General features: G+C 38.5%; 2 protein-coding genes across 2 annotated transcripts; both read right to left on the reverse strand.

Annotated features, from left to right (window-relative positions):
* Positions 1 to 3,622: 3,622 nt before the first annotated feature.
* On the reverse strand, positions 3,623 to 4,687 carry LOC120858013 (protein SET-like). The gene has a single exon (XM_040233913.1). The coding sequence runs from the start codon at positions 4,685 to 4,687 to the stop codon at positions 3,854 to 3,856; it is 834 nt and encodes a 277-aa protein (XP_040089847.1). The 3' UTR covers positions 3,623 to 3,853.
* An 11,386-nt stretch (positions 4,688 to 16,073) lies between these two features.
* Positions 16,074 to 108,133, reverse strand: LOC120858547 (plakophilin-2-like). The gene is made up of 13 exons (XM_040234675.1): positions 107,849 to 108,133; positions 92,627 to 92,739; positions 91,585 to 92,264; positions 80,216 to 80,351; positions 58,281 to 58,488; positions 49,906 to 50,083; positions 33,600 to 33,717; positions 32,582 to 32,743; positions 31,544 to 31,717; positions 24,890 to 25,043; positions 20,643 to 20,832; positions 17,972 to 18,059; positions 16,074 to 17,841 (listed from the first exon to the last, which is right to left on the reverse strand). Exons 1-13 carry the CDS (start codon positions 108,060 to 108,062, stop codon positions 17,773 to 17,775), a joined length of 2,484 nt encoding a protein of 827 aa, XP_040090609.1. The 5' UTR covers positions 108,063 to 108,133; the 3' UTR covers positions 16,074 to 17,772.
* Positions 108,134 to 144,179: the final 36,046 nt, after the last annotated feature.

Here is a 144,179-nt window from a genome sequence, read left to right on the forward strand (position 1 = left end):
CATTCTCTTAGGTGTCCCTATCTGTCGCCCACCAGCGTCAAGTAGGTGCCCTAGTTGTGAGGAGACATGAACTTCACATCTTACCACTCCACCATTTTGACTTCACCCCCTCCACTTTAGCTCTTACATGTGGCTGTCTGGTTTTCCCAATACCGTTTTTTAAAGATTGTCCTTCCCCTATTGCATAGTCTTTGCAGCTGTCTTTCTGATGCTGTTTCTCCTGGCAAGCAAGTCATGGAAATGTATCAAGAGTTTGAAAGGGTGACTCTAAGGAGCCAGACTGTGTTCTGGCATCTAGCGTCCAGCTTCATGGGTGTTGTGAGGCAATTCTAGAAGTAGTACAAGCAGGTATGGTTTTCTGGTTCTAGCTTTCTGCTCTTCCTTATTACTAGACCACAGAAATTCCACTCCCACTCCTTTGTTCCTTCCAACAGTAATGATTCCTTATTGAATCCCTTGCCCATAAATTTTCTGGAGTTATTTGTTTCCTGCACTGAATCTTGACTGACAACTCAATTCTCATTTGATTTATTTCACTCTCATGGTTCTAGTTTCATGCTCCCTAGGCAGCCATCCTATTATGATTTGATAGTTTGCGTAATGGATAAGAATATAATCTCTGGAATCAGGTTGGCATCAAATTTTCTTCAGTTACCATAGGAAAGTCATTTAACTTTTAGGAGTCTCAGTTTCCTTACTGTAAAATATTAATAGTGATGATAATATACCTCATAGGACTGTCATGGAAATTAAATGCCACCTTGTGTAAGTTCTGTATACATAATGAAAGTTGATAAATGACAGTTATGTTATTCCTATTGTTATCATTTTTGCTATTACTACTGTGTGTCTGACTTTCACACTCATTCTTTGGATGCTCAAAGCAGATGACAGGTCCTCATGACCTAATCAAAGCCCTGTTCTTGGACATCACTGTTACTATATATCATCAGTTCAGTTATATTCTGTATTCATTAAAATAATCTTTTAGAACAATTTTTCACAACATGCATAATGATTGACATTTGCATGCTTGAAAACCACATGACCTGGGGGTATAATCTATGCTTTTACCTCGCATTCCAGAAAGCATATTAGAATTCACATGAGCGAAAATGATATTGTTATTGCAATACATCTATGTATATATGTATTTGTTTATGCTATAATTTGTTAAATAAGAGCAAAGTGATTCACAAAATTTTATATATTTCTATTTTCTCAGTTCAGTTCAGTTCAGTTCAGTCGCTCAGTTGTGTCCGACTCTTTGCCACCCCATGAATTGCAGCACGCCAGGCCTCCCTGTCCATCACCAACTCCCGGAGTTCACTCAGACTCACATCCATCGAGTCAGTGATGCCATCCAGCCATCTCATCCTCTGTCGTCCCCTTCTCCTCCTGCCCCCAATCCCTCCCAGCATCAGAGTCTTTTCCAATGAGTCAACTCTTCGCATGAGGTGGCCAAAGTACTGGAGTTTCAGCTTCAGCATCATTCCTTCCAAGGAAATCCCAGGGCTGATCTCCTTCAGAATGGACTGGTTGGATCTCCTTGCAGTCCAAGGGACTCTCAAGAGTCTTTTCCAACACCACTGTTCAAAAGCATCAATTCTTTGGTGCTCAGCCTTCTTCACAGTCCAACTCTCACATCCATACATGACTAGTGGAAAAACCATAGCCTTGACTAGACAGACCTTAGTCTCACTGCTTGACTGATGATGAAATTTTCAAACTTTCCTGAATAATTTTCTCCCTTTATTTGTTGACAACTGCTCTTCTCTGGTTGGATCCTTCCTCCCCATGCTATGGATTGGAAAATGCCTCCAGGCAGAAAGTTGAAGCGACCATAGGGATCACTCATTTTACTCTTTCTCTCAGTGATCAAAGTTCTGGAATGTCTATTGTCTCAGGTCTAAAACCAGGTGTTTCACATATTTTTGTTTAATTTTCCAGTTTACAGTTAAAGGACAAGTCTGCTAACAGTTATTCCATCTTGGTAGGATTAGAAATGCTGCCATAAATATTCTTGATTGAATGAATCATGTAATTTGAGAGGAACTATTAGAATATAATCTCTGATTTTCTACCTAATTTCTTTTGTGGTCTCTCAGGTATTGAAGATGGCTCTTTCTTTGGGGATAAAATGTTAAGAGATTCTTGTCCTTTTGATCTTTTCTCTGCAGCTGCTGGATTCCAAATCACCCTCTGAATGACACTAAGTTTCTTAAGATTAAAAAAAAAAATAATGACTTTTTAGTTTCTCACTGCATACATGTAACCCTTCTTACTTCAAGCCTTAACTAACTTAATCCTTGATTTCTCTTTTTCTCTCTTTTTTTTCTTTGACTTTTATTCTTTTGCTCACTCTTCTTATTCTCAGTCTTGTTTTCTCTCAGGGAATCTATTTTCCGTCACATTTTAATATTTAAAGACATGAATTTACATTGATTTTTTCTTTTTCTTTTTTTGGCTATGCTACATGTCTTACAAGATATTTGTTCCCCAACCAAGGATTGAACCTGGACCCTCAGCAGTAAAAGCACAGAGTCTTAACCACTGGACAGCCAGGGAATTCCCACACTTACATTGATTTTACAAAATATTTTTCCTGGAAAAATTGACAAGATATACATGCAAGCAAGAAAGAATGATTTCTTTTAGACATCACCTGGATTCAGCCCAAGATGGAAAGGACCTGGAAGCCACTCAAAGTCTTGGATAATTGCTAATTGGCTGGAATATTGGAAAATAACTTGGCATTTCCCACATGTAAAATATTTATATAAAAGAGACATGAATAGAAATGACATTTATTACTTTTCCCTAGAAAGGTATTTTTATATTTTTTTCATTAAGATAAATTTTATTTAAAAAGTGTTATCTTATACTGCAAAGATGTCCATTAAACAGTATAAGTAAATATGCCAGAGAAGAAGCCATGTACTTAAAATGTCCACTTAACTCACCCAATCATTTCAAAACCATACTTTGCTGACCTATATAACCCCACTTTAAAAATATCTTTTGTTTTAAACAAGAGAAAAATAGACAGATACATGTTGGTAAATGCTAACTGTCCATATTCACATAGATACATAGTGTAATCTCTGAGTCCAATATTCAGAGAAAGGAGTAAAAAAGCTAGAATTCTGCACACTACTAGATAGGAGCTAGCACCCTCCAGCTTCCAACAGAACTGAGGGAGCAGAAGATTTTTCTGTTTTCTCACAGAACATGGTGGTGTTGATCACATAAAGTTTTTATTGAGGCTGGAAGGGATTAAAACGAATTTGGAACAGAAAGAGGGTAAAAAGTTTTTTTCAACTGAGTTCTGCTCAAGGTATCTACTCCCCAAAATAAGTTGCAAACTATGGTATAAAGAAGAAAAGAGACCTCAAAAACAGAGCAACCAAGCACAAGAGGAGAAAAAAAAAAAAAAAGGCTGCAACTTGCTTCCACAGACTGAAGAAAATTAAAAAAAGAAGGGCTTCCCTGCAGCTCAGACATTAAAGAATCTGCTTGCAGTGCAGGAGACCTGGGTTTGATATCTGGGTCAGGAAGATCCCCTGAAGAAGGGAATGGCAATCCACTCTAGTATTCTTGCTGGAGAACTCCATGGCGGGCTACAATCTGTGGGGTCACAAGGAGCTGGACATGACTGAGTGACTACTATTACTGGAATCTATTAGTCTTCCATTTGTCTTCTCCTTAATCTTCCTTGCATTACTCCTACTCACCATCATCTTCATCTTCATGTTTATCCTCATCCACTTCAACAATATCTTCCAATTCTTCCTCTTTGTCATCATCTCCCTTTTCTTCTCCTTCTTCTCCTTTCCCTTTTTCATCATGCTTGTCAGGAATCAAGTATTACTGTAATGGAGATTAGCCAAATATCATCTTTGGTGACCTCTCCTAACTCATCTGCACCTACATCAGAATGAACAGTAAACCAGGTGAAGAAACTCTCTGGTTTCTCATGCTGTCTCTTCCTGCTGGCTTTATTCTGCCTTTGACTTGAACATTTCATCAGATTCTTTCTGGATTGCTGTTTGATTTCAGTGGACTTTGAAGATGGATCACCACTCTCATTCAGATTAAATTCTTTGAATAGAACTTTATTTTCAAGGAAAGGGTTTTCATCAAAATAAAAATCTATTCCATAACTTGATTTAATATCTTCAAATTCTGTCACTTCAGCTCTTGTCAAATAATGCAGTGTCTGTTTGTCCTCCTCCCCAAGCAGTGCAGACACTTGTGGATGGTTAACAAATGTTGTCACCGTAAAATTTTGTATTTTGGCAATCAATTTTGACTTCTTCTTAAAAAATGTTTGGGAGAATTTGTTGTATTGCTGTTCTGCTTTCAAAATCTCCACACTGGCTTGTTCATCAGGTCTGTCTGTTTTATTTTCTTCATCAGTATGTTCAATTGCTTCTTGCTGTTCTTTTCCTTCCTTAGGCAAGTTCAGAAAAGCAGATCTTTCCTTTGGCTTGGAGGCAGGAGTCAGTCTCAATTTCTTTAGTTTTTTCACTTGGGGTGGAAGTGAAGAATGATGTTTGGGGTCTTTGCTACAAGAAAAGCCAAGAATCCACCCGAGGAAAGAGACACATATGAGGAGCTCTAAGAAGTAGAAGGGTAACTCTTCACTGCATAATGAGGCCTGTGATCTCAGCCACGTGGCCACCATATCTTAGGATCAATGTAAAAACCTAAATAGTCAAATTTGAGGCATTTAGATAGGTCCAGTTTTCTTCCAAAAGACAACTATTGCTATCAGTTTCTTTCACATCTTTTCAAATATACCATATATAACACTGATAATGACTGTTATTCATCTTTCTTTTTTCATTTAACATTGTATCTTGGCAATGTTGCTAGTCAGTACAGAAAGAGCATTACCCTTATTCTTTTTTTATAGTCTAAGGAAAAGCTGTAACCTAATTCGTTTCTTTTTTAGTTGAAATATAATTGATATATAACTTTATATTAGTTTCAGGTGTACAACATGATGTTTTGATATTTGTATAATTTGTGAAATGATAACCACAATAAATTAGCATCCATCACCATAGTTACAGGGCTTCCCTGGTGGTTCAGACGGTAAAGAATCCTGCAATGCGGGAGGCCTGCGTTTAATCCCTGAGTTGGGAAGAACCCTGGAGGAGGCCATGGCAACCCATGCTAGTATTCTTGCCTGGAGAATCCCCATGGACAGAGGAGCCTTGCAGGCTACAGCCCATGGAGTCGCAAAGAGTTGGACATGACTGAGTGACTAAGCACACACCATAGTTACAAAATTCTTTTTTTTGTGTGATGAGAGCTCTTATGATCTACTTTCTTAGCAACTGTAACACATCCATTACAGTATTACTAACTGTAGCCACACGAGGAACATTACATTCCCATGACTTATTTATTTTATTATTATTTTTTATTTGGCTGTGCTGTGTGTCATGCCAGATCTTAGTTCCCTGACCAGGGATTGAACCTGTGGCCCCTACAGTGGAAGCATGGGGTCTTAACCACTGGATATCCAGGGAAGTCCTGACATTTATTTTATAACTGGAAGTTTGTACTTTTTAACCCACTTCATCCATTTTGCCCACCCTCAACTGTGCCTCTGGCAACTACCAATCTGCTCTCTGTATCTATGAGCTTGGTTTTTTTTTTAATTCAACATATAAGTGAGATGATATGGAATTCATCTTTCTCTGACTTATTTTACTTAGTGTAACGCCCTCTAGGTTCACCCATGTTGCTGTTGCCACAAATGTCAAGATTTCATTCATTTTTTTAGCATAATTTTATTAATTTATTTGACCATGCCACATAGCATGTAGGATCTTAGTTTCCCAACCAGGGATCAAACCTGTTCCCCTTGAAGTGGAAGATCAGAGTCTTAACCACTGGACCATTAGGGAAGTCCCTTTTTTTAAAATGGCTGAATAATATCCTATCATATATATATATATATATATATACACACGCCATGTTTTCTTTGTCCATTCATCTATTGATGGATAATTAGGTTGCTTCCATGGCTTGTCTGTTGTTTAATTTGTTTAACCAATACTTGCTGATGATCAATAGCATTAATCTTTAGCCAGTACAAATTCTGCTGCATGAATCATCTTACACATGCTGTTTTACATATGCACAAATGCATCTGTAGTATGAATTCCTAGAAATTCAATTGCTGATCAGGGGATATGTAATTTTAAGTTTTATAGGTATTGGCAATTTTTCCCAGGAATGTGAGAGTGAATAATGTGTCCTTTACAATACTGGGTACAGTGCTTTATAGTTGTTTGAGAACTCATATATTCATTTGTTGATCCAGTTTACCTTTGTAAAATCACATAAAGCAGTATATGTGACGGAAATGTGAAATATACAATCTTTAAGACTAACGCTTTATGACTATTTTCAATAATAAATTCAATCAGCTCATGTTTGACAAATAAGTTTCTGGGTTTCTTGCTTCCTTGTTCTGATGTGGGCACAGTGAGATAACAGAGGTAGGCTATCCATCTAAACTCCACCCTAAACTGCAATGGCTCTGGCTTCAAAGTAACATTCACTTTAAGATAGAAGGGTAACGTTAGGTTTTACAACCCAAAAAGCAAAAATCAGTCATTTTCACTGGACTTGTTTGTTCAGATGAGAAACAAAGTTTTGTTCTTCCAGGTGTGCATCTTTGGATAAAAACATATTCTTGTTAATGCCTCAAATGAAGTCAATGTACTTAGCAAAGATACAGTTCAGCATTCTCTCAAGTTGAAAACATTTAGGGTGTAAATGAAGTCCTATGGGCAGAGAAGATGGCAACAATATGTCCAGAGCTCTAAACTGAAAATATAGGAAGACTAAGAAATAGTCCCTTGGACTGCAAGGAGATCCATCCAGTCCATTCTGAAGGAGATCAGTCCTGGGATTTCTTTGGAAGGAATGATGCTAAAGCTGAAACTCCAGTACTTTGGCCACCTCATGCAAAGAGTTGACTCATTGGAAAAGACTCTGATGCTGGGAGGGATTGGGGGCAGGAGGAGAAGGGGACGACAGAGGATGAGATGGCTGGATGGCATCACTGACTCGATGGATATGAGTCTGAGTGAACTCCGGGTGTTGGTGATGGACAGGGAGGCCTGGCGTGCTATGATTCATGGGGTCGCAAAGAGTCGGACATGACTGAGCGACTGAACTGAACTGAACTGAAGGAATAGATTGTAGTTGCAATTATGGGTCAAGAAAGTTGGTGCTCTTACAATGGGGTTTGCACTATTTGTACCTTTACCCAAATGGTGAAGATTATTATAAATTTCATCTCTGTTAAGGTTACATTAGCTCTATTAGAACTAGACAGAGATATCCTAGGTGAGGTCTCAGCCTGAATTCTCTTTTTAGTCCTAGAAATGGACTTTAACAGGGGTCTTCCTAGCTAAGAAAATGCAAACTTTCAGCATGGAGCTCACATATACATGTTCCTTATCATTATCTTTGTATTTCATAATACAGTATGAAGAGGAAAGCAAATTATAAATCATCTTTTCATTGTGAAATTCTTACATTGAGAAGGCCAATAAACATCAGTTAATGTACAGACCAAGAAAACTACTGATGGCATCAGAATATGTTGTACAAAGGGTCATAAGGAAATGTAACAGGTTTATTTGCTAACACTGAGCATTCAAAAGGGAGTTTTCTTTTTCTGAACCCAAGAAAAATACTAGATTGTTTGTTACTGTTTGTGGCAAAAACCTTTCAAGTCTGAGGACCATTATTAAGGCTACCTGCTGCCGTTTCTTATAATGATTCTACTTTTTTCCAGTTTTATTGAGAAAAATTGGTCACTGTTTAAGTTTTAGACATACAGAATCATGGTTTGATTTACATATATTGTGAAATATATTCAGCAAATATCCATTTTCTCGTAAACATACAAAGAAAAGAAAAAAAAGGAAAAAATTTATTTTTTTGATGAAAACTTATAGGATATACTCTTAACTTTTCTATATATCACACAGAAGTGTTAACTATAGTCATCATGTTGTATATTATATCCACAATATTTATTTATAACTGGAAGTTTATACCTTTCTACAACCTTCCTACACTTTCTCTCCCTTGAACCTCTACCTAAGGTAACCATAGTTCTGGTTTCTTTTTCTATGAGTTTGCTTGTTCTTTTTAAAAAAGATTCCATCCACAAATGAGTTCATGCACTATTTTTCTTTGTCTGACTTATTTCACTCAGTATAATACCTTTACCATCTATCCATGTTGTTGCAAATGATAGGATTTCCTCATTTTCATGGATGAATAATATTTCATAGTATACATGTATAGTATCTATATGTATCATGGCTTCTTTATGAGTTCATCCAATGATGAATTAAGTTGTTTATCTGTCTTGATTATTGTAAATAATGCTGCCATGATATGGGGCAGCAGATAACTCTTTGAGCTAGTACTTTCATTTTCTTTGGATATATTCTCATAAGTAGAATTGCTGGCATATAGTAGTTCTATTGTTAATGTCTTGAGGATCCTCAATACTCTTTTATATATGAGCTGTATCAATTTTCATTCTCATCGACCGTGTACAAGGTTCCCTTTTCTCCACATTCACACAAGAAATTGTTATCTCTTATCTTTCTTTTTGTGATGGCCATTTTAACTGGAGAAGGGCATGGCAACCCACTCCAGTATTCTTGCCTGGAGAATCCCATGGACAGAGAAGCCTGGTGGGCTACAGTCCAGAGGTCGCACAGAGTCAGACACGACTGAAGTGACTTAGCACTCACAGCCATTCTAACAGCCATGAGGTGACATTGCATAGTGGTTTCCTATTTTTCCAATTTTACTGAAATATAACTGACATACAGTATAAGTTAAGGTATACAAAATACTAATTTGATTTATGTATATCATGAAGTGATATTATAATAAGTTTAGTGAACACCCATCATCCCATAGAGGTACAAAATAGAATAAAATAGAAAAAAATTTTATTGTGATGAGAACTAAGATTTATTCTCTTAGCAATTGTCATATATAACATTTGGCAATGTTAACTCTATTTATCATGTTATAAATTATAAGCTTAATACTTATTTATCTTGTATCTGGAAGTTTATACCTTTGACTGCCTTCATTCAATTCCCCTTTCTCCCACCCCTGCCTCTGGTAACCACAAATCTGATCTCTTTTTCTATGTTTGTTTTTGAAGTATAATTGACTTACAACATTATGTTAGTTCTTAATACACAATATAATGATTCAGTATTTCTATGCATTTCAAAGTGATCACCAAAATGAGTCTAGTTACAGTGTCACTGAAGATATTAGTTATTGCCAATATTTCCCACACTGTGTATTTTATGCCTGTGCCTTATTTCCTTTAAAACTGAACGTTTGAACCTGTTATTTTAAAAATTATTCATTATTTAAATAATAAAATTATTATAAAATAATTTATGATAATTTACATTAATATTTATATATTTTATAATATAAAATTTATATTATTATAAATTATTTATAAATAAATATATTTAAATATGGGCTTCCCTAGTGGCTCAGAGGGTAAAGAATCTGCCTGCAATGCTGGACACCTAGGTTCTATCCCTGGGTTTGGACGATCCCCTGGAGGAGGGCATGGCAACCCACTGCTGTATTCTTGCCTAGAGAATCCCATGGTGAAAGGAGCCTGGTGGGCTACAGTCCATGGGGTCGTAAAGAGTCCGACACAACTGAGCAACTAAGCAGACATACAAATATACATACAAGTTTCTCAGGAGACATGAGAAACTTTTATTTGGTATTCCCAAATAAATAAATACTGTACAGAACTAGAAAAGGTCAGTTTTCACTCGAGTCTCAAAGAAGGGCAATGAGAAAGAATATTCCAACTACTGCACAGTTGTGCTCATTTCACATGCTAGTAAGGTAATGCTCAAAATCCTTCAACTTAGGCTTCAACAGTACGTGAACTGAGAACTTCTGTATGTACAAGATGGGTTTAGAAAAGGCAGAAGAACCAGAGATCAAACTGTCAACATTTGTTGGATCATACATGGAGAAAGTAAGGGAATTTCAGAAAAACATCTACTTCTGCTTATTGATTTTGCTAAAGTATTTGACTTTGTGGATCACAACAAACTGGAAAATTCTTAAAGAGACGGGAATACTAGACCATCTTATACATTTCCTGAGAAACTGTATGCGAATCAAGGAGAAACAGTTAGAACTGGACATGGAACAACAAACTGGTTCCAAATTGGGATAGAACAACAAGGCTGTATACTGTCACCCTGCTTATTTAACTTCTATGCAGAGTACATCATGCGAAATGCTGGGCTGGATGAATCACAAGCTGGAATCAAAGGACTGCTGAGAGAAACATTAACAACCTCAGACACGCAGATGATATCACTCTAATGGCAGAAAGTGAAGAGGAACTAAAGAGCCTCTTGATGAGGATGAAAGAAGAGAGTGAAAAAGCTGGCTTAAAACTCAACATTCAGAAAACTAAGATCATGGCTTCCAGTCCCATCACTTCATGGCATAGATAGAAAGAAGGGGAAAAAGTAGAAGCAGTGACAGATTTTATTTCTTGGGCTCCAAAATCACTTTGGATAGTGAATGCAGCCATGAAATTAAAAGTCGCTTGCTCCTTGGAAGGAAAGCTATGACAAACCTAGAGCAGCATATTAAAAAGCAAAGACATCACTTTGTCATCAAAGATCCATATAGTCAAAGCTGTTTTTTTTCCAGTAGTCCTATAAGAATGTGAGAGCTGGACCATAAAGAAGGTTGTGTGCTGAAGAACTGATGCTTTGGAATTGTGGTGCTGGAGAAGACTCTTGAGAGTTGCTTGGACTCCAAGGAGATCAAACTAGTCAATCCTAAAGGAAATCAACCCTGAATATTCATTGCAAGGACTGATGCTGAAGCTCCAATACTTTGGCCACCAGATGCAAAGAGCCAACTCACTGGAAAAGACCTTTATGCTGCGAAAGACTAAAGGCAGGAGAAGAGGGCGACAGAGGATGGGATGTTTAGATAGTATCACTGATTCAATGGACATGAATTTAAGCAAACTCTGGGAGATCATGGAGGACAGAGGAGCCTAGTGTGCTACAGTCCGTGGGGTTGCAAAGAGTTAGACACAACTTAGTAACTGAACAGCAACAATCACTATGTTTTATTAAGTAGGAGTCAGACATTTGGAAACATCATGCTAGTTTATTTCTTCAGCAATCTTATAATCAGGAAGTTTCAACTCCATTTTATCAATGAGGTAAAACTGACATTCAGAAAGTTAAAGTAACTCTCCAGAGTCGCACAGTCATCGGGAAGTAAAGTCAGAATCGAAACCCACTTCTCTACTCAGCTAAACTAAGGTCTCCTTGAAGTCACTGGAAATTACCCGAACAGCTGATGCTCAAGCCAACTTTCTTCCAAGGTAATCTGCTCAATGCAGGTACAACTTGTGTTCCATAATTAGCAGTTAAAGGTGAGGAATGGCAACTGTCAAGAAAAGTAAGGAATGAAAAAAGAGGCACAGTAGTTTCTGAAATGACTTTATTCCATCCCTGTAGTTTAATTGTGCATCATCTGTTCTTGTTCTCCTTGAAATCACGATTATTGGTTTAACTGCAGTTCTTAGCTCACCTATCATTCTTTAACCATAAATTTTCATGAACTTTGTCCTGAATACAATGAAACAGCCATAGTTGATAATCTGAAGCATTTGAAAAAAGTTATCTTGAAAGTCAGAAGAAATCAGTTTGCTAAAATGGTTGAATTCTTTTTGAGTGTCTCTATATAAGGCAGGCAATGTTGGTTGACTATTCTGCAGCCCCCTTTTTCTTTGCTCAATAAAACACTGATTTTGTTCAAGTAGTCACCATTCATGAGTCCTAGGGAAGGTAGCCCCTGCCTTTGGTGAAGTATGATTGGTTTAGTAAACGAATTGTAGTTTCATTTTTCTTACCATGAATGGAGTTAGGAATGGATGTGTGACCTAACACTGGACAGTATGAGTGATGTCTGATGGAAACTTCTGGGAAATTTTTCTTTATTTAAAAAAAAGAATGCAAGAAAGGAATGTTTACTTTTCTGGCCTTTAAACATCGCTCTGTGAAGATGAGGTGTTTGGAATTGCTGTAACCATTTTGTCAAAATGAAGATATCAACCTAGAGACAAAATCTAATACAGTGACAATGATCCAGCAGGCAGATGGAAGAAATCTGAGTTCTTGATGACGCAATGAATCGCTATATAACCAAATCTGAGCCTAAACCTGACACTTCTGTTTCTTAAGCAAAAAGCATTTACTGCGTAAACCATTTTGAGTTGAACTTTCTTGTTACTCAATGCAAAATGAAGCATTTTAAGTGATAAACTCAAACAGGAGAAACACACCTGAGATGAAGAGTTGGGTCACTTTAGATATGAGCCACCAAGAGTGGGAATATGTTACTATGCTATTAATACGTTCACACCTAATTCTTTTAAAAATCTGTTTTGACAATACCACTAAAACAGATTACTTTTATCTTTTAAATTTATGACTGCAAAAATCTCCAATTCGAGCAAGGAGTAAAAGAAACAAGTTCCTGAGGAAAATAGTGTCAATTTTCAAAATACTAGTTTTCATGCACTCTTATTATAGAGGCTGTCAATTCTGACTTCACCCATTTTGGCTAAAAACAAAAGTATTTTCTAAAGAATTCTCTGCTTCTCACTCGAATCATTTCTTGTTTTATGAGAGAGGTCTTTTCCAGAAGACTTGTGTGCGTCTCGAGTGCCTTTACCCTCACCACACAGTTGATGACTCCTCACGTCCCAGGGGGAACAGAGGGCACTATGAACTGTGACAGCGTCACAGGGAAGTCAGTTCCATCAAGAGCTGTGAGTGCTTCCTTAGAAAGGTGCATCTCACTGGTCCACAGCTCCAGGAATAAGTGTCCAGTGTCTGTATGTTGAAAGGTACTCTAAATGAAAATGGAAATCCCTAACTTCTTTTAAACATAAGAAAATACCCTACAGTGATTAAAAGAAAATCTGCAACAGTTTGGACTCCATTTTTCTTCAAAATAAAAATGCCAGATGTATGTTAGCAGCTTACAAGCAAAATTCAGGCTTCTGAGAGAATTAATCGCCTCTTGAAGTGGGATCTTTGAAGGTCTGATCAGTCAAGATGAAGGAATGTCTGTGGCTGCCTCAACCTGCTTCTCTGGACTAATCTATACCTTCTGAGTTGTCTTTCCATCCACAGATGTAGCATTCCAGGTGGGAGTAAGACAAAATGTTCAGGAACTAATCCTAAATCTATTGAAATCACTGATTTTCAGGTTTTACTAAATCATGATTAGGCCCAGGTCTGATTTACCTACAGTAGTCCAGGCTTTAGCTGGATGAACTAGACTAGACCGTTGTGTTGTTTAGTGACTAAGTTGTGTCTGACTCTTTTGTGACCCTAAGGACTACATACAGTCCCCCAGGCTCCTCTGTCCATGGGATTCTCCAGGCAAGAATACTGGAGTGGGTTGCCATGCCCTTCTCCAGGGGATCTTCCCTGCCCAAGGATTGAACCTGTGTCTCCTGCATTGCAGGCGGATTCTTTACAACTGAGCCACCAGGGAAGCCTGGGCTAGACTGTGAATAAGATAAATGCCTTTTCCCCTCTTGACTATAGCTCAGATCACTGATGTCACAGTGTCTACAACAGAGGAACAGCTTCAAGAATCATCTAGGAAAAAAAAGGGGTTTATTGATTCAAAAATGCAGCATACTCTATTTCTTCTTAGAGATTTCACAATGCATGCTGCATATTAGGGACTGAGAAATCTTATAATTTAGATCTTTTCAATCTTTGTATAACTCAGCCATCTTCAAACTTATTAAGTATAGGCTATTTCTTCTCACATAACATATATAAATACCCCCAAAGAACCTGTGCTCTGAAGAACAGACTTTCAGGAACATTTGTCTGGGCTATATTTATCTTCCTCATTCTACCTGGCCTTCTGAGGGATGAATCATAAGTGTCTATGTGTGTGTATAAAATGGTTGACTGGGGGGGAAGATTGGGCTTTTATCTAAATCAAGCTATCTGAAAAGAGAAATTCAAATAAGTAGATTAAAAAAGGAAAACAAAGGCCCATCCACACAGGAAACTCCAAATAATTTAGTCAGTGTTTATTGTGTAGCTTCTGTCAGGCATTAAGTGCTTTATAATTATGAAAATATTCAATCCTTAAAGCGATCTCATGAGGTAACTACCCCTATCATGCACGTATAACAAAGAAAGCTGAGGCTCAGAGAGAGTAAGGACCTTACCCCAACTAAGCCTAACCTTACCCTCCCACCAAGTGGACAATTGCAATTTGAGTTCAAGCTGGCCAGTCCTAGAATCAGTCCTCTTAACTGGCCAAGAGACAAACCAAAGAGAGACCCCACATTTCCCCAGAGTGAAGACACAGTCTTGCGTTCTTGGCTCCTGGGGAACCCCCAGAGAGAAGCCATCTCACCTGGATTCACATGGAACTAAGCTGCTTTGGAATGTAACCTAACCTTTCTCTGCTTCAGGTTATTTTCACATGTAAAATGTAAAAAGAAAAGAAAAAAGTATACACTTTATGAGGAGGCTGTGAGAAGTGCTCAACATATGTCCATTCTTGTTCAGTCAAAGATAGTCATACAAGCCTCCCCCTACTGACCCTAGTCTGTCCTCTGTCAGAGGAAGACCATGTCATCTTCTACACTGTGGTCTTTCAGATATTTAAAGATAGATAACGTGACACTCTTCTTCCAGGCTGAATATTGCTGGTTTTTTAAAACTGTCTTCCAGACTATGACTTTTAGAATGCTTCCCCCTTAATGAATTTTAAACAACTCCTATGCCAATGTGTGGTATTTTGATTTTTCTCTCCTGAACAGACCATAAAAAAGTTTTCCTTTTACTCATAGTCCTTAAAGGGTTGAAGTTTATTTCTTAAGAGATGAAACTGTCAGTATTACTATAAATAAAACATTAAAGTAGAATTTCATTTTGAAAAGTTTGTTTCCTTTCTAATCTATTTTCATTCCTACAACAAATACTTTAAAATGTAAGTTACTGAATCTTACGATGGGCCAGTTACAGGGTCATGTTGGGCATTAACTGAATGAATGATTGCACATTTTTCTTCTCTGTCCTCTTAATAAGAACTGAATCTTTTCTGATACAAGAAGATATTCTAAAGAGGACTTGACCAGATGTCCTCTAAATTCCCTTCTAATCCTCAGATTTTGTGATTTGAGGCTTCTGCAATTTTTTTCAAAGTATATACATATTGAAGTCCTCACTCCATGCACTTTATTTAGAGGAAATTTCATTTGTAACCATAGTATGTAAATTATATATACGTTTATATATATATATCTCCCCTCCATTTCCTTCTTCTAAAGAACTGCTTCTTTATAGGGTGATTAGAATGGTTTTATGGTTTATCTACACATGTTGCTTAATTTCCCCATTTGACACATTAATCCCCTCTTTATCTTGTCAGATAACCCTTTGGTTATTTCCATCAAGTATTAACAATGTTTCCATTTAATAGAAATCCAGGGCAGCAACCTCCCCTATTCCAGAAGATCATGAAGAATTCTTGACAAAGCAGCAAGGCCTTTAGATCTTTTAGCAGAAATAAATGCAGAGGTCCAGCTCAGTCCCTTTGATGACATGGACACAGTCTCGGACACACAGAAAAGAAAAGCTTTGGGTATATAGCCCTGTGATCAAAGTGATATTCAGCTACATATGGACCTCCCTCAGAAGTGTTCATAGACAGTAAAGTACTGAGATTTTTGTAAACAAAGTAGGACATGGGGGATCAAACATTAGTCTATCTCTCATGGTCGCAGACCCACTCAATTTAAAATCTAACAATATCTAGATTTGTGTGTCTCTCCATCTTTAGTCACTAGCTACTTCAATCTTTCTCACAGGAAGTGTTTCTTGGTAAAGAATTTAGGACTAATTAGGGGAGAAATATAAGCAATTATATTTCTTATTAAATTCTTAGTAATTAAAGTTTAACTTTATAAGTCAAATACTCAAACATCATGTCAATCATATCACAGATACCGAGATACACAAATAAGTCACATATACCCAACTACCAAGGCAGGCAATGCTATTTTTGCCTCATTTTGTGTTTAATATTATTGAAGGCTCTACTATGCCTTAAAAGCACAGAAATTTCTTAAATATACATTAATTATCTGGAGGAATAAATATACTCCAAATGCTTATCATCAGAATTTTGGAAAAAGAGATATAATTTCTCTCTTCAGCATTTTAAAAATTGGTATCTAAATAATTTCATTTTGATGTAGTAACCTTAGTCTTCTTCACTGAGCTTTTGAAATGGAAAAAGTTTAAGTTCCAAATATAATAAAGACTTAAGTACACATTCAAATTGAAACTGGCAATTTATTTCCTATCACACTTTGCTGGCCAAAAGGAGCTGAAGGATTTTTTTCCTTCTTACTTTCTTGACGTAACTATTGTCAGATTCTTTTTCAAAAGAAAAATATAACAGAATTATGGTTAAGAAGACTAATTCTATCTAAATGGTATTAATCACAGTCCAGTTAAAATAACACTTAACATAGACTCCAATAGATGACGCTGTCAACCTTTAAATGTTCGCATTTCTCATATATATCATTTCTGGATGGCCTAGACACATTTTTTTCCTCAACATAACTTCATTTTTCTTCTCCAGTGTTTCCTTGACTTAAAATAATGGCTTAAGGAAGATCACGTGAGATTTAGTGGTTCTGTACTATTTTTAAAATTTTGGGCAAAGTAGGCTGGTTGATAATGTAGTTCACTAAAATGAGCTGGGTTTTCATGGCCCTGGCTGGTCCAACAGATTGAGAGATCTAGGTTCCTTTTGTAGCCAAACAGTAAAGTCCATTCTTCCACCAGCTCACTGCAGTGGCTGACGTCCAGCAAACAGTACTGTGAATACTACTGTCAGGAGAAATTTGCATTTAATAGTGTTGTCATAGGTGAAGTGTTTCCTTGAGTAAAAATCCTATTTATTATTTAGAGGGAACACCGAATTTCAAATTGTAGGAAAGATTTTTAAATTTTCTATGATCACTTCCTTTCAATTTCTTCTTCTTATAGTCATGCATGCTCTGTGATCTAAATTTCTTACATTTATTGAAAAGCCAAGAAAAAAAAATCCAAGAGGATAAAAACAAGCACAAAGTAAACAAACAGGCAATGTTGCCATTACATTTTCTCCTGGACAACCCCACAAATATTTTCTGTTTCTGTTTCAGCACTGCAGAACAATACACTCATGGCTCAATGGTGAAACAACACACATGTGAGTGACAAAACATGGAAATCAGGAAAGGAATATAAATCTAAGTCAAAATTAAAACCCTAGTGATACAACGGCTTTCTTCCTTATTTACTTAGTTAATGTCCATTCCATATAAATTCGTAGTTTGATTCCAGGAGGCCATGCACCATTAGCCCTGATCAAAAAGACCACTATTTATAGAGGGTAAAACTGAGCCTGTTGCCAGTACCTACTGGTGTCAAACTCACAAATGTCTTCTGGATTCAAGGACTATGGAAATAGAAAAGTATAGAAACAGGATATGCTTTTTTGAGGTTTCTTAAGCTGGGAAGTAGAAAAATAGGTGTTTTCCTTTGGGGCTTTTTGTAAATTTCTGAGAGCACTTTTCCACATTCCTCAGTCTTTCAGGGAGTGGTAGGCTTTGGTAGTCCGGCTGTTGACAAAATCTGTCTTCTTAAACTGAGCCTTTGGGATAAACAAACAGAAATGTGAAAGGTAACAATATTTATGCACAAGACAATGTAGGTTTTAGTAACTTATCACCAGGGTCAAATCAAGTGGGACATTATTACTTGGCTCTTTTTAGCATTCTTACCTTCTTGTAGGCATTATGGAGCTCTGCATGGGTCCACAAAGAATATAGGAGAACAGAAGCAGCTTTACTTGCTTTGTTGGAGGCATAGCTGAAAATAAGAAAAGGACATTTTTCCGTGATGAGTGAGAATGTGTGAGGCTTCTGGATGCTGCCCCTGGATGTTCTGTAAATCTTCTTTAATTGCTGTCGCTCAGGAGCCATCCATTAAGTCAGGCCACTCACCATGACAGGAGGTTAGGATGGAGAGCTTTAGGAGGCAGGAGCCATGTGGGTGCTTTTGTTTTTTTTCAAATCTTTTTAAACCACTAGCAAAGTGCTAACAAATAAATAGTTATTAAGCAAATTCCTGATATATTCTTAAATATATTCTTAAAAGTTTTATAAATCCTTGAATTTATAGAATAAAATTTATATTTGTATTTATATTTTGTATTTTTAGAAAATATTTGTTTATAATGCATATTTATAGAGACAAATGCATGAAAGTATGACTGAAAAATATGTATAACTCTTAGTGACTCCACGAATATAGGAATTATGTATTTTTTTCAAATTAATAAATTCTTACTGGAGCATTTAAAATAGTTTAAAAATTTATGCTTTTTTGTATAGCAAATGGAAAATGTGTTCCTATTATGAATCCGAGTCACCACTGATTTTGACACTGTCCTTACTTTTTTTTTGGCTACACTGCACAGCATGTGGGAATTCTGGTTCTCTGACCAGGGATCAAACCCATGCTCCCTGCATTGAAAGTGTGGAGTCTTAACCACTGGACAGCCAGGGATGTCCTCTTACTTTTTTTTGTTTTAACTTTATTATTATTATATGTTCTTAGTTTTTGATGTTCTTTTAAATTCATCTCAAACTTCTAGTTTCTGGCTAAAGATCACTACTTTCATAGATTTTTTTTCTCTTCCATCACTTGAATTAGCACATGACTGTATTTTCTTCTTTGAACAAAGAAACAAAAGATTTTATTTTTCCTATCATAGGAATTTGTAAGTATGCAACCAAGAATAGAGAATGCAAAGATGTATGAAGAAGCCCATGCTGGGCTCATTCAATAGCTAACTACCAGCATAATAGGGATGGTAAGTCAAATCAGCACTTCACAGATTCTTTAGTATCTCAGGGGATTTTGAGAGTGACTTGCTAATAACTGAAGTATTAAGACATCCATGAAAGCTATGGATCTCTAATATTTATTATTGAAAGTTCTTAAACTGCAAAGGTGTTATAAAGTCTGTTTGTAAGTTGATTGCTTGGCACTTGGAACTCATTTACTCAAAAAGAGGGAATGTAATTGATGATTGATTGGTTATCAGGCTAGTCTATAAATTATGGGTTAGCTATGCAACACTCTAGCAAGGAAGCAGACCCAATGGTAGGGTGTCCTTGTTGGTTTTTTTCCTGAGACAGAACTTTCCAAATGGATACTCAGTACAACAAAGAAGTAACAGAACAACACACCCCATAACTGGCTAAGCTACAAGAAATTTCCAAAAGTGATGGTATATTCCCATGTGCTTATTATTATGTCTGAATACTCATATTTAAAAAAAGTCACCTACTGTCTATGGAGATTTGGTTAGAAGTTTAGATGACTATTTCCACAAAGGAAAGTCAAAGATGACTTTCCACAAAGGCAGAGAAACTGCTACATGGGAACAGGTAAATATTTCCTGCTTTGGGTAAACTGACGTTCTAACTGTGCTCTTTGTAATCGTGTGACTCTGAATGTAGTCCCCCTTCCCTGTGAACTTTGCCAGAGGGAAATCACAGAGCACAAGGGGCTAAATTGGGTGGAGCTGTGGGAGAAGGGATATGCTTATTCTAGGACACCACAGATCCCTATGCTAGCCCCTGTGCAGCCAAGCACACATTTGTCTACTACAAGTCAAAAGTCCATTTGCTTGGCAACTCATTAGAAGTACGAGTCTGGACTATAACAACATTGGTTTTCTTTTATGGTTACTTATAAAACTAACTTTATTTAACAAGTCAAACAATTCAGAATTGTATAAAGAGAAAAAATAATAATCTTCATACCTCCTTGGAATCCCACCACTTTAAATTAACTAACAGTAATAATTAGTTACATTCTTCATCTTTTTTTTTAAGAACGGAGAATATTTAAAGACATAGAAACAAGGATGTGAGATGACTTACATGCATTAAATTTTCTCCTTTCAAAAGAGAGTAAGAGATGGAAGAGATGTGATAAAGAAAACTGAGGAAGCAAGAACTTCTTGTTATGCTACCTCCTCCTTCTCCTGGGGTGACCCTGGTTTCACATAGTTAAGTGAGGATAAGGGCATTCCTTGTCCATAGGACTCCAATTTGCCTACATTCTTCTTTCTTAAATCACAGCTGTGGCTCTGGGAAACAATTCATTAGGTCAATAAAATGCTGGAATGCATGACTCAGATAAGTTATGAAGTGTGACTATTTCTGGATATTTCAGTAGAGAATGAGCAACTATTTGGCTTAGAGGATTCAGGTTTTCACTTATCTGATCACCAAGGACTGGGCCACATGATCTGGCCCAGCTTTACAACCTTACTTTTTGGCCATGGTACTCAAAGACTGAGCATTCACTACATTATTTATACATGGGATTGGCGGTGGGAAGAGGGGAGACACCGCCAGGCAGTGCTAGAGGACTTACGTGTCTCCTGCGCTTATGGTCATAATTTTCTGCAGGCCCCCAGTGTTTAGAAGATCCCGTGCATTCTGGTAACTATTTTGGATTATATTGTTCAATGTGTAACAGGCAGAGGCTGTAGTTTCAATGAGAAGATCAGTACTTGGGACTGTGTCAGGAATTATGGAAACTAAATCAGGTAGAGTTTCTTTGGCTACAAATGTAAGAAAAAAGAACATTTGATTAAAAAGATTGTTTCTTAACCTTAGGAGCTCAATAACATTTAAGAAGAAACATTTGGTTAACAAACATATGAAAGGATGCAACTATTTTAATATTCAAATTACCCCCAAAAAATTTTTTTAAAGATATTCTGTGCTCAGCACACTGGAAATCTTTCCAGAAAGAAATCTGACAGAAATGTCAAATTTTTTTTTTTAATGTTCACATTTTTTGATTCAGTATTTTCACTTTTGAGAATTCATCCTAAAGATATCACTTTAAAGCAGAGATCTTTATTCTAGTGTTATATACAATGAAAAATTTACAAAGGCTAACCATCCCAGTAATATGACTATGATTAATTAAAACATATCTTCAAAGAATCTCATGTATCCCAAAACATATCTATGAAGCATGTATAATGACAAGAAAATATTTGTTAATATTTCATGTGCAAATAACTGATATACTTAAAGGAAAACTCATACAGAAGAAACCTGAGAAGAAATACACTGAAATACTAATAGGATTTATTTTTCTACAATACTGATGGTGATCTCAAAATATTCTTAAAAAATTATCTGTACTGCTCAAAGTTTTCTTAATGTGAAAATAACACCATTATTTTAAAAAAGATAAGACTATTTAAAATTTATTTTTTTACTACATATGTAAGATCCTGGCTACAGTGTTTTCATTTCACTTTTTCTATTGTAATGAGAGGTTTTCTTTTTTCTCCACCTCTAACTACTTTGGACTCTCCTTGAAAGATAGCATGCTTCTATTGCTTTTGTTGTTTCTCACAGCTCTTTAATACAGTGCTGTGTTTATCATGGTTGTACAAATACTTGTGCCTAACTTCACTGTTTCTTCATTTGAGTTTACATGGCACCTTGAACTGTACTTCTCTCTCTGATACACGCATGCATGCTCAGTCATCTGACTGTGACCTCATGACTGTAACACAACAAGCTCCTCTGTCCATGGAAACTTTCAGGAAAGAATACTGGTGCTGTGTGTGCTTAGCTGCTTGTCCTAGCTGACTCTTTGTGACCCAGTGGACTTGTAGCCTGCCAGGGTTCCTATGTCCAATGGATTTTTCAGGCAAGAACAATTATTGGAGTGGGTTGTCACTTCCTACTCCAGAGGATCTTCCTTGTATCTCTTGCACTGGCAGGCAGTTCTTTACTACTGTGCCACCTGGTAATCCCTCTCTCTAATACCAGACTGTAGTTACGTGCTTGTCTGAATTCTAAATGGAGCCATGAGTTCCTTGAGAATAATTATTGTATTTATTTCTGGATTTCAACATTGATCACTATGCCTAAAAGAGAAAGTCAATAAAAGGAAATGAACTGTATGTCTTCCTTTGATAACACCTGGAACTGATTGACAGGAAAAACATACCTTCTGCTCAAAGGCCTGAACACTTCCTTTTTCACTGTTATCTAAGCATCACAGTGTAGTGTTGGAGCTCAGAGCTGAGTCTCTGAAGCTACACTTTTAAAATTTTAGTCTCATCTCTGCCACTTCATGGCTGTGTGGTCTGGGTAAGCTACATTTTCCCAATATGTAAAATGGGATAATAATAGTATTTACTTCACAGGACTGTTTTGAGGGTTTAAATGAGTTACTATGTGTGAACTGTGTCACAGTTCCCTGCACACAGTAAGTTCTCCATAGATGTGAGCTATTATCAGAAGACTTCCTCCTTTTAGAAAGGTAAAACAGAATGAAAAGCCTTGAGAACCTGAATTTTCCTTTTGCTGAAATTAGGTTGACAGCATGAAAACAAGTGTGAGACAATGACACCAGAAAATGTCTAACTGAGCTCTCTGCAGGGTGCAGCTATGGCTGGCTGAGACCAGGCTGCCCACACTGAGACGGAGCCCTGCTGAGAGAGTTTTACTTCTCCTGCCTCTGTGTGACCAACGAGAATGTCCAATTCTACAGGTCAATTTTATGGTTGAAACTTTGGCTTATGTTTGAGGAGGAGTGAGAATTAGAGAAATTAGAGTCTTTAACATTTTATATCTTGTTTGTTTTTCTTAGAAAAGTAGTATAACTGTTTACATTGACAAAGTTAAATATTACAGTATAGTAAAGGGTCATTCTGTCTTTATACATACACACACACACACCCCACCCCTGTGGACCTGAGTAAATACATTCACTTTGAGATAGTTAAAATTAGATCTTCAACAGTGAAATATAAAATTAGGACACTATCATGATATTGGAGGGTCAATAGCTCAATGTCATACTGTTGAGGGAGATTTTATTTAATGCTGGTGCTTTCACATACATTAGGTTGTCTGATCCCTGGAAAAACACTATTCATAGTGATTACTAATTTTACTCAGCTTAGGGCAGTTAAATGACTATCCAAGGTGACATGTGGCAAAGTAGCATTGGAAGACACAGATCAGTGTCTTCTGCATACCTGTTATTCTGTCGCCATGCTAAGTTGCCTATCTTCAAGTTTTTAAGAAAATATAATTTCAAGTTGATTTCTCTAAATCAAAGTAAAATGTGATGACTTCATTCCAAGTCAACACATGGAAAGTTTTACTTGGCCTACAAATCTCAAGAAAAACAAAAAGCTTATCTTTCAAACTGATTTTCATTTCTTCCTGGCTATTAATACTCTAAATCAAGACAGGTTATTTTACTCAAATTACATATTTGACATAATGCCAATATGGAATTCAAAAACTGCATTTATCTTACTGAAGCCTCTTCTCATGATTGTCCATAAAACTTGGAGAGGTTTATCAGTGAAATCACCTTATGTAACTTGTAGGGCTACAGCTCTATTGTCCCAACAGCTGGAGGACCGTGGAACCTGAGACAATAGCATTTCTGCCCTGAAGGCACAAGCTCAGTGTGTAGAGCACAGTTCTTCTCATCAGCTGTGTTCTAAAGATGGAGTCAATAGTCCATTTGAGAGAAATAAAAACAAAAAGGATAATACACCTGATTGAAGTACAGCACAAAATTCCATACAAGACAATGAGGAGAACACTTTCACAATTTTCAGACACTGCCTTTGGCAAAGTTTCTTTTAGATTTCATTGAAAAATTTCCATGCTCTCTACATTTATAATGGGCACAAAACCATTGTATGAAACCTCTTGTTCAATGTTGTGCTGTTGGTTGTCTTTGAAAATGACATTATTAAAACACAACCACACTGTGTGAGTCTGTGTGTAGATTCCAAAGTAATCTAATTCATTAAAAAAAAAATACTGGAATTTCTGAAAAATTGAATTTTAAGTAGTCTGAAATGACTAATTTATGGAACATTAGGAAGCATGATTAATTTTAGCATTATCATCCTACTATCTCATTTTACAGCTTTTGACTTAATACACAAACATTTACATATTCAGATATAAAGAAAATGAATAAAAAATTATGTTATTTGAAAGGATAACATGTTATCATTTTTGTCAATAATACGGGCTTACAAAAAAGGGAGCAAATGTGTTTTATTGTATTTATTCTAAAACCTATACCAAATCTGCTATATTCAGTGATTCATTCTTTCTGTGATTATCCGTCCATCCATTTTTTCTAGTATAACAGTGGCCAAGCTTCTTAAGTGAACAAACACTGTGTGTGTGTGTGTGTGTGTGTGTGTTTGTTTATTTAATGTTTTAGCAGGGTGGTGCTTCAGCAGATTACACAGAACATTCTGAAAGACATGGTTTAAAAAAGATGTCATTGGATGGCATAGTTGAGGGCCAAGAAATATCATATATATTACCTATCTTGTTCATTTTTAGTATGGTTTAAAATTTCTCTTCAGTAGTAATTGGAACAAAAATGAAGTTGGATACTAAGAAAAATGATATTTGAAGCCAGTGTGAAAGTCTACTCTTGATGTCTAGGTACACGAAACCCAGTTCTGTTTATCACATTTTGCTTTTCATTCACACTTTCAACTCATCATTGTAAAAAGGATGGGATAAGGACAATGTTTTTGTTTTAGTGCATTTGTATTTTCAATACAGACACATTACATCTAGAGACTTATACTCACTTACCAATTTCATTCTGCAGAGAAAGATTCCGAGACAAATTCCTCAGCAGAGAGACGGCAGTCTTTCTCACACTTGGATCACCGACATGCAGCATCTTTCGTGTGTGCTGAAGGCCATTTTCCTTCTGGACAACTGTCTGAGCTACTGATGTTGGCATCTGTTTTGTGAGACATGCCGTATAAATACTACTGTATTTCATTTCGGGGTAAAATTTCTAAGTTTCTGTAGATTACTAGAGACTGTAATATATAAGATGTTAATATAATATAAGATGTAAATATGTTTAAAAAGCTAGCTTCAAATTCTTATTAAGTTTTCAATTGCTGGATAAAGACAGTTTATTCAGTATTTTAAAATAAAAATATTGGATTTGGTTAGTTACAATGTTTTTTGTATCAGTTTAGTTCAGACAGTAAAGTGTCTGCCTACAATACAGGAGACCTGGGTTTGATCCCTGGTTTGGGAAGATCCCCTGGAGAAGGAAATGGCAACCCACTCCAGTATTCATGCCTGGAAAATCCCATGGACCGAGGAGCCTGGTGGGCTACAGTCCACGGGGTTGCAAAAAGTCGGACACTACTGAGCAACTTCACTTCACTTCACTTCATAAATAAAATGGGTCTGTCTTTCCCTTTCCTTTCTTTTTCATCATATTCTGCTTTTTACTCACATTTTCAGTTCATTGTTATGAAAAGAAAAGAATGTTTTAGGATGAAATTTATACTAATGTCATAAAATTTATTAAGTTTTTTTTCCTATGTGTGTAATACAAAAATACTCTCAACTTTGTGGCTCTGGTAGAACTTAGCTATAAAGCCAACTGAACTGAGAAAAATTTTACAGGGAGATGTCTTTGATTACTATTTAAATGTATTTACTGGCTGTTGGCTTATTTATTTTTTCTGTTTCTCTAGTTTAAACTTTGGCATTTTACATATTTTAAAAACTTATTCTTTTCTAAAAAGCCAGTTTATTCTGAAAGATATATTGGACTTTAAAAGGAGTATATGGCTAGTCAGATTACCTGTAACTCTATGCTCTGCATGGGAGGCTGCATGTGCAAGTTTCTTGTTTCAGGTCTAAGTCCACCAGAAGCAAATCTTACTTGGAATAAGGTTGGTCACCTACTTTCACAGGTCTGAGTACCAAGTAGGCCCTACCTGGCATCAGCAAACCCCCAACAATACTGAGGCCTTAACTTGTGCCTGCAACTTTACGTATTTTTATTTGAAGCTAATATTAGGTCACTGTGCCAAAAATCCATACATTCTTAACGATTCTTGAGGGTGTCTGTCTCCTGTTTATCTTACCTAACACTGCTTGCTTCCCCTACCTCTTGCAGAATGTTCCCCTTATATTCTCCATTATACCTTCCAGAGGAGGAGTTAATATGGGAGCCAGGATAGGTTTCAGGGAGGGGACAAGAGGTCCTTAAAATTATTTTTGTGTTTATAATAATCTTTCTCAAGGAAAGATTCTATCATTTTTATTAGGTACTCAAAATATCCATGAGTATCTCATGGACGTTTAATAACCACTATTTTGCAATGTTTATTCCAAAGTTACGCTTTGTCTTTCACTAATTTGCAAAACATTCCATTAGATTCTTTTCTCTTCTCAGAAAAATCCTTCTTCTGTAGGATTCTGTAAAACTCCTCCTCCTTGAAGATGGAGGTATTCATCTCTCTTTCTAATGGTCCATCTAAGTAACTACATCTTTCCTCATATGCAAAAGCTCTGCTCTTCTGAGTCACTGCCATTGAGCTCTATCACTCTCACAGCATTTTCTTTGTCATCTCAAGGTCTAGTATATCAAAATGATTATGGAAACACGAATTCTGATTCATTGAAGGAAATGGGAGAGGCTGACGTGGAATGGCCTTTAGAATTTGCTCATTAAGGAAAATAAGCAATGAGATTTACCAAATAGAGATTTCATATTCCAGTTTTAGGGAATTTGTGAAAATGACTGCTATAACTGTTTACACATAGCAATTCTAGTTTATATTGTCCTGATTACTAATGAGGCTGAGCATCTTAACAAATGTTTAATGGCCATTCCTATATTGTGTTTTGTGAAATGCCTGTTTAAATCTCTTGTTCATTTTCAATTTGGTTGTCATTGTTAAATTGATGAATTAAAAAAAAAATATTTCCTAGATACCCACCTTTACTACTTATATATGTTACCGAAATCTTTTCCTCCTCTGTGCTTTGCCTTTTTACCGTCTTTTGCTAGCATCAGTTCAGTCCAGTCACTCAGTTGTGTCCTATCTTTTTGACAGCATGCCCTGCAGCACACCAAGCCTCCCGTCCATCACCAACTCCCTGAGTTTACTCAAACTCATGTCCATTGAGTCGGTGATGCCATCCAACCATCTCATCCTCTGCTATCCCCTTCTCCTCCTGCCTTCAATCTTTCCCAGCATCAGGGTCTTTACAAATGAATCAGTTCTTTGCACCAGGTAGCCAAAGTATTGGAGTTTCAGCTTCAGTATCAGTCCTTCCAATGAATATTCAGGACTGATTTCCTCTAGGATGGACTGGTTGGACCTCTGTGCAGTCCAAGGGACTCTCAAGAGTCGTCTCCAACACCACAGTTCAAAACCATCTATTCTTCGGCACTCAGCTTTCTTTATAATCCACCTCTCACAACCATACATGACTACTGGAAAAACCATAGCTTTGAATGTATGGACTTATGTCAGTAAAGTGATGTTTTTGCTTTTTAATATGCTGTCTAGGCTGGTCACAGCTTTTCTTTCAAAGAGCAAGAGTCTTTTAATTTCATGGCTGTAGTCACCATCTGCAGTGATTTTGGAGCCTTGAAAAATAAAGTCTGTCACTGTTTCCCCATCTATTTGCCATGAAGTGATGGGACTAGATGCCATGATCTTAGTTTTGTGAATGTTGAGTTTTAAGCCAATTTTTTCACTCTCCTCTTTCACTTTCATCAAGAGGCTCTTAGTTCTTCTTTGCTTTCTGTCATAAGGGTGGTGTCAGCTGCATATCTGAAGTTATTGATACTTCTCCTGGCAATCTTGATTCCAGCTTATGCTTGTTTTCTAGCATAAGCTATTAATTTTTATGTAATCAATTCATGAAACTTTTACTTTATGTGCTTTTTATGTCTACTGTTAAGAAATCTTTCCCTATTTCAGGTCATGAAGATATTCTATGCTAACACTTAGAATCTCTATTGTTTTATCTTCCACATTTAAATTGCACTGCTGTTGGAACTAATTTGTGGGTACAGTGTGATATAAGAAATATGTTTTTTTTTTCCAGTGGGTATCAAATTAAGTGCCTTTAGTGTTTTAGAAACTTGAAAACTGTTTATTTCAATGGATTTTAACTTTTACAATGTACTTTTTAATTTTACATGTATACAACATAATGAGTTGATATATGTATTGATATACATTGTGAAATAATTACCACAATAAGTTTAGATAACATCCATCATCACATATAGTCACAATTTTTTTCCTTCTGTGATGAGAACTTTTAACCAATACAGTATTATTAACTATAGTCACCATGCTGTACACTACGCCTCCAAGAGTTATTTATATTGTACGTTATACTTCACACTATATTTAGAGAATTTGCTAAATGGGCAAATTTTATCATCCTATTCCCTTTCCTTATATTTTTTGTGCTTTTTGTGTCATTTAAAAATAATGGCCATTATACTTGAATAAAGTTTACATTAAGGTATTCTTGCTGACAAGAAATTACTGTCATATTTTATATAAAAATTCCATACTCTATCTTTCAGAAGCTATTCAGTCCAGTTCAGGTTCTTTGCCATCTAAGACACATGGCCATCAATTTTCAGTGATGTCTCTGTTATGAACACAGGTAGATGGATGGAGTATTTTCTAGAACTATGTTTAATGGCCAGCTTTTCATGTTTTTCTGTTCAGTGATTCCTTTTATAAATTATAAAGCCAAGTATTCTTTTATCATATATCTAAACACAGAAAATCAGGGAATGCAATAATTAGAAAAGAAACACATATAAATCAAAACTTTAATAAAAAGGATCTCACAACTTAAAAGAATAAAGAGTCCTCTTATCATTGTCCCATGCTGCTAATAATTTTCTCCTATAAATCTCTATTTAAGTTCAACTCCAACAGCTTTGGGTACAGATTATTACCAGTTTAGTATAGGTCTCCTTTCAGGGGACTGGACTAGTCTACGGTTAGGTATGATTTTAAATGCCTTCACGTAATTAGAACAGTTGTGAAGATATCTCCATTTCCTGGATTCCTTTTGACTTGGAACTCTCCTGGTATCTTAGATTTCTGTTTGTTTATTTTTTTATCGCAGCTAGATTATTACCAAACACAGAGATTTTGTCTTATTCATCACTATATACTTAGCACTAGGCTAGTGCCTTTTAGTGCTCAAATACTGTTTAATAAATGAATAGAGGAATTAGAATCTAGGTAACAAACTACATATTCAGAATTTAAGTGGCATATTCCTGTATATTAGGTGGCAAATATTCTTGTTTTGATAGGAATATGGAAACACCTCTGAATGGTTTTGATTCTAACATAGAATTTGGGATGGAAGAGGCTAAAATCCATATTAAAGGATTAGCTCATATTGAACCACCCTCAGAGCACAGTGTGGAGAAGGCAATGGCCCCCGACTCCAGTACTCTTGCCTGGAAAATCCCATGGATGGAGGAGCCTGGTAGGCTGCAGTCCATGGGGTCACTCAGAGTCAGACATGACTGAGTGACTTCACTTTCACGTTCATGCACTGGAGAAGGAAATGGCAACCCACTCCAGTGTTCTTGCCTGGAGAATCCCAGGGACGGGGGAGCCTGGTGGGCTGCCGTCTATGGGGTCGCACAGAGTCGGACATGACTGAAGTGACTTAGCAGCAGCAGCAGCAGAGCACAGTGAGCTTAAATCATAAGTACACAGCAGTATAATTTCTGATCTTTTCTATTAATTTGACTGGTTGTTAGTTAATAAGAGAGCCTCTGTAGTTTGGGAAAATGAAAGAAGTGGTTTTGGGAAACCAAGCATGGGGAAGTGGGAAGATAAGATGATAAACTATGTCTCTGTGTCTGTCAGGGCTCCCTGGTCACTCCCCATTTCCTTCTCCTTGTGCACAAGTATGTTTTAAAGAATTTCAAAGAGATTAAAGTTTGGTTGTATTCTTAACCACAGTGCTAAAATTAGAGAAATACTGGCTTCAGTATTTCACAGTATTATTCGAAGCTGAACAAGCTTTTGTATAAACAAAAGAATGAACATGGCTTCTCAAGTGAAGAACAAATAATATTTTTGTTATGTACAAGAGTACTTTCCTCTCTGATGGTGGATAATTAGGCTGGCCTTATAATGAACTGCTGGTAGAGAGTTTAATCATTTTATGATCAAGGCAAAGAACACAAGCTTAGTTCAAATAATTAAATATTTATAGACTCCCTTACTATGTTGCAAAATACATGGGAGAAGGAACAAATTTTTACTCTTTTTAAAATTAATTTCTTAAGACTTCCCTGGTGGTCCAGTGATTAAGACTCTGCACCTCGAATGCAGAGGGTGCAGGTTTGATCTCTGGTTGGCGAACTAAGATCCCACATGCCATGTGGGGTGGCCAAAGAATAAAAAATAAATAAATTTTATTGGAGTATAGTTGATTTACAGTGCTGTGTTAATTTCTGCTATACAGCAAAGTGATTCATATACACATTCCTATATACATTCCTTTTCATATTCTTTTCCATTATGGTTTATCACAGGACCTTGTAAGTTTTTACTCTTTTTAATATTTTGATTTTGCTGGTGTAAAGTAAGTACATCTGAAAAGAGACGTAGCTCTTCATTTTGTAGTTGACTTTCTGGGACACAAAAGCACAGATGTTCTTTCCAACTGCAGTGGACATATGTTGTCTCTGCTTTCTGGCAGTCATTCTTCTTTTTGGTAACAACACTGACTTTTCCATTAGAAAGTCACTCTATATGGTACAAGTGGCAGTGACTTTGCTCACTCAACCATATGCCCCTGAAATTCACATGTGAGCACACAACTCAGACTTGACCAGTTAGAACATCACAGACTCCTAGCCACAGAAACTTGTTTGCAAATGGCTAAGTTCTTACAGCTATTGGGAAAATAGTAGTAGTTTCTTTTCTTGTGGAGACACTGGGCTGGATGAAAGGTAAGCCTGAAATCACTGGTGGCTATCTTTACTGTAATATGAGGATAGCCTTTGAGAAAGAAACCAACAGAGGAAAGAAAACAGAGGCCAGAGATAAAGAATCACAATTACAATCCCTGGGGCACCTACGTCCCACCAGGATAGAAGGAAAACCCACCCTGGACTTTTCAGTGATATGAGTCAAGAAATTCCTTTCTTTTGCCTAAGCCAGTTTAGGTAGGATTTTGAGACTTCTAACTGAAAGAGCTCTGACTAATACTGATAAATACTGAGCCTTTCACTTACAGTTTGACTTGGCTCTGCAGAAGCTGAGGCTGAAAGTCCTGGAAAGCCAAACTCTGGCAATTCCTGAGAACTTTCTTGACTAAAGCAAGAAAACTGATGGTTTTACTTCACTATCATTTCTGAACTTAATGTAGGTGTATCTAAAATGTCATTATTTTTTAAAGTAGCACAATACTCACTGGTCCACTTCCTGCCGTGAGATTCTGGAGCGCTCCCAAAGATGCTTCTTGAGTATAGTTTCGGACACTCTTGGCGATCAAGGACAAATACATTCGTATCACAATGGAGTGCCACAGCCACTCCACGCCCTTGGGGTTGCTCTTTTCCTCTGGCATTGGCATGTCCTGGTATTGCTAACCACACACATAATGGAATCCAAAATTAAAGACTTCAAGTGATTTATATAATTCCATACTCAAACCAAGAGACCAGAAGTATTGTCTTGTCTAGAGAAACTAATAAGACCTTAACCATTAAAAAGGCACACATGTATGATCTACAATCACTTAACTTTTAGCCCATGATGATTATTTCTCCCTCACCGTGAGAGAGAATACAGAGAATTAAGCAAAGACTGTTCTAGAATATTTTTCAGGCTGCTGATAAGCTAAAAGCTACATTTGTCACAACTGCTCCGAAGATAAGAAAAACAGGCCTCTTCTCACAGAGTCTTGTGAAGTTGTCCAGGATAGCATCAGGATTCTAAATTTACCAAGTATTCTACAAGTTCATCACAACGGTGGTACTCTGAGGAGTAGGAGAGATCACATTCCTTCAATTTTCATAAAATGCCAGTCTGGAAGGTGTCCTTCCTATGAGGTTTGTTTTTAGGATGTCTTGTTTGTTTTCTAGAACATTTAAAGCTGAATGTCTGAGCTTCTTTTAATGTTAAGACAATGCTATACCACTGGCCACATGGTATTAAGTTTACTTCCTAAACTGTGGGGCACAGAGCAGTATGGTTTGATGGCTAACAATGTAAATCTGGGGCCAGACTGCCTGGGATGGAATTCTATCTCCTCTACTAATTTGCTGAATTATTTTGGAAAAATCAGTTAACATTTTTGTATCTCTGTTTCCTCATCAGTAAAGGAAAACTAATACACACCTCATAGGACTGATACAAAGATTAAAGGAACTTAAAATAGAGCCTGACATACACTAAGTACTTAAAAATACACACGCACACTTTTTCTTTCAAAGACTTCCCAATATACCTGTTTTACTTTTCTGCTTCGACTGCCAAAACACCCAATACTTTTGTTGTCAGCCTGGATATTCCGGTTTTGAATATAAATACTCTGGGAATATTTCTCTGGGAGCTCTGCTTCCAGCTGGTAGGAAAGGTTATGGAGAATGCACACACAGTTCTCTGTGGCCTGAGAAACAGGACAAGAATATTGATTATATATATGTATATATAGGTAACTTCGTAGGTATCATATCACAGAACTTCTGAGGCTTTAGATCATACAAGGTTAACTGGATGCAACAGGGTGTGCCTGGACTACGGGGTGCCTGGGGGAGTGACATAAGTATGGCTAGGAAGGCTAGGGTTAAATCATAAATGGTCATGAGCACAATGCTAAGAAATAGAGGCTGAATTTTTTAAAACATTGGTTTTTACAGTGTGTTCAGAATGACTTTATATTTTAGGTATATTGCTTACCAGCCATGGGGAGTTGGAAAACAGGAGGAGATACTACTTATAGGGATCAATCAGGAGTTGACTACAATAATCAGTATGAAAGATGCACAAATTAGGATAGCAGTAGTAGCATTAAAGAGGAGTGGTTAAACTATAGAGTGTTTCAGAAGTAGAATGCACATGATTTGTTGTCCAGTGGATGTGGGATGTGATGGAAGAGAGGAAGTCCTAGATTACTTAGATTTCTATTTTCACTTGGTAGATGGTGATAAATATTAAGAGGGATTATACAGAGGAGCAAGTTTGGGGATGAAGGAAGAGATGAATTTCATTGCTGAAAATGTAGCATCTAAGCTCCTTTCAAATATCTAGAGGTGTTAAACAGTTTGAAATTTGGGTCTGGAAAGTAGAAAGAAAAACCAGACTATATAGATTTTAAAATTTATGAGCATGTATGGGAAATCTTAAGCTCAACAAATGAGTTAATGAATAAAGCCAAACCCAAGCAGCTACTTCAAGAATACTCTGAAGTCTTAGTAAGACAAAATAAGTAATTTAATATGAGAGATATCTAACTCTTAAATCACCTTGTCATCTGGCTGGTAATCTGCAATGGTGCCTCTGACATAATGGACCAGTGAGTCAATCAGTCCATCACACCTCCTCATCACTTTTCTCCCTTCAGGGCCAGCTGAACTCATATTTCTATTAGGAAAAACAAACAAACAATTAGTCATAAGATTTAGGCTTAAGTGGTCATGTATGGAAGTGAGAGTTGGACTATGAAGAAAGCTGAGCTCTGAAGAATTGATGCTTTTGAACTGTGGTGTTGGAGAAGACTCTTGAGAGTCCCTTGGACTGCAAGGAGATCCAACCAGTCCATTCTGAAGGAGATCAGTCCTGGGTGTTCTTTGGAAGGAATGATGCTAAAGCTGAAACTCCAGTACTTTGGCCACCTCATGTAAAGAGTTGACTCATTGGAAAAGACTCTAATGCTGGGAAGGATTGGGGGCAGGAGGAAAACGGGATGACTGAGGATGAGATGGCTGGATGGCATCACTGACTCGATGGACATGAGTGAACTCCGGGAGTTGGTGACGGACAGGGAGGCCTGGTGTGCTGTGATTCATGGGGTTGCAAAGAGTCGGACACGACTGAGCGACTGATCTGAACTGAACTGAAGATACACTCAGGCTGTGTATCTAATAGGTTTTTGTTTCAAAGCTTTACTTTTGTTTCAAAGTTTCTTCCAAGGGAAAACTGGAAAATTTGTCAAAGTATGAGATTTGTCCTAGACTCAATAAATCACCAATTGCCTACAGTCATCAACTCTGGACACAACTTAATAAACATATTCAAAACACATCATTGTGTAATGTAAGCCTTCTGTCTCCTTCATTCCAAGCACCAGAGTATTATTTACTTAATCTTCACCCTATTTTTGAAAGGGTATAAATATATGAGGAAAACATCTTAGAGTTAAAAGTAGAATAAATGGCATATTAGCTGTAGCAATACACTACATGTTCAAGTCTCAACTTATTCTGTGCCTTAATTCTAATTAAACTAAAATTTCTTCAATTCTCTGGGCCTTAGTTTCCTCATTTGTAAATACAGAGTGTTAGACTATACCATTTGGAGGTTTTCCAGGCTTCAGCATAAACTGTTACTGACAAATATTAAACCAAATGCTCTAAAATGTGATGATTCTATAATTAAAATGACAGAGAGATGCCACGAAAAACACAGTTTCACAGTGTATAAGACCTAGGTTACAAGCCTGACCTATAAACATCTTTGCACTTAGTCTATTTCTAATTTGGCTAAGCCATGACACCTTTCTATAAACAGTAACTAAATCTACATGTGAAAAGTGCACTGAAGGTTATCAAATACAGTAAAGTAATATATTTAGGGATCATATTTCAGATTCAGATAATGTTTTTATGTTGGTATTACTATGTTCCTTTGCATTAATTTTTCTTGTCAGCATTAACTATTTAAAAATATTTTTTTCCAAAAATTTTAACAGCTCTATAAACAAGAATGACAAAAGAACGACTTCAAGTTTTTAGAATTTTGAAAACCACCCTTATTCTCTTTTGCTAACTTCATTGGCTAAGAACTATTCCTATAAAATTTATCAGACCAGCTCCTTTCACTGTAGGCAGAACATTACAAAGCATATTCTTTTTGTGTATAATGTCTCAGTGTGATACTGAACACTGAAAGAACTACAATTCTGAGAATTTTGGGGGTCATATTTTCTTCATCTTTAATATACTGTACTAAGTGATTTAAAAAAGCCTTTCTGCCCCCAAATACTGTTTTCAATACATATTGTCAAAGAACAAAAGTGCCTGGCATTGTATAAAGAACTGCAGGGGACAAGGAAGGAGTACCCAGCACTGCACCTGCTCCCAGGGAGATCACATCTATAATAATCAGCTGTCTTTACCCCATGAAAATGCAGTTTCAGAATCCAACCTAATAGTTGAGGAAATAAGACAAGTACCCTAAAACTAAGCATGTACTAATAATTTAATGGTTGCTGAAATGATACAATGAGTTTTTTATTTTAACAAAATCCCCTCTATGAGTAATTATTCACTTCCTTATTTTCCCTGTACTTGAAAGATTTTGATACTTTGTCCATTAAAAAAAAGATTATGAATTGGCTCATAGACTGTAAATAAAACCATTTTTTCCTATAATTTTTTTCTCAAGAAATGATTATTTGAACCAAGATCCTTTGTCTATTCTCTGAGCCCTTTAAGGTCATGGGATCTTAAGAAGCTTGACAAAACTGAAAAAGCATATTTCACAGTCTCCTTATATTGCACATGGAGAAACCAAAGAGCTGAAGTTACTTTTACTGGTGAGATTAAGTTAGTGGTGAAGTCAGGATAGGAGAGCTGTTCTTTATTCTGTGCTGAGGGTGGCACCAGAGTGGAGCAAACCTTATCTAACATTCATTCAGTCTGCCATTTGTTTAGCAAGTACCATATGTCCCCCAACTCCGAGACAGAGTTATCATATTTTAAAGCTTCCCTTTGACCTTTTCAACATCTGGCTTGGAGAATGGCAGTAGTTTTAAAATGGCTTTGACAAATCAAAAGGTCTTTCTTCCTAGCAAAGCCTCTTACATACCGTGCAGATGAATGACTCAGCTTTGTTTAACTTCAGGCTGTTTATTTTGGGTGAGGATGGTAATTCAATTTGGCAGTACTTCCAGCTCACACACACTAACTGTTGTCTTGTAGTTTGGTATTATCCAGACTCTACTGGCTTGAAACGGGACTTATCAGGGGTTCCTGACAGCTGATACCTTTGCTGACAGAAAGTGCATGGAACACTACTACCTCAATATTTGTTCTTGCATATCAAAAATAGTTCCTACCTTACTCAGATACTCAGCAATATGATAAATGATAAGGGTGGATTATTTTACAGCAATACATCCACGAATAGAGGTCACTAGTTAAAAAGGAATTTGCTATTGTATCACTCTGAAAATAATCAGTAATTATTAGGAAATTATTAAGAAATTCATCTTACAGTATTTTTTCAACAACTAATACATAAATTTGTGGGAATGAGGGAATTCACATGGCTAATCTTAGGAAGAATCAATCCTTTCACATTGTGTCTCCTGAGTCCTGAGAAATATGTATCACTGTTTCCTAGATGTAGCCCAATAGAGGTTTAATATGGAAAACTACCTCAAAACTGTTCACAAAATATATTAAAACAACTATCTTGTTGAAAAGTAAAAAAGAGCATAAAAACCACAGTAGTTACTCGATAAAAGTTCATTATCAGAGTTACCAATGAATCTACTGGGTTGCCATTTCCTTCTCCAGGGGATCTTCCTGACCCAAGGATCAAACCTGGGTCTCCCATGTTCCAGGCAGACACTTTACCCTCTGAGACACCAGGGAAACCCAATGAATATATTGGAAATGTTTAATTTAGTGTCTATGGTTTGAATTTGATTTCCCCTTGGTATAATTTAGCAGAAGTCTAAGTAAATATGTGAGCACCTTTCTGGAAATTAGAACTGTACCCTGTTGTATATTAAAATTTAAATATCAGGTCTTTGTGGGTAGGGGCTGGGGCTTCAGGAGGAGGTGGGTAGAGAAGGATGTGAACTACTCTAAATATAAAGGTAGGGCTGGTTCAGAGCTCTTCACCTCCACTAGGCCTGAGTAGGAGGATACCAGCGCAAACTATAGCCGCTTGCATTTGATATTAAGAAGAATTTTTTTGGTAATGTGACCTATAAGGGGTGAGAAAAAAATAGAATCTGAACCTCTGTATGTCTCTAACCAAAATTTCACATAGGAGGCTTCAGGTGGTTTATTTGAAAGCGAATCAGTGATTCCTGACTCTCTCCAGAACCATTTATCTCACACATTCCTCAGTGTCACAATCAAAAGGAGGGGGGGAAAAAAACCCCAGAAAGCAAACACCCAGGACCTTGCTGGAATTAAAATAAAGAACTGTCTTTGTTAAGATTAATGACAGTTAAAATTAATGACAATAAACTTTAAATTCATATGGCAAACCAAAGTGTGAACAGTGTCAAATGATAAGAATAACTGCAATTTAGTGCATTTTCTAGACATTATTGTATACTTTGCAAATATTATGCTTTCACAAAATTCCTGAAATTAGGGTGTGCTGAATTTCATTCAGAGTCCTGACCTATGACTATTTTTTAAAATCAGAATTACCCACTTCTAATGGGATTTTTAATGGCCCTTCCATAAAAAGTTATCTGCGTGGGGCTATGTGCAGGCAAGCTGTCAAATATAGTCTATCAGCATTAAAAGAAAGTTTGTTACAACACAGAATGTCCAAATGTCGTATATGGACAACTGGAATTAAAGGCCATAGTTAGTCACCAGGGCGTGAGAATGGCAGGCAACAATAGGATAGGTGTGAATCTTTTCAAGACATTTCACCAACAGGTAATTCTAAGATGCAGAGATTAAAAAAAAAAAACAAAAAACACACGAGGGACTACTTCTGATAATAGGTGGTTTTCTACTAACACACAAATTTACATGTGTGTTAATGTACCTATCTTAAAGGTCTAATCAGCATACTTAGTGATCACCACAATGGTTTTAAAAAAACTGTGGCTATATTTTCATTTTCACCAACAATTATATGCTTCCTAATAATACATGTTATAAATTGTATCCCAAGTGGTACCAGTCAATTTAAGAGCTTGGTCTAAGTCCATTCTAAGACCCAATAGGCACTTGATAAGACACTGGCTGATAAGGAGGCATCCTTCTTCCTGTTGTTATTTGAGATTTAGGTCTGGGTTTTTGTTTAGCTCTCAGATGATACATATCAAACAGTTGGGCCTTGTCTGTGATTAACCTAGAGAAAGCAGCAGAGGCAGCTTGTGGTTGCACAGAACAAAAGGGGAGCCTCACTTGAACTGGCGGAGGAACAAAAACCCTATGCCAAAAGAAGGGTTTGTCTGTTATTCTGAAGTCAACATCAGATTCTGCAGGTATCCGCAAACATCAGCCAAAGTCAGCTGCTCATTCTGCAAACAGAAGCAACATTGGGAACAGAACAAAGCTGTACAACCTACATGTCTTGTTCCTTCCAGGACAAGGAACATCAACTTTACTAAAGATACGTCTTTTGAAAAAGGAAAATAGTTATTTGATAATAAGAGAAATTAGACTCTCATTTAATTATCTAATTCTTAATTATTTGAGTAACTAAATAGGATTACGCACAGAGACAGACCAGATAAATCTTTTTGTCAGGAGTATTCAGAATAAGGGATAACTAAGCAAAGGTAAACAAAATGAAAAGCACAGCTAAGGAAACACAGATTCAGGAGAGTTCTGAAGTTTGATATCCAGGTATTATAAGAAATGAAATTCAAAAATACAATTACATGCTTTATTGTGCAGGAGTAGACAGATATATGAATGAATGAATGATGCTAAAGCTGAAACTCCAGTATTTGGCCACCTCATGCGAAGAGTTGACTCATTGGAAAAGACTCTGATGCTGGGAGGGATTGGGGGCAAGAGGAGAAGGGGACGACAGAGGATGAGATGGCTGGATGGCATCAGTGACTCGATGGACGTGAGTTTGAGTGAACTCCGGGAGTTGGTGCTAGACAGGGAGGCCTGGCGTGCTGCAATTCATGGGGTTGCAAAGAGTCGGACACGACTGAGCGACTGAACTGAATTGAACTGAGACAGATATAATTGAATATATTAAAAATTTACATGGAGATATTCTTTTTCCAAAAAGTAGTTGGTATTGATATTACCAAAAAACTTGTCCTTAATCAAGAGGCTCATCAGGATTAAGGCTAATAATTATTGCTTTTCTTTCTAGAAGTACAGTTTGCTTCCTCTGATTACTCCCCACCCTAGACTAGCTAGATCTTCAGTGATAAGTGAAAATGGAATTTTCTTTTAAGACAGTTATAAATTTTAGTACAAATAACTATATTATACATTCATTAAAACACATTTACTAAACCATGACAGATATAGGAAAGAGTTAAGTTTTAAGTTATTTTCCGGAGAAATGCATTACCAATTGCTTTTCTTCTTCATCCAGCATAAAATACAATTAGGAAAAAGGAATATGTTTCATAGTAATGTTTTGTCATTTTGTCCTATTATCCTAAACAAAATGGCAAATTCTGAGGTAGTCTTTACAATTCAGAAATGGTTGTGTGTGTTTTTTAAAAATTTTTATCTAATAATGGAGCATAGATGATTAAAAATGTTATATTAGTTTTAGGTTTACAGCAAAGTGATTCAGTTATATATGCACATGATCTACTCTTTTTCAAATTCTTTTTCCATTTAGCTTATTACAGAATTGATCAGAATTCCTTGTGCTGTTGGTTATCTATCTTAAATGTGGCAGTGTGTATATGTCAATACCAAACTTCCAATCTATCCCCTCCCCCCAACCACATACTGGTTCTCTAAGTCTGTGAGTCTTAGAAATAACTGGTACTCAGATGTGCAGATAAAATTAAGCAAACGGTTAACAAATAATAGGACTTCAGGAAAGCAACTTTTCAGACTTTTGTGAATTCATATTTTTATATGGCTATACTGAAAAAGGACAGAGATGAACTAGTGATGGAATGATGAGCTATGATTGAGGAGACATTCATTCATACAGCTACTCATCCTTTACCACATGTGACTCTCAACATTTTCCCCAACTCCCAGGAAACATCAGTTAAGCAACTCCGTGCCTCCATGACAGTCTTTTCAGACCGCTTCTACACTTCTTATCAAATGGATTGTGGTTATCTCTTCTGGTGCCTTTCCCCTACTAAACCTGGAGTTCCTCCAGGGCAAAAATAGGTCCCATTCCCCTTTGAAATTTCAGAAATTTAAATAGTGCTTTGGATACAGCAGGCACTTGAGTACTGGACAGGGTTGGATAAGAGAAAGAGGAAAGACAGACCAAGTGGTAAAATCCCAAGATGCATGGATTAGTTGCTTTTCTCAAATTTCTGATAACTGCTTCTATTATTGTGAAAGAGTCACTGGCACTTAACTTCTTCAACTGAAGAATGAGACTGCTAACAGAGGCTGCCTCAGAAGAGTCTGTGTTTGGCCTAAAGTGTCTTCCAGAACTTTGAATATTTCTTCTCTTTGGGGTAAGCATTTTTTCGACTTTCTAGTCAGACATCAGCCCATAGTCTCACACCTGTCCACTTAAGTGCCTGTCTGACCCCTGGAGGCAGGGGAAGGGGAGTGGGGAGAGTTCTGACTTGTAGCATTTGCAAATTTCTGTGGTGTAAATATTCCTACCATGGCTGATTTCAAGGTGGCAACATGATGCCACTGCATGTGGAGGTATGAAAAGATTCTAACAACTGCTTCTGACAGCTCTACCACAAATTGGAATGTATCAATTTATTTTTCTTTTACTAACTATTCATTATGCTAGCATATTGTTTAAGAAACAATTGCCACAGTCCATAGGGTCGCAAAGAGTTGCACATGACTGAAGCAACTTAGCATGCATGCACATGGTGTACTTGGCAGTTTTCGAAGGCTAGCCCATGAGTGTTCTCCTATTTGAATGCCATCTCACAGTATGGCACTGGAGCTGGTAACAGCTCCAGGTGGGCAGAACTGGAATCACTGTCACAAGTTCACTAAGGAAGCAAAGATTTTACCTGCAGAGCATATTCACTCTGCACCACTGCTACATAAAGACCTGTGTGGTCCCTCTCAGAACTGATCTCATCATCAAGTTAATCAAGAGACAAAGTCACTGGTATACAGAAGTTTTATTCCAAAGTAGATTGAAGGAATTTAGCCACACTAACCTAAGCAGAGACATTGCTTTGCCAACAAAGGTCTGTCTAGTCAAGGCTATGGTTTTTCCAGTGGTCATGTATGGATGTGAGAGTTGGACTGTGAAGAAGCTGAGCGCCGAAGAATTGATGCTTTTGAACTGTGGTGTTGGAGAAGACTCTTGAGAGTCCCTTGGACTGCAAGGAGATCCAACCAGTCCATTCTAAATGGGGCTGGTGCACTGGGATGACCCAGAGGGATGGTACGAGGAGGGAGGAGAGAGGGGGGTTCAGAGTGGGGAACACATGTATACCTGTGATGGATTCATGTTGATGTATGGCAAAACCAATACAATATTGTAAAGTAATTAACCTCCAATTAAAATAAATAAATTTATATTAAAAAAAAATAAAGGTGATCAGTCCTGGGTATTCTTTGGAAGGAATGATGCTAAAGCTAAAACTCCAGCACTTTGGCCACCTCATGTGAAGAGCTGATTCATTGGAGAAGACTCTGATGCTGGGAGGGGTTGGGGGCAGGAGGAAAAGGGGACAGAGGATGCGATGGCTGGATAGCATCACCGACTCGATGGACGTGAGTTTTACTGAACTCCGGGAGTTGGTGATGGACAGGGAGGCCTGGTGTACTGCAATTCATGGGGTCGCAAAGAGTTGGACACGACTGGCGACTGAACTGAACTGAACTGAACTGAACCTAAGTCAACCACAATGTCAAAGATACACTCAGGATGCCAAATTATTGTTGGTTCCACACTCTGCAGGGGAGACAATAACTCCAGTGAACTTGTAGAAATTATATTTGTTAACATTTATGACCTTTTTATGTAGTTAAGATTCATTTTTATCAGAGCTAGTCAACACCAGTCAAAATCTTTTTAGAGTAACTTGGAGTCAGAAAAACCATAATTCCTAAAGCTATATGTGCCCCAATGTTTTTTGCCGCACTATTTACAATAGCCAGGACATGGAAGCAACTTAAATGTCCACCAACAGAAGAATGGATAAAGAAAATGTGGCACAGATATACATTGGAATATTACTCAGCCAAAAAAAAAAGGAATGAAATGGTGCAATTTGCAGAGACATGGCTGGACCCAGAGACTGTCACAGAATGAAGTCAGAAAGAGAAAAACAAATATTGTATATTAACATATATATGTGGAATCTGGAAAAATGGTACAGATGAACCTATTCGCAAAGCAGAAATATATACACATATGGAAAGAACAAATATATGGACACCAAACAGGGAGATACGGGGTAGGATGAACTGGGAGATTGGGCTTGACATGTTTACACTACTATGTATAATACAGATAACTAATGAGAATGTACTGAATAGCACAGGGAGCTCTATTCAGTGCCCTGTGGTGACCTAAATGGGAAGGAAATACAAAAAAGTGGGTATATATATACATATATATATACACACGCACATATAGTTGATTCACTTTGCTGTATAGCAGAAAATAACAGAGTATTGTAAAGTAACTATACTCCAATACAAATTTAAAAATTAAAAAGAAAAAAGAAGTAAGCAACTATTCAGAAGATGGCTCTGCTCTCATGGAAATCGAGTCTATTTGACTGAAGGTTCCCTATAGGTCTTTTCTTAGGTTCTAATTTACATCTCCTTACTGACTTTTATACCTATTGTGACATCTACCTGAAGTAGTCTACAAAGCCAGCTCCTTTCTTGGAAAGACCTCCAACTTCATATGCTTTCTGTCTTCTTTGTCAATAGGAAACTCAGTGCAGAGGTTCTACTTGCATAGGACTCTTTAAAAAAGACAATTACTGAAACATAGATATAATGCCCATAATAAGACAGAACATGACTATACACTGGCATACCTGACTCTGTGAGGTTACGAGACTGTAAAGGGCAGAAGAGGCTTAATTCACAGCAGAGCAGTCAGTAAACAGGTATACAGTTTGTATACATTGATTAATATCAACATATCCAGGACAAGATGAAGAGCTTGGTTTTGGAGACAGGCTTCCTGGATGAGAATTCCAGCTTTGTCTCCTACTGGCTGTATGATGTTGTGAAAATCACTTAACCTCCCTCAGCTCCAGTTTCCTTATCCATAAAATGGGAACGCCTACTTTACAAGGGTTACTCTGAGAATAAATTGAGGAAATTCTCATAAAGCATTTTGAACAGTTTTTACAACATAATATATAATATATGTTAGCTATTATTATTATAAACTAGATATACAGATGAAATAAGAATAGATTATTTTAGCAAGCAAATACCATGATGCTCAATTTCCCAGTCTTTGTGTAATATTCTGCTTCTGAAAGTAGTTCAAACCAGTGGTTTGGATTGTCTTTGCAAAATATTATTATGATGGGAGTGGATTTAGGATAAAATATATCTGAAAAATGTGCTTCACTCAAACCATGCAAGTCTGTTATTCCTTGTTCATAAAAGAAGACTACAGGGAGATTTGTAACCAATATCTTTGTCTTTAGATTTCTACCTTCCCAACATACCTTTCATGTTGATATTATATTTTTTTTACTTCACACAGAACTTATATTTCTATTCTCCCCACACTATGAATTTTGCTTACAGAAGAAAGAAAATTAACTCATTAGCATGTTTTATAATGCCCCTATAGTCTGCCCTTAGCTAATGTTTCTAACTTCTGTTTCATTACTTTCCATTACAAATTTGATACCTTGCCAGGCTTGATTATCCACCTAATTTATGATGGATTTTAATTTGCTTATTCATTCATTTACCCATCTCACTCAAATACTTGCTTACTATGTGTCAGAAACCTTGCTAGGTGCTAGGAATTAGAGATTAAAACAATGCATAGGCTTAGCTCTTAAGAGTTCACAATCTAATAAAAAAAGGTATGCAAATAACTTCCCATAAAAACAGTAATGGATGCAAAATCTATACACAGGTGATTTACCTGTAAAAATTCCCATTTGAATTCTTAAAAAACAAGTAATGGTGTTTGTCTGAGGAGGCAGAAAAATGTTTTATAGAAAAGATGAACTTTATCTTTGGTGTTAGATGATTAGGAGATTAAGCATGTAATGGGAAGATAATGGAAAATGTTTCCCAGGAAATAAAATTGAATAAAGCCTTGACTATGTGAAATTACCTATAATATCTAAGGAAAGCAAGTATTTTGTAGTTTGCTTGTACTTTGATGTATGTTGGTGGAAAAATGTGAAGTAAGACTGTAAAGAAGCTTGTAGACAGACAGCATATGCAACCTTTCTGGGTTGCATATGCTGTAACTGAGGAAGGTGTCTTCTATTTTTGCTTTATTTTCCCAGCAAGTGTTCCCCTCCCTCTTGTTACTTTAACAAACCTTGTTGTCATCATTGCCATGAAGCAAGTATCTGATCCAGGTCCTGGCCAAGCCAGGGGGACAGAGGCTTAAATGATACGCACTTTTCAGAAGCAGGGCCAGGGTTAAATCTTCCCTGAGACTGACATTTGAAGAAAGAAGTGTACTTTTTTCTGCTGGGTGGCCTGTGGTTTAGGGATCTGCTATGTGGAGAAGGCTTGTTTGCATTTTCAGAGAATGAGCCCAGCAGTCTTCAAAGAAGAGTAAGCAGAGATGGGATATACAGACATATCTTGTTTTATTGTGCTTTGCTTTATTGAGTTTTATAGATATTACAATTATTTTGTAACAAATTGAAGGTTTGTGGCAACTCTGTGTTATTAGATGATGGTTAGCATTTTTTAGTAATTAAATATTTCTTTTCATCTTTATTTATTTTATGCCATGTGCAGCATGTGGTATCTTAGTTCCCCAACCAGGGATGGAACCTGGGCCCTCTGCATTGGGAGCATGAGTCTTAACCATTGGAATGCCAGGGACATCCCAGTAGTAAAGTATTTTTAAATTAAGGTATGTATACTGATTTTTTAAAGACATACTGCCATTGCATATTGAACAGACTGTAGTATAATATAAATATACTTATGTATGCACTTGGGAAACAAAAAAATTTGCATGACTTGCTTCATTGCAATATTCACTTTATTGCAGTGGTGTGGAACTGAATTTACAATATATCTGAGGTATGCCTGTCAACCGGAGACTGAGTCTTAGAGATGCTGAATTTCTGTCCCAGTCCTTAAGGCCATGGTTCCTGGTGTATTTCTTTCACTTCTACAAGTGGCTATCAATATCTCAGCCACAGGAGTCACTTGGTTTATGGAAGTTTGGAAGTCCCAGCCATGGCAATCAGAGAAGAAAAAGAAATATAAGGAATCCAGATTGGAAAAGAAGTAAAATGGTCACTTTCGCAGATGACATGATACTACACATAGAAAATCCTAAAGATGCCATCAGAAAATTACTATAGCTAAATCAATGAATTTAGTAAAGTCACAGGATACAAAATTATTATGCAGAAATCCCTTCCATAAACTAACAACAAAAAATCAGAAGGAGAAACTAAGGAAACAATCCTGTTCATCAATGCAACAGAAAGAATAGAATACCTAGGAATAAAACCTACCTAAGGAGACAAAAGACGTGCATGGAGAAAACTGTAAGATACTGATGAACAAAATCAAAGATGATATAAACAGATGGAGAGATGTATCATGTTCTTGCATTTGAAGAATCAATATTGTGAAAATGACTATACTACCCAAAGCAATCTACAGATTTAATGCAATCCCTATAAAATTACCAATAGCATTTTTCACAGAACTAGAAAACTTTTTTTTTTTTTTTTTTACAATTCGTATGGAAACACAAGAGACCCTGAATAGCCAAAGTAATCTTGAGAAAGAAAAATGGAGCTAGAGGAATCACATTCCCTGACTTCAGACTATACTACAAAGCTACAGTAATCAAGATAGCATGATACTGGCAAAAAAGCAGAAATACAGATCAATGGAATAGGATAAAGCCCAGAGATAAACAAACACACCTGTGGTCACCTTATCTTTAACAAAGGAGGCAAAAATATACAATGGAGAAAAGACAGCGTCTTCAATAAGTGGTGCTGGGAAAACTGGACAGCTACATGTAAAAGAATGAAATTACAACACTTTCTAATACCATACGAAAAATAAACTCAAAATGGATTAAAGACCTAAATGAAAGGCCAGACACTATAGAACTCTTAGAGGAAAACAGGCAGAATACTCTTCGACATAAATTGAGCAAGATCCTTTCTGATCCACTTCCTACAGTAATAAAAATAAACAAGTGGGACCTAATTAAACTCAAAAGCTTTAGCAGAGCAAAGGCAGTCATAAACAAGATGAAAAGATAACCCTCAGACTAGGAGAAAGTATCTGCAAACAAAGCAACTGACAAAGCATTAATCTTCAAAATACAAAAGCTCCTCAAGCAGCTCAAAATCAAAAAAACAAACAAGCAAATCAAAAATGACTTAGACATTTCTCCAAAGACATACAGATGGCCAGCAAACACACGGAAAGATGCTCAACACTGCTCATTATTTGAGAAATGCAAATCAAAACTACAATGAAGTATCACCCCACATTGGTCAGAATGGCTATCATCAAAAAAATCTGCAAACAATAAATGCTGGAGAGGGTGTGGAGAAAAGGGAATCCTCGTGTACTGTTGGTGGGAATGTAAATTGATACAACTATTATAGGGAACAGTATGGAGGTTCCATAAAAAGCAAAAAACACCATATGACCTTGCAATCCCACTACTAGGCACATACCCTCAGAAAACCATAACTGAAAAAAACACACGTACCCCAATGTTCATTGCAGGACTATGTACAATAGCCAGGACATGGAAGTAATCTAAATGTCCACTAACAGATGAATGGATAAAAAGATGTGGTACATATACACAGTGGAATATTATTCAACCACAAAAAGGAATGAAACCGGATCATTTGCAGGGATGTGGATGAACCTAGAGTCTGTCATACAAAGTGAAGTAAGTCAGAAAGAGAAAAACAAATATCACATATTAATGTATATATATGGAATCCAGAAAAATGGTACTGATGAACCTGTTTACAGGGCAGGAATAGAGACAGAGATGTAGAGAATGGATTTGTGGATACAGTAGGGGAAGGAGAGGGTGGTATGAATTGAGAGAGTAGCATTGAGATATATATACTGCCATATTTACACTATCTGTAAAACAGATAGCTAGTGGGAAGCTGCTATATATAGCATAGAGAGCTCAGCTTGGTGCTGTGATGACCTAGAGGGGTGTGAAGGTGATTCATGTTGTGATACTGCAGAAACAGACAGAACATTGTAAAGCAATTATACTCTAGTTAAAATAAGCAAAAAAATGTAAAAAAGGAAGTTTGAATTGTGTACCTGTCATGTACACAATGAAGTGAAACAGTCCTAACCTAATCTGCCACACTAAGAACTCTGCTGCACATGGTAAGGCAATGGGAGCTATAGAAAAATTTGCTGTAACATATTTCATTGCATTCTAGTTTATTTGCTCATCTGGTTCCAAATACGTCAAGGCTGTATATTGTCACCCTGCTTATTTAATTTATATGCAGAGTACATCATGAGAAACGCTGGACTGGAAGAAACACAAGCTGGAATCAAGACTGCCGGGAGAAATATCAATAACCTCAGATATGCAGATGATACCACCCTTATGGCAGATAGTGAAGAATAACTAAAAAGCCTCTTGATGAAAGTGAAAGAGGAGAGCGAAAAAGTTGGCTTAAAGCTCAACATTCAGAAAACGAAGATCATGGCTTCCGGTCCCATCACTTCATGGGAAATAGATGGGGAAACAGTGGAAACAGTGTCAGACTTTATTTTCTTGTGCTCCAAAATCACTGCAGATGGTGACTGCAGCCATGAAATTAAAAGACACTTACTCCTTGGAAGAAAAGTTATGACCAACCTAGATAGTATATTCAAAAGCAGAGACATTACTTTGCCGACTAAGGTCCGTCTAGTCAAGGCTATGGTTTTTCCTGTGGTCATGTATGGATGTGAGAGTTGGAGAAGAAGGCTGAGCACTGAAGAATTGATGCGTTTGAACTGTGGTGTTAGAGAAGACTCTTGAGAGTCCCTTGGACTGCAAGGAGATCCAACCAGTCCATTCTGAAGGAGATCAGCCCTGGGATTTCTTTGGAAGGAATGATGCTAAAGCTGAAGCTCCAGTACTTTGGCCACCTCATGCAAAGAGTTGACTCATTGGAAAAGACTCTGATGCTGGGAGGGATTGGGGGCAGAAGGAGAAGGGGATGACCAAGGATGAGATGGCTGGATGGCATCACGGACTCGATGGACGTGAGTCTGAGTGAACTCTGGGAGATGGTGATGGACAGGGAGGCCTGGCGTGCTGCGATTCATGGGGTCGCAAAGAGTCGGACATGACTGAGCGACTGAACTGAACTGAACTGTATCCCCTGCTAGATTCTAGGTTTCTTAAGAATTTTCTCATTCATCTTTGAAAAACTCTCAGTGGCTAACATAATCCTTCATAAAAACTTGGTATTTGGTATGTATTACTCTGTGATTATGGGTTTTCCAGGTGGAGCTAGTGGTAAAGAATTTGCCTGCTACTGCAGGAGACACACGAGATGTGGGTTCGATTCCTGGGATGGGAAGATCCCTTGGAGGAGGAAATGGCAACCCACTCCACAGCTCTTGCCTGGGAAATCCCATGGACAGAGGAGCCTGGAAGGCTACAGTCCATGGGGCCACAAAGAACTGGACACGACTGAGCACGTGTGCATGCACACACACAGTGTGATTAATTATGGAGATAAGATAAACATCTTACCATAATAAATTCCCTCCGTTATCATTGAAACAGATTCCCTCAAAATGTGAACTGTGAAACTAGAGAAAAGATCAAAAGGCAGAATATATCCCAGCTTCTTCTGGGCTGCCTAATTTTGATTACATATCTATTTGGTTTCTTTTAATCTTTTGATATAAAAGACAATGATTATTTTCAAATATATGTAAGAAAGCCTGAGACAAACACTGCGAGAGGAGTTAAGACTAACATTTCCTCTTCCTGCATGCATTTCTATTTCCTCCTGGTTTAGCTGGCACCTGACAGTCCAGGGGAGAAAACATTTCAAGCACCTTTTTCATCCCAATATTTAGAAATGCTGATCAAACTAACTTCTTTTGTAGCTATTCTTGTGGCAAGATAATCTATCCCTTTAGGTTTTGTTGCCTATTTAAAAACACCAGGTTCAAAACTATTTTTTTTTAAACCATGTCATTAAATTATATTTTTGTCAACTGAAAAATAGCATGCAGCCTGACTTAAATCCTGTGAGACAGGGAATTCCAGTCTGCACGGACTTGTAGGTGTTCGGATTGGATTTCCAGTTTACCTATCGGAAATGATATGCTCTCTCTCCTGAGCTACTGTGGGTAGCTTCTGGAATCAAACATGTCAGGAAAAACAATACTCTTTTCTATATTGTGCTTCTAGTACTTAGAGTGATCTTTATAATTTTTAACTGTATTTCCAGGTAATTGGGTAGAGTTTAAGACAGATGTGGATGCAGTATTTAGAGTCAACAGAGAAACTGTTGAGGGAGATGTAGAGTGGCATTACCTTAGGCATCCTGTGACATTGTAGAATATATCAAAATCAAGCAAACCATTTGCTTTGGGGTAGTCTCCTTCTGGCCACCCCGAAAAGGGGATGATGATATTCTCAGTGAGGATAAGCAAGGCTTCTGTTATCATGAGATTCTTAAGTTTGTCATTAGAGGACAAATTCCACAGCAAACCTAGAAAAGTAAAGAGTACCATCAAAACAGTGCAGGGCTAGGTCAAAATGACTGCTGAAAAGGTCAATCAAGACCATCACCCTTAGATCCATGGCTGGTTATAAAAAAACAAAACAAAACAAAACAAGGCGGGGGAGATGGTCCTTTTCACAAGGGAAAGAACCTGTTTAGACTTTGTTAGATGCCAATGGAAGCTGTCCCATAACAACAATTAAAATATATATAAAACGAAGAGAACTTAAAATGTGAAACTATACATATTTAAATTAATCAAGAACTTAAATGAATGCCAAAAATTGTTATTACTATTCTCTTAAAAGATCTTACCACAAAGCTGACCTCATTAGGATAATAAATTTTGGGCTCATCAACAGGAAAGCTTGAAATGATCCTACTGTAATTAAGAGTTCAACATTTTTAGACTCGTATTTTTCTCCCTTAGATACATATCTAAGAATATCGCTGCCTGCCTCCTGCTTCCCTACTACCCACAACTCCCACCAGACATTCACTTTCCGATAACAGCAGGAAAAGCCTGTAGAAAGCCTTTGCCTCTGCCTGTCAAGAGTAGGCTGATCAATATCACCAATGAATATTTATTAACTCCTACCCAATGGTAAACTTTATGTCCTCCCAGAATTTATGCTGGCTCTGCTGCTGCTGCTAAGTCACTTCAGTTGTGTCCGACTCTGTGTGACTCCATAGATGGCAGCCCACCAGGCTCCTCTGTCCCTGGGATTCACTAGGCAAGAATACTGGAGTGGGTTGCCATTTCCTTCTCCAATGCATGCATGCATGCTAAGTCGCTTCGGTTGTGTCTGACTCTGTGTGACCCTGTGGACAGCAGCCCACCAGGCTCCCTTGTCCACGGGATTCTCTAGGCAAGAATACTGGAGTGGGCTGCCATTTCCTTCTCTGATGCTAGCACTACCTCATCTTATATTACAGTTTGGCAAAGAAGGAGAGATAAGAGTATTTACTCTACTTGCCAATTTGCAGGGGCTAAGCATTGGTCTAAGACTGGTACCACATTTACTCACTTAACTTTCCTGTCCTCTTGAATCCCCTCAACCCCTGATTAAAAAGAAAGGCCGTATCAGCCAACTCAGGAGGAAATTAAGATAACAGAATACTGTACTTCCCAGGACATCCACGGGGACTGAAGTTGGGTATTGAGAGAGAATACAAAGTTGCATGTATTTACATTTAGGATTTGTTTTTCTCACAGATTTGGTGCTCAAATACCTCTGATTCAGGGGAAGGACTATATACCTACTGCTTGCTATTCCACTGACTCCCAGCAGGTGTCAAGTTCCTGTGCCATCATTCATTCTTCAGTAAATTACTATAACTCACCATCATCCAAGAAAGCGGAAAGAGAGGGGGGAAAGAAAGAGAATTTTCTTCCTATTCATGTCCCACTGCCCAGTCAGTAATTCTTACTTCTTAAATTTATTGCTTTGTCTGCATGAAGAACAGAGAAGCATAGATACACAGGGCAGTCCACTTTATGAATAAAGCAAACATGTTGATCTCAGCTAAATTATGTGGTGATATTACCTCCCTTGATATTAATGACAGAAATACTAGTCTGTGATTAAAGCTTAGTAGTTAATCAACAATACTTGTATCTGGCCCTTCAATTAGAGCATTCTAGGCCTCATGTAGTCTTTTGGGGCTTAAACAGTTTACTTAGCTGTGTACAAGTAACTAATTTTTTACTTAAATCACCAAATATCCACCACAGCTTACACCTAGCTTCCATTAGACAAAGCAATGTGGGGTCTAGTGTTTCATGAGGACCAGAATTCTGGCTGATGAGGTCTCTTTCTGATTAAACTTGCATTGGGGGTTAGCAGTGTCACTCAGCCACAGGCTTTGCAACACAATGACTTCATTGGTCACACCTCATATGAAGAGGCCCTGGAAAGGGAGAGACAGAATAAAATTCCAGAAAACTCCTAAGGTGGCTGAAAACAACTGAAAGGCAGATCTGAGGTTGAGTTTTGGTTACTAAGCTACAAAAGAAAGCTGAAGAGAAAAGAGAGAAAAGGAAAATAAAAGGTTCCTGTTCTAAATAAGCAAACAAATTAACAGTCTCTGCCTGCCAGAAGCTTAAAAATGTGAAGCATAATGGCATTTCCTCTCTTTTAAAAGGACCACACAGAGCACTCAAAGGAAAAGTATACCTTACAATAAAAACCAGAGAGGATTAATTTGAACAAAGGGAATGGAATTTTCTTCCAACAGTCAATGTCCTTTGTAGTTTGGCATGCTATATTATTACTACAGAAGTATATGGTTTGCGGAGTTTCAGTATAATTTTTGAATTTTTAATGTAAGATATTGTACAGAAATGTTATGCTTGCCAAATTTCTGTATGATACAAAGCTAGGAAAGAGCTTAAATGTTCACTAGAGATTCAGGATTGTACATCCTTACACACACCATCACACACATACATACAAAATCAGTAAATGACCAATTACCAATTGGGAAAAGGCATATGACAATACAGGACAAAGGTTAACTACCATTAATATAAAAAGTTCTTATAAATCTTTAAAAATTAAATTATTAGTAGAAAAATTAACCCAAAGCTCAGTCGTGTCTGACTCTTTGTGACCCCATGGACTATACAGTCCATGGAATTCTTCAGGCCAGAATACTGGAGTGGGTAGCCTTTCTCTTTTCCAGGGGATCTTCCCAACCCAGTTATCGAACCCAGGTCTCCTGCATTGCAGGCGGATTCTTTACCAGCTGAGCCACAAGGGAAGCCCAACCCAAAGTGAAAAGTGTCTAATACATATAAGAACGCAGGCTCTCTAGTAACTAAAAAAAATGCATTATTTAACAACTACATATCATTTTCTGTGGCTACAGGAGGCAAAACCAGAGCAATGAGTGGAAATTCTGAGGAAGATTTGGCTCAGTGAAAGTATAAACTTCTAAAAGAACTTTGAAGAAAACAGAAAGATCTGCTTGTAAGATCCAGCCTTATCACTGGAGCCAACAAAAATGAGTTCATCTTTTATGAAAATATCAACAAGGTGCTTTATCTCAAAACTAGAGTATTAGAAGAGACTAGCAGCAGCAGCAGCAGCAGTGGCAAATTAGAATCATGTACTCTTGGGCCACACCTGCAATTTTTTTTAGGCATACTCCTAAAAAATTTAACTAAGCCTGACTCTTAGGATGGATTCCAGGAATTTACATTTTAAAAATAATTCACATTTTTGGCGTTGGGAAATTAATGGTTTAGATGACCCTGAATAGATGTCCCTTTCAGGGATTACATTCTGTATTCCCTGATACTGCATTACATTTGGGGTTTAGATTTTCATTTGCTTTAACTTCCGGTCAGTTTATTCATAGTACCTTAATTTCTATTATTACAGTTCTTTATTGTAGGTGTACTGTCTGTAATTTTCTGTCACTAAGCTCTCTTTCTAGTCAAAAATAAAGGAACAGGATTCTGGTAAGGGGTATAATTTGAACAATTAGCAATTTTAAGTGAGAGAATGATAACTTGCATTATTGAGAAACTTATTGCCAACTGATATTTATAAAATATAGTTACTGAATAAAGGGATCTAATAGATATTAAACCCCAGATTTATTAATATTGCCCTTAGGACCAGAAATAAAGTTAACCAAATCTGTATAATGTTAATAGCAAAACTTATAAATTTTATGATTAAATCTCAAGGAGCAGCAGGAGGAGAAGTGATTCTTTTTAAATTTATATTTCAAAATGATCACAGAATAGGAGGAATGTATTTCTGTAATTTCCCTTACATGGATCATTCCTTCTTTAACCTAACTTTTGTAAAACTTATCAGGAATATCATATAACAAAGGTCATTTATTTGAAAATAAATCTCAAGAGAAAGAAATTCAAGAAGGCAAAATGGTTGTTGTCTGAGGAGGATTTACAAAAAGCTGAGAAAAGAAGAGAAGTGAAAGGCAAGAGAGGAAGGGAAAGATATACCCCACTGAATGCAGAGCTCCAAAGAATAGCAAGGAGAGATAAGAAAGCCTTCTTAAGTGGACAATGGAAAGAAATAGAGGAAAATAATAGAATGGGAAAGACTAGAGATCTCTTAAAAAAATCAGAGATACCAAGGGAACATTTCATGCAAAGATAGGCAAAATAAAGAACAGAAATTTGAGGACCTAACTGAAGCAGAGGTGGCTTCAGTTAAGAAGAGGTGGCAAGAATACACAGAATGGTACAAAAAAGGTGTTAATGACCTGGATTACCAAGATGGTGTGGTCATCTCACCTAGAGCCAAACATCCTGGAGTGTGAAGTCAAGTAGGCCTTAGGAAGCATCACTACCAAAAAAGCTACTGGAGGTGATGGAGTATCAGCTGAACTATTCCTAATCCTAAAAGATGATGCTGTTAAAGTGCTGCGCTCAATATGCCAGCACATTTGGAAAACCCACCAGTGGCCACAGGACTAGAAAATGACAGTTTTCATTCCAATCCCAAAGAAGGGCAATGCCAAAGAATGTTCAAACTACTGTACAAATGCATTTATTTCACATGCTAGTAAGGTAAGGCTCGAAATCCTTTAAGCCAGACTTTTAACTGTATGTGGACTGAGAATTTCCAGATGTTCAAGCTGGATTTAGAAAAGGCAGAGGAACCAGAGATCAAATTGCCAACATCTGTTGGATCACAGAAAAAGCAAGAATTTGAAAAACATCTTCTTCTGCTTCATTGACTATGCCAAAGCCTTTGACTGTGTGGATCACAACAAACTGTGGGAAATTCTTCAAGAGACGGGAATACCAGACCACCTTACCTGCCTCCTGAGAAACCTGTACATAGGTCAAGAAGCAACAGTTAGAACTGAACATGGAATAACGGACTGGTTCCAAATTGGGAAAGGAGTATGTCAAGGCTATATATGGTCACCCTGCTTATTTAAATTCTATGTGGAGTACATCATGTAAAATGCCAGGCTGGATGAATGACAAACTGGAATCAAGACTGCTGGGGAAAATATCAATAACCTCAGATATGCAAATGACACCATCCTAATGGTAGAAAGTGAAGGGGAACTCAAGGGCCTCTTGATGAAGGTGAAAGAGAGTGAAAAAGCTGGCTTAAAACTCAACATTCAGATAACTAAGATCATGGCATCTGGTCCCATCAATTCATGGCAAATAGATGGGGAAAAAAAGGAAACAGTGACAGACTTATTTTCATGGGCTCCAAAATCACTACGGATTGTGACTGCAGCCATGAAATTAAAAGACACTCACTCCTTGGAAGAAAAGCTGTGACAAACCTAGACAGCATATTGAAAAGTAGAGACATCACTTTGCTGACAAAGTTCTTCCAGTAATCATGTAGGGATGTGAGAGTTGGACCATAAAGAAGTTTGTGTGCTGAAGAATTGATGTTTTCTACCTGTAGGACTGGAGAAGACTCTTGAGAGTTCCTTGGACAGCAAAGAGATCAAACTAGTCAATCCTAAAGGAAATCAACCCTGAATATTCACTGGAAGGACTGATGTTAAAACTGAAGCTCCAGTACCTGATGCGAAGAGCTGACTCACTGGAAAAGATTCTGATGCTGTGAAAGATTGAAGGCAAGAGGAGAAGGGGGCAACAGAGGATGAAATGGTTGGATGGCATCACTGACTCAATGGAGATGATTTTGAGCAAACTCCAGGAGATAGTCAATTGCTGCCAAAGGGAGCAACTTTGGACACTTTGATACAGCAAAACACTCAGATAATACTGGACTCACATCTAGGCTTTGTTGTTTTCCTAGCTGTGCAACGTTGGGCAACTCATGTAACCCCCTGAGTCTTACACTAGTCATATGCAAACAGTCAATAATACCATACCTTATGGAGCTGTCAGGAAGAACAGAGGTAAAAAATGGAAAGTTCAAGGTTATGACTAGGCATAGATGTTAAGGAATCTGCCTATAATGCTGGAGACTCGGGTTTGATCCCTGGTTTGGGAATGATTCCCTTGACAAATGGAATGGCTACCCACTCCAGTACTGCCTGAAGAATTCTATGGACAGAGGAATCTGCTAAGCTACAGTCCATGGGATCGCAAACAGTCAGATATGACTGAGCCCATGATAGATGCTCAATTTAAAAAAAAAAAGATGTTTACAAAACAGATAAGATTCATATATATGGCTACTCACTTTATGTTTCTAAACAAAGATATAAACATGTCTAAATTAAATTAACTATTTTTGAGGCCCACAAAGCACTTATTTAGCACTTCTATTAATAGAGCTAAAGGAAGTTATTTAGCAGTGTGACTCACTCAGTCATGTCTGACTCTTTGGGACCCTATGGAGAGTATCTCACCAGGCTTCTCTGTCCATGGAATTCTCCAGGCAAGAACACTGGAGTGGGTTGCCATTCCTTTCTCCAGGAGATCTTCCTGACTCAGGGTCTGACCCCAGGTCTCCTGCATTTCAGGCAGATTCTTTACCAACTGAGCCACCAGGGAAGCCCATTATTTAGTAAGTAGGATTTGTATCAAACATTCAAGTATCAACTCAGTTAAATGAATATGTAACGAGCACTTGCTGGTAGGGATGTTTGGCTTATACTAGAAACTCTGAGAATTGCACAAATTCCATTTCTCAGCTCTGTAGATTATCTAAAGAAGACTGAATGATTTCTATTGCATGAATACCACAGAATATTCTCTGTTCTTAGTTTCCTTCTTCCTACACAAAAGAAGAGGAAGTTCACAAACAACAGATTATTTCCTTTACAAACACTTCCTCCTAAGTTTTCTGGCTATCATGTACCCTAACCTTGATCACTTTATTACTGAAGATTCCTCTAGATGAACAGCAGCTTCTTCGCTCTACTAGCAATTTTCACTATGCTGGGAATAACTTTCATTCTCTTTCAAAACACTAGTCCAAAGTCTATACCTCTTTTAAGGTCCGCAATGAGACATATCTCCTTCATGAAGTCCTTTCTGACTGTGTATGTGTCTGATTCTCTTTTGTGTTCACTACTGTAGTTTAATGAAGAAAATGTTAGGTTCTAAATGTGAAGTTTGTTTTTTTTTGTGTGTTTTTTTTTTTTTTTTTACGGCCAACCATTGTATAATTGTTCATGCTTTAGAAGACGGAAAATAAAATTCACAACCTCTCTAGTCTGTGATGTGCCTTGCTTGACACTTGAAGGCTGCTCTCTAAATGTTGGCTAAATGAATGAATGAATAAGTGAGATGACTCTTAATTTCTGGGGTACTTTAATATAAATTATGGATATGCAAGGAAATTTCTCATTGGACACGACAGCATGCTGGCAGGAGGGTAGTATGCTGCAACTCTCCATATAGTTTTATACAATTACAAAACTTCATGTAGTTCTACAAAATTCAACTCTATCAAGATAGAAAAATGTGATATTTTGAGATACAAATGGGTAGAGAAGATATAATGACAACATTTTTATAGGAAAAAAGACAACTGTTGTATAATAAAAGATAGCCAAAGTGCAACAGATATTCAGTTCAATTTAAACAATGGAGCATCTCTTTTAGGTAAGTATGAACACTGTCAACTATATCACTAAGAAAAACTTTTATATATTAAAAAGGGTTAACTTCTTTGGACTTAACTTCTTCATCTGTAAAACTGAGATTTAGTACCCAATACCTCAAAATACTTCAAAACTAAGGTTTTTGTGAGAATAAATCAAAAATTTCTACTACCTAGGACACTGAAGATACTTAAAAGTTTCCCCAAGATAATACTACTAATGATTATACTCAGTAATGGTTTCTTACATTCTTTGTAATGAGTTCAGGGAGCTTCAGCAGAGAGCTGATGAATCATTTTCAATGAGTTATTTTCTATCATATGCACTATTCCTTTAAACAAAATTAAGCCACGTTTCTCCATGCTTCAAGAATTATTAAAAGCATTACTTTATTTCTGATTATTTCAGTTTTCCAATCCACACACAGAAAAGAGATATTTATTTTTCCAAATCAGTATTTAAATAGAAATATGAAATGGAGAACTGAAAAACATATCTAGTCATGTTTTCTTTTTAGGAGGTCAAGGGACAGGGAAGTTAGGAAGCTGGTATTGACAGGGGTCCAGGTGATGAAAGGTACATAGAATTTTTAATTAAAACACATCTGGCTGGGGTGCACTATGCTACCCCTGTTAATATTGAGCATTACCTGTTATTTGCTTCTTAGTCTCCAAGTCTCTGGTTTGCTTTAACACCTGGAGCAGCCGAGGCACTCCACTGAGTTCAGCTACCTCCAATTTATTGTCATTATCTTCAAACACCAAGTTTCTCAAGGCTCCACACACGGCTCGCTGGATATCTTCATTCTGAACTTTTAGGAGCTGTAGAAGCTTGGGGATGCCATGAAGCTGATAAACCTGGGAAGTAGATGCATATTTCAGATACTTATTAATTTTTATTTGATAGAAAGATATTCAATGTAATATGAATGAACAGATGAAGTTCACTGAATTTGCTGATAACTACCACCAATTAACGTGTGGTGCAAACTGACACTCCAGTGTACAACATACCCCCAGCTCTAAGGCAGTAACTCTCATCAGAGGCTCAGGATAAATCTGCGAAGTTAAGAATGAAACCTAGGAAAAAAACTGAAGGGCAAAGTTAAGTGATAAAGGCTGAATAAATGATAGTTAAGTGGATGTTGTTGCTGTTTAGTCAGTCATGTCTAACTCTTTTGGGACCCCATGGGACTGTAGCCCACCAGGGTCCTCTGTCCAAGGGATTTTCTAGGCAAGAAAACTAGAGTGGGTTGCCATTTCCCTCTCCAGGGGATCTTCCGGACCCAGGGACTGAACCTGAGCCTCCTGTATTGTATGCAAATTCTTTACCACTGAGCCACCTGGGAAGCCCAGTTAAGGGGACAGAAAAGCCTTAATCACAATAAAGATGAAGAGAACTAGGAATCCAAGAAATAGAGAAAGTTTTATAGAAGAATACCATATTACATGAATTTGTTTTCCAGGACAGAGCTATACAGTCAATATATACAATAGAAATCAACTCCATCAGTAGTAGAAATAAAAAGTCATTTTTCATTTACCATGGCAATTGTAGTAGCAATGCAAAACCAACCCTAAATGCAAGTTTTTGTTTTTGAGATATAAATGACATAACATTTATGTTAGTTTCAGGTGTAGAACATAATGATTCAATATCTGTATATAATAAGTCTATTACCACCACACATAACTGGACTTCCCTGGTGGCTCAATTGTTAAAGAATCCACCTGCAATGTGGAAGACCTGGGTTCAATGCCTGGGTTGGGAAGATCTCCTGGGGAAAGGGAACTCCAGTATTCTGGCCTGGAGAATTCCATGGACAGAGAAGCCTGGCAGGCTACACAGTCCATGGGGTTGCAAAGAGACAGACAGGACTGAGCAACTTTCACTTTCACCACACATAGTTACAAATTTTTTTTTCTTGTGATAAGAACTCTTAAGATCTATTTTCTTAGCAACTTTCTATTGTTACCATGCTGTATATTGCATTCCCATGACATTTATTTTATAATTAGAAGAATGCAAGCTATTTTTATAACCAATTGTTTTGGCTATTTAAAAACGTTTAAATAAGTTATGCAAGCATTTTAAGTAAATAACGTAACTTTATAATTTTTAATATGCTATTTAAAAAATATTTCTTCTATACAAATATGCAAGAAAGGGCATGCTATTGGAGAAGGAACCTGAAGGTAAGAACTAGGAAGAAAAAAGAAAAAAAGATGGCTTTGATTCTGAAATCTAAGGCTGTTTAAGAAGAGGCCAAATAATGACATTCTGAACAAGGTGACTTTGTGTTTTAGGCTGTAAATATTGAAAGAAATCAGGAGGTGGATGTGGTATTGCTGAAGAGAAATGTTAAGTTACAGACTGAGGGCTTGCTTTCTCAGAGGCTTTCCACTAGCATTTGATTAAAACTTTTTAGTTGGTATGGAATTCCCTGGTGGCTCAGACAGTAAAGCGTCTGTCTACAATGCGGGAGACCCAGGTTTGATCCCTGGGTTGGGAAGATCCCCTGGAGAAGGAAATGGCAATCCACTCCAGGACTATTGCCTGGAAAATCCCATGGACAGAGGAGCCTGATAGGCTACAGCCCATGGGGTTGCAAAGAGTCGGACACGACTGAGCGACTTCACTTTTAGTTGGTAAGACCTTTTGGTAAGGATCTCAGTCATTTTTACTGTCTTAATGCAGACATTTATAGGAATTAAGTTGCTGTGAATACATTTCCCCTTAGGATAAGGTTCATCACTTTATGAATGATGTCCTAACTGCACAACAGTTTCCAAACAGGAGAGACCTGCACACTTGGCTCAGTGGTGCATTTCACATTTTCTATGTATCTGATAGGCAGATAAATGGAATTTAAGACACTGTCTTCCAGTCTTACATCTTCTTTTGTCAGGACTGGGGAGAGATTAGCAAGTCAGGAATAAAAGTCAAGGCTGTGAGATAATCTAGTAAAAATAATAACCACAATAATAATAAAACAAAAATAACAACTCTTCCTCCTACTTCTATCATTAGGAGGTATTGGCATAGTATTAAAAATTTTATATATTAATACAAACATTATCTAAGCAATAGCTTTTAAGAACCTTAAAAGGAAAGTACTCTTTGGGTCCCTTTAAGGCAATAAAGAACACTTCCACTTTTGACTCCCTTCAGAGGGAAGAGACAACTGGGAGACTGGCTACAGCAATTTTGCTGGGCTATGTCTAAAATCATTCTAATGTGTTTGTAAGAAAATGCTAACGATAGCTATCAATTAGATCTGGTCCAGCAGATCATCTATTTGATCATTTATTTCAAAAGCAGAAAGGCAAAACTTACTTGAAAACAGCCGATAACTCTTGTGTTTCCCTAATTCTGTCAATAGTTAGCTTTTATGATGGCTGAATTCCTATTCTATAAACTCCTTAAATGGTAGACTGACTATGGAAATATTTCATTTCTTAATTTATAACTTACAAGTTGCCTTCTTCAAAATATGATGTGAAATGGCTTACTGGCCAAATTTCATTTCTACCTGTGATGATAGCATGCATCAGAAGAGGCTAGTGGAAACCTCCACTGCCTTGTCCGGGTGGCATGAATGGCTGGCTTCTACTCACATCCCTCTGACCCATTCCATTACCCTGTCACCTTTATCCCCTTGGCTTGCAGCACTTGCTCCAGTCTAGAAAGAAGAAACTTCAGACACACCATACTCGGATAAATGCTGAAATCCAGCTACAGCTTTGCTCACTGGAGAATGTGCCTCTTGAGTGTTTGGCACCTACCTCACATTTAAAAATAGATTTTAGCTATTTTTACCCATTTTATCAATTAAATGAATATAAATCATATCAAGTATAAGAAGTTGATGACATTCTGTGTATTGTCTATAACTTGGACAGCTGGTGATGAGTCCTATACCCATTTGTTGTTGTTTAGTTGCTAAGTTGTGTTTGACTCTTTGTGACCCCATGAACCGCAGCCCACCAGACTCCTCTGTCCATGGGATTTCCTAGGCAACAATTCCTAGGCAATTAATACCACTCCAGTATTAATTGCCATTTCCTTCTCCAGGGTATCTTCCCAACCCAGGAACTGAACCCATGACTCCTGCTCAGCAGGTGAATTCTTTATTGCTGAGCCATCTGGGAAGCCCTATACATGTTAGGTCCAATGTTAAATGCACTGTTCCTGCCCCTTTGAATTCAGGGAAATAGGCACGACCAGAGAAGTTGCATGTTTATTTTACACTGAATCCTCAGGGGGGGATCCTTTGGGGAAAGGAAAAAAACCAGAATTACACAAACATTTCAGAACTTCAAAAAACCTTCATTTGTAATGGTTTCTAAATATATGAAAGGGCAGAATCGTATACTAGAATTTTAACTTTCTCCTTGATTATTCTGATTCTCTTCCCTGAAAACTCTTAAAGAACTAAATGATGAGAGTTTCTGATAGCAAATAAGTAGGGGGAACAGACAAATTCTCTTGGCACAAGGGCTTCCTCATGCCCTGGTGCCTTCCTGTCTGAAATGCTCTGCCATTCTGCCTTTCTGTTGGCGAAGTCCCACTCATCCTGCATAACCAGCTCAAATATTACCTCCCTCTGCAAAGTGTCACTCTTTCTTTTCCTCTCATTACAATTAATCACTCCTTGTAAACTGGTATAACCTTTCAGGAAGGCAATTGTCAATATGTGTTAAAAACTTCAAACATACTCACTTTTAGTAAACTTCATTAGGAAATAATCTGAAATGCAGATACAGATTAACATGATAACAGTAACTACATTATTTATAATACTAAAAAATAAGAAACCATCAGTGTCCAATGATGGGGGAAGACTGGTTAATGGTTGTCACATATTCATATACTGAAGTATCCACAGAAGAGGCACAGCAATGCCTGAACTGACACGGATTTTATTGGTCATATAGTTCCCTCATCAGTTAAATGGGATTATATAAGATTGGCAATTGTGTGCTAGGCCCATAGTAGTTCTCAACATATAGTAGTTACTACTATTATGATTACTATGCCACCAATAAAAAATATATATTTTGCCATGCAGTGGCATGTGAGATCTTAGTTCCCTGGCCAGGAATTGAACCCATGTCCCTGCAGTGGAAGCATGGCATCCAAACTACTGGACCACTAGGGAATTCTGTTTAAAAATATCTTTAATGTTATAAGAAAATGATTCATGCAATGTTACTGAAAAAAAGTTGAATATCTATGTGTTTCTGCTCACAGATACAAGGAAGGGAATGTGACTAGGGAGTTTGGGAGAAATGATGGGATATAATGTATGAATGGGGATTGCTACTTTGTATTTTTTTTTGAACAGCAAGCATGTGTTTATGCATATTCTTAAAAAAACAAAACAGAAAGTCCTCATAAATAAGGCTACATATTCAATTTGATGACAGCTATGCATACACATGCATTAAAAAATTAGAGAGTAAAACCAAAATAATAACAATAGATGGACTGTGGGCTTTTTTCTTTCTTGATTTCCTTCTAAAACATTTTTTCTTTTTTAATTTCTCAAATTTCTTATAATAAACTTATAAAAAGATTTTGCAAAACAGTTATGGCAGTCACTGCTTCAGTGATGAGATCTGAAGTAGGCATGGAAATAAAACCAGCCTAAAAAGGGTCTTACAGAATAAATTATGGGATTTGTTCTTTATACTATAGGCAAGCAGGACAGATATTGGAAAGGTCTCCTGGATGTTATGAAGAGACTGGGCTTAGGTGTGGATAAGAATGGAGGCAGAGAGGTTAATTAGGAGTCAGCTGTATTAACAAAGATGATGGTGACAGGGATCAGAGCATGGTGGCGCTGAGTAGGGAGAGAAAGTGTAGGTAGATTCCAGACACGTGTAAGAGCAGCATTAACAGGACCTGGAGACTGCATGAATATGAGACGTAAGGAAAAAAGAAGGTTCAAAGTCTGTCCATATTTTGGTATCAAACTACCTGAGTGAATTACCAGTCAGAGAGGAGAGAGCAATTATTTCAGGGCAAGTGTTGTATCATTATCTAACTGCATTCTCACAACAACTCAGCAGTAGGACTATTATTTTCAGTTTAAAGGTAGGAAAGCTGAGGTTGAGAGTGGTAAAGTATAGGTAATTAGGGTACTGGGATTCACACTCAGCCCCTGGATACTCTTGAGAGTCAATGCTTGAACCTCTTAACTCAGCAGAAAGAACAAGTTTAGAAGGAGGACTGGGTAGTTGAGAAAATGCAGTAAGACGATGTGTTCTTTTTCAGATGAGCTGGTATTGAGTACAGCAAGATGCCTAGGAAATAGACAGACATGTGGTTTGGAACCCGGGGAAAGACTGGAGATGCTGTGAGTCGTTAGCACTGAGATCACATTAGTGGAAGTTAGAGGAGTAGATGAGGTCGGTCAGGAGATGGTGTCAAATAAGAAAAGTCCCAGGAAAGCATCTAAGAAACATGAACATTTAAGGTACAGGTTGAGGATAATTTTTTTTTTTTTTAATGGAGGAAACCTGAAGGAGCCAGAGAGATGGAAAAAGAGCCAGGAGACTCTGGGCCAAAAGAAGAAAGTTTCAAAAAGGAATGAGGAATTGATGGTGTTAAATGCTGAATCTTATATAAAATAATAACTGAAAAGTTGTCAGTGGTCTTAAAACTTTTTTTTATTTAAAATATTGACCTTTATATCCAAATTGTTGTTGTTTTTAGTAAATACATTAAAAAATATATGTTATCATTCTTAATATTAATGGGGTTTTGTGAATGCCCTTGGGTTATATTGTCACAATTCTTAGATTTCCTGTCAAGCATGTATGTGTTTAGGTTTCATATAGTTTTCATGTTTCATTATTCTCAAAACCTGTCTTTGTTTTAGCTTTATCGCACTGAATAAGAGTTAAGAAGGAAAGCACAGGTTTAATCTTACATGTAAGCAGAATGATATTTATAGTCAAATTAGTAATTTAAGAGAGTGGAAATCTAGGCCAACTTGGGTAACAAGAGAATATTTCATGTAATCCCACATTACAAAATGAAAGCATGTATAAAAGTGCTCAGTTTTAAAAATTGGGAATAAAAAAGATTTGTGTATAAAGAAGGTTTATTACTAAAAATACTATTTTTAAAAAAAATCCTTATTTTTTCCATGGAATAAACATAGACAAAGGGTCAGTGAGAAATACCCATGACTTATATAACTTTTAAAAGTAAAAATATATGGAAGAGATCTTTTGAAACAATACATAATAGACATCATGAAGAAAAAGACTGACAAATTTACTTCATAAGAATTTAAAATCATGCATAATGAAAGATATCATAAGAAAAGTCAGGAAACAACATTGTCACATATGTAGGGATGGGCTAATGTGCATAATTAAGAATGCTTACAACTCACTAAGAAACAGGCAAACGTCTTAGAAAAATAACATGAGTTAAACAATGACAACTGACTGAATAAATATGAAGTCAAAAAATATAAAAAGGTGCTCATCTTCATGAATAATTAATGACATGCAAGTGGGGAAAAAAAACAGTGGAAGCTCTGACTTACTACTCAATCTGTAGGATTAATCACATGCTCTTTCTCCACTGTGAAATCCAGATCTTGAGTACTGTCAAAGCTGGCAGGTCAGTATATGTTGGCCTTTGGACTTTTATTTATTCTGTTTACCAAGAGCAAATTAGGTTTGTTACCCAATGCATTTATGCCAACTGTACTTGTTACTGTAATTATGTAATTATTTACCTATTCTATGTATTTACCTATTCTGAAAAAGCTCTGTCTCTCTGAAAGCTAATCTGAATGCTTTAGAAAGACTAGTTAAAGGTGAAGAGCTTTGAAAAGATCTGTAATTGGTTGTAACTGGAAGAAATTAACCTAAAAGGCTAGGTAAAAATATAAGAATCTAGAAGAATATGAACTCCAATGAATTAGGGCCATTAGGTTCTCATTTTACTCCAAAAAATCTAAAAATGGCAAATGAGACATAATGGGCATAGTTTATATATGAAAAACAATGACAAACTCTGTGTGTTTATAATATTTTAAAAGATTTTCTCTGTAATTCTGATAACCTGATTAGTGATTGTCTTGATTTCAAAAAGAGGAAAATTTATAATATAAAGATATACCTTTCTTTCTGCTTATCAGATTAGCAAAAATGAATGAAGAAGAATCATATCTTATGAAAATGGTGCATGTAAATAGGCACTTTGACACCATGTTGGTGGGAGGGTACATTTGTATAATTTAGGGGAAGATTTATAGCAAGTTATTTATCAAAATTAAAAATGACTCACTAGTAATGAGGACTGGATTTACCTACCACTTAAATGGTTTTAAAAACCAGACAAAATATATAATTGTTTCAATAGCTGGACATGAGGCAATGATGGACAGTGATCCGTAAGAGATGGCGAACAGGTATGGAGAGCACTACTGCTGCCTCAGGTCACAGTCTTAAGAGAGACCCCTGGCTGTGGTGTTGTAAGGGAAATCTCAAGTGGAATTCAACAAGCAGAGCTGAGAAGAAAGAGTGAAGGATACAAGAAGAACAAGGAAGGACGAGTACTAGTAAGAAAAATACTGCATAGAAGGAGAACTCCTGGGATCTGCAGAGTCCCCATTTAGTATTCAGTAGAGTATTTACCAGTTTTATCTTTGTGAGGAAATTGCCTGAGGCCAGGGAAGTAACTGCCTAAATAGTTACTGCTCCTCAGGCTCACAAAGGCCTGTGAAGGCCTGTGAACGGTGCCTATTCTCACCCGCCAGCCAGACAGACAAGGCTAGTCAAAGGGCTATTTTAACAGTCTTGCATATGTTGAGAAACATGTTAAGTATGGACACAGAAGATATAAAAAAGACTAAAATTTAACTTCTAGATATGAAAATTATAATTTACAAAATAAAAAGTACACTGAATGAAATAATGGCATAGTCAACAATGCAGAAGAAAAGATCAGTAAATTTAAAGCATAGAAACTGAATTTACCCAAAAAGAAATATACAGGAAAAACAACTAAAAAAGAAAAACAGAGTATGCACGAACTGCGGTACAACTTCAAGCAGCCTAATATATATGTAATATATGTAATGGCAGTTCTCAAAGGCAGGACAGAAAATTTCCTAAGTAAAATTTCAAAATTTGATGAAAAGTAGAAATCCACAATTTTGAGAAGTTTAATGAACTCTAAACCACAAGAATGGTCAGTGGTTTTCCCTACTTTCTTCAAATTAAGTCTGAATTTGTAAATAAGGAGTTCATGATCTGAGCCATAGTCACTTCCCAGTCTTGTTTTTGCTGACTGTATAGAGCTTCTTCTTTGGCTGCAAAGAATATAATCAATGTGATTTTGGTCCTAACCGTCTGGTGATGTTCATGTGTAGAGTCCTCTCTTGTGTTGTTGGAAGAGGGTGTTTGCTATAACCAGTGTGTTCTCTTGGCAAAACTCCATTAGCCTTTGCCCTGCTTCATTCTGTACTCTAAAGCCAAATTTGCCTGTTACTCCAGGTATTTCTTGACTTCCTAATTTTGCATTCCAGTCCCTTATAATGAAAAGGATATCTATTTTGGGTGTTAGTTCTATAAGGTATTGTAGGTCTTCATAGGACTGTTCAGCTTCAGCTTCTTTAGCATTATTGGTAGGGGCATAGACTTGGATTACTGTGATATTGAATGGTTTACCTTGGAAGCGAACAGAGATCATTCTGTCATTTTTGAGACTGCATCCAAATACTGCATTTTAGACTCTTTTGTTGACTCATCTCACATGCTAGTAAAGTAATGCTCTAAATTCTCCAAGCCAGGCTTCAGCAATACGTGAACCGTGAACTTCCAGATGTTCAAGCTGGTTTTAGAAAAGGCAGAGGAACCAGAGGTCAAATTGCCAACATTTGCTGGACCATGGAAAAAGCAAGAGAGTTCCAGAAAAACATCTATTTCTGCTTTCTTGACTATGCCAAAGCCTTTGACTGTGTGGATCACAAGAAACTGTGGAAAATTCTTCAAGAGATGGGAATACCAGACCATCTGACCTGCCTCTTGAGAAACCTATATGCAGGTCAGGAAGCAACAGCTGGAACTGGACATGGAACAACAGACTGGTTCCAAATAGGAAAAGGAGTACGTCAAGGCTGTATATTGTCACTCTGCTGATTTAACTTCTCTGCAGAGTACATCATGAGAAATGCTGGGCCGGAAGAAGCACAAGCTGGAATCAAGATTGCTGGGGAAATATCAATAACCTCAGATATGCAGATGACACCACTCTTATGGCAGAAAGTGAAGAACTAAAGAGCCTCTTGATGAAAGTGAAAGAGGAGAGGGAAAAAGTTGGCTTAAAGCTCAACATTCAGAAAACGAAGATCACGGCATCTGGTCCCATCACTTCATGGCAAATAGGTGGGGAAACAGTGGAGACAGTGGCAGACTTTATTTTGGGGGCTCCAAAATCACTGCAGATGGTGACTGTAGCCATGAAGCAAAAAGACGCTTACTCCTTGGAAGGAAAGTTATGACCCACCTTCTACCAGGACTTCCCTGGTGGCTCAGATGGTAAAGCGTCTGTCTACAATGTGAGAGGCCTGGGTTCAATCTCTGGGTTGGGAAGATTCCCTGGAGAAGGAAATGGCAACCCACTCCAGAACTCTTGCCTTGAAAATCCCATGGATGGAGGAGCTTGGTACAGGCTACTATCCATGGGGTTGCAAAGAGTCAGGCACGATTGAGCAACTTCACTTTCTTTCTTTCTATGACCAACCTAGACAGCATATGAAAAAGGAGAGACATTACTTTCCCAACAAAGGTCCATCAAGGCTATGGTTTTTCCTGTGGTCATGTATGGATGTGAGAGTTGGACTGTGAAGAAAGCTGAGCACCGAAGAATTGATGCTTTTGAACTGTGGTGTGGGAGAAGACTCTTGAGAGTCCCTTGGACTGCAAGGAGATCCAACCAGTCCATCCTAAAGGAGATCAGTCCTGGGTGTTCACTGGAAGGACTGATGTTGAAGCTGAAACTCCAATATTTTGGCCACCTCATGTGAAGAGCTGACTCATTTGAAAAGACTGTGATGTTGGGAATGATTGAGGGCTGGAGGAGAGGGGATGACAGAGGATGAGATGGTTAGATGGCATCCCCAACTCGATGGGACATGAGTTTGGGTAAACTCTGGGAGTTGGTGATGGACAGGGAGGCCTGGCGAGCTGCGGCTCATAGGTCACAAAGAGTCGGACTGAACGGAGCGACTGAACTGATACTGAAGCACAAGAAACCTATGGATAACTGCACCAAGGTACAAACTGTCGACAACAATGAGAAATAAAATCTTGAAAGCAACTTGAGTAGGCAGGGAGAGACACATCACGTATAATGGAACAATTAGGAGGACAGGAGATTTCTTGTTTGAAACAATGCAAGTGACAGGACAGTAGAGTAACAAGTTTCAAACTCTGTTATTAGGAGTTTTGTTGCCAGTAAAACAAAATGAAAGCAAAAATGAAATTCTTTCTCAGATATACAATAGCTAAAGTAGTTAATCATCAAAATACTTTTTCTATAGTAAATGTTTTAAAAAATTCTTCAGGGAAAGGGAAATGACATCAGATGATGTTTATAAAAAGAAATGAAGATCAGAGAACAACTTAGATAAAATGAACAAAGATTTTGGTCTTGGAATAACATAAACTACCAAAGCTCAATAGGAAGAAACGGATTGTCCAAATAGCCCCATACCAGTTAAAGAAATTGAATATATAGTTAATAACCTCACAAATAAGACTTAAAGGTAAAATCAGTTTCATTGGTGAATTCTAACAAACATTTAAGGAAGAAAGAGTACCAAGTCCAATCAGACTCTTTCAAGAGGAGACGTCACTTTCTAATTTATTCTATGAGGCTAGGAGAACCCTCAATCTAAAGCTGGACAAAGATACTATAAGAAAACTACATATTAATATCATTTATAAGTTAGCTGTGTAATTTCTTGACAAAATTTTAGTAAATCTAATTAAAAAATATAAAAAGTGACAGTACATCATGACCAAGTGAGTTTTATCATAGGAATGGGATAAGTTTAAAAATTATAGTAAGAGACCATATTAGCAAAATTAAAATAAAAACCCCAGAAATCTTTCAATAGATGTATATAAAGCATTTGGTAAAACTCAAGTCATTCCTTAGTAAAAATTTGTGTGTGCTTACTCCCTCAGTCATGTCCAATTCTTTGCAACCCCATGGACTGTAGCCCACCACGCTCCTCTGTCCATGGGGATTCTCCTAGCAAAAATACTAGAGTGGATTGCCATGCCCTACTCCAGAGGATCTTCCCAACCCAGGGATCAAACCCAGGTCTTCTACGTTGCAGGAGGATTCCTTACCATCTGAGCCACCAGAAAAGCCCTTTAGTAAAAATAAAATCTATTAAATTAGGGATAGAAGGGAAGTTGTTCAACTTGATATGGTGATTTATGAAAAGTCTATACCCATAGGTAACATCAAAGTGAAAGCAAAAGTCACTCAGTTGTGTCTGACTCTTTGTGACCCCATGGACTATACAGTCCAAAGAATTCTCTATGTCAGAATACTGGAGTGGGTAGTCGTTCCCTTCTCCAGAGGATCTTTCCAGCCCAGGGATTGAACCCAGATCTCCTGCATTACAGGTGGATTCTTTACAAGCTGAGCCACAAGGGAAGCCCAAGAATACTGGAGTGGGTTGCCGATCCCTTCTCCAGCGGATCTTCCCGACACAGGAATCAAAGTGGGGTATCCTGCACTGCAGGCAGATTCTTTACCAACTGAGCTATCAGAGAAGTCATCAAACTTAATGGTAAAACACTGAAAGCTTTTCCTTGAAGATCAGAAACAACAAGGGTGTCCACTCTCACCATTTCTATTCAAGATAGTATTGAAAGCCTTAGCCAGAGCAATTAGGCAATACAAAGAAATAAAAGGCATCAAATTAGAAAGGAAGAAGTAAAATTGTCACTATCTGCAGATTACACGATATTATAGATAGGAAACCCTAAAGACATCACAGAAAACTATTAGAACTAATCAACAAATTCAGAAAAGTTGTAGGATCCAAAATCAATACACAAAAATCAGTTGCATTTCTATATACTAATAACAAACTATCAGAAAGAGAAATTAAGAAGACAATCTCATTTACAATCGTACAAAAAAAAAATCCTAGGAATAAATTTAACCAAGAGATAAAAGATTTGTACACTGAAAATTATAAGGCACTGATGAAAGAAACTGAAGACATAATAAATGGAAAAATATTCCACGATCACAGATTGGAAGAATTAATACCATTAAAATGTCTATACTACCTAAAGCAATCTCCAGATTCAATGAAGTCTCCATTAAAATTCCAATGGTACTTTTCATGGAAGTAGAACAAGCAGTCCTAACATTTATATGGAACCACAAAAAACACCCTGAATGGATAAAGGAATCTTGAGAAAAAAGGACAAAGCTGAAGGCATTATGCATCCCTGATTTCAAACTATACTAAGAAGCTATAATAATCAAAAGAGCATGATATTAGAAATAAACACAGAGATACAGATCAGTGGAACAGATTAGAGAGCCCAGAAGTAAATACAAACACTATAATTGATTGATTTACAACAAAGGAGCCAAGAATACCTAATAAAAGGTTTTGCATAAGCTGCACAGCCACTAGCAAAAGAATGTGACTGTACCACTATCTTATTGTTTAGTCGCTAAGTCACATCTGACTCTTTTGCAACCCCATGGACTGTAGTCTGCCAGGTTTTTCTGTCCATGAGATTTCCCAGGTGAGAATACTGGAGTGGGTTGCCATTTCATTTTCCAGGATATCTTCCCAACCCAGGGATCAAACCGATGTATCCTGCATTGCAGGTGAATTCTTTACCACTGAGCCATCTGGGAAGCCCAATACATATGCATGCATATGCACATGTATATATATACATATATGCATATGCACATATACAAGACCGGGAGCTGACTGTGGCTCAGATCATGAACTCCTTATTGCCAAATTCAGACTTAAATTGACGAATGTAGGGAAAACCACTAGAACATTCAAGTATGACCTAAATTAAATCACTTATGATTATCCAGTGGAAGGGAGAAATAGATTCAAGGGATTAGATCTGATAGAGTGCCTGAAGAACAATGGATGGAGCTTTGTGACATTGTACAGGAGGCAGGGATCAAGACTATCCCCAAGAAAAAGAAATTCAAAAAGGCAAAATGATTGTCTGAAGAGGCCTTACAAATAGCTGTGAAAAGAAGAGAAGCAAAAGGCAAAGGAGAAAAGGAAAGATACACCCATCTGAATGCAGAGTTCCAAAGAATAGCAAAGAGAGATAAGAAGGCCTTCCTCAGTGATCAATGCCAAGAAATAGAGGAAAACAATAGAATGGGAAAGACTAGAGATCTCTTCAAGAAGATTAGAGATACCAAGGGAACATGTCATGCAAAGATGAGCAGAATAAAGAACAGAAATAGTATGGACCTAACAAGCAGAAACTATTAAGAAGAGGTGGCAAGAATACACAGAAGAGCTATATAAAAAAGATCTTCAAGATCAGAGTCAGATATCCTAGAATGCAAAGTCAAGTGGGCCTTAGGAAGCATCATTAGGAACAAAGCTAGTGGAGGTGATGGAATTCCAGTTGAGCTATTTCAGATCCTAAAAGATGATGCTGTGAAAGTGCTGAATTTAATGTGCCAGCAAATTTGGAAAACTGAGCAGTGGCCACAACTGGAAAAGGCCAATTTTCATTCCAATCCCAAAGAAAGGCAATGCCAAAGAATGATCAAACTACCACACAATTACACTCATCTCACAAGCACAAGCTGGAATCAAGAATCCACCTGTATATATATATATATATATATATATATATATATACAGTATATGTATGTATATGTATACATATGTGTATATGTGTATATGTGTATATATATATAGTAGTAGAAAACATAGAAACAGGCTTCCCCAGTAGCTCAGCTGGTAAAGAACCCACCTGCCTTGTAGGAGACCCCAGTTCGATTCCTAGTTCAGGAAGATCCCCTGGAGAAGGGATAGGCTACCCACTCCATTATTGTCTGCAGAATACCCATGGCAGAGGAGCTTGGGAGGCTACTATCTAGAAGGCAGTTTAAGAACTTAATAGTTGTATTTTAGCTAAAATTATGTTAATAATATATTTTTAGGTGCCTCTGAAGAAATACAGTTTTTGTGCAAGTATTCAATATATTTATTCCTAGATTTCAGAAATGTATTTCAGTACCAGAAAATGCAAAACTTGTTGAATCAAATTAATGAACATTCATAGACATCGAAAAGTATATGAACATGTCCTACAGTATCTAATTTTGTGTTTCCATTTTTTTCCCCCTCAAGGGTGACTGCTGGTCATGTTGTAAAGGACTGGAAAAATCCCTTCCAACCACCTTATGATGCTAAGAGCACCCAAAGGAATGACTTTAAAAACCCAACATGTCCATTCTCCAGTCAAATATAGCAAGTTGCATAAGCTTTCTTGTGGAATAGGTAAGATTAGCTGTTCTCCATGTCTCAGGTTACTCCGATCAAATTAAGATGTACTAGATGTGCTAGCACCTCCTGGGAAAATTAGTCCTCTACAGGAGTTGAAAACATATATGCAGCAAGTGCAGCCCTTGACAAGTTTGTTCCTTATCCCTTCCTGGTGGACAACTTAGCTCCAAACATGTTTAGTATAACTATCTTATACCATACCCCAAAATCAAATGAAAATGGATTAAAGACTTCAATGTTAAGACCTGAAACTATAATCTCCTGAAAATATAGGCTATAAGCTCCTTGACCTTGGTAATGGTGATGATTTTCTGGATTTGACACATGAAGAAAAAAGCAACGAAAGCAGAAATAGTGGTCCAGTGGTTAAGATTACATGTTCCAGTGCAAAGGGTATGGGTTTGATCACTGGTTGGGGAGCTAAGATTCTACATTCCTTGTGGTCAAAATACTAAACCATAAAACAGAAGCACTAAATCAAATTCACTAAGAACTTTACAAATGGCCGACATCCAAAAAATATCTAAGAGAAATGAAAAAGGCATCCTATAAATGGCAGAAAATAACTGCAAATCATCTGATAAGGGGTTAATATACAAAATATACAAATAATTCATACAAGTCAACATCCAAACAACCTGATTAAAAAATGAGAAGAGGGCAAGAATAGACATTTTTCCAAAGAAACAGACAGATGGCCAAAAAACACATGAAATGATGTTCAACATCACTCATCCTCAAGGAAATGCAAATCAAAACCAAAATGAGATGATTACCTCCCACCTGTTAGAATGGCTATTACCAAAAGACAAGAAATAACAGCACTGGCAAGGGTGTAGAGAAAAGGAAACCCTGTACACTACTTGTGGGAATGTAAATTGGCACACTTTGGAAAATGGTATGGAGGCTCCTCAAAAAATGAAAAGTAGAACAGCAAATTTAGAAAACTCAGCAGAGGCCACAAGACTGGAAAAGGTCAGTTTTCATTCCAATCTCAAAGAAACGCAATGCCAAAGAATGCTCAAACTACCGCACAATTGCACTCATCTCACATGCTAGTAAAGTAATGCTCAAAATTCTCCAAGCCAGGCTTCAGCAATACGTCAACTGTGAACTCCCAGATGTTCAAGCTGGTTTTAGAAAAGGCAGAGGAACCAGAGATCAAATTGCCAACATCCGCTGGATCATGGAAAAAGCAAGAGAGTTCCAGAAAAACATCTATTTCTGCTTTATTGACTATGCCAAAGCCTTTGACTGTGTGGATCACAATAAACTGTGGAAAATTCTGAAAGAGATGGGAATACCAGACCACCTGACCTGCCTCTTGAGAAACCTATATGCAGGTTAGGAAGCAAGAGTTAGAACTGGACATGGAACAACAGACTGGTTCCAAATAGGAAAAAGAGTACGTCAAGGGTGTATATTGTCACCCTGCTTATTTAACTTCTATGCAGAGTACATCATGAGAAACGCTGGGCCGGAAGAAGCACTGCTGGAATCAAGACTGCCGGGAGAAATATCAATAACCTCAGATATGCAGATGACACCACCCTTATGGCAGAAAGTGAAGAGGAACTAAAAAGCCTCTTGATGAAAGTGAAAACGTGAGAGTGAAAAAGTTGGCTTAAAGCTCAACATTCAGAAAACAAAGATCATGGCATCTGGTCCCGTCACTTCATGGGAAATAGATGGGGAAACAGTGGAAACAGTGTCAGACTTTATTTTTTGAGGTTCCAAAATCACTGCAGATGGTGATTACAGCCATGAAGTTAAAAGACGCTTACTCCTTGGAAGGAAAGTTATGACCAACCTAGACAGTATATTCAAAAGCAGAGACATTACTTTGCCAACAAAGGTCCGTCTAGTCAAGGCTATGGTTTTTCCAGTAGTCATGTATGGATGTGAGAATTAGACTGTGAAGACAGCTGAGCACCGAAGAATTGATGCTTTTGAACTGTGGTGTTGGAGAAGACTCTTGAGAGTTCCTTGGACTGCAAGGAGATCCAACCAGTCCATTCTGAAGGAGATCAGCCCTGGGATTTCTTTGGAAGGAATGATGCTAAAGCTGAAACTCCAGTGCTTTGGCCACCTCAGGCAAAGTGCTGACTCATTGGAAAAGACTCTGATGCTGGGAGGGATTGGGGACAGGAGAAGGGGACGACAGAGGATGAGATGGCTGGATGGCATCACCGAATCAATGGATGTGAGTCTGAGTGAACTCCTGAAGTTGGTGATGGACAGGGAGGCCTGGCGTGCTGCAATTCATGGGATCTCAAAGAGCTGGACACAACTGAGCGACTGAACTGAACTGAACTGAGAACTACCATATGATGCAGCAATTTTAATTATAGGTATTTATCCTAAGGAAACGAAAACACTAACTCAAAAAGATATATGAATCCCCATGTTCACTACAACATTATTTATAGAGACATGGAAACAACCTAAGTATCCACTGATGAACGAGTAGATACAGGAGTTATGGTGTATGTGTGTATACACGTATATATTCCATATATACACAGAATATTATTCAGCTATAAAAAGGAAGCAATTATTGTCACTGCAACAACATGGATGGACCTTAAAGGCAGTATGTTAAGTGAAATAAGTCAGAGACAGACAAACACCCTATGATCTCACTCACATCTGGAATCTAAGAAACAAACAGAAGAAAACAAATACAAAATCACAGATACAGAGAACAGGTTGGCAGTTGCCAGAGGTTGGGGAGGGAGTTTGAGGGAGGGTACACTGGGTGAAGGGGGTCAAAAGGTACAAATTTACAGCTGTAACATAAATAGTTCCGGGGATGTAATGTACAGCCTGATGACTATAGTTAATAATATGGTACTGCGTACTTGAAAGTTGCTAGACAGTAGATTTTAAAACTTCTCATGACAAAAATAACCTCATAACTATGTGTGGTAATGAATGGTAACCAGATTTATTGTGCTGATCACTGTACAATACATTCATATATTGTATCATTATATTGTATATCTAAAACTAATGTTATATGCCAATTATATCTCAATTAAAAAAACACAAAAGACAAAGCAAAAAGCAGGAAAAACTGTTATTAAGAATATTAAAGTACAAGCCTTTCCCTTTCTTCCAAAAAAAGAAAAGAAAAGCAACAAAAATCCCCCAAATTAAATTCCTCAAAAAAAAAAAACAACTGAAAAACCTTACAGGTAAAAATCATACTTAAGAATGCAAGCACAACTGAGTGCTTTCCCTTATGATCAGGAACAGGACAACATATACACTCTTCTCTTTAACACTGTACTGGAGGGGCTGGCCAGCACAAAATCAAAGAAGACTGGAAAGGAAAAAAACTGTCTTTATTTGTAGCTGGTATGATCTTCTATGTAGAAATATGATGAATCTACAAATATGTTATAAGAGCTAATAAGTAAATTTAGTAATAACACACATACAAAATCAACAGATGAACTGAATTTCTATCTACTATCATGAAACTATCAAAAATTAAAATGAAAAAACCATGACCATTTATAAAAGCATCTAGAAATATGGGGCAGATCTGACAAAAGACATGAAAGATCTCTAGAGTAAAAACCAAAAAACACTGCTGAGAGAAACTAAAGACCAACATAAGTGGCAAAATATACCATGTTCAGAGGTCAGAAGACTTGTTTAGATGTCAGTTCTCCACAGACTGATCTATAGATTCAATGCAACCTCAAAACAAAATCCCAACAGTTGGTTTTAAAATATGGAAATTGACAAGTTTATTTCTAAAATTCAAATGGAACTGCAAAAAAACCTAGAACAGCCAAAATAATTTGAAAAAAAAAAACAAAGTCAGAGGACTAACAGTACCTAATTTCAAGACTTAATATAAAACTATAGTAATTGAGACAGTATGGTATTTGTATAAAGATAGGGGTCAATGGGATAGAATGCATAGTCCAGAATTAAACTCATGTATATGATTAATTCCTTTTCAACAGAAGTACAAAACTAACTCAGGATAACGTTTTTGACAAATCCTGCCTAAACAATTGCATATATTGATATACATGTTTTAACAAAAGGAACTTTGGTAAACATCTTGCAATATGTACAAAGATTAATCACAAATGGACTATTCAACTATAAAGTCTTATACTTAAAAAAACTTCTGGAAGAAAATATAGGAGATTATTTTTGTGACCTTTGAGAACAGAAAGATTTCTTGGATACACCATGAGAAGTGTGATCCACAAGGAAAAAACTGATAAATTGTACTCCATCAAAATTTAAAACTGCTGAAAGAATGAAAAAACAAAACACAACTGAGTGAAAATATTTCCAAATCATACATATGAAAAAAGACTTATATCCAGAATCTATAAAGAAATATCAAAATTTAATAATAAAACAGAAGACCTAAATAAAAAAAACAGGCAAAAGATCTGAAAACACATTTCACCAAAGAAGGTATCAATATATAGATAACAAGCAAATGAAAAGATGCTCAACATTAGTCATTAGGAAAATGCAAATTAAAACCACAATGAAAAACTACTACATTTTGCCTCTAATTAAGACTGATCATATCAAGTGTTAGGACATAGAGGAACTAGAACTCTCATACATCGCTAATGGGAATGTAAAATGGTATAGTTACTTTGTAAAACAGTTTGGCAAATCCTTAAAAAGTCGAACAACTACGATATCATCCAGGTATTCTACTCCAAGGTATTTACCTCAGAGAAATTAAAACATTTGTTTGTAAACATATGTTCATAGCAGCTTTATTTGTAATAGCCAAAACTCAAATGCCCATCGACAGGTAAGTGGATAAACACATTATGGTAACCACAAAACAAAATACTACTCACCCACACACACACACACATATACCCACACCTTTTGATACATACAACCATAAAAGATTTAAGCTGAGTAAAAGAATTCAGACAAAAAAATGCATATTTACTCTATGATACCATTTATATACAATTCTAGAAAATTAAACTAATCTATAGTAACAGAAAGCAGATCATTGACTGCCTGGGGATGGGAAGTGGGTCATGGAGGGGTAGGATGTACTGATTACCAAGGGGTACAAGGAAACTCTGGAGGTAATAAATTTGCTCACTGTATTGATTGTAATGATGGTTTCACTGTATCAAAACATGTATCTAAAATTTTGTCATTTTTAACCTTAATAAAACTGTTAAAAAACAGAACAAACAAAATTAGTGCATTTACACAAGAGAAATCTATGTAGCAGTTTTAATTAATACACACACACACACACACACACACACACACACACACATATGGAATCTAGAAAGATGGGACTGGTGAACCTATTTGCAGGGCAGCTTCCTGACCTGCATAGCTCAGAGGTTAAAGCGTCTGCCTGGAATGCAGGAGACCCAGGTTCGATCCCTGGGTCGAGAAGATCCCCTGGAGAAGGAAATGGCAACCCACTTCAGTACTCTTGTCTGGAGAATCCCATAGAGGGAGGAGCCTGGTAGGCTACAGTCCATGGGGTCGCACGACTGAGCGACTTCACTTCACTTCACTTCACTTCAAAGGGGACACAGACATAAAAAACAGACTTGAGGACACAGTAGAGGAGGGTGAGGGTGGGATGAATTGAGAGTTAACGCTGAAACATATACACTACCATATGTAAAATACACAAGGAGCTCAAATCCAGTGCTCTGTGACAACCTAGAAGGGTGGGATGGGGTGGGACGCATGTTTAAGAGGGAGAGGACATAGGTATACTTACGGCTGATTCACGTTGATGTATAGCAGAAACCAACACAATATTGTAATTATCCTCTTATTAAAAAGAAATAAATTAAAAAAAAATCTATGTAGGTAGCAGTTTTAAAGAATGAAGGTAGGGGTAATATATACTGAAGATTTCCAAGATACAGTGTTAAATTAAAACAAAGTACTGAGTATTGTAAGTAACCTGTTACCATTTGTGATTTTATTTTAAAACAAAAAGGATATTCAATCAACCCATCCAATACCTGCTTCTACATGCATAAACTATCTCTGGAAAGATACCTTAAAATTGATGTGCGAGACAAAGAGAGAAGGAGGGGTGGAGGAAGACAGAGAATGGGAGGTTGAAAGAAAAAGAGGGAGATGGAGGCCTAGACTGGGGTTTGGAGCAGGAGAAAAACTTCTATTCACTGCGTACCTTTTTAAACTATGATTTTTTCCCCCTACAAATGTATCATTTAAAACAAAGTGACCTATTGATTCCACCTTAGAGGATCTGTCCTATAGCAACACTGGTAGAAATGCCAAAAGATATATGCATAAAGCTATTCATTGAGTCATTGTTATAATGTTAAAGAAACTGTTTAAGGAAAATAAAAACTTAGAACACATTGCTCACATTTAATATATTTTTTAAATATAGAAAACAATAGCCTAAAATGTACACTCATTTTCTCTCTCGCCCCTCTTCTCTCAAAAAAACCCTGAAAATACACAGACTGCTATAAACAATTATCTCTGGAGATGGTTCTAAAGGGAAAGGTCAGACAAAGAAGGGAGAGGTACACGTAGTCATTTATGCTCTAATTTTCTGGACTGCAGAAAATTTTTTTGGTCATCAGTGTATATTTCCTTTTAGATTAAAAGGTCTCAATAAAAGATTATTTTTAATTATTTAATTAATTTAAAAAATAAGCTATGATTGACATGAAAAAAATGAAAGCTAAAGTTACTCAGTTGTGTCCGACTCTTTGGGATCCCATGGACTGTAGAGTCCATGGCATTCTCCAGGCCAGAATACTGGAGTGGGTAGCCGTTCCCTTCTCCAGGGGCTCTTCCCAACCCAGGGTTCAAACCCAGGTCTCCCACGTTACAGGCAGATTCTTTACCAGCTGATTCACCCGGGAAGCCCACAAATAATTCAATAATTTCAAATGTTAAATTAAATTTGGTTTCAGTTTGCAGGATCACCATAATAGATGTGAAAGTATGCTTGTTTTGCACCAGACTTGAGATGATATACTCACCCTTTTCCGTGCTTCAGATTTCTGGAAACACTCATGCTGTATGAAAGTAGCTGCAATAGGAATCTTGGACGGTGGCGTGTGGTCTGCCTCAAGCATACTCACTGCTCGCTCCAGAGTCATCTCCGTGTCTACATTCCTAGACAAACAATCACAGATTCAGCAAGATTCCAAACCTGCTCCCTCCTGCCTGTCAACTTGATCCTCCAGGGGATAACCTGCCTAATATCAGGAAGCACCTAGAACATCTGAGCCTTGGCTCCTGTTCAGGCGAAAGAAAAATTAGCTTCTGAGGTCAGAAGGTATAGGAATCCAGCAGCAGAAACACTCCACTTCTGGTCAGACTAGCTTCTGAGGACACTACTGAATTGAGAAGAAACTTCTCTCTATTTAAGATACATATATGTCTCACATGAAATATAAATGTATCTGACATGAAATTTAAAAGAAATTTGGTCACAGAAATTAAAAATTATCCCTACCTTGGTAATCTCATACTGAAAGTTAAATACCTTCCCTCAAAAATTATTATATTTTTCTCACAGCTGCTTAAAATCTGTTATTACACCTGAGAATAAGTTTTAAAAGAAGCATTCTAAAAGTGCTACTATTTAATGAATACAGTAGTATATAACAATATAAGCCAGGAAAACTGAGTTTGTTTGGTTAAAATAAGTTATGACAGAATCCAACAGGAAAGATAATGATTAAATGGAATAATATTAATAAAAAGACCCTTTTAAATACGATTTTATAAACATTCTGTTACCATTGTAATGACATTCAGCTACAGTCTAAGTAACATACTTTGTCCTCTACTAATTGCAAATGCATACAGTATTGATGAAATCTGATATAGTTTGATACTGAGAAGATAATTTATAGAGAATAAATAAAATTGCTATGAATAAAACAATAACTCCCAAATGCCTCACAAAAGTGGCATTAATTCTCCTTCCCATTTTATTTCTGCCTGGAGGGTGACTAAGTTTAGGCAGCCTATTACCAAGGTGTATTTGTACTTCCTTTTTCATTTTAAAAATTTTATTTTAAAGATGCTTGCTCCTTGGAAGGAAAGCTATGACAAACTTAGACAGCATATTAAAAAGCAGAGGCATTACTTTGCCTACAAAGGTCCGTACAGTCAAAGCTATGGTTTTTCCAGCAGTCATGTATGGATGTGAGAGTTGGACCATAAAGAAGGCTGAGTGCCAAAGAATTGATGCTTTTGAACTGCGGTGCTGAATAAGACTCTTGAGAGTCCCTTGGACTGCAAGGAGATCAAATGAGTCAATTCCAAAGAAAATCAAACTTGAATATTCATTGGAAGGACTGACGCTAAAGCTGAAGCTCTAATACTGTGACCACCTGATTGGAAAAGCCCACTCATAGAAAAGACCCTGATGCTGGGAAAGATTGAAGGCAAAAGGAGAAGAGGGGGGCAGAGAATGAGATGGTTAGGACAGCATCACTGATTCAATGGACATGAATTTGAGCAAATTCCAGGAGATACTGAAGAACAAGGAAGCCTGGCATACTGCAGTCCATGGGGCCACAGAGAGTCTGACATGACTTAGTGGCTGAACAACAACAACAAAGTATCACCTCAGAGAAACCACACTGAGGATGGCACCACCTTAGGACTGTGGCTAAAGACATGTCTTAAAAGTGACCTAGAGTTCTCTTCAGTGTCAAAGAGGATCACAACTGATTCATTTCAGTTAACAGAGACTTCTAAGACATTATGGGAAGGTATTTTCCAGCATCTGCTAGCAAGCACAGTGAAGAAATTCTCTCTTATATCAGGCTAACCCACCAATACATGCACCTATGTACTGAGGGGAGGATTTTTATGTTGTGAGTGGCATGTCTGTGTGTGAATGGGTGTGGCACAGGTGAGAGGATAAGAGTAACAGGCCTCATGACTAAAAACTAATTCCCACTGCTTCTGAAACACATGTTCAAACATAGAATTGTTACCTCATGAGTATAAGGGTATTAAAAATGAAGCAGTTCTGGCATCTATACTGAGAATTATATAATGATCTCATATTTTAAACTTTTATGCCTCAGGAGGCAATTTAATTGGTAAAAATGTAGGCTATTACCATTAAAACTAGAATCTGAATCATTTTTATTTAACATAAACTCCCTTTTAAAAAGATGGAAATATTTCACAGGCATGGACTCCAATTACAGGGAAATCAAAAGTCAAAAAAATTTTAAGTCTTTCACCATCTACCACTATAGGTGTTTAAATTGATGAGACAGCATTCATAAGCTAAGAATAACCTTCTGTTTAATACTTCTTTTTTTAAGATTTAGCCATTAATCCATTTCATAAGTCATAAATGACTCAAGAAAGTTTGAATTTCCCAACAAAATTTCCCATCCAAACCAAAATTTCCCAACCAACAAATAATTCCATTACTCTAATCCTTTATTTTCCTGAACATGATTCACAAAGAAGTTCTTCATTCACTGCCAGCCAACCTAATGCTACTTCAATTTATCACTAAAAACAATTCCCAAACAGAACAAAGACTTCCTCAACAAGAACGTCTGCCACAGCTGTCAGGGCAACAATTTTCTGTTGTTATTGTCTGTAAAGTCTAACCATATAGCACAGCATATGTTCTGACCTCAGTCTGGCTCCCTCTCTTGCCATCCTCCACCCCATCTCCTCTCCCTCCCCTGATGGACTAACTCTTCCTCCAATCACACTCGACTTTTAATCCTTCTCTAAATGCTGCATGCCCTTCACAAGCCACTCTCTCTGATGTTTCTAGGAAGCCCACCCTTCTACCTATTTCTTATCATTCTTTAAGACTCAATTCAAATATCATCCCTTCTGTATTCCTATCCCCAGCTAAAGCTATTCCTTTCCTCCTCTATTCTCTTCTTAACCCAATGGAATTGGAGTCTGCTCACCCAACACTCAGCAAAGCTAATCCAATGACACTGGGTTGTGCTGAAGGAAAGTACAGTGTTTGTTATAGGACACCAAGCAAGGAGAAAGGGCAGCTCACGCTCAAAAAACAGGATGGCTGGCAGGACAGGATATTTAAAAGGAAAACTAGGGGTGAGGGTTGCAAGGTGCCTAGTCAGCTTGTGGATATTCTTCTGATTGATTCCTAGTGGGGTAACAGAATGATGTTCCAGGAATCTTAACACTCAGCCTTCTGGTTCTAACCAGTATGGGGTCAAGGTGCTGGTGGTGAGCATGTAGTCACCATCCACCATGATTAGGGATCCTAATTTCTGCAAAACAACTCTAAGATACATGTCAGATTGTTATCTATATTCCTCAGGGTGAACCAGGAGTCCTGTGACTCAAGTTCTAATCATTAACTGCTTAAGCTCTTGCTCTTTGGGTCTTAGAGAAAGCCTAGGAGACTAAAGCCTTTCTTCAAACAAGAAACAGGGGACATGGAGGGAATTTTGTACCCAGGCAAGGCCCTGCAGGCTCCTTTTTGGTTTCCTTCAATCTCTCTCTCCTCCTCCCTACTTTCTTCTCTGCCTCCCTTTCTTCCCTCTTCCTTCCCTTTCTGCTCATTTATGAAACATTTCTTGAAGCCTATAGAAATGTGGCTTGGGAGAAAGGGTTGGGGAGGGAAGGATCAGGATGAGCAGTTATTCCTGGGTTCCATTATCCACTGAATGTATTCTCCAATAGTGAGTCTTTTCAACCACTTTAGTTAATATGTTAATATGATGTCAATATCTTCATCATAAAAATGTAAACAGGAAGCAGTGTAAAGTATTATTGGTCAGGTATGAGTAATTATAGGAAAAAATTAAAAACACATACTTTTTTTTTTGATATGCACTCCCTCAGCAACCTCATTCCTGACAATAGCAACACAGCCCTACCCCAGGATGGTTCACAGATATCAGAACAGCTCTGAAGGTCAAGCAAACACCAAATGATGAATGAAGAGCTCCCTCGTGTTGTCAGATGCTTAGGAAATGCAAACCCTCCTACCTCACAAAGATTCTAGGTGTGATGAAAACACTGCTTTATAATGGTGACCTTAGAGTGGATATGAGTTTCTAGAGACAGTTTTGAGGGCGTTACAAAAGTCTTAGCTGAAGCAATGAAGTTGTGAACTGGGGTGTTAAAAATGGAAAGAAAGATATAGTTGAAAGAGGCCTGAATAATCAAAGAACTAAAGAAGCAGGTAACTAAGAAGATGTGAAGGGAAGTTAATATCTTTTCTGTTCTGTGCTGCTCTACATCACAAACTTCACTGGCGATCATACCAGAGACACAGTCACTCACCTTTGCCTCCCTCTCCTAATGAAAATAGCTGTGAAAAGAAGAGAGTTGAAAAGCAAAGGAGAAAATGAAAGATACAAGAATCTGAATGCAGAGTTCCAGAGAATAGCAAGAAGAGATAAGAAAGCCTTCCTCAGTGATCAATGCAAAGAAATAGAGGAAAAGAACAGAATGGGAAAGACTAGAGATCTCTTCAAGAAAATTAGAGATACCAAGGGAACATTTCATGCAAAGATGGGCTTGATAAAGGACAGAAATGGTATGGACCTAACAAAAGCAGAAGATATTAAGAAGAGTGGCAAGAATACACAGAAGAACTGTACAAAAAAGATCTTCACCACCCAGATAATCACGATGGTGTGATCTCTCATCTAGAGCCAGACATCCGGGAACGTGAAGTCAAGTGGACCTTAGAAAGCATCACTACAAAAAAAGCTAATGGAGGTGATGGAATTCCAGTTGAGCTGTTTCAAATCCTGAAAGATGATGCTGTGAAAGTGTTGCACTCAATATGCCAGCAAATTTGGAAAACTCAGCAGTGGCCACAGGACTGGAAAAGGTCAGTTTTCATTCCAATCCCAAAGAAAGGCAATGCCAAAGAATGCTCAAACTACCACACAATTGCACTCATCTCACATGCTAGTAAAGTAATGCTCAAAATTCTCCAATATATTCAGCAATATGTGAACCGTGAACTTCCAGATGTTCAAGCTGGTTTTAGAAAAGGCAGAGGAACCAGAGGTCAAATTGCCAGCATCTGCTGGATCATGGAAAAAGCATGAGAGTTCCAGAAAAACATCTATTTCTGCTTTATCGACTATGTCAAAGCTTTTGACTGTGTGGATCACAAGAAACTGTGGAAAATTCTGAAAGAGATGGGAATCCCAGACCACCTGACCTTCCTCTTGAGAAACCTATATGCAGGTCAGGAAGCAACAGTTAGAACTGGACATGGAACAACAGACTGGTTCCAAATAGGAAAAGGAGTACATCAAGGCTGTATATTGTCACCCTGCTTATTTAACTTCTATGCAGAGTACATCATGAGAAACGCTGGACTGGAAGAAACACAAGCTGGAATCAAGATTGCCAGGAGAAATATCAATAACCTCAGATATGCAGATGACACCACCCTTATGGCAGAAAGTGAAGAATAACTAAAACGCCTCTTGATGAAAGTGAAAGCGGAGAGTGAAAAAGTTGGCTTAAAGCTCAACATTCAGAAAACAAAGATCATGGCATTTGGTCCCATCACTTCACGGGAAATAGATGGGGAAACAGTGGAAACAATGTCAGATTTTATTTTTGGGGGCTCCAAAATCACTGCAGATGGTGATTGCAGCCATGAAATTAAAAGACACTTACTCCTTGGAAGGAAAGTTATGACCAACCTAGATAGCATATTCAAAAGCAGAGACATTAGTTTGCCAACTAAGGTCCGTCTAGTCAAGGCTATGGTTATTCCTGTGGTCATGTATGGATGTGAAATTTGGACTGTGAAGAAAGCTGAGTGCCGAAGAATTGATGCTTTTGAACTGTGGTGTTGGAGAAGACTCTTGAGAGTCCCTTGGACTGCAAGGAGATCCAACCAGTGCATTCTGAAGGAGATCAACTCTGAGATTTCTTTGGAAGGAATGATGCTAAAGCTGAAACTCCAGTACTTTGGCCACCTCATGTGAAGAGTTGACTCATTGGAAAAGACTCTGATGCTGGGAGGGACTGGGGGCAGGAGGAGAAGGGGACGACAGAGGATGAGATGGCTGGATGGCATCACTGACTCGATGAATGTGAGTCTGAGTGAATTCCAGGAGTTGGTGATGGACAGGGAGGCCTGGCGAGCTGCGATTCATGGGGTTGCAAAGAGTTGGACACGACTGAGCGACTGAACTGAACTGATGCAAAAGCATCACTCTTGTTTTCTGAATTCCTGTAGACACTAGTACAATCTAGCACTTGATGTGTCTTATTTTCTTCTTTATAGATCTTCTCTGTTGCTGCTAAGTCACTTCAGTTGTATCCGACTCTGTGTGACCCCATAGATGGCAGCCCACCAGGCTCCCCCATCCCTAGGATTCTCCAGGCAAGAACACTGGAGTGGGTTGCCATTTCCTTCTCCAATGCATGAAAGTGAAAATTAAAAAGGAAGTCGCTCAGTTGTGTCTGACTCTTTGCGCCCCCATGGACTGCAGCCCACCAGGCTCCTCAGTCCATGGGATTCTCCAGGCAAGAGTACTGGAGTGGGGTGCCATTGCCTTCTTCCACAGATCTTCTCTAGACCTTCATATATCCCATTAAATTTTTATCTCTATGGTGCTTACAGAAGTGCTGGGTACAGCGAAGCAACCTAATATTCATTTGCTGAACCACCAGTCCATTATATGTACAGAAATCATATTTTCATAAAACTGATTACAGTGTTTTACTTAGTTATTTCTTAAATCTTTTTCAACAGTCTGATTTAGAGCAGCTATTGACTATCTATCTTCTACTCCAGTGTTTTGATTTTCAGCTACATTAGAAACTGATCAGCCATTCTTCTTTTAGAAACAAAGACCCATTGTTTAATATCTTCTGTCATTATGCAGGATTACAGTTTTAGAGAGTATAGTTTTATTCCTATTCTATAAGGAATGTTCCACAAATGTGAAAGAACACTTCTTCACATGTGGGACTTTGTAAAAAAATTGAATTCCATATATAGGCACTAGATGGAGCTTGAAATGTGAGACACTGCAAGGCATAGGAGAGCAGAGCATGTGTTCTCAGGGGGCAGGCTGGGGAACTGAAATGAGCCATGGAACACATCAAAGGAGGAAGAGAACCAGATATGGATGCCACCTTGATCATTATAGGAAATATCCCTGACCCCCTTTCCTTTCCATACATAGCAACATTTTCAAGAAGTGGTCATTTCTATGATTTCTGTTCTCTAGGATGGCAACTTTAGGAATCATCAAGAGTAGATTTCTTGCCCTTTATTTTAAATTTCTTGATCCCAAGTATTTCTTCTATTCTTGGAACATGATTAATTATTGTAATAAAATTTTCTCTATTAAAACAATAACTCGAAATTAGAGGGAGAGCAGACAGGTAAATGAATAACCACAATGTATTATCCTGTAGTAGAGACACCCACACAGTGCAACTATCTGGAGCACCTAGTTGCCAAGGTAAGTGGTCAGATGGTAAATGAGGTAAATCTAGAATCATGATTAGCCAGCCAAAAAATAGCTGCTGGGAAGAAATAGATTAGATAGGTAGATAAGAAAAGAAGGAAGAAAGAGGGAAAGAAAGGAAGGAAAGAAAAGAAGGCACAAAGATAAAAAGAAATAAAATAAGTGAATCAATACTTTTCATCCCAAAGAAGGGCAATGCCAAAGAATGTTCAAACTACTATACAATTCTTCTGATTTCACATGCTAGCAAAGTAATCGGAGAAGGCAATGGCACCCCACTCCAGTACTCTTGCTTGGAAAATCCCATGGACGGAGGAGTCTGGTAGGCTGCAGTCCATGGAGTCGCTAAGAGTCGGATACGACTGAGCGACTTCCCTTTCACTTTTCACTTTCATGCACTGGAGAAGGAAATGGCAACCCACTCCAGTGTTCTTGCCTGAGAATCCCAGGGACGGGGGAGCCTGGTGGGCTGCCGTCTATGGGGTCACACAGAGTTGGACATGACTGAAGTGACTTAGCAGCAGTAGCAGCAGCAGCAGCAAAGTAATGCTCAAAATCCTTCAAGTTAGGCTTCAATAATACATGAACCGAGAATTTCCAGATGTAAAAGCTGGATTTAGAAAAGGCAGAGGAACCAGACAACAAACTGCCAACATCTGTTGGATCATAGAAAAAGCAAGAGAGTTCCAAAAAACATCTACTTCTACTTCATTGACTGTGCTAAAGCCTTTGTGTGGATCACAACAAACTGTGGAAAATTCTTCAAGAGATGGGAATAACAGACCACCTTACCTGCCTCCTGAGAAACCTGTATGCAGGTCAAGAAGCAACAGTTAGAACTGGACATGGAACAATGGACTGGTTCAAAATTGGGAATATACATCAAGGCTGTATATTGTCACCCTGCTTATTTAACTTATATGCAGAGTACATCATGAGAAATGCTGGGCTGGATGAATCACAAGCTGGAATAAAAGCTGCAGGGAGAAATATCAGTAAGCTCAGAAATGCAGATGATACCACTCTAATGCCAGAAAGCACAAAGGAACTAAAGAGACTCTTGATGAGGATAAGAGAGGAGAGTGAAAAGTTGGCTTAAAACTCAACATTCAAAAAACGAAGATTGTGGCATCTAGTCCAATCACTTCATTGCAAATAGAAGGGGAAAAAAATTGAAGCAGAGACAGATTTCATTTTTTGGCTCCAAAATCACTGTGACTGCAGCCATGAAATTAAAAGATGCTTCCTCCCTGGAAGAAAAGCTATGACAAACCTAGACAGCATATTAAAAAGCAGGGACATCCATTTGCTGACAAAAGTCCACATAGTCAAAGCTATGGTTTTCCAGTAGTCATGTATGGATGTGAGAGTTGGACCATAAAGAAGGCTGAGAGCCATAGAAATGATGCTTTTGAACTGTGGTGCTAGAAAAGACTCCTGAGAGTCTCTTGGTCAGCAAGGAGGATCAAACCAGTCAACTCTTAACGAAATCAACCCTGAATATTCACTGGAAGGACTGATGCTGAAGCTGAAGCTTCAATACTTCAGCCACACGATGTGAAGAGCCGTCTCATTGGAAAAGACCCTGAAGCTGGGAAAGATTGATGGCAGGAGGAGAAGGAGGGAGATGGAGGATGAGATGGTTGAATGGCATCACTGACTTAATGGACATGAGTTAGAGCAAACCCTGGGAGATAGTGAAGGGCAGGGAAGCCTGGCATGCTGTAGTCCATGGGGTTGCAAATAGTCAGACACAACTTAGCAACTGAACAACAAGAAAAGCAAGAGGTTCAAGGTGGTTTGAGTGTTCAGGCGTGTTTTTGGGGATGGTGATGATGAAGCGTGAAAAAGAGTAGAAAGAGATCAGACTAGAGTGTAAGCAGAAGTAGAAACATGGGCCTTGTGTGCCATGCTAAAAAGCACAAAGGTTTGGTGGAATTATGGGAAGATTATAAGTTGTGGAGAGGAATCATCAGAGTTTGGAAGATCATTCTAACAGTTTTAGAGAATGGTTGAGAACAAGACCAGAGGAAGAGAGACCTATGCAATAGAGACAGAAAGAGGGTAAAAATTTACAACCCATTAAGGAGTTAAAAATAATAGCTTGGTGATATGTGACTATGAAGGGAAAAGACAAGCATGACTCCTAGGTTTATAAATGACAGGACTTTAGTATGAAGAGATGGTCAGGAATAGAAGGTAGGGAAGAGCTGATAAATTTAATTTTGAACATACTGAGTCCATGAGGTTGTTAGAAATACACACAAATTTAGAGTTGAGGATAGAGGACAGAGATGAAAATGAAACACTGGGAATCACAGGATGTAAGTGCAGTATGCAGGGCCCCTTTAGAAGAGCACCAAGACCAAAACAGAAGGGTTGATGAAGATAACTTCCTCGGGCATGCAAAGAAGTCCTTGCAGGAAAGACTAAGGCATGGCTAGAAGAAACCAGGAGAAGCTGGTGTCCTGACTACCCAGGGAAGAGAGAATTTCACAGTTTATTAAATGCTGCCCACAGACTAATACAGGTGCTAATTATGTGTCTGCTTCAGATGTAGCATTAGGGCAGCCTTTGGTAGATCTGTGGGGAGCCTATTTCAAAAATGTTGGGGACTAAAGTCATACTACAGTGAGTGGATGGCAGCCTGGGAAGTGACAAAGTGGTGGAAGCATGAGGACAGAGATGGAAGAAGAGAAGAGTGCCAGCTGTGCAGAAGGTGAAGCTATAGTTCTGTTACTGTTGGAATCATTTCATTAAAACTGACCAAGCACAAATCTTACAACATAGCAGGCATTTAATACATCTTGAATTATCAATTTAAAAGAAATGATCAGCTTTTCCCTCCATAAATAATTACCTCATGCATTTTTCTTTTTATAAGTGTGTCCATATTGACAAAGATCTACTTTCTAAAGAAATGTTATAAGTCTCATATTAATTTTGCTTTATAAAAAATATTTCTTGCTTCAAGATTAGATTAGCCCTAAAATCTTTTCTCACCAGTGCCTACCTAATCAATGAGTATACTGCACAATTTCACTTAAAGGGATGATTAAAGGTAATAATTTCCATTAACCAACTTCACAGGTTTAAAAAAAGTCAAATATTTAATGTTTTACCATAATGATACATCATTATTTTAGTAGTTACTAAATGTAATCATCCATCCATTTCTCAACTTTTCTCTTAGTGAGTTCCTCAGTTTATGAAATTTGTGCTCCAGCATTAAACTTGAATGAAAGTTAAAGTTCCAAACACTAGATTAGTCAAGCCATAATGTAAACAGGAGAGGTAAAGGAATGACTTTGAAACTTCAAGTATTTTAATTATTCAGTATTACAAAACAAAAACTCCGATAAATCCCTTATACTAGAGTCAAATAATATTGAATAAAATTATCAGGTATATCAAAGGAAAAGAGACATTTAGAAATTAGTTGCCTCTGATTAGCACTTCCTTTTTCGGTAGTGTTATCAAAAGAGCATTCGTGGTTCACTTTTAACACCGGGAATAAACATTTTTGCCTTTTTCCTTCCTTTATTTCAAGGAATGATTGTGAAAAATGCATGTAATTATCCATTTCTTCATCTACTTTGGAGTTAGCTCCATTCAAAGCAGATTTTCACATAACCAAGGGGTCAGGCCTCCCTTTAGCCATCATCTAATTTGAAACAGATGGACTAAAAGCCACATTTCCCCGCAGAGCTGCCATACAAGCAGGTAGCTTGGCCCCTGTCCCTGAGGTAAATAGGCTAATCTGTCAATTAGGCAGCGGCCTGAGAAGTCATTATTTTAATCACTTATCTCTGGAAGCCTTTCTCTGCAGCCCCAGAAGCGCCAGCTCACGCAGTTAAGGGCTGTGGGAACAGAATGTGCTGGCACTGACAGCGCAGCAGATTGAGAAGGGGACTCACCCAGACTGGGCCTCGGTGAAAGTGCTTCTCTCGGCGGCGAGCATGATCCCACTTCCTCCCGCCGCCACCTGGCCCACGGTCATGTGCGGCCTCCTCCCGCCCGCCTCGGCCTCCCTCAGTGTGCGGGTGCTGTGGAAGGAGCTCTGATGCCAGGACGACCGCTCTGCCCGGCCCTGCGTGCCCGGCGGCATGGGCGCCGGCCTGGCCTGCCCCGCGGCGAGTCCCGCAGTCACGTAGTTCTCCTTCTCCAGGAGGTTGCCCAGGCTGTGGCTGGTCCCAGGCCTGGGGTAGGTAAGCACTACCGGGTGGACAGGGGCGCCGTCAAAATCAGCTTCGTTCACGGACCCGTACTGGTAGCGCCTGCTGTAGGTGTCGTAGTGACGCTGTCTGCCCACCGCCCCGGAGTGGCTGAAACCTACAATTTCTGAGCGGGCATAGCGAGGTGGCACGAGAAGCGTGGACCTCCTGCTCTCCTGGTGCCTCAAGGTGTGGCCGGCCTGGCTTCTCTGGCTGTACTGGTGCTCGCTGTGTGCGTACTGAGCCCTCTCAGGGCTGCTGTCTGGGGAAATCTCAAGTCTCCTTAGAGGCTGCCTGAAGAACCTTTCCTCCACCGACTTCTGGGAGCTGTACTGCGAAGTTCCTCTTCCCCAGCGACCTTCATAAGTGGGAGCTGTGCCTGTCTGCACAAAAGAGAAATAAAATTTAAATGAGGCATGAATCAGTTTTCATCTTTGTTGAAGATCAATTATCCTAGGACTATTACACAAGATGTTGGTTTCTCTAAATCACACGGAGAAAGTCGGCTCCTTTCTGGGTAAAATCTGTTTTTAACAAGACTTGGTTGTCTAGTTATCCGCACCAGGATTTGATACTGTTTAAAGTTTCCAGTTTTCCATGATGTCCACACAAAACCAATCTTCTTATAATACATTTAGGAAATGGTAATACTTGAGAACGGTACACGTTAAAAAATAACCCATAGAAATTTAAAAATGTTTACTTGGTATTCTAATAACTATGGTTCTATTCTTTGGTATCCTACCTTTAGTAAGTCATAGGTTTTAGTAACAGGGGAACGCACACCAGCAAAATCATTTTCAACCAAGTGTAGATTGTAGACATATTCAGGAACACTGCTAGTTCGGTGAAGATTTCCTGAAAGCAAACAAAATAAGTGGGCCAATCAGTGGTGGTGGTGGTTTAGTTGCTAAGTTGTGACCGACTCTTGTGACCCCATGGACTGTAGCCTGCCAGGCTCCTCTGTCCATGGGATTCTCGAGGCAAGAATATATAACAATAGTATATTTTAAATTTAAGTAATTAAAGTCAGTGACAAGTATTAGATTTATGTTAGTGTTTTTCAGTGTTAGGTTAACATGGGGCTTCCCAGGTGACGAAATGGTAAAGAATCTGCCTGCTAATGCAGGAGATGCAAGAGATGCGGGTTCGATCCATGGGTTGGGAAGATCCCCTGGAGTAGGAAATGGCAAACCACTTCAGTATTCTTGCCAGAAGGTTCCATGGACAGAAGAGCCTGGCAGGCTAGAGACCATGGGGTTGCAGAATCAGACACAACTGAGCATGCATGCAATACAAGGCAAGGTTAATATGACCCTGGGATGTGGCAAATGATCACAAGTTCTGGCAACATCCTTCACAAGCTTTTCAAAATAAAAGCTGAATTAAAAATAAAATTAAAACTTTTTTTGAGCAAAGGGAAGAAAGGAGAGAGGAGATTTTCACAAAAATCTAAACGTTTATTACAATCCTGAAGAATTTGGAAATCACTCAGTTGGCTTACATGGTCTGTACTATAAAAGTTCAGTTTCTGTAAGTTAAGAGGAATACCCACGGCAGCAACTCTGAAGTTTCCTGAGAAAATGTAGGTGAGGCAACAAATATAATGGGTCAATGTATTCAGACCAAACATGGGTCAGTTTGAAAAATGCCAACTCTTGGGCCTGCAGCATTAGGCAATGTGAGAGTTAGGCAGGAGAGGGAATCCACTTCCACACCAAAAAAGAACTGATGACTGGTTCTTAGTTTGGGGTTTAACAGATAGCCTGTTCCTGCAAATGCTGCACAGGAGACAAGCCCTTCCTGCCCCGGTCTGTGGAGACTACAGGGACTCTCAAGTAAATTTGTTGTTGTTTAGTTGCTAAGTTGTGTCAGACTCTAACTGGGGCACATCTTAAAATACTCTTTGAGCTTCAAATGTCTTAAAAAGCTTCCAGTGTTTTAATCAGTTCTTTTGTAATCTCCCACTGCTTGCAAAAAAATAAAAATAAAAAAAGCCAAAAAACTAATCAAAATAATCAAATATCTCTAAAACTTAGGTAATTTCTAATTTCTTGTTAACCAAAATTACTGTCACATAGCATTCTTTTAGAAATTAGAGGAAAAATACAATACTAAATTAACTCTTCTAGGCTTCAGAGACTCGTGAAAGATGTTGGTAATAAAATAACACAGGTAGACCCTTTCCAATACAACTAGAACATACCAACATACTTTCCCAATAAATTGTTAGAGTCTAACTAAATATATTCGCAAGTTACTTTGAGGGAGAGGTGGAATGGAGAGTGTTGTTGCCAAAAAGCTAAAAAAGTAAGAATCCATCCCAGATTATTTTTGTACATGTGTTTTATTTCCTGGAGCCAAATAATCTGGCTAGTAAACATGTTTCAGGCCTCAAGGGGTCCTGGGGAAGACAGCTACAGGCTTGTAAGTATCACCCTAAAGATCAGGGGAGTTGAGCAAAGGTACACAGCTGTTTGGAGAAGGCAATGGCAACCCACTCCAGTACTCTTGCCTGGAAAACCCCATGGACAGAGGAGCCTGGTAGGCTGCAGTCCATGGGGTCGCTAAGAGTCGGGCATGACTTGAGCGACTTCACTTTCACTTTTCACTTTCATGCACTGGAGAAGGAAATGGCAACCCACTCCAGTATTCTTGCCTGGAGAATCACAGGGACGGAGGAGCTTAGTGGGCTGCCGTCTATGGGGTTGCACAACTGAAGCGCCTTAGCAGCAGCAGCAGCAGACAGCTGTTTCCAGGGGCTTGATTTCTTCTCAAGAGTTAGCACAAGGTCAGGCAGCCTCTTAGTTTTTAACTTCAATGTCAGAAGAAGCCTAGAACTTGGACACTGAAAGGAAAATCTTCTGTACGAACCCATATCAAAAGCTGTGAGAGGCTTAAGTACTCAGCTCTCAGTGTCTGCCTGAGGTTCCTGCTCAGGCTGTCTGTAGTCCCTAACTCAGGTCTCACTGTTCCTTCTCTCGCCCCTACCCCCACCCCCGACTACCAGGGAGGTAATGCTGCAAGGAAGAGTCCCACCCATGTGGGAAAGGAGGCTAAATGTTTGGCTTACATTCTTAACTCAACATTGTTGCTGTGGGTGGTAAGGCTTTTTAAAGCAACACGGATTAACACCTTAAACTGCAAGATTACTTTTAAGGAACTCAAATTATTTTATTTTATACTTTGTGATGCAGAGTTAGCTATTATCATATCCCTTTAAAAGAGGGAAACTTAAATTCAGTTCAGTTGCTCAGTTGTGTCTGACTCTTTGCCACCCCATGGATTGCAGCACGCCAGACTTCCCTGTTCATCACCAACTCCGGGGGCCTACTCAAACTCATGTCCATCCAGTTGGTGATGCCATCCAACCATCTCATCCTCTGTCATCCCCTTCTCCTCTCACCTTCAATCTTTCCTGGCATCAGGTTCTTGTCCAATGAGTCAGTTCTTTGCATCAGGTGGCCAAAGTATTGGAGTTTCAGCTTCAGCATCAGTCCTTCCAATGAATATTCAGGACTGATTTCCTTTAGGATTGACTGGTTTAATCTCCTTGCAGTCAAAGGGACTCTCAAGAGTCCCAGCATCACAGTTCAAAAGCTTCAATTCTTTGGTGCTCAGCTTTCTTTATGGTACAACATCCATACATGACTACTGGAAAAACCATAGCTTTGACTAGACGGACAAAGTAAATGTCTGCTTTTTAATATGTTGTTTAGGATAGTCATAACTTTTCTTCCAGGGAGCAAGAGTGTTTTAATTTCATGGCTGCAGTGACCCACCATCTGCAGTCATTTTGGAGTCCCCCAAAATAAAGTCTGCCACTATTTCCATTGTTTCCCCATCTATTTGACATGAGTTGATGGGACTGGATGCCATGATCTTAGTTTTCTGAACGTAAGCCAACTTTTTTATTCTTCTCTTTCACTGTCATAAAGAGGCTCTTTAGTTCTTCTTTGCTTTCTGCCATAAGGGTGGTGTCATCTGCATATCTGAGGTTATTGATATTTCTCCCAACAATTTGATTCCAGCTTATGCTTCATCCAGCCAATCATTTTGCATGTTATACTCTGCATGTAAGTTAAATAAGCAGGGTGACAACATACAGCCTTGACGTACTCCTTTTCCTATTTGGAACCAGTCTGTTGTTCCATGTTCAGTTCTAACTGTTGCTTCTTGACCTGTATACAGATTTCTCAAGAGGCAGGTCAGGTGGTCTGGTATTCCTTTGTCTTTCAGAATTTTCCACAGTTTATTGTGATCCCCACAGTCAAAGGCTTTGTCATAGTCAATAAAGCAGAAATAGATGTTTTTCTGGAACTCTCTTGCTTTTTCCATGATCCAACAGATGTTGGCAATTTGACCTCTGGCTCCTCTGTCTTTTCTAAATCCAGCTTGAACATCTGGAAGTTTATGGTTCACATACTGTTGAAGCCTGGCTTGGAGAATTTTGAGCATTACTTTACTAGCATGTGAGATGAGTGCAACTGTGTGGTAGGTTGAACATTCTTTGGCATTGCCTTTCTTTGGGATTGTAATGAAAACTGACATTTTCCAGTCCTGTGGCCACTGTGGAGTTTTCCCAATTTGCTGGCATATTGAATGGAGCACTTTCACCACATCATCTTTTAGGATTTGAAATAGCTCAACTGGAATTCCATCACCTTCCCTAGCTTTGTTCGTAGTGATGCTTACTAAGGCCCACTTTCATTTCCAGGATGTCTGGCTCTAGGTGAGTGATCACACCATTGTGATTATCTGGGTTATGAAGATCTATTTTGTATAGTTTTTCTGTGTATTCTTGCCACCGCTTCTTAATATCTTCTGCTTCTGTTAGGTCCATACCATTTCTGTCCTTTATTGTGCCTATCTTTGCATGAAATGTTCCCTCAAATTTTCTTGACGAGATCTCTAGCCTTTCCCATTCTATTATTTTCCTCTGTTTCTTTGCATTGATCACTGAGGAAGGCTTCTTCTCTCTCCTTGCTATTCTTTGGAACTCTAGATTCAAATGGGTATATCTTTCCTTTTCTCCTTTGCTTTTCACTTCTCTTCTTTTCACTGCTAATTGTAAGGCCCCCTCAGACAACCATTTTGCCTTTTTGCATTTCTTTTTCTTGGGGATGGTCTTCATCACTGCCTCTTGTACAATGTCAAGAACCTCCATCCATAGTTCTTAAGGCATTCTATCAGATCTAATCCCCTGAATCTATTTGTCACTTCCACTTTATAATCATAAGGGATTTGATTTAGGTCATACCTGAAAGGTCTTGTGGTTTTCCCTACATTTGTCAATTTAAGTCTGAATTTTGCAATAAGGAGTTCATGATCTGAGCCACAGTCAGCTCCTGGTCCTGTTTTGCTGACTGTATAGAGCTTCTCCATCTTTGGCTGCAAAGAATATAATCAATCTGATTTTGGTATTGACCATCTGGTGATGTCCATGTGTAGAGAATTCTCTTGTGTGGTTGGAAGAGGGCGTTTGCTCAAAGCCAACTTAAATTACTTGCTTTAAATTGCAAAGAGACTTACTATCAGGTTTGAACTCTGGGTTCATCCTTTCCACTGATCTTTACTATTGATCTCAACTATTTGATTGTATTGTGGCTCTTCTGAAATTGTCATTTATCAAATCCCTGGAGGAATTATCATCAGTTTTTTATGAGAACAAAACAATCATTCTCTTTCCTCTAGAACCTTTACCTGGACAACTCCAAATACTCTGTAAGTTTTTTATTTGTTGACATAAATCCTTATAAGGAAGTTCTTCTATTTTCAGATGAATGAATTGAGACTGATTTACTGGTTCCCAAAATAACTACAAGGTAGTTGTTAACAGGGAATAAAATAAGATTAGATCTTTAAACCACAGACTCTCTTCCTGTGCAAGGAAAGTTGTAACTCTCGATATTCAAACTGCAGGATGGCTCAATAGATAGTTTCTATGGTTAAAAGGCCAATCTTAAACAATAAATAATGCACATTAATTTGCCTAGGCAGTCATGAGTTTGAGATCAGTATAGGGGACTAATGAATTAGCAGCTGTGATCTAAGATTTAAAAAATATTTTGAACTGGCTGGAATTAAAAAATATTAATCAGGATGGAAACAAATCTCTTTAAGGCAAATCATTATTTTCTGTTCACTCAGAGGATAAAACACATAATAATATGACTACTGAGCATATAACTCAGCCATGCCCTTCTCCAAAAACAGAAATAAGAAAGCAACAAAAACATGTTATACATGCAGGTACATACTGCTTTAAATAAATCCAACATAAAAATTCGTATTTTCTAACATGGAAAATTAGGTCATGCCTTTATTTCAAAGGACTTGTTTACATCACAAAAGGACATGGGTATCTTCTTTAAACTGAAATAATCTGAGGCCCCCAACTCTACTACTTTCTGTATGTCTTGACAAATTACCTACATTTATTTCCCATAATTCCACCTATTAACAGAGTTGGTGAGAGACATTTATCCAAGAAAGCATATATTCAATGCTTTTAAAATTGTAAAGCAACATGCAAAAATTAGATAAGGCTTTAAAAACAGAATTTGGATAACAAAATTTGTATTTCACACATTTTCATGAATTAATCTGTTGTAGAAAGAGGGATAAACTGGTTTGCATGCTTTAATTCACACTGTATTGTATCTAAGAGTTTTTATTCAGGTATTGAATTTGGCTTTTTCTGGTTATTTTGATTGACCCAGCCATTGAGGATGACATTATTGTGGTTTTAAATAGTCATTCATATAACGTGCTTTTGCTATTTCCTAAAAAGGCAATGATTTATAGGCACTATTTCAAATTAATACTCACTCAGGCAACATTATCCAAACTGTTTCTTCTAAGAGCACTGCAGACATCTATGGAGCCCAATTTAAGGAACATGAAGGAGGAAGTTACAGAACTCAGTCCTCCTCAAATAACAGCAATTCAGATCAAAGCAGTTGCGGGGGCAGGGTAGGAGGGTGAGAGTTGGGGGGGGGGTTGGTTTTGATTCCAAATGGCTTAGAGGATTGCAGAGGTGTAGACCTCACAGGAAATGTAATTTTCTCTCTTTCCAATTCTGAATGTTAATCTGAATGATGTGATCCCAAAGCAGCTGTTCATGGGAAAACATCTTGGTTTCTGGTCATCTATGCAAGTATTGTCCAAGATAATGAAATACTCTTAGAGTTAAATATTGAAAATTAATTTCTATAATCAATTCTTTCTTTGTAGCTTTTGTGACCAGCTTTATTACCTAATTGGTTAAATATAATAATTTATTTATATCTATTACATATATATAAATGTCTATTTGGTTAAATTTAATACATTGATTTGTATATATTATAGATAAATAAATCTAGTACATTTATTATATTGAAGGACAGGATAGCCTAGCATGCTGCAGTTCATGGGGTTGCAGAGTCGGACATGACTTAGAGATTGAACAACAATATATTTATGAAATTAAATTGACAAGTCTCTAATTATGACTCTATTACCTGTATCTGGGCACATTAAAAGAAAAATCAAACACAGCTTCCTTTATGGCAAGCATTAACAGGTGATACAGTTGCTAAACAAACACCTTTAAATAGCTCGTGTTTATTAGAGAGATGAGAGTAGCATTCACATTCAGAAAAGCATCTTGTTTTCAAGCCTCCAGCACTCTCTGCTGCTGCTGGTGCTGCTGCTAAGTCGCTTCAGTCGTGTCTGACTCTGTGCGACCCCATAGATGGCAGCCCACCAGGCTCCCCCGTCCCTGGGATTCTCCAGGCAAGAACATTGGAGTGGGTTGCCATTTCCTTCTCCAATGCATGAAAGTGAAAAGTGAAAGTGAAGTCGTGTCCGACTCCTAGAGACCCCATGGACTGCAGCCCATCAGGCCCCTCCGTCCATGGGATTTTCCAGGCAAGAACTAAGCATGGTTGAAAAACTTATTTGGTTCACATTCAGCTCTAAAAGAAGAATGTGTAGAGATGGCGGTATATAAATTCCCATGAAAACAGGTACTCATAGAAATCAGTATGTGTTCACTACCGGTGTTGATTTAAATGCTACAATTTATTGTGCTCAATCACAGACAGTTGCCTTCACTGTCTGAATTCACAATGGTCTTTTTGATGGAAAGAGACTAGACTCTGGAAGTCTAAAAGCTATCACCTTCTTCTCTTTGGTCTTTTCACAGCAACCTCTGGGTAAAAACATCTCTCTTTCTCCACATACCTTAAAAAAGATTTAACTACATGACGTCTTGAAACTTATTAGAAGGAATCTGTATAGCAGTTCATATTTAAAAAGCTCCTTAAAATCGTTTACTAACAAAAGTAGGTACTAAAAGAAAACACAAAATAGGACCCATCAAGAACCAAATGGACTTCCCTGGTGGCTTGGATGGTAAAGAACCTGCCTGCCAATGCAGGAGACATTAACAGACTCAGGTTTGATCCCTGGGTTGGAATGATCTCCTGGAGAAGGGAATGGCTACCCACTCCAGTATTCTTGTCTGGAGAATTCCATGGACAGAGGAGCCTGGTGGGCTACAGTCCATGGGATTGCAAAGAGTTGGACACAACTGAGTGATTAACTCTTTCAGTTTCACTGAGTTAGTGAAGAACTTTTCTTTGTCTGTGTGGTCATGTAACATAGAATTCATTTTCCCTGACTTAACATTAAAATAAATTATTTTTTTTACTTTCTGTTTTTACTTTCTAAGAAAAATATATTCATGAAAACCACAATTCCACAACCCTGTTACACAACTCAGGTAAGCACTTGCTCAGGCTGGAAAATGAGTGGAATTTGTTGGTTGAAAAAACTATGGTGAAGAATTGTTTTAAAGAAGACTAGAGTCTATTAATGTCTTGCATTATGAAAATATTAACAAAACGTGGTGTTGCTATAAATGACCAGTTAAGAAAGCTCACATGATCAACCCTGAGGAACAACTCAGTGTATTGAGTATACAGTTGGAAAGTACTGGCTGAGTTCTTACCAAGTGGAATATGCCAGGAGTCAGTGTTGGCAGAAAAGTGGTGACCACAGCTGGCTTCAAAGTTGAGTATGCCAGAGACAGACCAACAATCCTGGCAGAAAGGGCCTTGAACTCCAAGTGCCACTGTGTCACTAGTCAATGGCTATCACCCATTAATATACTAACCAGCCGCCAGAAGTCCTTATTTTTTAGGAGTCCCTTTATGTAGTTTATGATACCATTCTATGACATTTTGGAGGTATTCCTCAAATTACTGCTTTCAGTTCAGTTCAGTTCAGTCGCTCAGTCTTGTCCGACTCTTTGCGACCCCATGAATTGCAGCACGCCAGGCCTCCCTGTCCATAGATAACCACAAAACACACATTTAAAAGTTCCTTCTATACTGCAGGTATCTATATCATATACTTGGAATAGCCATATGTGATTATAAAATGTGTGATTATAAACTGGTAACTTAGCATATTGGTAAAATACTAAGTGGATACATCCTGGAATTTTTTAAATCTATAGGAATTCCTATAATTTATCACCATACTTTGGCATTCCTGCCAATTCATTTGCTGAGATATTTCATAATGATTACTTATAAAACTTTAGAACTGCAATGACAAATAACACATTATACTCACAATGTTGCCACTAATAGTCAAATAGATGAATTTATAGAACTTTCTCCTTTAAAACACTCTACCAGTTTGGGTAGTAACTCTTAAATCATGATATTTCTACTGCCTCTCACTTGCCAGTGCTAACCTCTTCTCTCCCAGCTGATTCATAACTTCTGTCCCTTCTTTAAATCCACCAAATCTGCCAAATGTATTTTCAGAAAACCCCTGCATATTCATGTTTCTCCCCTTTGAAACATCTTGTTTGACTCACAGTGATCAAATCTTTAACTTGGATCTTTAACTCGATACTATGAGGTGGAGGGATGAGGCAAAGCTGCCTATACAGGGGCACAAACTGAGCTGAGTTTTGAGGGGCATTTAAGAGTTAAGCCAGCCAAGAGAAGGGAAGGGGGAGTCAGAGTAGTAGTAGGGAGAGGAATTGAGCAAGATAAATTGCTGGTGTTTGGTTGTGTGCCAGAATAGTGGTGATAGGACCAAGTTTGAGAAGATGCAGGCATCAGAGCACAGAGAACTTGAAATGCCATGCTGAATAAGGAATTTCACTCCTGTAGAGAACAGCAAGAAACTGAAGGCATTTAAATCAGGAAATGGAGCGCTGAGATTAGAAAGTTTACTACCTAGGTGGAGAATGAATTGGAGTAAGGCCAGTAAAAGCAGGAAGAGGTCTTATGTTCCAAGTAAATTTTTACCTTCTTAATGTAGAATCCATCTTTTACTACCACTTCTGGCAGTCCTATATCAGAACTTGACATGTTAATGGATGATCAGTCAATATTTCCTTGTACATTCAAAATATCCTAGTTACACATATTCAATTTGCACTTAATCCTTCCTGTGGATCACCACAGTGAAGCCAAAATGGGAGGATGACAGTTGCTTTTGTCTTAGAGTGGATAGAAGGTGCTCAAATATTTCCTATTGTTTCTCTGTCATTCTGGAAATAAAGAAAGGAAGAAAAAAATTTCCCCGAAATGTAGGCAGACTCTTTCTAAGTGATTAGAAAAGCTGACTATGTTCATTGTGGCAAGGTTGATTCTACATCTGCATAATATATATTTACTGTCATTCTCTTATCTTTTTAGTGTGTCTATTTATCTGCAATATTTTGATATTCTATAATGAGTTATTATGATCTGTCAAGAAAAGTTTAAATTTATATTCCTCCTTCAAAAGAAAAGTTCATCAAGATACAATAATTCTGATGTGATCTTCCTCACCACCATCCTGTGACCATACTAGTGAGATTTAAGATTTAGTGGGAATAATTTATTAAGCTTCTAGTGAGTAGTATTTTCTTCTGGATATCAAGGAGTTGCAGAACTTTGGTTATGATGCTTTGGCCAATTAATACTTTTAAGCCTAAAGCTGACTATTCCAAGAACACAAGTATGTGAATTCTTTTAATGGTAATAGCAAGCTGTGTTTTCAAATGCTCAAGTTCTTTTTTCTGAATATGTATTTTCATTTACGTCTACATATTGAATGGGCTCCTCAGCTCATTTTTAAGCACTTTTCTTAATAACAGAGCAACTGTATTTATGTCCTATATCCGGTCAGCATTAATGGAATTACACAAAAGATACACAATAGATTTTTCAATAATTCTATTATAAGAGGACCTGAAATTCTGCTTATTGTTCTTATCCTAATAAGTCAGGGGATGGTTCACTCTAATACAAAGATTAAATATTCTACTAATTGTAATTCTACTAATTGTCTATTCCCATTTGCAACACTCTTTTTACTATTTACTCTCCCAAAAGGAGTATGATATTTATGTCTTCATACATTTGTGTACATGCACAAAATAGCTGGAGTCCAACATTTACCTCAGAATGGTATATTTTAAAATTCTTGAATGTCATCTGAGATAGTACCAAATGATCTTGTTATAGACAATATTAATCAACTCTGATATATAAATTCCAGAGGTTTTAGCAACATATTTGTTATTTATATTTCATTATTATCAAAGATATGCTTGTTCTCTCAGAAAAATTTAAAAAAAGTTTCTAATAATTTCTATTGATCAGACCAGAAACTCAATTTGAATATAAAATTAATGTTAACTGTTTGAAGATAATATGTATAGCCTTATTTTAATACATAGGAAAAAATTTAAAGCTGATATCCAAAACAGTTAGGAGAAGGTGAATAACATATGCCTAGAATATCTGGCCCAAGGGGGCTACCCTGTGTTCTCATGACTGGAACTTACTAACACAGGGCATAAATAACATTAATGCAGTCTTTAAAAAGTCTAAGTGAACAGCTGTCTTCTCTTAAGGTAATTTCAGATACCTTATCTGGGACATAGAGCAATGTACTTTTATAATCAAACACTGTTACATTTCAATTGACTCTGAGGCATCGCTACTCATGCCCTCACTCAAGACCTTATCCATAAAAGATGTGTTGTCACCGTTATCTAGGGATGAGGAGTTAATTTTTTTTGCAATCACCATGTTGTTAACATTCTATTTCCTTTGACTAATTATAATGGGAAGAATTTCTGGGAAAAAAAAAACACACTTTTTTTAATCCTTGCAATTGATCTGCTAGACATTAGGCTATATCATATATTAGGCAGACAAGGAAGTACATTAAATCAGGCGGCACTACTGATACTTTACATTCTCAGCGACACAGCCATGTGCCTGCTATCCCACCATCTAACTTTTTTTCCTTCTCTCCAGAATTCTCCTACTTTGTAAAGGACTAGTCGCCTTGCTCCCAGAATTGCTTCATTCCTGGAATTCCTTTTTTGGCAACAAATAATTCACACAGGATTTAAACAATGTCCAACAATCCTCACCCTCACCCCCCAGCCCCAATAATACCTATTAATTGCCTTTTTTGCTACCTTAGCCAATTTTCAGTCCTTTCCCCCAAAATCCTTCTGATCACAGGTATTCAAAACATCTTGGCAAGGAAAACCATTTAAGTAAACAGCATGCCTTTGGTTGATTTCCAAAGTTGCAATTTTTATTATGCTATTGTTCATTGTGTTTATAAGTATTACATATGATAACTTAAAACATGACTTCCTTACCCAGGCACCCAAGGGGGAACTGTTATAATAAGTAAAGTAGTAGTATTTTCAAAGTAAATGTAATAAATAGGATATGGACACTTAAAATTCTTCCCTTTGCTAATATAATAATGTACTTGCAATTCGTAAATGAGTTCTAACTTTTATAAAAAAAATTAAAATTTTCTACAATACAGACTCATCTCACAATGCTGCTATAGACCTCAGTTATGTCTCCCCACCCCCCAAGAGTTACAGCCAATTTTAAAATGTTCAACACAATTTAAAAATAACATCAAAAGTTAAGAGTAATTTATAATGAAAACCACTCACTTATATAAAGGCATTAGAGAGAAGCTGACAAGTTAAAGAACCCTGCAGGGTATTTATCAACAAATCGGTCATATTTATCTCATCTCTGCTATCAGAAGATTATCTGCTGGTTCAGTCTTACAGGTATGTCAACAATTCAGAATTCTCCAGAGCCCTGGAGCTAAAAGCAGTTAACATTAGGGTCATTTCTTCCTGGAATTTATGTTGATACAGGATTCCAGACCACCACAGTTTCAACAGTCGCCTGTCTGTTTCAACTTTAGAGACAGGACAGTAACATTGAAACAACACTCACCACCATAAGAAGCTCCCAGACTTCTTCAAAGATCTTTAACAATATACACAAACCACCCCTGGTAATTGTTCCATAGTATGTTAATGCTAAATTCCTCTGAAGCTAATTTCCTCTTTGAGTCTCAGAAGCTTTGTTCCTTAGTTGGACTCAAGCAGTTACAGCAGAAGCATCATGACAGGGCCCTTTGTTCTACCATATCAATTCTGTGAACTGTGTAATATTCATGCTGTTCCCCCTAGAACACTCTTCCTTCAAACCATTACCTATGTCCAATCCTACTGATTTTTTGAGACCTAAAATCCCAATTCCTCCAAGAAACTTTTCAAAATTCCCTCCAGATAATAGTCTAACTCATACTTTTAAACTCTATAATTTGTTGGCTGTTCTTCCTTTGAGTAGCTTGCCATTTTTTATTTGATTAACACATTTTTTAGAGAGCATTTTCCTTCTACAGACTTTGAACTCCTTGCTTTAAAGCAAAAAGAGTGTATGTTTAGTTCAGCACCTGCAACAGTGCCCTGAATGAAGACTAGACACAACAGAAAGTTCTTGAATTCACCACACAACATGAATGCACCATTTTCAAGAGAACAAATCATATGTGGGTTTGGAACTAAGCGTCCAATAAATATTGAGAGACTGACAGACTTTTCATATGTGAAATGGATCCTCATATTTATTTCATATAACTATTTGAAGGATACAATAAAATGCAAACATAATCTTGAACAGGGTTAGGCACAGAGTAGACGCTCAGCAATGCTCCTTTTCCTTTTGTTCATTCCCTATTTTTACTGAATAGTTGATGTCTGCTTGCTCTTCCTCGCCATTCTCAAAGGGTAGGAAAAATATTTCATGTGCCCTCCTTGTATTCCCCTATGCAGAAGCAGCTAGTCTGGCTCCAGTTTAGCACTGGATCTGCACAGACTGAAGGGGTACAATGATCTCACTGGTCAAAAACTGGCCTCAGTTTTCCTGGGGTCTTTAGTCAGATTCCTAAATGTAAATTAGGTTCTTTTTTTCCATGTGCTATGGCAGTTCTGTGTCACTGAGATGTCTCCGCTCTCTCAGAACTTTATCAATTATATTTAAACAAAAAATGGGAATGGACCATAGACAGGCTTGGGTCTAATAAAAATCCTACTTTGTATTAATTACCAAAAAGCTTAACAACGTAACTGATGAGTAGTTTAAAAATTAAGGCTTGGGAGTTTTTCTGCTACTTACTATCTGTGGGAAATTGTTACTTAACTGCTTAGTAAAGCAACCTACCTCACAAGCATTTTTTTTTTTCCTGGAAACATAAATAACATAATGAATACACACCACAAAGTCCAATTCTTGGCACATAGTAGGCACACAATTACATCAACTCTAATCATTAAACAGCTTCTCTTTACCTTTCAAGTATGTAAATATTGATTGCCTGACCCTTTAAAATTATTTTACACAAATGGAAAACAATACAGCCTCTCAGTTTCTGCTGTTTTAGATCTCTGATCTGGTCTGCAAGCATTTTTCTTTTTCTTAATCGATTCTACAGTTGTCATTTCTCAAGTTAACTTCCTAGAGAAACAGTTCAACATTGCATGAAACAACTGGTAACCCAACTTAACTGTTTCTTTCCTCTTCTCTTTTCCATTAACAAGCCAAGAATACTTTTATATTAAAAAATTAAACAACTAATAAAATAATTACTGAGGGGCTCTGATCATCTGACTTTTAGCAAGAGAGAAAAGGTATTTCACATTCTCTAATTTTCAGAACTGGTTTGCCATCTTCTTTCCCTTCCACCTCCTTAACTATCAATTACTACTAAAAAAAAAAACAAAAAACAAAAAACAACAAAAAAAAAAACAAACACTAAATCTTGTTCACTTCCAAAGTTTAATTTTTTTGGAAATACCAGCTCTGTACTCACGAGTGCGTTGGCGGGGCACAGCAAGCAAGGCAGGCGGGACTGCTGCTGGCCGGGTCAAAGTCCCCTTCTTTCTTCTCCTCCTCCCAGTCAACCCGCGGGGTGGTTTGATTGCTCCCCAGCCCAAAGTCTCCTACCTTTCACTTCCTAGATGAAATCACTCGCTCCATACACTGGGTGGAGTGCCCCGAAGTATCTAGGCAAGGCCCACAATCCCAATTTATAGGTTGTAGGAGAGCCAGTACTTTCAGGTTTTCTTTTTAAAAATATTTATGGAGGTCACAGATCCTTTAAAAATTTTAATAAAAGCTCGGGGCGCTTTCTCCCAGAAAAAAATGATCATATCAAATTTCTGCACAGAATTTCAAAGTATTTACAAATTCCTGGAACCTCCAGATGAAGTCCCCTGGGGTGGGGGGCCTAGGGGAGTAGGTTAAGGAAGGGGTGAAAATCTTGGACTGAATTCTTTTCAAATATATATATATACACACACATATGCATTTAATATACGTAGATACATACATGACAAATCTGAGTAAGAGGTTATTTTAAGAAAGAGTGCTTTTCCAAAGTAAGCTGGTCTGAGTCTGGAGGCGCGACTGGCCGTACAATGGGCCGGCAACCAACAGGTGTACAGAACCCGGGTCCTGCACCCTCAGGAAGAAGCAAGAGGAAGCAACCGGGCGCTGAGGGTGAACGGGGGGTAGGGAAGGGATAAAGGGCAGGAGGAGGGCGGTGTAGGGGACAGCGGGGCTGCACTCACCGTTGCCCGCGAAACTGCGGCCCTTCCGGGCCAGGGTCTGCTGCACCTGCTCCTGGATCCGCAGGCTCTTAACCGCCTGGCCGCTGCTCCCCGCCAGCTTCAGCTTGGCCTCGGAGGGCAAAGCCAGGCTGGAGCTGTCCAGCTGCCCCAGGATCTGCTGGCCCAGGACTGTCCGGATGTAGCCGCACTCCACCGAAGAGCCGGGAGCAGCCATGAGGCCGGAGCTGGGGACCAAGCCGATGGCCTGCCGCGAGACCTGCGGGAGAAGCTGCGGCGGAGCCCGGGGCACCCGTGCAAGCCCCGCCCCACCGCCCCGGCCCCTCCTCCGGCCCCGCCTCCGCGCCGGTGAGAGGCCCGAGCCGAGGAGAGCTGGGCCTCCGGAGGCCGGAGCTGGGTCTTAGGCAGGAGAGGGGCGCGGCTCCAGCGCGCCTAGCACTCGGCTAGGGAGCTGGGCCGAGCGGACCTCGCGCGCCGACACCTGGCGAGTTGAACTGCTCACAAGGAAGCGGTAGAGGGGCGCGGTCCGCCGTAGGGCGTGCACTCTCCGAGTCACCTCGGATCCTGCGGGTCGGGGCCTCACCCCGCTCTCTATGCCTCGCCCGGCCTCCGCCTAGCCCTCGAGAACGATGTGATTTCCGCCTGACTGCCGGGGTCGACCTGCAGGCACTTGCTCCCTGGAGGGTCAGTGCTGTTCTTGGGCCGAGGTTTGCCTCTGGGATCTCTGAGGGAGTAGTCTGTCTGGTTCGTCAGGCTCTGTCAGACTGTTCGAAACATTTCCTGGATCTGAGATGAGAAGGGGCTATTTGATCAGGCTTCAAAAGGCAGTAGGAGAGAAATGTGCTGAGAAGACGATCTGTGTGAAATAAATGACTTTTTTAAATAGTTTTTTTTTTTTTTTTTTTCCCTTCGTACAGTTTCAGGGACTGTGCTTTGCGCAGATGCAGTCCCGGAAACATATGTTCTTCCTTACTGTGAGTTTCTGTTTTCTCTTGCACATACACAAATTGTACCCAGTACACTCTTGCTCACCCACTCCTCTCTTATGAACACTCCTACACAGAGAAGCTCCGATAAGAGAGCAAGCACGCTTTCAATAGCTGATACTTTTAAAGTCCTTTTTATGATAGGCTCTTTGTAGGGATCCCATGGAAGGAGTCTATGACTTTTCAGTCGTGTATTCCACAATGTATTGCTATTAGTTGTGTTTCACACTTCGTTAACTACAGAGAACATGATAAGCTAAACTTAACAGAAAGAACCCTTGACCTTAAAGCTTTCAAATTAAGTCACTCATCCTGCTTTCCCTCTTTGGACTTGAGAGGCAGAAGGAAAAACATCTATCCCTGGTAATAAGATAAATTCCATTTGATTATTTGGGATTCTATGTCCACTCTACCTCAAATCACTGAGTTATTGCAGAACCTCACTTATTCAGGTTTCTGGTGGCTAGAGAACACAGCTTCTGTCTCCATTTTCCTATGGCATATCCTTCTGTCTTTACACACACACTTAAAAGGCCTTCCAGGGGATGAATAGGAAGTGAAGGGGCCCAAAGCCTGGACAATTGGAGTGGGGACAACTCTGCCATCCTTTCTCAGCTGGCCACATGGCTTAAGTGAAGCCATGTAGATGGTGGGTCTTCTATGCAGTTCCTCCTATCCCAGTAAAGTGAAGTCGCTCAGTCGTGTCCGACTCTTTGCGACCCCACGGACTGTAGCCTACCAGGCTCCTCTGTCCATGGGATTTTCCAGGCAGTGGATTGCCATTTCCTTTTCCAGGGGATCTTCCCAACCCAGGGATTGAACCCAGGTCTCCCGCATTGTAGACAGCCGCTTTACCGTCTGAGCCACCAGGGAAGTCCTATCCCAGTAGAACTAGTCTTAAAGTGGATTATATCTTCGGAGGGCTTCCCAGGTGGCGCTATTGGTAAAGAACCTGCCTGCCAATGCAGGAAACGTGAGAGACACGGGTTTGATCCCCGGTTTGGGACGATCCCCTGGAGGACGACATGGGAACCCTCTCCAGTATTCTTCCCATGGACAGAGGAGCCTGGCATGTTACAGTTCATGGGGTTGCAAAGAGTTGGGCACAACCGAAGTGCCTTAGCACACAGGCATGCGTACTTTGCGAAGAACTTACATATATAGCCAGATGTGAATATCCAAACCTGGTGCTGAGATTCAACTGAAAAAGAGAAGGGTGAACTGAAGGGAAAGTGATGACAGAGACTTCCAACATTGAATTTCACTCCTGTCCTCTTCTTCTTCCTCCTCCCACCGCCCTCCTGGTAGCCTCCTCTGGCAGCTCTGTAAATGCTGCTTTGAAAGATAATTTAAGTACCTGTCCCACAGGGTCAGCTGGACCATTCCTTGGTTTTTGCACCTAATAAAGTCAGCTCTGCCTCCATATAGATCCTTCAGCAGGGGAGTGGAGAGGAATGTTTCTCATTTATTTATTTGATTGGTCCAAACTTCATTTACTTTCTTCCTTTCAAATTGATTTTTTTTCCCCAAGTGTAATGTTGTAGTTGACTAGCCTAATAATATCCTATTGAGAACGTAGAAATCTTGGTAATGGGTAGTTGGGTGATTTGACAGGATGGTTAAAAGCACCGAGTTGTGAATGAGGCAGATCTGGGTTCAAATCTTAGCTTGTCCTTTTATAGTGTAGCCTTAAGCAAGTGTCTTTGCATTTTTAAGCCTTAATACTCCTACCCATAAAACGGTAGTAATAAAAGTACCCACCATGAAGTGCTGCTGTGAGAATTAAATAAGTGGTTCATAAGAAAAACCCAGTGAATCATTGTTCAATACTCTTTAACAAACATCCCACTGAGTTCCACTTTTGTATTCCTCATCTCCTTCAGGTCTTTGTTGATATATTATCATTTGGGTGAGATGCTCTGTTTCTGTGTCTCTGTCTCTCTCTCTCTCACACACATGTGCTTGCATACACAGAGGCACTCATTATCTCCCTTCTCTGCTTCATTTTTCTTCACAGCACTTATTTTCATACATATGCTTCATATTTATAACTGTTGATTATTATTTTGCAACTGGAATGTAAACTCCTTGAAAACAGGTTCTTTGTTTTGTTTACAGTTGTCTCCAAGACCTAGAATAGTGCACATAGTAGATAATAGAGATATGTTGAATGAGTGAATGAATCATGTGTAAAAGCACTTAATATAATTATGTTGTATATAACGAGTGTTCACCAACTGTTAGTATTCTAGGTATTCTACTAGTTAGCTATGTAATAGTCCCTGTAAATAAAAAACAACTAAACTGAGGTCATTTTGAATACTTTCAGAATTCAATGATTCATTAGAATAATTCCTTTGAAAATAAGATAAACATATAAATTAATGGAAAGAATATCTATGGAGATGAGAATCTTATTGCAACAGCAATAATTAATTATGGGGTAAAGGAATGCAGACTCTGGCACTGTGCTCCAAGACAGTCTTAAATGTGCTTCTATTCCAATAGAGTGCAGGCCCTTTCATGTTCTTTGTATTTCCTGGGAAAGTTGCCTAGCTGACTTCCTAAATTGTGAGCAATCTCTGTGAGATAACTATTAAATGTAGTTTCTACCCAACAAATTGAAGCATGGAAATTAAATGCTATGAATATTTTTGTGGTATATGGGTGTTCTACAATCTGCTACTATTTAGTATTTAGGTTCAGTTTTGAAAACTCTTCCATCTCTTCTGTTTTTCATTTACCAACAGAATCTGATAAAAGAAAAAAAGTAAAACCGCAGGAAGATTGAAGTGGACTATAAATAACAGATCACAATTATGAGGCTACAGTTTCTATCATAGAAACCTATGATAAGGATTCAAAAATTCTTTAGTTTTAAACTTGCATTTTTATTTGATTTAAATACTATACCCTTAAAACACTAATCTTTTATAGTTTTCAAAACTATAGTTAGGTCTTCCTCAGCATAATCTTTACTGTTTTTAACCATAAATAAATTCCAATATGAAAAATCCAGAAAGTTACTAAAAGATTAAACACAGTATATCTTCATCTTCATGAAGACATTTTCATCAATGTCTTCTCTTGTGAAATATTTTCTTGTTACTGTTTGTAGGCTACTAATATCTATTGCTTAAAACATATTTTCCCGAATTCCCTGGTGATTCAGTGGTTAGGACTTGATGCTTTCACTGCCTTAGGCTTGGGTTTGATCTCTGGAAAGGGAACTAAGATCCCTGCAAGCTGCCCAGCACAGATTAAATAAACAAATCAGTAAAACATTTCCTAACTTAGTGTAAGAGACCCAGCAGATAGAAAATGTAATATAAACCATGGGTTTTAGCAAACGGATATGCTGCCAAGGCAATGGTAGCAGGCTTATCAGTAGCCACATGCATTGAGGCTGAATCAGAAGTGGAAAAGGAAGCTCTGAACATTAAATGCTGAACACCACACTTTGATGGGGACTTTCAATAACAGTGAGGGTTAGACTGTTTATCTTTAATGCAGATGTTCATTTTATCTGTTATTTTGGATATATTATGAGTGTGTTTATTTTTAAAAGACACCAAATACGGTGTGGGAGACGGAAACCAGGTGGACAACCATGAGGGCTAGCAATGAGCAATTTGTTCATGCAGAGGCTTTCAGAACAGTTCCTTTCATGACTGTTTTTCATGTATGTTTTTGGTACACCAGTTAAAATATTACGTTCTCGGTGGATGAGTCCAGCTGCTACATAATGTTGTCGGATCTTTTGTCTCGTGGCCAGAGAGGCTGAAGGGAGGGAACAACTTGGTGGATTTTCATTATGCATTCTTGGCTTCACATGAGATGAATATTAAGATTCTTTGTCTCTGCCACAGAACCTAGCAATGAGATTTTTAGTAAGTGCTCAATAAATAGTTAATTGAATGTAACCTCTTCACCTATAGGCATTTTGATTAATTAGCTTGCCTCTGAGTGGACTCAGGTTCAGCTGAGCAAAAGGATCCTGAAGGTGGTGGCCTGGCATGAAACAAAAATTTCAGAGTGACTTGAGCGCCTAAGGAAGCACAATGTTTAGTGTTTTTTAAGCTTATGAAGGTATCAAAGAAATTTGGTAGAATTCACTTTTTGTAACTTTGTGGAGGATCTAGTGCCTTTGTATCAGGCATTGTGTAAATTTAAAAAATTATTGCACTATACGCTTTTTAAAGTGCTTGAAAATTATTTGAGTATAAGATGTTGATTGATGTATGAATATACATATTCAATCACAAATAAATTATCTGTATTTAAAGAAATATTTATTTATTTATTTTTGGCTGCGCTGGGTCTTCATTGCAGCACACAGGTGCTCTAACTGTGGTACATGGGCCTGAGACATGTGGAGCCTTTGCTTCCTGATCTGGGATCGAACCTGTCTTCCCTTATTTGGAAGGCAGATTCTTAACCACAGGACCATCAAGAAAGTCCCACATTTTCTGTGCTTTACATTTATCTCCTTTTTCCATGCACACTACTATGTTTTTGCAATTCCAGAAACTGAAGTATTATATTCCATGTAGGAATCCCAGCAATCTTGACTCCAGCTTGTGCTAATCCAGTTCAGCATTTCACATGATGTACTCTGCATAGAAGCTAAATAGGCAAGGTGACAATATACAACTTCGATGTACTTCTTTCTTAATTTAGAACAAGTCTGTTGTTCCATGTCCAGTTCTCACTGTTGCTTCTTGACATGCATACAGATTTCTCCAGAGGCAGGTAAGGTGGTCTGGTATTCCCATCTCTTTCAGAATTTTCACAGTCTGTTGTGATCCACACAGTTAAAGAATTTGGCGTAGTCAATAAAGCAGAAGTAGATGTTCTTCTGGAATTCTCTTGCTTTTTTTATGATGCAACGGATGTTGGCAATTTGATCTCTGGTTTATCTGCCTTTTCTAAATCCAGGTTGAACATCTGGAAGTTCACAGTTCACGTATTGTTGAAACCTAGCTTGGAGAATTTTGAGTATTACTTTACTAGTGTGTGAGATGAGTGCAATGGTATGGTAGTTTGAACATTCTTTGGCATTGCCTTTCTTTGCGATTGGAATGAAAACTGACCTTTTCCAGTCCTGTGGCCACTGCTGAGTTTTCCACATTTGCTGACATTCTGAATGCAGCATTTCACAGCATCATCTTTCAGGATTTGAAATAGCTCCACTGGAATTCCATCACCTCCGCTAGCTTTGTACATAGTGATGCTTCCTAAGACCCACTTGACTTTGTACTCCTAGATGTCTGGCTCTGGGTGAGTGATTACACCATCATGGTTATCTGGGTCATGAAGATCTTTTTTGTATAGTTCTTCTGTGTATTCTTGCCACTTTTTCTTAAATCTTCTGCTTCTGTTAGATCCATACCTATCAGATGTTAGATCCATACCTATTTATTGTGTCCATCTTTGCATGACAGGTTCCCTTGGTATCTCTAATTTTCTTGAAGAGATCTCTAGTCTTTCCCATTCTATTGTTTTCATTTGTTTCTTTGCATTGATCACTTTGGAAGGCTTTCTTATCTCTCCTGGCTAGTCTTTGGAACTCTGCATTCAGATGGGTATATCTTTCCTTTTCTCCTTTGCCTTTACCTTCTCTTCATTTCTCAGCTATGTGCAAGGCCTCCGCAGACAACCATTTTGCCTTTTTGCATTTCTTTTTCTTGGGGATGGTTTTGATTACCACCTCCTGTGCAATGACATGAACTTCTGTCCATAGTTCTTCAGGCATTCTGTCTGTCAGATCTAATCTCTTGAGTCTATTTGTCACTCCCACTGTATAATCATAAGGGATTTGATTTAGGTTATACCTGAATGGTCTCATGGTTTTCCTTACTTTCTCCAATTTAAGTCTGAATTTGGCAATAAGGAGTTCATGATCTGAGCCACAGTCAGCTTCCAATCTTGTTTTTACTGACTGTATAGAGCTTCTCCATCTCTGACTGCAAAGAATATAACCAATCTGATTTAGGTATTGACCACCTGGTGATGTCCATGTGTAGAATCATCTCTTATGTTGTTGGAACAGGTGTTTTCTACGACCAGTGTATTCTCTTCCAAAACTCTGTTAGCCTTTGTCTTGTTTAATTTTGTACTCTAAGGCCAATCTTGCCTATTACTCCAGGTATTTCTTGGCTTTCTACTTTTGCATTCCAGTCCCCTATGATGAAAAGGACATCTTTCTTGGGTGTTAGTTCTAAAGGATCTTGTAGGTCATCACAGAGCCATTCAACTTCAGCTTCTTTGGATTAATGGTTTGGGGCATAGACTTGGACTATTGTGATATTGATTGGTTTCACTTGTAAACAAACAGAGATCATTCTGTCACTTTTGAGACTGCACCCAAGTACTGCATTTTGGACTCTTTTGTTGACTACGATAGCTACTCCATTTCTTCTAAGGAGTTCTTGCCAACAGTAGTAGGAATAAAGGCTATCTGAATTAAATTCGTCCATTCCAGTCCATTTTAGTTCACTTATTTCTAAAATGTCAAAGTTCACTCTTTCCATCTCCTGTTTGGCCACTTCCAAGTTACCTGATTCATGGGCCTAACATTCCAGTTTCCTATGCAATACTGTCCTTTGCAGCATTGGACTTTATTTCCATCACCAGTCACATCCACAACTGAGTGTTTTTTTCACTTTGGCCCAATCTCTTTATTCTCTCTGGAGCTATTTCTCCAGTCTTCTCCAGTAGCATATTGGACACCTACCGATCTGGGGAGTTCACTTTTTAGTGTCTTTTTTTTTTTTTTTGCCTTTTCATACTGTTCATGGGGTTCTCAAGGCAAGAATGCTGAAGTTGTTTGCTATTCCTTTCTCCAGTGGACTACGTTTTTTCAGCACTCTCCACCATGACCCATTTGTCTTTAGTGGTCCTCCACAGTACGGCTCATAGTTTCATTGAGTTAGATGAGGCTGTGATCTCTAAATCTTAGTTTCTGGCTTGAAGACAGTGGTAACAGATACTACCACATTTAACAGAGCTAATGTGAGAAACCCCACATCCAAGGTGAGGAGCAGTGGCTGTGCTTTGTTGGAGCAGCCGTGAAGAGATACCTGATGTCCAAGGTAAGAGAAACCCAAATAAGACGGCAGGCACTGAGAGAGGGATTCAGAGGGCAGACAGACTGAAACCACAATCACAGAAAACTAGCCAATCTGATCACATGGACCACAGCCTGGTCTAACTCAATGAAACTAAGCCATGCCGTGTGGGGCCACCTAAGACGGATGGGTCATAGTGGAGAGGTCTGACAGAATGTGGTCCACTGGAGAAGGGAATGGCAAACCACTTCAGTATTATTGCCTTGAGAACCCCATTTACAGTATGAAAAGGCAAAAAGATAGGACACTGAAAGATGAACTCCCCAGGTCGGTAGGTGCCCAATATGCTACTGGAGATCAATGGAGAAATAACTCCAGAAAGAATGAAAGGATGGAGCCAAAGCAAAAACAACACCCAGTTGTGGATGGGACTGGTGATTGAAGCATGGTCTGATGCTGTAAAGAGCAATATTGTGTAGGAACCTGGAATGTTAGGTCCATGAATCAAGGCAAGTTGGAAGAGGTCAAACAGGAGATGGCAAGGGTGAACATTGACATTCTAGGAATCAGTGAACTAAAATGGACTGGAATGGGTGAATTTAACTCAGATGACCATTATAGCTACTACTGTGGGCAGGAATCCTGTAGAAGAAATGGAGTATCCATCAGAGTCAAAAAAGAGTCTGAATTGAGTACTTGGATGCAATCTCAAAAATGACAGAATGATCTCTGTTCATTTCCAAGGCAAACTATTCAATATCATAGTAATCCAAGTCTATGCCCCCACCAGTAATGCTGAAGAAGCTGAAGTTGAATGGTTCTATGAAGACCTACAAGACCTTCTAAAACTAACACCCCCTCAAAATGTCCTTTTCATTATAGGGGACTGGAATGCAAAAGTAGGAAGTCAAGAAACACCTGGAGTAACAGGCAAATTTGGCTTTGGAATGCAGAATGAAGCAGGGCAAAGGCTAATAGAGTTTTGCCAAGAGAACGCACTGGCCATAACAAACACCCTCTTTCAACAACACAAGAGAAGACTCTACACATGGACATTACCAGGTGGTCAACACCGAAATCAGATCGATTATATTTTTTGTAGCCAAAGATGGAGAAGCTCTATACAGTCAGCAAAAACAAGACTGGGAGCTGACTGTGTCTCAGATCATGAACTCCTTATTGCCAAATTCAGACTTAAATGGAATAAACTGGGGAAAACCACTAGACCATTCAGGTATGACTTAAATCAAATCCCTTACGATTATACAGTTGAAGTGAGAAATAGATTCAAGGGACTAGATCTGATAGACAGAGTGCCTGATGAACTGTGGATGGAGGTTCGTGACATTGTTCAGGAGACAGGGATCAAGACCATTTACAAGAAAAAGAAGTGCAAAAAAGCAAAATGGCTGTCTGGGAAGGCCTTACAAATAGCTGTGAAAAGAAGAGAAGTGAAAGGCAAAGGAGAAAAGGAAAGATATACCCATTTGAATGCAGAGTTCCAAAGAATAGCAAGGAGAGATAAAAAAGCCTTCCTCAGCGATCAATGCAAAGAAATAGAGGAAAACAATACAATGGGAAAGACTAGAGATCTCTTCAAGAAAATTAGAGGTACCAAGGGAACATTTCATGCAAAGATGGGCTCAATAAAGGACAGAAATGGTTTGGACCTTACGGAAGCAGAAGGTATTAAGAAGAGGTGGCAAGAAAGAAGAACTATACAAAAAAGATCATGACCCAGATAATCAGGATGGTGGGATCACTCACCTAGAGCCAGACATCCTGGAATGTGAAGTCAAGTGGGCCTTAGGAAGCATCACTATGAACAAAGTTAGTGGAGGTGATGGAATTCCAGTGGAGCTATTTCAAATCCTGAAAGATGATGCTGTGAAATGCTGCATTCAGAATGTCAGCAAATGTGGAAAACTCAGCAGTGGCCACAGGACTGGAAAAGGTCAGTTTTCATTCCAATCGCAAAGAAAGGCAATGCCAAAGAATCCTGAAACTACTTCACAATTGCACTCATCTCACACACTAGTAAAGTAATACTCAAAATTCTCCAAGCCAGGTTTCAGCAATATGTGAACTGTGAACTTCCAGATGTTCAAGCTGGATTTAGAAAAGGCAGAGGAACCAGAGATCAAATTGCCAACATCCGCTGGATCATGGAAAAAGCAAGAGAGTTCCAGAAAAATATCTAATTCTGCTTTATCGACTATGTCAAAGCCTTTGACTGTGTGGATCACAATAAACTGGAAAATTCTGAAAGAAATGGGAATACCAGACCACCTGACCTGCCTCTTGAGAAACCTGGATGCAGGTCAGGGAGCAACAGTGAGAACTGGACATGGAACAACAGACTGGTTCCAAATAGGAAAAGGAGTATGTTAAGGCTGTATATTGTCACCCTGCTTATTTAACTTATATGCAGAGTACATCATGAGAAATGCTGGGCTGGAAGAAGCACAAGCTGGAATCAAGATTGCTGGGAGAAATATCAATAACCTCAGATATGCAGATGACACTACCCTTATGGCAGAAAGTGAAGAAGAACTAAAGAGTCTCTTGATGAAAGTGAAAGAGGAGAGTGAAAAAGCTGGCTTAAAGCTCAACATTCAGAAAACGAAGATCATGGCGTCCAGTCCCATCACTTCATAACAAATAGATGGGGAAACAGTGGAAACAGTGGCTGACCTTATTTTGGGGGGCTCCAAAATCACTGCAGATGGTGATTGCATCCATGAAATTAAAAGACACTTGCTCCTTGGAAGGAAAGTTATGACCAACTTAGAATATTAAAAAGCAGAGAAATTACTTTGTCAACAAAGGTCCGTCTAGTCAAGGCTATGGTTTTTCCAATAGTTGTGTATAGATGTGAGCGTTGGACTATAAAGAAAGCTGAGCTTTCAAAGAATTGATGCTTTTGAACTGAGGTGTTGGAGAAGACTCTTGAGAGTCCCTTGGACTGCAAGGAGATCCAACCGGTCCATCCTAAAGGAGATCAGTCCTGGGTGTTCATTGGAAGGACTGATGTTGAAGCTGAAACTCCATTATTTTGGCCACCTGATATGAAGAACTGACTCATTTGGAGAGACCCTGATGCTGGGAAAGATTAAAGGCAGGAAGATAAGGGGATGACAGAGGGTGAGATGGCTAGATGGCATCACTGACTCAATGTGCATGAGTTTGGATAAACTGCAGGAGTTGATGATGGATAGGGAGGCCTGGCATGGTGCATTCATGGGTTTGCAAAGAGTTGGACACAACTGAGCGACTGAATTGAACTAACTGAACTGAATGTAAAAAATGAAATAACTGATAAAAATTTCTTAGCAAATCATAAAGCCTTATGTGAGTGTTAAACATCGTGCATGTCTTAGAATGTTTGATATGTTTCATCAAATAACAGATTGTTTTAAAGCTAGCAGTGTGAAAGACAGTAGCTAGGAACTTGGTATCAAAAGAATGAGGCACATTCTTGTGCTGGAGGTTTTTCCATTGCAGATAGGAAAAAAAAAAAAAGTCAAAAGTTATTCAAAGCAATAATGAAGGAGGTGGTACAGTATGATGTGCCAAATAAATTGAAAGACAAAAAGAGTATTTCTGAAGTCCTAGGAGTAAGTGGTTCGCCCAGTTGATGCAACCAGGAAGGATATTTGTAGAGATGTGATTGGTTATTAATTCAACTCCATATTGAAGTGGGTAGGACTTGATTAGGTAGAAAGAGGGCAGCGGGTATAAGAAGATGGGCAGCAGACACGTGGAGATAGAAAACTGTGATAGTTGGAAGGCTGACTAGGAAAGCAGAGTAACTCCAATTCAAGTTCTCAGATTCAGTTGGACATTATAATCAAAGAGGGAACTTTAAAAATTATACAGATTTCAGTTAAAATGTAATCTTTTAGAATATAAATAAGACTAGAATCTCAAGGGGTGGCAATTTGGAATCTGTAGCTTGAAAAAACTTTCAAGGTGATTCTGATGAACGGCTAGGTTTGGAATCCACAGGTAAGCACAGTTAGTGAACTATAAATCAAGAAATATAGTTGAGGTATAAATTTCAAAGACCTTAAATATTAAGAGTAGGTTTTATCTTTTATACAACAGCACTTCTTAAATTTAATAATGTGTGAATATTTTTAAAAGGGAAAAATATCTCTGGGGACTCTATGATAAAACTGTGGGACTCACAGAATCATAGAAAACTGCCACCAATTTGTAAGAAGTGGATTGACAAAGTATAATTACTCAGATTTGGATAATTGGCAGGTATTTTCTTAAAAATCAGCGAGTAAGTGTGCAATTCAAGGACACCAGATACAAGTGTTTGTTGCAAATGACAAGATTCAAACTTTTAAGTAAAACTTAGAATTTTGGAAAAATGTTTCTGCCACCATTGGGACTTTGAAAGCTTTGCATATTTTTCTAATGAGATTTATTATGATATTTACAAGTAAATATTTTTTGCTATTGTGATATATGTATATATGTGATATATGTTATATATATTTGTGCATATATGTTATATACATGTGTGCAACATATACATATGTGCAACATATATATGTGATAAATGTTATTGTGATATATATGTGATAAATGTTATTGTGATATATATGTGATAAATGTTATTGTGATATATATATATAACATGATATATCAACAGTTTGAGGAGAGACATAACTCAGTAAATCAACATTTTTAAAATCAGGCATGGATGAAAAGCTATTAAAAGTGCTTAAATAGAAAAAATGGATTTTAATTTAAGCAGCTAGGAAAAATTCATTAATATAGTTTCAGATTCCACATCACAAGTAACCTTTAAGATTCTATCATTTGTTATGTTTTCATGTAGTATCAAAGAAAATGCCTATAAATATCTGAAAAAGCTATTAAACCACACCACCTCTTTTCAACTGCATATCTGTGTGCAGCTAGATTTTTTTCCTATACTTCAATAAAACAACTTATCATAACAGGTTGAAGATAGAAGCAGGTATAAGAATCCAGCTATCTTATATTAGCTGTGAATATATAAAAAATTCTCTTGTCACTAAATATTTTCATTTGGAAACTACAGTTATCTTTCTAAGACTTACTTTATGTTAATATGGAATGGCTCCATTATTTTAAAAAATCCTTGATTTAAATTTCTTATACAATAAATATTGACAGATATGACCAGCAAAATCAAAAGCTCTTTGGGTTCTTTAAAAATGTGTGGGGTCAGAGTGGCTGGCCTGCCCCTGTATCTGAAGGATGACCAGGAAGGTGCAGAGCCCAGTGCCAACTCTGTGTTGGCCCACAACCTGCACTGCTTGGCTTCATGGGCCGCAAAGACTGGATGGACAACTGTGTGTGCCTACTGACCGCCTCCTCTGAGCTCGTGCACCATACCCCCATGGCATTGCCTACAGCTGTCCATGCCCTCAGCCTGCCAGCAGACCCTCCAGCAGATTTTGATCTGTGGGGACCCCCAGGCCAAGGATACCAAGGCTCTGTTGCAGTGTGTCCCTTCCATCTACATCCCTAACAAGGTGCTGATTCTGGCCCATGGGGACCCCTCAAGCTTCCTGTTCCACCAGCTGGCTACCAGGTATCATGTGGCAGCTAGAAGACCAGGCTACCGACTCTGTGTATGAGAATCAGCCCTACTAGATGCCCACCACCGAGCCCTGTGAACTACAGAAATCGCTCCATCAGTGCCTGCCTCCCCTACCTCAGGTTGGGGCAGAAGGAGAAGCTTCTGAACAAACCAGAGACTCAGGCCTTGCAGGGCCCTGCAGAACCTGTGGCCACCCCTGGACATCCTGTCACCAGGTGACCTTGGCCATCCTTGTCTACCCTCCATGGGAAACCCACTCACCCTGGAACAAAACTAACAACATCCTGTGGTTAAAAAAGAAAAAAGTTTGGGAGTGTAAAGTGTTATGGAGACCAAATGTTTGAAAACTGCTGGTTTAATTGAAGTTGTCCCACCAACTCCTGTCACTTTCTATTTTAATGGGGGTTGATGGCAGAAGAGATATGCTGCAAGGAATATTAGTTGCTCTTCAAAAAGTTAAACATAAAATTACTATATGATCTAGCAGTTTTTATCTTAGCTACACCAAAAATAATTAAAAACTGCTTCTCAAATACATGTACACACATGTTCATTACAAAGCAACACTATACATGTTAGCCAGAAGGAGGAAATAAACCAAATGCCCATCGACAGATGAATGGGTAAACAAATTGTGACCAAGACACACAGTGAAATGTCACTCAGTCATAAAGAGGAATGAAGTACTGATAAATGCTGTAACATGGATAGACCTTGAAAACATGCGAAGTGAAATAATCCAGACACAAAAGGTCACATATTGTATGATTCTGTTTCTATGAGATCTCTGCAGTAGGTAAATCCATAGAGATATAAAGCAGATTGGTGGTTGGTGGGGCCTTGGAGAGAGAGGAACAAGAAGTAACTGCTTAATGGGTACAGAGTTTCTTTTTCAGGTCAGTTCAGTTGCTCAGTCCGGTCAGACTCTTTGTGACCCCATGAACTGCAGCACGCTAGGCTGCCCTGTCCATCACCAACTCCCGTAGTTTACCCAGACTCATGTCCATTGAGTCAGTGGTGCCATCCAACCATCTCATTCTCTGTCATCCCCTTCTCCTCCTGCCTTCAATCTTTCCCAGCACCAGGGTCTTTTCAAATAAGTCAGCTCTTCACATCAGGTGGCCAAAGTATTGGAGTTTCAGCTTCAACATCAGTCCCTCCAATGAACACCCAGGACTGATCTCCTTTAGGATGGACTGGTTGGATCTCCTTGCAGTCCAAGGGACTCTCAAGAGTCTTCTCCAACACCACAGTTCAAAAGCATCAATTCTTCGGTGCTCAGCTTTCTTTATAGTCCAACTCTCACATCCATACGTGACTACTGGAAAAACCATAGACAGACATTTGTTGGCAAAGTAATTTCTCTGCTTTTTAATATTCTGTCTAGGTGGGTCATAACTTTTCTTCCAAGGAGTAAGTGTCTTTTAATTTCATGGCTGCAATCACCATCTGCAGTGATTTTTGGGGTGATGGAAATGTTTTGAAACTAGTTGGAGGTGGTGGTCATACAACACTGTGAATCTAATTTATACCACTGAATTGTCCACTTTAAAATGGTTAATTTTATGTTAGGTGGCTATCACTTTAATTAGTGAAAAAATCATGACTGGGTCATAATGAGATACAAGACCTCTCACTTGGCCTTGATTCAGAATCTCTTTTTCCCTAGTACTTAAGTAAGCAAAATCAATTATATCTGTTTCTGCTGGAAGTATTTCAAGGATCTGTTGCTAGGTAATCATTATTCTGGCTATTATCAGAATTAGCAGTGCAATTTCTTCCTTTGATATTCTTCCTAGTTGTTTTTTTTTTTCAGGAAAAAAGGCAGAATTAGGCAGTATGCTAAAATTGAATCAGTATTTCTTATATAAATAATTCATTTGGGCAAGTCTGTTTTTAGTCACAAATCTCCTTTGAAGTCTGAAAACAAGCAAGAAACTTGATATTCCTCACTTTTTTTTTTTTTTTTTTTACAGAAGAGCTGTAGAAATGCACCGAGTGTTACTGAAAGAACACAAGAAAACATAATCTTCATTTCATCAGCCAAAGTGGGTTCAGTAATTAGGTTATTTGTCTAAGGGGTAGGTTCTTCTGTCCCCCAGTCAGCAGAATTTTGAGAAATGTCCTATATGTGATGGATTGGAGCAGAGCTGCCAGCCCACAGTTCTGGGGTTTGCCATTGGCCCTTCTTCCCTGGTAACCAGGAACAGTATGACTCATCAAGAAGGCTGAATATTGCACCATTATGTGGGGCTCTTTGTATTTAGCTTGTCTAATTTCCTTGAGATTTGCACACTGAGCACTTCATAAATTGGTTAGTAGCAAGGTGATCATATTTCTGATAAGACAAAGCAGCATCTAAAGGAGAGCACAAAAACCTGAGAAAGTATGTTAGAATTTCTGACCTTCAGATTAAGGTGCAGGGATAGAGGAGGCAATATTCTGAATTCAGTTTCTTCATTTGTAAAGACACATTAATGGTACTGTTTACACACGGCTTTATGAGAGAATGCATATATGTATTAATATGTCTTGTTAGGATTAGGCATGTAACTGCCAGTTTAGGGAGTGTTACTATTGTTGTTTTAAAAATATATTTGACATATAACATCGTGTAAATTTGACAAGAGAGTTTGTTTTTATTTCTTGTTTTTTAAAAAAGATCAAACTAGTCAGCTTTCCTTCATCTGAAAGATATATCAGCAAAGCAAAATAAAAAATTATGGCAATTAAGGGAATATATGCACGTGCTCAGTCATAGCCCAACTCTTTGAGACTCTATGGACTGTAGGCTGCCAGGTTCCTCTGTCCATGGGATTTTCCAGGCAAGAATACTGGAGTGGGTTGCCTTTACCTCCTTCAGGGGAACTTCCTGACCCAGGGATCAAACCTGTGTCTCTTCATTGGCAGGGGGATCCTTTACCACTGAACCACCTGGGAAGCCCCAAGGGAATGCATGCTGTGTAATATTTAAAGAAGGGAAAAATAAAGAGGCAATATGACAAAAATAAGATGAAAAAGGGTTGAATGAGAAATGGACTGCAACCAAAGAGTTCATTTTCGTGACACATGAAGATGTGAAAATGTAAAACTCTTCAGTTATATAAAATATCGGGTCAGCTTATTTCTCTAATGTTATAAATCGGAAGAGGAGCAGGATAGAGTGGAACAGAGATTTCCAGTTCTTCCTGATGCTGAAACTTGGCCTCTGTGTGCCAGTGCCAAACTGAATCTTGGAAACAGAGTTTTTGGTGCTTTGCCTGGCAAAGAGGGACTCAGCAGGCTCCTGCCCTCAAAAACTGTGTGTCCCACCTGGGAGGATCTGGTGAAGAGTCTTATAGCAATAATTCAAGGGTGGTGCTGCCGATAAGATTAGGGTGTGTGCAGGGCCTGCTCTCCTTTACTTTGGTCTCAGGTAATCTCTTGATGAGCTTCTCTGTCCTTTTAATCTGGCCGCAGGTTGTCTTCTCTAGAGTGAAAAATTCTGACATCTTTCATTTAGTGAGGGTTTTAGTTCTACCAAAAACTCAAAAGATATTGCTATGTGTATCCTTTGGGTTGGAACCAGAACCCTGCCCTAAGACTGCACTATTATTTCTTGGCTGCTCTTTCCTTGTCTCTGAATCCCCTCCTTTCCCTGATTAGCAAGTGTTTGAACCTGCTCCTTGGGACTCAGGAAGGGTCATGGAAGCTGGAGTCTGTTCCCTACAAACATGGAGCAGTGGACACAGAATGGCTTCTGTCCCCAGGAGCCATACAGGGTCCTGCTCTGTTTCATTACTGATATTCACAATTACATTGAGAAATTTAAAATATAAATCCCTATGCTTTGTTCCAGAGATTGTGATTCTGTAGTTCTTGGGTGGACTCCAGTGATTTGTGTTTTAAAATGATCCCCAGATGAATTTTGATACATAGCTACATTTGATAACTGCTGATATGGGAATTTCAGCAGATGGTGACTGCAGTCATGAAATTAAGATGCTTGCTCCTTGGAAGAAAAGTTATGACCAACCTAGAGTGCATATAAAAGAGGAGAGACATTACTTTGCCAACAAAGGTCCGTCTAGTCAAAGCTATGGTTTTTCCAGTAGTCTTGTATGCATGTGAGAGTTGGACTATAAAGAAAGCTGAACGCCAAAGAATTGATACTTTTGAACTGTGGTGTTGGAGAAGACTCTTGAGTCCCTTGGACTGCAAGAAGATCCAACCAGTCCATCCTAACAGAAATCAGTCCTGAATATTCGTCGGAAGGACTGATGTTGAGGTTTAAACTCCAATATTTTGGCTATCTGATGAGAAGAACTGATTCATTTGAAAAGACCCTGTTGCTGGGAAAGATTGAAGGTGGGAGAAGGGGATGACAGAAGAGATGGTTGGATGGCTTCACCAACTCAATGGACATGAGTTTGGGTAAACTACAGGAGTTGGTGATGGACAGGGAGGCCTGGCGTGCTGCAGTCCATGGGGTCGCAAAGAGTTGGACATGACTGAGCGACTGAACTGATATGGGAATGGAGTATTTATCTTTGTCCAGTAATGTCTGCCTCAGTCTCTTCACATAATTGCTTTCTTTCTGCAGAACAAGAAAAAGAAACAAAATGGAATAACCCATTTAAACTGAAACAACCACCACCTTAAAAAAATCCCTAAAAATATTAAAAGTATGTTTGTCTAATTTTTGTTTTCTGGTGACTTAAGATGGCAACTTTTATTCCTCTCTAAAGCTAGAGAGAAGATAAAGTAGTGACATCAAGTGGTTGTTATAGGGTATTTCCTTTTATATTTGGTATTTTGATATTAAACAAATTAACTTAAATAGAATTGTTTTCCTTTTTCTCCTTGGAACAGCTAGAGAATACATTCTTTAGTTCTTATACATTTTACTGCTGGAAATGCTAAAAGAATGAAAAAAAGAATAAACAAAATTTGATCCTGCCATGTGATCCTTTGAGTGCTGACCCAATATAAACCTTTGTTTAGTTGTTTATAGAAACAGGTAGTTTCAGCGAAGTGATAGAAAACCTAAACTAAACTCAAAATGCAAAAATTGTTGCCTGATGATGCTGATGAAACTGTCACTGTATTTAAAATAATAAGACACATAAACAAGAGAGCACTATGAACTTGACTAAAGTGAGAATACTCTAGACTGATGTCAAGAACTCAATAGACTATCATGAAGGGCAAAGCTCCCTTCATAATAATTGTGGTAAGCTAAAGCTTTAGTATTCACAGAACAACATTCAAAATATCTTAAACAAAGTAAAAGTAGATTTCAAAAGCCTTTGTATTCTAAAGGCCAAAAATGTTTATTGATACATTCCATTTTATGCAACTCAGTTAGTGGAAATCAGATTTTATAGGAGATAAATTAAGAGGTGGCTGTTAGGATTTTTACTTTATAATAGCATTTGTGAAAGATCTCCTTTAATTAGTGACCTCTGTTTATAGTAGCAGTGCCCAACCTTTTTGGCACCAGGGACATATTTCATGGGAGACAGTTTTTCCACAGACCAGGGTGGAGGGTAAGATGGTTTGGGGATGATTCAAGCACATTACATTTATTTTGCACTTTATTTCTATTGTTATTACATTTTAATATAATGAAATAATTGTACAGCTAACAATAATGCAGAATCAGTAGGAGCCAGGGGCTTGTTTTCCTGTAACTACATGGTCCCATCTGGGGATGAAGGGAGACAGTGATACCTGAAGTGTGTTGCTTATGTCCAGTCTACTCTGTAATCTCATTTTGATTGCTGTCACTGTAGAAAACCATGCTTCACAAAGACAGGATATTGAAAATGGAAGCAGGCTTTTCAGTTCTTTTGTGAAAATCTTAGGATATTCTGTCTTGACTTTAATTCAGAACGTATAGAGATTTGAAGTTGTCTCAAACATACTTTTTTTTAAAGTTTGCTTTCTTTTTTTTTTTAATTTACATTTTTATTTTTACTTTATTTTACTTTACAATACTATATTGGTTTTGCCATACATTGACATGAATCTGCCATGGGTGTACATGAGTTCCCAAACAGGAACCCCCCTTCCAGCTCCCACCCCATATCATCTCTCTGGATCATCCCCGTGCACTAGCCCCAAGCATCCTGTATCCTGCATCGAACATAGACTGGTGATTTGTTTCTTACATGGTAGCATACATGTTTCAATGCCATTCTCCCAAATCACCCCACCCCCCTCCCTTCAAACGTACTTTTAAGGCCACCCTTATTTGCTATCTCAAGCAGATCATCCCCCTCTAGCACAGACAAAGTCGACTCTCCTGGCTTATTCACAAAGGGTTGCAGATTCAGTCCTTCCCAGGTCAGATGTCTCTCATGGTTGGGAGGTAAAGCTCAAACTCTTTTGAAAGATGAGATAGGTGATGACGCACCAGCTGGGAGAAACAAGGCTCTACCTCAATCTCTTTCAAAACCTCTGCTAATGTTTGAAATATGTCAAAAATCCCAATATTCACTTGTCATCCCCATAATTCCAATTTGGCTTCGAATGCAGCCACTTTATCTGCTGACTTGAACTTAGCTGTTGTTCTCCCCTGAGGTGACAGATTGAGTTCATTGAGCAGGTTGAATATGTCACACAAGTAAACAAGTTTTGCAACCCATTCTGTGTCACAGAAATGTGCTGCCAGTAGTGACTGTTTTTCTAAAAGAAATCTCTGAAGTGTGTCTTGTAACTCAAAAACTCTGGCCAGTGATCTACCTTTAGAAAGCTATCTCACTTCTGTGTATAAGAGAAGATATGTGTGCTTTGTGTCCATCTTTTCATTGAGCTGGGCAAACAGATGTGAGTTAAGAGCATGTACTTTAACGTGGTTGATAATTTTAATCACATGCTGCAAAATGTTCTTGAGTTCAGCCAGCCTTTTTCTATGGATGACACAGTGCGTGGACTCACATTCAGATCCATCTCTTTGACCTGAGTAGTGAAACCAGAAAGCCGTCCAGTCATGCTACCTGCTTCGCCCATGCATATACTCACAAAAAATGACCAAGTCAGTTTTCCTGATAAGTAATCATTCAAAGACTTGAATAGTTCTGCACCTGTGGTGCTGGTTGGCAACAACAGTGCACACAACATATTCTCATGCACACAACACCCTCCAGAAAAATATATCACACAAAAACATGCCATGTTGCCCCGCTGTTAACATTGGCAGACTCATCAACCTGCATTGCATACTGTGGTGACTCATGAATCCTTTCTAACCGTCATGCCTCAAAATCCTCTGCTATCTCATCAGTTTGTCTAATTATGGTGCTAACTGAAAGAGGAACATGTGCCACTTTGAACTGCAGCCTCTCCTAAAAGTTCATGACAAATGTCCTTAGTGGCAGGCAGGATCGACTCTTCAGACTTGTTAGCTTTAGCAATTCACTTAAGCTACTAAGAATGATGCTCTAGGGCAGAGACATTTGATGAAGTGGTGGCCTTCAGTAATTAATTCCGTTTTTGTTTTTCACATTTTTTCCTTTTGAAAAACTCCAAAGGCTTGTCTTTTAATGCAGAGTGCTTAGTCTCCATGTGACAAAGCAGTTTTGAAGGTTTTGTGGCTTCATTGGATAGCCAGTTATCACATATTATACAAAACAGGCTTTGAGAATGTGAATTACCTGTTGCAATGAACCCATAATTTAAGTAGGATTCTTTAAGTATTTTGTCTTAAATGCAGCTTTTTTTGTTGTTGTTGGCAGTCTTAGAGTCTTCTGATCTCTCATCATTGGATCTTCCCCCCTTTCAAAGAAGCCCTGCTGTAATGTTTGTTTTTTTGCTCATTTTGGCTAGGGTTAGCTTGCAGTACTCTTGCCTGGAAAATTCCATGGGCGGAGGAGCCTGGTAGGCTGCAGTCCATGGGGTCGCTAAGAGTCGGGCACGACTTGAGCGACTCCACTTTCACTTTTCACTTTCATGCACTGGAGAAGGAAATGGCAACCCACTCCAGTGTTTTTGCCTGGAGAATCCCAGGGACGGGGGAGCCTGGTGGGCTGCCGTCTATGGGGTTGCACAGAGTTGGACATGACTGAAGTGACTTAGCAGCAGCAGCTTGTGGGCTTAACAAAAACTGTGACTGAGGCAAGTGCACAGTGTGGGAAAGAGGCATGGATGGAGTGGTAAATAAAATAATGGGCAAGACACGAACAGACTGAAATGTGTCAGATTCTGACTTAACGCCTGCCACCAGATGCAGCTGAATTGTCACTTGGCACTCACTGATAGGGCTTTGATAATGAGTCTGCAAGTTATTGATTTATTATGGTCTCTTTGTAGTCCTCTGCTAATGATAATCTGTATTTGCAGCTGTCTCTCAGCACTAGCATCACCTCCTCAGCTCCACCTCAGATCATCAGGCATTAGATTCTCATAAGGAGCAGGCAACCTAGATCCATCCATGTACAGTTCATAGTAGGATTCGGCCTCCTATAAGAATCTGATACCACCGGTGATCCAACAGGAAGCAGAGCTCAGGCAGTAATGTGAGCAATGGGGAGTGGCTGTAAATACAGAGGAAACTTTGCTTGCCCACCTGCCACTCACATCCTGCTGTGCAGCCCAGTTCCTAACAGTCCAGGGACCAGTGTCAGTCTGGCCTGGGGGCTGGGGACCCATGGTGTATACTATGACTAAGTTTATAAACATTTTATATAGACACTTTAAAAAATTTGCTAAACAGAGTCATGAATGCATGCATGCTCAGTCACTTGGTCATATTCCCCTCTTTGCAACCCCATGGGCTGCAGCCCACCAGTCTTCTCTGTCCCTGGGATTTTCCCAGAAAGGATACTGGAGTGGGTTGCCATTTCCTTCTCCAGGGTATTTTCCTGATTCAGGATCAAACCTGCATTTCTTGCAATGGGAGGTGTATTCTTTGACACTGAGCCATCTGGGTAAACTAAACAGAGTAAGACATTCCCAAATTATGAACAAAAGAAAGAAGAGGAAGTTAAGAATTAATTGTAAACAAGAGAGTTGTGTTTACTTACTCTGGACTATGATTCTTCCAAACACTGGCAGAGGAGAACACTTAATTTTAAAGAAGAAGCACAAAGGCAATGGGATCACTCTTGGTCTCTTCATCTCATGGGCCATCATTTTGTATGTGGAACCAACGAGTAGATTTGGTTACAGAATCAACAGCACCGGGCTTCCCTGGTGATGCAGTGATTAAGAATCCACCTTGAGAAACAGGGGACACCAGTTCAATCCCTGGTCCAGGAATATCTCACATGCCTCTGGGCAACTAGGCCCATGGCTACAACTGCTGAGCCTATGCTCTGGAGCCCATGAGCCACAACTACTGAGCCCACATGCAGCAACTACTGAAACTTACGTGCCCTGGAGCCCATGGTCCACAACAAGAAAAACTACTGTAATGAGAAGCCAGTGCACCACAAGTAGAGAGTAGACCCCACTCTCCGAAACTAGGGAAAGCCTGGCACAACAATGAAGACCAAGTACAGCCAAAAACAAACATTTTTTTCAAAAAAAGAAATAGCAGTATGCATCTAGATTAGCCAACAATCCCAGGCTCCCTGTGCTAGTGTGAGAGCTGTAGAATAAAGTCACCAATTTACAGGACATGCACCTTACTTTTGTATTTCTCAAATGTCATTTTTCTTAATTTTTATTCATTATGTCTATCCTATACTTCTAAAATCTGAAAAGCAAAGGAAACATGTCTTAGTTAAAAAGGATATATTTAACCACTTTATAAGTCAGGGAAAGAACTGGTCCTTAGTTTAACTCCTTGATGGTTACTCATTTTAAGTCACTGGTAGAAAGGTGTCACATTTAGAAAATTGGCAGGAGGAAAATATATATAAAAACTAAAAGCAGCAGTAGGCTGACATGCTGTGTCATGAACTTGCTGCCACAGACATTTTAATAATCAGAAATAATAAGTATGGAGAGAACTTTTAGAAGTTATCATCTATTTTTGAGCTGAATGTTCTAAAATTTGTGAATGACTAAGTGATGAGGCATCCCTCTGCATTTCACATTCATATGTGAATAATAGGGAGAGATTAATGAGTCGTTTTCTTTAGCTTCTGAGAAATAAACAGTTCCAAGATGAGGAAAAGTGCTTTGCCCTGCTTTAAACCAAGTTTGTCTCTGGATTGATACACTGAGAATTTTATAAATCCTTATGAAATTATCTAAAGGCCCCAAATAAAAGGACTGAGTTTTCACTTTTATTTTACCCAATCAGATGTTACAATGGATTGAAGAAAACTATATCTACTTGGACAACAGAGGCAGCATAAAAATTTATATTGTAGCCAATAATAGTTGTCCTTTTGTCAGGTCTTTCTGTACTTTTTCCCTCCAATGAGTATGTATCAAGCACCGACTGAGCATGAGATAAAGCTGGAAGAGTAGACTGGTTCAAAACATAAATGATCCATATTTTCTTCTGCAATAAATGGATATTTTCAAGAAAACAAAAGAGATTATCAGGTCTTGGGAAGAAATAACAGGTAGTGTGTAAGACATATTGGAGGAGGATAAGGCTGAAGGTGAAGTGAAGTTGCTCAGTCATGTCCAGACTCTTTGCGACCCCATGGACTGTAGCCTGCCTGGCTCCTCCGTCCATGGAATTTTCCAGGCAAGAATACTGGAATGGGTTGCCATTTCCTTCTCCAGGGGATCTTCCCAACCCAGGGATTGAACCCAGGTCTCCCGCATTGTAGGCAGATGCTTTTAACATCTGAGCCACCAGGGAAGTCTCGGCTGAAGGTAGGGAAACTGGCAAATATCATTGCTGGGGAAATGGAGAGGAAGGTAGAATTAATGGGGTTGCCTTGTGTAAACTACTGCTGTGTCTCTTAATTTCACAGGCTTGTGTCTTGTATTCTTCTATTATTGTCTTCCATAAAAAGTCTTCTGAGCTAAATGCTTTCCTAATAACTTCAATTTAATTAATACGAAAGTCTAATGGGCTAAATTCTGGTAAGCAAAATTGGCACTGAGGAATGAAGAAGAACATTACAGTGTTGGGTCATCTACATATTTTAGGGCAAAATTCAGAATTTCTTCCAGTATCTCCTTTTATTCAGAGAAAGGCTCTTATTTTATTGGAATAACATTCTACATTTTAGGTTAGATGAACTGGAGAAGAAGTAGTAGGTTGTAGACTAAGTAACTTCTAACAGTGTTTTCTTTTCTGTTCTTGTCTGGCAGAACAATAAGTTGCCTGAAATCGAGTAGTCAACTAGGAGGTGGGGAGTACAGGCAGTGTGGAGTGACTTTACGAAATAAGTTTGGAAAGAATGACAAGAGGTTGCTAGGAAAGGACAATACTGGCATTAAGGAAAAAGTAAGAAGTGGTAACAACACGGTTTTTACTGGACATTTCTTGATTCCATTTCAGTCATTCCCCAGGTGCTCCTCTCACTCATTTCTTCAGTTGTCATTTTCTCTCTTCAGACACCTTTTGAAAACTCATGGTTCTTAAAAAGTCTTTCCTAAAAGTAATTGTCACATCATATACTACTATATACTGCATATATAACATTTTAGCTATAACTATTAATTATTCTATGTCTTTGTACTCGTTATGCATTTTTGTTCAGTTTTTAAAAAGTCAGTCTTTCAAAGATCAATGTGACTCAAGTATTTAATCCTAATACCTCTTACTACACAAACACAAACACCACACAAACAGACACTAAAATATATTGTTCTTATTTTTGCCATCCTACTTACATCATCTTTAAGTGTTTCATCCATTCAAAATGTTACTGAACATCCTATGTGCGGAAATGATGGATATAAAGTGGGACAGATAGGACTATGCTTGCTATGCTGCTAGTTCCTGCTCTGAGAGGTGAAAGGTCATTGTTGTGCCATGAAAGATACTGGGAATCTTGGCCTCCAGAGGAGAGGAATTCAATCCAGACCAGGGACAAGACTTGATTGCTCAGAGCTTTTGTGTAATAAGAAAAGCCTCATCTCTGGCCCTGGATTGAATTCCTCTCCTCCGGAGGCCAAGAATCCTGGTGTCTTCAACGGCTCAACAACAACCTCTCAGAGGCTTGGGTGGCTTTGTGGCCTATGCAGCTATTCATCTATCCAACAGTCAATGCCTCTTTTTCTCCTAGCTAATTGATTCTTGCTTTGTTGATGTATTAGACAGAAAGCAATTGACTTAGAGAGATTATACCTGTCACTTGGTGCAAGAAGTGAACCATAACCAATTAAGCGAGTCATATTAATCTTGTTCTTCTTTGCCAATGAAAAAATGTTGGGCTTAGTTCTATTTATGGCAATGTAATATACTTGGTAGGGAAGTACTTTCTTATTTCTCTCTATTTTTGCTAGGTATACCAGTAGGCAGAAGTACTGACTGGAACAATAGTAGCTATCTTGACTCTCTTGACTTAGTCAAGAGAATCTCAGAGACTTAAACTTGGAATGCTGGTAGCTTTGAGCCACTAAAGTTTTTGGAATCACTTACCTCTAGATTTTTTTGTTAACCATAATTTAAACTTTTGTGGTTTCAGTTCAGTTCAGTTGCTCAGTCGTGTCCGACTCTTTGAGACCCCATGGACTGCAGCACACCAGGCCTCCCTGTCCATCACCAACTACCGGAGTTTACTCAAACTCCTTTCCATTGGGTCGGTGATGCCATTCAACCATCTCATTCTCTGTCATCCCTTTCTCCTACTGCCCTCAATCTTTGCCACCATCAGGTCTTTGCCAATGAGTTGGCTCTTTGCATTAGGTGGCCAAAATATTGGAACTTCAGCTTCAACAGTCAGCCCTTTCAATGAATATTCAGGATTGGTTTCATTTAGAATTGACTGGTTTGATCTTGCAGTCCAAGGAACTCTCAAGAGTCTTCTCTAGCATCACAATTCTAAAGCATCAGTTCTTCAGTGCTCAACCTTCTTTATGGTCCAACTCTCACATCCATACATGACTACTGAAAAAACCATGGCTTTGATGATATGGACCTTTGTTGACAAAATTTATGTCTCTGCTTTTTAATATGCTGTCTAGGTTTGTCAGCTTTTTTTCCAAGGAGTAAGTGTCTTTAATTTTGTGGCTGCAGTCACCATCTGCAGTGATATTGGAACCCAAGAAAAGAAAATCTGTTACTGTATTCACTTTTTGTCCATCTTTTGCCAAACGATGGGACTGGATGCCATAATCTTAGTTTTTTTGAATGTTGAGTTTTAAACCAGTTTGAACATGCTCCTCTTTCACCCTCATCAAGAGGCTCTTTAGTTCCTCTTCACTTTCCATCATTAGAGTGATATCATCTGCATATGTGAGACTGTTGATATTTCTCCCTGAAATCTTGATTCCAGCTTATGATTCATCCAGCATGGCATTTCACATGATTTACTCTGCATATAAGTTAAATAAGCAGGGTGACAATATACAGACTTGATGTAATCCTTTCCTAATTTTGAACCAGTCCATTGTTCCATGTCTGATTTTAACTGTTGTTTTATGACCTGCAAACAGGTTTCTCATATTTTTTGTGAATTGTGGATTCATCCTCACTTTTACTCATCTAGCTATTAATTCATTCATTTACTCTTCCAACCCACAAGTATTTTTTCACTTAATGCAGGAGCAAAAATTATTAAATTCACTCATTTTCAATCTTAAACAGCAACTTTTAATACTTTATGAGATAAAATGGGCTGTAGACATAATGTACTTCTGCTGATTACTCAAGTATGACTGCCAGCTTGAAGAAAAACACTTGATTTGTAAGATGAAAAGAAACATTTCCTTGAAACTCAATATTTACTTGGAAGAACAGCTGATACAAAGTTATGATTATTTTAACCTGGGTATTAACATAATTTTTTCTGAAAATGAATAATGTGAACCTCAGTTCAGTTCAGTTCAGTTGCTCAGTCATGTCCAACTCTTTGCGACCCCATAAACCACAGCATGCCAGGCCTCCCTGTCCATCACCAACTCCTGGAGTCCACCCAAACCCATGTCCATTGAGTCGTTGATGCCATCCAGCCATCTCATCCTCTGTCGTCCCCTTCTCTTCCCACCCTCAATCTTTCCCAGCATCAGGGTCCTTTCCAATGAGTCAGCTGTTCACATCAGGTGGCCAAAGTATTGGAGTTTCAGCTTCAACACCAGTCCTTTAATGAACACCTAGGACTGATCTCCTTCAGGATGGACTGGTTGGATCTCCTTGCAGTGCAAGGGACTCTCAAGAGTCTTCTCCAACACCACGGTTCAAAAGCATCAATTCCTTGGTGCTCAGCTTTCTTTATAGTCCAACTTTCACATCCATACATGACCACTGGAAAAACCATAGCCTTGACTAGACAGACCTTTGTTGGCAAAGTAATGTCTCTGCTTTTTAATATGCTGTCTAGGTTGGTCATAACTTTTCTTCCAAGGAGTAAGTGTGTTTTAATTTCATGGCTGCAGTCACCATCTGCAGTGATTTTGGAGCCCCCCAAAATAAAGTCTGACACTGTTTCCATTGTTTCCCCATCTATTTGCCGTGAAGTGATGGGACCAGATGCCACGATCTTCGTTTTCTGAATGTTGAGCTTTAAGCCAACTTTTTCCCTCTCCTCTTTCACTTTCATCAAGAGGCTTTTTAGTTCCTCTTCCCTTTCTGCCATAAGGGTGGTGTCATCTGCATATCTGAGGTTATTGTTATTTCTCCCAGCAATCTTGATTCCAGCTTGTGCTTCCTCTAGCCCAGCATTTCTCATGATGTACTCTGCATAGAAGTTAAATAAGCAGGGTGACAATATACAGCCTTGACATTCTCCTTTTCCTATTTGGAACCAGTCTGTTGTTCCATGTCCAGTTCTAACTGTTGCTTCCTGACCTGCATACAGGCTTCTCAAGAGGCAGGTCAGGTGGTCTGGTATGCCCATCTCAGAATTTTCCACAGTTTCTTGTGATCCACATAGTCAAAGGCTGTGGCATAGTCAACAAAGCAGAAATAGATGTTTTTCTGGAACTCTCTTGCTTTTTCGATGATCCATCGGATGTTGGCAATTTGGTCTCTGGTTCCTCTGCCTTTTCTAAAACCAGCTTGAAAATGTGAGCCTACGGGTCAAGAAAAGTAATTGATGGTATTTACCAACCCAGAAGTATTTACTGAATGCCTAAACTTGTTCACAGTTTAGATTTAAGAAAGTGAATTTCTAGGAAGGCAAAAATGGCTAAGAAGATTTTCAAGGTATGTTATCATTGCACTGAAAATTATAACCCAAAGGAATGGGTATGTAAGAATGCAATTTTGCATAACCACCGTGTAAGTGGAGAAGACTAGATTAGTCTTCAAGAAATTTATGTACACAAGTAATCTCTAGTGAGGTTATGAATTGAAGTGGTTTTGTTTGTTATACAATGTTATTATCCAGGACCTTTCATTTATTCAACAGTTATTTAATGACTGATTTCCATAGACAAGGAACTATATTGATCCTGAAAGGAATATACAATTGAATGAAATTCTGTCCCTTCGCTCAAGTAGTTTACATCCCAGTAAAGAAGATGACACGTTCCCATAGGTGATAGTCTGTAAGGCAGAATGTAAAAATCTCTATATGAAGGAATTTCATGGCAGAAATTTTAACCATTAAATTAATGAATGCATTGTGGAAGGATGTGAGGCCAGATTAAGGACTTTAAATTTTATTTGATAGGTAATGGATATACATCAACAATTTTTGAACAAGATTAATGTAAACAATTTTAAACAAGATGGTGGTATAGAAGAACATGCTCTCATCTTCTCCTGAAGAACACCAAAATCATAACTAGTTGCTGAACAACCATTGACAGAAGAATGTTGAAACCCACCATGAGGACAAGATATCTCATGTCCAAGAACAAACAAGAAGCTGCAACAAGATGATAGGAGGGGTGAAATCTTGTTGAAATCAAACCCCATACCTGCCAGAGACTCTTGGAGGGTACAAACAAAACCTTGTGTGCACCAGGACCCTGGGGAAAGTTGCAGTGACCCCTGACAGGAGACTGAGCCAGACCTACCCGTGAGTGTTTGAGGGTTTCCTGAGTAGGTGTGGGTCAACAGTGGTCTGCGGAGAGGGGCACTGGCAGCATCAATCTTGGGAAGCATGGTGTGTTGGCATAAGTGTTCTTGGAGGAGGTTACCATTAACTCTACCATAGAGCCACCAGATGGGTGACCCAGAAACTGGAGAACAACTATATCAAAGAAATTCTCGCACGGTTGAGAAGGGTCTAGGATGCACATCAGACTTCCTAACCTGGGAATCTGGCAAAGAGACTGGGAATCCCCAGATTTGAAGGTCAATGGGATTTGATTACAGAACTTCCAAAGAACTGGGGGAAATAGAGACTTGGAGGACACAGAAAAAACCTTGTGTGCACCAGGACTCAGGGGAAAGGAGCAGTGACCCCACAAAAGACTGAGCCAACTTGCCTGTGAGTGTGTGGGAGTCTCCTGCAGAGCTGTGGTTCGACAGTAGTCTGCTGCAGGGTCAGGACCACTGGGAGCAGCAGTTCTGACAGGCACAGTTTGTTGGCATAAGCATTCTTGGAGGAGGTTGCAGTGAGCCCTACCATAGAGATTACCATATGGCAGCCCTACCATAGGGACTGCAGACTCCAGGACTGGGCTGCCTCAGGCAAAACTACAGGGAGGGAGCACAGCCCCAACCATCAGCAGAAAATTGGATTAAAGATTTACTGAGCATGGCCCTGCCCTCCAGAGCAAGATCCAGTTTTCCCCCGTAGCCAGTCCCTCCCATCAGGAAGCCTGCCTAAGCCTCTTATCCTCATCTACAAAGGGCAGGCAGAAGAAGCAAGAACTACAAACCCGTAGCCTCCAGAACAAAAACTGCAATCACAGAAAACAAACCAAAATCATCACATGGATCACAGACTTGTCTAACTCAATGAAATTATGAGCCATGCCATGCAGGGTCATCCAAGATGGACAAGTCATGGTGGAGAGTTCTGACAAAACCTGGCCCATGGAGAAATGAATGGCAAACCACTTCAGTATTCTTGCCACACAAACTCCATGAACAGTATGAAAAGGCAAAAAGATATGACACTGGAAGATGATCCCCCTAGGCTGGTAGGTGTCCAATATGCTATTGGAGAAGAGCAGAGAAAAGTTCCTAAAAGAATGAAGGGGATGAGCCAGAGTGGAAATGATGCCCAGTTGTGGATGTATCTGCCGGTAAAATTAAAGCCTGATGCTGTAAAGAATAATATTGCACCTGGAATATTAGGTCCATGAATCAAGGTAAATGGCAACAGTGAACATTGACATTTTCAGTATGTGAACTAAAATGGTTGGGAATGGGAGAATTTAATTCAGATGACCATTATATCTACTACCGGTTCTTGAATCTCTTATAAGAATCCCTCAGAAGAAATGATGTAGCCACCATAGCCAATAAAAGAGTCTGAAATGCAGTACTTGGGTGCAGTCTCAAAAATGACAGAATGATCTCAGTTTGTTTCCAAGGCAAACCATTCAACACCACAGTAATCCAAGTCTATGTCCCAACCACTAATGCCAAAGAAGCTGAAGTTGAACGGTTCTGTGAAGACCTACAAGACCTTTTAGAACTAAGGCACACACACAAAAAATGTCCTTTTCCTCAAGGGGATGGAATGCAAAAGTAGGGAGTCAAGAGATACCTGGAGCAACAAGAAAATTTGGCCTTGGAGTACAAAATGAAGTAGGGCAGAGACTAACAGAACTTTGCCAAGAGAATGCACTGGGCGTAGCAAAAAACACGAGTGATGAAATCACTTGGAAATCACTGCTTGGTCATCATGTGGACATGGAAATCACCAGATGGTCAATACTGAAATCAGATTGATTATATTCTTTGCAGTCAAAGATGGAGAAACTCTATACAGTCAGCAAAAACAAGACCTGGATCTAACTGTGGCCCAGATCATCAGCTCCTTATTGCATTTTGGGCTAAAATTGAAGAAAGTAGGAAAACCCACTAGGTCATTTGCTGCTGCTGCTGCTGCTAAGTTGCTTCAATCGTGTCTGACTCTGTGAGACTCTATAGATGGCAGCTCAGCAGGCTCCCCCATCCCTGGGATTCTCCAGGCAAGAACACTGGAGTGGGTCGCCATTTTCTTCTCTAATGCATGATAGTGAAAAAGTGAAAGTGAAGACACTCAGTCGTGTCCGACTCTTAGCGATCTCATGGACTGTAGCCTACCAGGCTCCTCCGTCCATGGGATTTTCCAGGCAAGTGTACTGGAGTGGGTCGCCATAGCCTTCTCCGACTAGGCCATTTAGGTATGAGCTAAATCAAATCCTTTACTATTATACAGCAGAAGTGATAAATAGATTCAGGGATTAGATCTGATAGAGTGTCTGAAGAACTATGGATGAAGGTTTGTAACACTGTATAGAAGGCAGTGACCAAAACCATGTGAAAAAAAGAAATGCAAGAAGGCAAAATGGTTGTCTAAGGGAGCCTTACAAACAGCTGAGGAAAGAGAAGTGAAAGGCAAAGGAGAAAAAGAAAGATATATCTACTCAAACTGAAGGTAGAGTTCCAAAGAATAGCAAGCAGAGATAAGAAAAGTTTCTTAAATAAGCAACAAGAGAAACAGAGGAAAACAATAGAATGGGAAAGACTAGAGATCTCTTCGGATATGGGGTGGGAGGTGGGAGGGGGATTCAGGATTGGGAGCTTGTATACACCTGTGGTGTATTCATGTCAATGTATGGCAAAACCAATACAGTATTGTAAAGTAAAATAAAGTAAAAATAAAATTAAAAAAAAAGAAAGTTAGAGATACGAAGAAAATATTTCATGCAAATATGAGTACAAAAAAGACAGAAACAGTAAGGAACTAACTGAAGTAGAAAATATTAAAAAGAGGTGGCAAGAATATACAGAACTGAATAAAAAGTTTTAATGACTTGGATAACCATGATGGTGTGGTCACAAACCTAGAGCTAGACATCCTAGAGTGTGAAGTCAAGTGGGCCTTAGGAAGCATCACAGCAAAGGTAGTGGAGGTGATGAAATTCCAGCCAAGCTATTTCAAATTCTAAAAGATGTTGTTGTTTAAGTGCTGCACTCAATATGCCAGCACATTTGGAAAACTCAACAGGGGCCACAGGATTGGAAAAGGTCAGTTTTCATCCCAATCCCAAAGAAGGGTAATGCCAAAGAATGTTCAAACTACTGTACAGTGCACTCATATCTGCATGCTAGCAAGGTAATGCTCAATATCCTCCAAGCTAGGCTTCAACAGGTTGTGAACCAAGAATTCCAGATGTTCAAGCTGGATTTAGAAAAGGCAGAAGAACCAGAGATTATATTGTCAACATCTGTTGGATCAGACAAAAAGCAAGAGAATTCCAGAAAAACATCTACTTCTACTTCATTGACTACATGAAAGCCTTTGATTGTGTGGATCACAACAAACTGGAAAATTCTTCAAGAGATGAGAATACCAGACCACCTTACCTGCCTCCTGAGAAACCTGTATACAGGTCAAGAAGTAACAGAACTGGACATGAAACAGTGAACTTCCTCAAAATTGGGAAAGGAGTATGGTAACCCAGCATATTTAACTTCTATGCAGAGTACATCATACAAAATGCCAGTCTGGAAGACCCATAAGCTAGAATCAAGATTCCTGGGAGAAATATCAACAACCTCAGATATGCAAATGATGCCACTCTAATGGTAGAAAGTGAAGAGGAACTGAAGAGCCTCTTGCTGAAGGTGAAAGAGGAGAGTGAAAAAACTGGCTTTAAACCCAACATTCAAAAGCTAAGATCATGGCATCAAGTCCCATCACTTCATGGCAAGTTGCTATTGTTCAGTTGCTCAGTTGTGTCCTCCTCTTTGTGACCCCATGGGTGCCAAGTTTCCTTGTCTTTCACCATATCCTGGAGTTTGCTCAAATTCGTGTCCATTGAGTCAGTGATGCCACTCAAGCATCTTGTCCTCTCTCATCTACTTCTCCTCCTACCTTCAGTCTTTCTCAGCATCAGAGTCTTTTCTAATGAGTCAGCTCCTCACATTAGGTGGCCAAAACACTGGAGCCTTAGCTTCAGCATCATTACTTCCAGTGAATATTCAGGGTTGATCTCCTTTATGATTGACTGATTTGATCTCCTTGTTTGCCAAGGGACTCTCAAGAGTTCTCCAACACCACATTTCAAAAACATTAATTCTTCAGCGCTCAGCTCCAACTCTTGCCTCCCTACATTACTCCTGGAAAAACCATAGCCTTGGCTATACAGACCTTTGTCAGCAGTAAAGTCTGTCTACTTTCTTGGGCTCCAAAATCACTGCAGGTGGTGATTGCAGCTATGAAATTAAAAGATGCTTGCTCCTTGGAAGAAAAACTATGAGCAACCTAGAGGGTGTATTTGTATAGACATCATATACAAACTTATGCTGACGAAGGTCTGTATAGTCAAAGCTATGGTACCATGTATGGATGTGAGATTTGTACCATAAAGAAGGACGATCGCCAAAGATTTGATGTTTTTGAACTGTGGTGCTGGAGAAGACTCTTGCTAGTTGCTTGGAACAAGGAGATCAAACCAGTCAATCCTAAAGGAAACCAAGCAGAATATTCATTGGAAGGACTGATGCTGAAGTTGAAGATGCAATATGAGCCATCTGATGCAAAGAGCTGACTCATTGGAAAAGATCCTGATGCTGAGAAAGATTGAAGACAGGAGGAGAAAGGAGACAGAAGACGAGATGGTTGGATGGCATCAATGGACATGAGTTTGAGCAAACTCCAGGAGATGCTGAAGGACAGGGAAACCTGGCATAATGTATTCCATGGGGTCACAAAGAGTCACACGATTTAGTGACTGAATAACAACAATGATGTATGCAAAGCAGAATTGGACAGCACTCAGCTGCTCCTCTTACCACACTGAAATGCATATTTGCACTCATCTCACATGCTAGCCAAGTAATGCTCAAAATTCTCCAAGCCAGGCTTCAACAGTACATGAACTGTGAACTTTCAGATGTTCAAGCTGGATTTAGAAAAGGCAGAGGAACCAGAGATCAAATTGCCAACATCCGTTGTATCATAGAAAAAGCAAGAGAGTTCCAGAAAAATATCTATTTCTGCTTTATTGACTACACCAAAGCCTTTAACTGTGTGAATCACAACAAACTGTGGAAAATTCTTCAAGAGATGGGAATACCAGACTGACCTTACCTGCCTCCTGAGAAATCTGTATGCAGGTCAAGAAGCAACAGTGAGAACAGGACATGGAACAACAGACTGGTTCCAAATTGGGAAAGGAGTACGTCAAGGATGTATATTGTCACTCTGCTTATTTAACTTAGATACGGAGTACAACATGCAAAATGTCAGGCTGGATGAAGCACAAGCTGGAATCAAGATTGCTGGGAGAAATATCAGTAACCTGAGATAACGCAGATGATACCACCCTTATGGCAGAAAGTGAAGTGAAACTAAAGAGCCTCTTGATGAAAATGAAAGAGGAGAGTGAAAAAGTTGGCTTAAAGCTCAGTATTCAGAAAATTAAGAACATGGCACCTGGTCCCATCACTTCATGGCAAATAGATGGGGAAACAATGAAAACAGTGAGAGACTATTTTTGGGGGCTCTAAAATCACTGCAGTTGGTGACTAAAGCCATGAAATTAAAAGACACTTGCTCCTTGGAAGAAAAACTATGACTAACCTAGACAGCATGTTAAAAGGCAGAGACATTACTTTGCCAACAAAGATCTGTCTCATCAAAGCTATGCTTTTTCCAGTAGTCATGTATGGATATGAGAGTTGTATTATAAAAGAAAGTTGAGCTCCTAAGAATTGATGCTTTTGAACTGTGGTGTTGGAAAAGACTCTTGAGAATCCCTTGGCCTGCAAGGAGATCAAACCAGTCAATCCTAAAGGAAATCAGTCCTGAATATTCATTGGAAGGACCGAAGCTGAATCTGAAAGTTCAATCCTTTAGCCACCTGATGCGAAGAACTGACTCATTGGAAAAGACCCTGAGGGAAAGATTGAAGGTGGGAGGAGAAGGGGATGACAGAGGATGAGATGGTTGGATGGCATCACCGACTCAATGAATATGAGTTTGAATAAGCTCTAGAAGTTGGTGATGGACAGGGAAGCCTGGTGTGCTGCAGTCCATGAGGTCCCAAAGAGTTGGACACGACTGAACACGACTGAGTTCGGACTGAACTGAACTGAATGCACATTAATTTGCTATTAGCTATTTTTCCTTTCTAAAATGTGAGTTCCTGAAGAGTAGGGATTTTGTTTTGGTTTATTGCCATTAATGCCTGCTTTCAGAACAGTGCCTGGTATCTGATCAGTTCTCAAATATTTGTTAACTAGTGAATGGATTAATCCAGAAGTTCTCAAACCTTTTTGTTTCATGTTGAAAAAAAGAAAAAATTAATACTTCTAATTGATTTTCAAATGGTGCCTATTTAAAAAATTTTTGTATCACTGTAACTATAGAAAACTCAAAGATACGACATCAATTAAAGAAATATAGTGTGAACTAATGGTGAATCTGAACTACCGTGGGCTATTAATTAATGCAATAGAGGTCAAGATAGATTTCAGTTGAAAATTTAACATATCTTGCAGTAGCCCTGTATGTTTCCTGCAGTGCTCTGGGGTGCCCTGATTTACAATTTGAGATAAG

Source organism: Oryx dammah, unplaced genomic scaffold, assembly GCF_014754425.2.
Source record: "Oryx dammah isolate SB20612 unplaced genomic scaffold, SCBI_Odam_1.1 HiC_scaffold_29, whole genome shotgun sequence".
NCBI lineage: Eukaryota > Metazoa > Chordata > Mammalia > Artiodactyla > Bovidae > Oryx > Oryx dammah.

Coding starts and splice junctions, on each gene's coding strand:
- LOC120858013 (XM_040233913.1), bottom strand. CDS start 4,687: ATGGTGGCCACGTGGCTGAGATCACAGGCCTCATTATGCAGTGAAGAG.
- LOC120858547 (XM_040234675.1), bottom strand. CDS start 108,062: ATGGCTGCTCCCGGCTCTTCGGTGGAGTGCGGCTACATCCGGACAGTC. Junction 58,489..80,215: donor AATCTGAAGCACGGAAAAGG/GTGAGTATATCA, acceptor TCTACTTCCCAG/GTTTATCAGCTTCATGGCAT. Junction 20,833..24,889: donor TTCTCTGCAGAATGAAATTG/GTAAGTGAGTAT, acceptor TTACATTTGTAG/CCAAAGAAACTCTACCTGAT.